The sequence below is a fragment of the Aythya fuligula genome, chromosome 1, assembly GCF_009819795.1.
Source record: "Aythya fuligula isolate bAytFul2 chromosome 1, bAytFul2.pri, whole genome shotgun sequence".
NCBI classification, from domain to species: Eukaryota; Metazoa; Chordata; class Aves; order Anseriformes; family Anatidae; genus Aythya; species Aythya fuligula.
Window position 1 is genome coordinate 72,482,151 of NC_045559.1, and position 144,179 is coordinate 72,626,329.

Below are 144,179 nucleotides of genomic sequence, written 5' to 3' on the forward strand. Positions count from 1 at the left end.
TAGCCCTGAGTGCTGGCACACAATTGTCCCTAAATTAAACTGTTAGTGCAGTCAAATACACACTTCCAGTGCAGGGCAGCAGCAGTCTCTCAGACATCACAAGCAAGTCAACACAGCTCAGACCATTACTAGTAAGGGAATTTGGAAGTGTCCATATTTGAAAGACAATTGTTTAGCTTTATTAGTGCAGGCCATGACATAATGACCCTCTAATCCAAAAAGTAGTCCCTGGCCCATATTCTTTGCCAGTACGGATGTAACCAGTAAGCCCTTCAAATCCATAGAACTTGGCTTATGAAAAAAATCAAGGGGACAATAAACTCAAAATTGTCAGAGCCTAGATTCTAAATCTGGGGTGTCTCAGCTGTTAAACCATCTTGACCCATCACATTTGTTTTTTTCCCCATACCTAAGTAGTTTCAGGCAATCTTTTTTGATACTACATAGATCAAATAACTTCAGGAAGGAAGTACAGACAAATTCAGAACTTCACAAAATACTCTTGAACATAGACAAGTATTACATGTATGTCTGTTTTTCCTGATACAACACAAGTATTAGACATCAGAACCACCTGGGATTTTTGCTGATTTTCAACTGTTATATTATGGCATTGCATATATTCTGTCCGTTTTCACGAGAAAGCCACGTGTGTGAATATGAATAAATTCACAGGTGTCTTAATGGTAATTGTGCATTTGCTCATTAGTGGCTTTATTCAGATTCTGTCACTTACTGCAGGTTGGATCTACAGAAGATGAAAGCTCTGCTTTGCTTTTCTTTGGTTATGGCAAGGTGAGATCTAGCCTTTGCTGTTCACTAAAAAATAGTTTAGTTATATGATGGTGTGTGGAATTGGTGTTGTAGATAGCCCACTACATGCACCCTGGTAATTAAGTATATAACAATATTAAATATCGAGTGATGGTTTGCTTAAAAAGGTATCACATGCCTGTTCCCGTAGGGGAGGAAATAAGTGGCTGCTCAGCATTGAGTTTGTCATTTTCTCCAAACAATTCCTGTCTTCCTAGTCATGTATTCAAGCCACTCAGTTTTTGTTTTCATATTCATAGAGCCAGTGAGCTCTCCTGCTCTTAGCCTGACCCTGTCTATTGAACATGTCATGGAAAACACTACAGTGTCACCATCAAAAGGTCTTATCTAGCACCATTCCACCAAAGCTAATCAATAAGAGCAAGGTAAGGTCTGGGGACCAGTTCTGCTATCTACAGAACTTCATAAAGGGAAAACCTACTCAAGATCCATATGAAGTTCTCAGTTGTTTAATCTCACCTTTAAAGAAATCCTATGACTGACTGACTTCCTTAAATACAGTAGATACTGTGGGATAAAGATGCAGCATCTTCATAAGCCTGCTAGGACAAATTAATTTCATTATTGCTATGATTTCTGAATTTTACCATGCCAGAATTTCCAATACTTTCTCTGCTCTAAAATTAGTTGTGTTAGGTAGCAGGCCAACATGGGAAAACTGAATAGTCAAGCACAATGGATTGCCCTTGCATACCTGTCCCTATCATTCAGTAGCTATCACCACAAATGCTGTGCTCATTTCTTCTGTTTCTAAAGTCTCTTTTCTAAACTCTAAGGTCTTCAAGCTCAGAATGGCACTTCCTGTCAACTGTTTGGGTGTTTCGAAACCAAGCAGAAAACATCATTATGTGAGGCATTCTTGACTCCAAACACACAAAACATATGGATGCAGTTGCTTCACTAATATCAAGTGTCATTTTGATCACTTCATAAAGGCAAAATATAAGGCAGGACTACTTTCTATACGGTTTGGATGATACAGTTTCAGATCATGCTCTTTCCGGCAGTGGAAGGAGCTGGAAGCAGAGGCACAAGGGTGTGAACTGACTCATGTAAGATTACCCAACAGGTCAGCTGCACAGCCAGTAGTGGAGTCTAGAATTGCTGCATTCGTAGCTTGAGACAGTATCTTCTGATCTTTGCCACATACAGAGTGTTGAGCCTTATTGCTATAATGCAAAAATCATTACATGCCCAGCAGAACAGCAAATGCTGCTAGGTAGCCAGTAATACCTCGTGAAGACTAGAAAGTTCTCTATTGCTGCAACGAGCACCAACACCAGGTGCATTTGCATAGAAGGTGAAATTTCTGTTCCTCATTAGATCTGTGAATGGATCTGCCCTGAATGTTTGTTCAGCCTATGCTAATAACCAGGCTATTAGGTTACCTAATAGCAACTTCAAGTTCTTGTGTAGACACTTGTGGATGGATTGCAAGTGTTTTGGAATGGCCACGCAATTGTTTTGCACGTGTTCATTTTTTCTTTTTATGACTAGATTGCACATTCAGTGTGCTTAGGTGGCCAAGAAGGCCAACAGCATCCTGGCTTGTGTAAGAAGCAGTGTGGCCAGCAGGACTAGGGAAGTGATTGTCACCCTGTACTCGGCTCTGGTGAGGCTGCACCTTGAGTATTGTGCTCAGTTTTGGGCCCCTCGCTACAAGAAGGACATGGAGGTGCTTGAGCGAGTCCAGAGAAGGGCAACAAAGCTGGTGAGGGGTCTGGAGAACAAGTCTTATGAGCAGCGGCTGAGGGAGCTGGGATTGTTCACTCTGGAGAAGAGGAGGCTCAGGGGTGACCTTATCGCTCTCTAGAGGTACCTTAAAGGAGGCTGTAGCGAGGTGGGGGTTGGTCTATTCTCCCATGTGCCTGGTGACAGGATGAGGGGGAACAGGCTAAAGTTGTGCCAGGGGAGGTTTAGGTTGGATATTAGGAAGAACTTCTTTACTGAGAGGGTTGTTAGGCATTGGAATAGGCTGCCCAGAGAAGTGGTTGAGTCACCATCCCTGGAGGTCTTTAAAAGACATTGAGATTTAGAGCTTAGTGATATGGTTTAGTGGAGGACTTGTTAGTATTAGGTCACAGGTAGGACTAGATGATCTTGGAGGTCTCTTCCAACCTAGGTGATTCTGTGATTCTTTGAGGAAGACATTGCATTGCTGTTCTATTTGTACAATACCTGGCAAAGAACATTTCTGTGAATAATCACCATTAATGGTAACAATCTCCCCCTCCCCCTCCATTACAGCCAGGGAATTACCTGGTATCTCTCAAAACCATCTTTTTGTTGTTCTTTTTCCATTTCTTCACCATGTCATTTTCATTACATATGCACCATCTTTAGTTGCTTATAAAAGACCTTAGGCACTCTCATCCAATTATTTCAAGAAGTATCTCAGTCTGTGAGATGACAGCACATTTTCAGAGCACTCCTTAACCCCTGGACACTTTCAGGGTGTATCAAATACCATGTTATGAAGCCACCACCATGGCAGAAAGTGTTGAATGGTTCTGTGACAAAGTTGATTCTCATTATGAAGAGTGGAGAGTGATAAGGGATTTTCTGTGAAAGTGTCAGCTGTCCAGAACAGTCCACTGCAGCCATATTTAAAATCAACATCTCTTGGTAACTAAAAAGAAATATATTAATTTCAAACCAAAACTTTCTGATGAATTAGTAACAAATATTTCATGTAGGCCACACAGTCATAGCACTGTCTCAGTGCTGGACCATTTGAGAATCAGACTCCTACACCTCTATACCACAATGTTAGTTCCAAACTAAAGTATGACACTTTTAGGTTGATGTATTTTAGTGTTAGAAAAAAACATTTACTGTGCAAACCCATGTCATTATCCATCCGGCAGTATTAGACTGTTACATATAACCACCACTTGCAATAATAGCTCTTATGATGCAAGATCATGACATGTTGCAATGACATCAGGCCCGTGTGCTCCTTAGGGCTCTAAGGGGACACTCCAGCATTGCATCAGAAATTTACATTGGCTGGTGTTCTTCATGACTGAAAACATCTCCAGGGCCACATGCTATTGAAAGACTCCCACAAGTAGCTCCTGTGGGTGGGTGCAAGAGGATAGCCATGAGCCATGGGAAAACTCCATGGGGCTGTCAAGGCTGGGTCCTCAGCAGCCAGAGCCTGTCCCACCAACCCCAAACAGTGAGCAGAACAGGTTGGGGGGTGCCCTGGGCCAACACCAACACAGGGTTTCGAGTAGATTTGTGGTGACAGGCTAGGAAGTCAAGACTGCATGCCTGGGCCCTGTTCATTAGGGTATGTGGTCAAGCACAGCTGCCACAGGGTTGCAACAGAGCACAGACTACTAACTGCAACAGTCTCAGCTTAAAAGAAGCTCACACCAAAAAAAAGGAGGGACAGCCCTTGCTAAGGCTACTTAGAGGAGATGTTCAGAGGAGCATCTCCTGAGGCTGCTTCCATCCCTTTCTTTCAAGACTACCACCTACATTAGCTTTAAGCTCAGGCACCCAAAACTCCTAGGCCCCAAGAGCTCCGTTGAAGCTTTTCAATACTTCTATGCCACGTCAGCTCTCTGACAAGAGATACTTTGGTCCCTTGGGGTCTTATGTCTGTTTACATTTTTGATTTTTTACTGTTTGCTGTGATACACAGTGCTTGAATCCAACTTCAGCGAGTTCCCCAGTCTATAAGTGATTCCATGATATTTTCTTGATTAAATTTCAGTGTTCTCCTGTCACTGGTTCTGTTGGTAGACATATTCAGTAAGTCTTACTGCTCACAACTTTGAACTTCTCCCATTGAACTATTTACCCCAAATTCTTTCCAAACTCTCTGCAGCTTCAGACATGCTAATGTATCAAACAGGACAGACATCCTGCTGTCCCCATTACAAACTGGCAGAGCTGACATCCAGGCAGCTAAACTCCTTTATCCTCTAAGACAAATCACCAGCCCATGCAATTACCTGGACCACAGCTGGGAATTATTTCCCTAGAGTAAAGCACCACCAGCACAGAAGAGTTGTGGGCCACATTTCAGGACCAACCTTGTGTTTGGTTTGTTTGCTGGTACAGAGGTCATGAAACATCCCAAAAGTGATTAGACAGAGCCATAAAGGGGTTTCTTCTCTGCTGGGCTGCAGGATTCAGCTAGGTTTGAGAAACAAGTTGGAGAATGGACAAAAAGGCAAAAATAAAATGGAAATGAGGCCTGTAGCCAGCTGTAGGGAAGGCAGACTTTGGTGGACTGAATGTCAGGTCACATCCAAGTTACAGCAGAACATCCCAAAGACATTTTCATTATAACAATTTCTTTCTGATTTCTGTCAAGCCTAGTCTTTGAAAACCTTCAAAAGACATCTGACATCTATTTCCAAAGCTTTATGCATAAGATATTACTGTTTAATCTCCCCAGGACAGGAACTCTTGTGTATGCATGATAAATAGACCCCAGCATCATTTAGAGACTGTAGGTATTGCATACAAGACTGAAACATTCAAAGCTATATACATGGTGTTTTTCCTTTAGTTTAATTTGGAGAAAAAAAAAAATGTACTTTTTCCATAGAGCCTAACAAAAGAATATGGTCTTCCAGAGTGAAATAGCCTCTTCACCTATTGCAAACTTCTACAGATGCACTTACATTTCTGAACATATCAGCCATACAGTGGAAGTCTTTACCTGAGCTTGTCTACAAAGGTGCAGGCAAGCTACCAGTACAGCAACTGACATCAGACGAGATCATCAAGAGAAACTCTGGCAGTTATCAATTACTGCTGAATGAAAACATTTATCTGAACTAATATACAAGCAGGCATCCATGAACAGACAATGAAGCATGAGCTAATTGCCTACCAAGTCTTTCCATCTACTTGATTGAGTTTGGCAAGTAGATTCAGCATGCAAAGTCACCATTCTGCAGGGACTTAACGCTTGCATTTAGAGACATTAGCTCTTCCTGACGGGAAATTACTTTTCTCTCAGTGTTTCCACAGAGAGTTAGGAAGATGCAGGATATACTTCTGCACGTTTGGTATCTGATGTTCACAAAACTTCAGTCACTATAAGTAGCTAGGACTCTATGTAAGAGTGGGCAATGCATGGCAAAATCTTCCACTCAGCAGCCATAGCAGCACCCCTTGGCATTCCTGACCTGTAGCACTGATTAGATCAAGGATTTCCCAGGAGATAAGTTGATAACTACAGTATTTGTTGGATGGATTGGAAAGACATCCATAACACTCTTCCTTTTGGCTTTAGGAGACAAATTTACTTTTCAAGAGCAAAAAGCTTCTGCCTAACTTCATGACCTCAAGTAATCACTCCACGCTCTATGAATAATTAGGACTGTGAAATGCATTTTTTTTTCTTCAGCTTGTGTTGATGCTATGAAAAGCATTATTTCCTCCAGTGTAGAAAGGCATCTCACTTCCTGTTTTTTCTGTTACAGTGCATCATGAAAAAGAAATCCCATAGCCTTCTGTCCAAGATAAGCACATAAGCTCCCTAAACCTAACAGATGTCACTGCATTTAAACTGATTCAAAGAGCACTTTTGTCTAAAACATTTGGCTAAGGAAGAACAATACTGTATGGAGTTCTTTGCTTGGGGGAAGCCCCAGAAACTATGCCTTAGACTCTAAGCCATCTCTTCCCCTTCTGACTCCTTCAGCCTTAGATCAGCCTCACTCCTCAGTACCCACAGTAGGCAGAGATGGGCAAATAGTCACAGCTGTGACAAAGCAGGTTACCTCAACTCAGTTATTTAACCTGTACTTATTTTGCTTTTACTATTAATCCTGGCAAGAAAAACCTTAACATGCATTTCATAGGCTAGGATAACTCATCCAAGCTCAGCATTCCCTGGTGTGTGGGAGGGCATGCAACTGGATGGAAAACAACCTGCTGATGTGACCCAGTTTCCTTACAGAGGGAAATCTTGTCTATGAAAAAGAAAAGCTTATTTCTCTAGAATACCCTTTGGAAAAGAAGCTACAAGCCCAGTTAAGATTAACGTGTTATTTAATTTTACCAGGAGACTGTCTAAACAACAAGACAAACCATATACACCCTTCAGAAATGAAGTCACAGTGTTCAACCACATAAAGAAGATCTACTGTATTTCAAATAATTTGGAGTTATTTGAAACTGCATGAAGTGTAATGGCTCAAAATATATAGACAATTAAACATGAACTATTGGCCTGATTTCTCCTAGACTTCTATATATCATTAAACCTGTGACTACAGAACAGCAAGGTGAACAAATAAAAGAGCAAACTGTTTGATCAGCAGATGCCAGTTGTATATATTTCTAGCTTTAGCCTTTATCCTTCAAAGAATCCTTATCGTAAACATGTTCAATGAAATGAGCATGTCGATGTTCACCCTAAGTAGATGAAATAAGCTGATACAAAAGATTGGTCCACTTAAACCTGGTCACTGTTTAATATTTGGTGATTAAAGTTGAACACCTGGGCAAGTGTATGCAGAACATGGGTCTAGGGCAAAATGACTCAAGACAATCAAGTCCAGGAAGGGGGAGTGAGAAAAGAACAGTGACTTGGAAAGCAACAATTCCTTGCTAGAGGACGTGGATTTTCAGGAGTTGGAAGCAACTGGCATTCAAAAGAGGAGGCCATATGGACATAAAGAGTAAAAGTGACAGGGCAAAAGGGGTAAAATGTTGATCAGAAGATTGTTTCAAGGAGGGCTTGAGAAGCATAGGGAGTGAGAGGAAGAAATTAAACCAAAGATATTATTTTAATATTTAAAAGTACTCTCCTATAGGTTCCCCAAGAAATATCAGTAGACAGGTGGCAAGATAAAGCAGCCATTAATTTGATTACTTGTTTGCACAATTTACAGTAACAATTAAGTAGTCTTAATGTAGATATTTACTGAATGAAAATGTCGAAAAGCAGGTTTTGTAATAAGACTAGTTCCACTTTCTCCAGCTTTCCCAAGAAGTGCAGCATACACTAAGCTGGTCCAGAAAAATATATATATATAAATAAATAAATCAGATATTATCATCCCCAGCTGAAATACAAGGCTGACAGGAAACACTAAGAACTTAGCTTAGCTCTGTTCATATCAATAGGCTGGGTAAAGGGAAAAGTTACAGGTGAGAACAGGTCATGAAAATCTAGTTCAGTTCATATTGACTGTGCTTCTGGGAAATCCAGAAACATTTTTTAAAAGCGTTTGAAATGTTTCCTTCCTCAATAGCCTGCTTCTAAAGAGAATTTGAAAATATCAGCAACCAGTAATGAAGTACTTGTTTATTAATGATACCACATACTTTTACATGGATAAGGAACCCAGAGCTCCCCAAAAGGCAGGCAGCACCAAATACCCTTGTTATTATGATTTATAAAGACATAGTCTATCAGTGTCAAAATGTAGAAGAGTTTATGCTTTGTTTGCCCGCCAGTTCTGTTTTCTAGCTCTCTAAAAACACGTCCTTTGCTGTCACAGATTACAGATGTGTAATTCCAGATTCCTTTCATTGTATGCAGATGGTCTTAATGAAGGCTACTGACTTTATTCTATTTTTTTTATAGTCATTTCTAGAACTTCAGATTATTTTATTCCAGCAAAATAAGTGATATGGGTCACAGCAAGCTAAACTGATAGGCATTTTGTGCCATTGATACCATGCTTTGTGCCATTGATACAATGCTTCTTGCATATCCACCTGAAGGATTTGGTGCCAACCACTGAAGTAAAATAATTGGTCTAAAGCAATCCAGATTAAAGAGTGCAAGTGACATTTCAATGCCTGTGTCCTTGTTAAAAAAAAAAAAAAAAAAAAAAAAAAAAAAGGAATTACACCAGCTAGAGACTTGTCCAGGTAAGAATTTAAGAACTAGGGCATGATATTAGTACATCTGACAAAGGTACTTGTCTCGGAGGCTGGGTCCTAGCCTGGCAGAGATTTCTTGGTTCCTGACTTTTCCCTACCTCAAGGTCACTGTCCTTCCCTTTGCCTCATTAAGGATTGCATAGCAAGGGCTAATTTTTTGCTGGTGAGTCCTCTGCTTGAGCAAATAAGGTCCCAGGCTTCTTGAATCATCCAGCTGTTACATTTTTCATCCAGCTTATATTTCACTTACCGGGGATGAACTTGCTTTATTTTATAGATGTTCATTTTCATGGAGATAAAATTTAAATAAACATTTTCCAGTCACTGATGGCTGCACATAAAATATTATGCTTCTTTTGTATTATGCAGTAAAACTGCCATAAAATATTGTCTGAAGCTTATGGAGCAATTGCTTATAAACAAACTGGTTGAACAAAAGTTGTTTTGAAATTATCATACATTTTTATTGAGCTCACTAGAAGAATCCCAGTTAGGAAATTATACCTGTATTTCTGAAGTGGTAAGTTTCTCCAAGAATAGTTAATTCCATGTCTTATAAAAACTTATTAAAAAGAGTATTGCTAAGAGCTCTCAGAAGTCACTTGGCACTACACACTGCACAAGCCACTGAATAACAATTGAGGTCATTTTTACAGCTTATATCTATAGCTACACTAGCTAATCACATCTTCGGTTTACTGCTGGTATCAACAAAGTCTCATGTAGCCAACTGTGTGGGCTTTATACCTTAACATCTAAGCTTTAAGTGTGGACAAAATGCATACCATCATGAATACAATGCTCAAAAGCATCAACCTAGCATAACAGTTGATGCCCTGTCTTCATAAAATTCCTAATGTTTAATAGGTTTCTTTCCCTCCCTCACCCTCTTGACCAAAAGAGATTGTTGCCTTTCCTCTCAAATATTTCAAATGCTTTCCTCTAAGCATGTTTATGCTCAACTGAAGTGAGCCTCCAGTTTGTTTTGCTTTAATAGAAATAGAAAATTAGATTAAGCTCTTCATATATAAGTGACTTCATCTTCATAAAAGACATTAATTTCTCTATGACTCTGAAGAACTTTGATAGTAAAGTACTGAATAATTTTCAATATCATGAGATTAAGTCCTGACCTCACTGGCACCTTTCTGCTACAAACTTGAGTCAGTAAGGCCAAGTTTCACCCAAGATCACCTAGTCACATACAGTCTCCTGACTTTGAAGTTCTCTTCTAAGGAGAGAATTCCTCTAAACTTGAAGCATGATTGCCATTATCCATGAAGTATATAAATTTTAGATTATACATATTTGTATGAGTACCGGCATATTTCACAAACGTGAAGAAATATCCTGATTAGATGTCATTGAAAGAGAATCTGAGCAGAGTTCAGCCATGCAATCTAGGGAAAACTTTTGCCCTAGAGGTAAAAATTAGAGAAAATTAACTGAATTTTCTTGAATGTAGTTGAATTAATCTGAATGGTTACTTAAATATGAATCCAAAGGAAACTCACTGTAATGAGTTCTTTATCTACAGATGCCATTTATGCCGTTTGTTAGAGCAGTCCAGCCTATAAAAGTCTTTTGCAGATTATATTTTGCTCTCCACTCACACATTTTACTTATTTTAAATATTAACTATGTATGTGAAGCAGGGGCTGGACTGTGTGGAACTTCAGGTCGGCAATGGCAAAGTTGAGAGCCTCTGGGTAAGGATCAAGGGACGAACGAATAAAGGGGATGTCGTTGTGGGAGTCTATTACAGACCGCCTGGCCAGGACGATAGTGCCGATAAATTATTCTTTACAGAACTAAGAGAGGCCTCGAGATTAACTCCCCTTGTACTTATGGGGGACTTCAACTTGCCAGACGTTAACTGGGAGTGCCACACGGCTGACACGAGCAAGTCCAGGAGGTTCATGAAGCACCTAGATGATAACTTCTTGGTGCAGGTGCTAACGGAGCCAACTAGGAAAGGTGTCCTCCTAGACCTGTTGCTAGAAAACAGAGAGGGTCTGGTGGGAGATGTGGTGATTGGTGGCCGCCTCGGTCATAGCGACCATGAAGTGGTTGAGTTCAAAATTTACGGTGACAGAAGGAAAAGTGCCACCAAAACCTCATCCCTAGATATGGGGAAAGCGGACTTCAGGCTGCTCAGGGAACTAGTCAGCAAGGTCCCCTGGGAAACTGCTCTTGAAGGCCTCGATGTCCACCAGTGCTGGTCATTCTTTAAGCGATGACTCCTAGAAGCACAAGATCAGGCAATTCCTAAATATCGCAAGTCAGGCAGGCGGGGCAGGAGGCCGGCGTGGCTGACCAGGAACATTCTAATGGAGATTAGGCGGAAACAGAGAGTGTTTCGCTACTGGAAGGAGGGCCAGGTGTCATGGAAAGAATACAGGGATGCTGTTCGTGTTTGTAGGGAGAAAGTATGTGTGGCCAAAGCACACCTCGAGTTGAAGCTGGCTGTGTCTGTGAGAGAAAATAAAAAGGGTTTTTTTAGATATGTGAATGGAAAAAGGAGAACTAAAGAATACATAGGGCCACTCCTTGATAGGGAAGGTCTCCTCACAGACGATGACATAGGCAAAGCAGAGACGCTTAACGCCTTCTTTGCCTCTGTCTTCAATGCCAATGATGGGCTTCGGGACCCAGGGTGCCCTGAGCTGGAGGGCCGGGACGGTGGGGATGACAAACTCCCAACTGACCCTGAACGTGTGCGGGATTTGATACTCCACCTGGATCCCTACAAGTCCATGGGTCCGGATGGGATTCATCCCCGGGTGCTGAAAGAGCTGGCGGATGTCATCGCGGAACCTCTTTCAATTATTTTTCAATGATCCTGGGAATTTGGAGAGGTCCCAGTAGACTGGAAGCTGGCAAATGTTGTGCCAATTTTCAAGAAGGGTCAGAAAGAAGACCCTAGCAATTACAGGCCTGTCAGTCTCACGTCAGTGCCTGGTAAAATCATGGAGAAGTTGGTTCTCGGACTTATTGAGGCGCACCTGGGGGACAAAGCAGTCATTGGTCCCAGCCAGCATGGGTTTGTGAAGGGTAGGTCCTGCCTAACTAACCTGATTTCCTTTTATGATAAGATCACCTGTATGGTGGACCAAGGGAAACTAGCTGATGTGATTTTTTTGGACTTCAGCAAGGCTTTTGACACGGTTTCCCATAGGATCCTACTGGACAAAATGTCCACCATACAGCTAAATAAAAACATCATACGATGGGTGAGCAATTGGCTAACGGGCAGGGCCCAAAGGGTTATGGTAAATGGGGCTGTGTCAGGCTGGCGGGCGGTCACCAGTGGGGTCCCTCAAGGCTCCATTTTAGGGCCGGTACTTTTCAATATTTTTATAAATGATCTGGATGTAGGAATAGAGGGTATTTTGAGCAAGTTTGCTGATGACACCAAACTTGGAGGAGTTGTGGACTCAAATGAGGGCGTAAAGGCCTTACAGAGGGATCTGGACAGGTTGGAGAGCTGGGCGATCACCAACCGCATGAAGTTCAATAAGAGCAAGTGCCGGGTCCTGCACCTGGGACGGGGAAACCCTGGCTGCATGTACAGACTGGGCGATGAGACGCTGGAGAGCAGCCTAGAAGAGAGGGATCTGGGGGTCGTGGTAGACAGCAAGTTGAATATGAGCCAGCAATGTGCCCTGGCAGCCAGGAGGGCCAATCGTGTCCTGGGGTGCATCAAGCACGGCATCGCTAGTAGGTCAAGGGAGGTGATTTTCCCGCTCTACTCTGCGCTGGTGCGGCCTCACCTCGAGTACTGTGTGCAGTTCTGGGCACCACAGTATAAAAAGGACATGAAACTGTTGGAGAGTGTCCAGAGGAGGGCTACGAAGATGGTGAAAGGCCTGGAGGGGAAGACGTACGAAGAACGGCTGAGGTCACTGGGCCTGTTCAGCCTGGAGAAGAGGAGGCTGAGGGGAGACCCCATCACAGTCTACAACTTCCTCGTAAGGGGGTGTCAAGAGGCAGGAGACCTTTTCTCCATTAACACCTGTGACAGGACCCGCGGGAACGGGGTTAAGCTGAGGCAGGGGAAATTTAGGCTTGACATCAGGAGGGGGTTCTTCACAGAGAGGGTGGTTGCACACTGGAACAGGCTCCCCAGGGAAGTGGTCACTGTACCGAGCCTGTCTGAATTTAAGAAGAGATTGGACTGCGCACTTAGTCACATGGTCTGAACTTTTGGGTAGACCTGTGTGGTGTCAAGAGTTGGACTTGATGATCCTTAAGGGTCCCTTCCAACTCAGGATATTCTATGATTCTATGATTAACTAATGTTATTAAATACTGAAATACTACACAATATAGCATAACTACACAATATAGCATATTTAATGTAATTCATTGTAATAAAAATAAAAAGACGTTACAAAAGAGTTATGCTTAAGATATCCTGCAATGGAATTTTAAAAATAAAATTAAGTATTTAACCATTACTAGATGTATTCATACAATTATTATCCATTTTGCTCCTACATTTCTAGAAGTCTTGAGTATCTGTGTGTATACTTCAAAACCACATTTCCAAATTCCTATATATTTTGGAATTTACTGCTGAAATACTGCTGAAAGCTCAGTTTAGAAGCTTATTGCAACATTTCCCAAGAGAACTTAACCATTATATCCTTTATAAACTGTCCACGATTTGTAAGCAAGTCATTTCTTTTACACCCTCTATTACTGTCTGCTAGGATTTAGCTTTCTTCTTAAAGCAGGCTGAAACTTGTTCAGTTGTTATGAACAGATTTCACAGGTCTTAAACATCATTAAATGCCAACAGCAAGCACAAGATCCCAGTAGCAGTAACCGGATAGGTGCAGTCCAGTGATACACATGGGGGCAGTTCACAGATCTGACTTCTCTTCTCAAACTACTACAGACTTACCATCCAGTTCTGTCTAACCAGACCTGTCATCACACAGGACATAAGCAATACAATTCAGAAATCCAGCACCACTGTATTATCTCTACAAGCTGGACAATTCCTTATCTATTGCTGACCTTGTGATCAGAGTCTACAATATAGGCTAAAAGAACACAGATTCATTGAAACAAGACAGATAATTTAAACACTTAAAGGAGCTTGACAGTACATTAACATCAATTAACACTTCAGTACTAAGCAATGCTAAGTTTATCACTGCTTTGGACAGACTTCTAAGCAGATAACATGAAGCTTGCACAGGCCAGGTATCTCTGCTGTCTAAAGCAACTTCCCAGCTAGTTCAGCTCTTTCAGCAAAGCCCTGTAGTCTGACCACAAAGCCATATTCAGACTGGCAGGAATTACCTTCACTAAGGGAGTGCCCATTTTCTCCTAGGAGATAGGAAGCTATGTAACCCCAGAATTTACCATATAACCACAAAATTTAATCATTTCCTACTGGGACTTCAAATTTGCTGAACCAAGGGAAGGTTAGAGAGGGTTTGTAAGTAGTGAGGTATTCCTAGATACAATGCAAATACAGTTCAGGGAGAACAATGAAACGGATACTGTGCAAGTGGCTTATAAAACCCAGAAGCCTATTACCACAAAGTCTATGGTTCACACCTCATTCCAATTAAGATAATTGCACTCTCAGGAGCAGCACAGGAGCTACCTAGGATAAAAGGCTCAGGCACAGAAGACTCGGTTTTGGATGAAGAATAGATGGATCAAACTTGTTTGAAAATATTCGTATGAGTTCAGAGAAGTTTCCACTCCTATAGTGCAAGGCTGAACACCTCTGGCTTCTATTCAGCATATCCCAGGGCAGTTAACTAGTGAAAATAGAGACAGGTATGACAAGAATAGTACAAAGAGGACACAGAAGGCCACAAGAAAGCTGAACAGGTCGAACACTTCTAGCTTCAGAAATAAAATGGCCTTAATGCTCTGGTGTACATTCAGGGGACTATCTAGAGTATAATTTTAAGCTGGAAGTTTTGTAACATTCTATAGTGTTTTGTTTTGTTTTGTTTTGTTTTCTCCCAGAAGCTTTAATTGTAGGCTTGATCTTGGGAACAGAATTAATCTTGCACTTAACATTGGAAAGTTCCAAAAGTAATTTTGAAGCATATTGCAAGCCACCCAACTTAACACATTTCATTGTGCCAGTCCCCATACTGCTGTTTCCTGAGTGTATATGCCTTGATGCAGTTAGGGAGGCAAGTAAAAGCTGCAGAATTCATGCTTACATATAAACTCACCTAATGGCCCACTGAATCATGTGCATGCCTCCAGCAGAAGACAGCAAAATGTTAAGGATAAGGATATTGCTATATATGATTAAGATATCAGGATTTTCAAGCAAGTTATTTAATTTCTTCATAGTCTATTACCAATAATAACCAGTCCAGAAAGATAGTAAAATGAAGGCACTTTGCATGTTCGTAACAGGTTAAGTAGCACTTTCAAAACTTCAGAGTTTCAAGGGAACATTATTTTCCTGCAAAAGTGCTTGCACATACTTAGCTTGAAGTACATGAGGAACTCAGATTTTTGACAGGCTGCAAGTAGGTACACAAGTCTTGATACAGTCAGCACTGCAAGGCATATATAGCATTTACTCACCCACTAGAAATACATGTACATCTAAGTGTTATTAGATAAGACCATATCTACTAACTGCCTAGGTCATTTTAATTGTTTTTTGTTTGTTTGTTTGTTTGTTTTAAACTCACACACCTTGCAAGCTTATTAACATATAGCATAGACTATCATTATTAGCTGCTGACTATCACTATCAGTTGCTAGTAAAATAAATGCAGTAAGAAAAGCATAGCTGCGTATAGAACTGTAACAAATTATTTATGCAAATGCAGCAAAATCTGACTGTTGACTAATTCAAAAGACATAACTCACGTTAAAACAGCTGATTACTTACAGCAAACTTGCCTATTGTTTTATACTTCTACTGTATAACACATATATCTTAAATCCAAGCAATGCATCCAGCCTACCCATGTTGTTGAGCAGTACACAGTTTTTACATCAGGGCACAAAGTACATTACAACACCATTAACCACAAGAACCCATTATTGAGACATAATGCAGGGAACACAGAAGGACAGAGTCCAATCCTGTCTGAATTTAAGAAGAGATTGGACTGTGCACTTAGTCACATGGTCTGAACTTTTGGGTAGACCTGTGCAGTGTCAAGAGTTGGACTTGATGATCCTTAAGGGTCCCTTCCAACTCAGGATATTCTATGATTCTATTCTATGATTCTATGATTAGGTACTTCCATAGTGATGGGGGAGGTCTACAGCTAAGCTGAGAAATCAGCCTAGACCAGCAGCAGCAGCCATAGCCCAAAACTCCTCGATTATAAGTCAGAGCCCCCGGCCCATGGGTGGAGGCTGCAGGTCAGTCTGGTCAGGGCCATCAAGACCTGTTTATTAGTGCTCCCCGGGTCTTAGTATCCTGTTGTAGGATATACAACTTTTTGTTGTGTGTATAAGTGTTCTCAATGGGAGACTGTTTAAAAATAACTTTTTTTTTTTTCACAACTGAGGATTTTGTCCGTGGGCCTGTTTTGACAGAAGCCAAGAAAAGTTGAAGGTAGGGATATTAACTGTTTAGAGACAGGAACACCATTTCTTTATACAGAATGCCTAGATGAGGGAGCAACAGGTTCACTTAATTGCTGTTGTTAAACTGGGTTGCTGGAACCATAGGGTAAATGGTAAAGGCTCAGCAGAGGGGCTTAAGGGACCACAGGAACAGCAGAAAAGTTGTCTGCTGGCTGGTGATACAACAACTGACAAGTATTTCCATGCATCTCTAACGTGATATTGGTACCGGAATCAAGCAGTAATTTACTGAGGGGAAATACTTGATCCTTAGGTATCAGGTAGATCCTGATCCTAGATCCTTAGATCCTGTTATAAATGAAGTCTCAACTCAATCTGAATTTAGTAATATTTATAAAATAAATATTTATAAAAGGTATAAAAGGCAAGTAAACAGCACTGGGTGTGCAGGGAGTCTACGCTCCACCAACACGCACACACGAACATCAAACATTCTAAATACATATCATCAATATATCATCAAACATTCTAAATATATAGAACAATGCTTTTAGATACTAAACCCGAGTATGCCTATACATACATACAATCAGGAAAGATAACAAACAATCCTTTAAATTCCATGACTTAACAGTCTCCATTTTCCATTCCTTTTCTTCACTACAAACAAGTCTCCATCAAGCAACTTGGTCTTCGGGCCTTATGTATCCTAATCTTCCCGGATCGAAGAAAAGCATATCCATTTCCTTTTCGAAGCCGATAGGGCCTGGGTCAAAAGGCAAGTCCAGGTCACCAGGGGGCGGAACAGGAAAAGCCTGCGATGGCAATAGCGGTGGGGGGCCGATGGTGTAGCAGAAGGGTCAGTAAACGATCCCGCAACTCCCTCACTGTCTGGCAAACCACATGTTTCTGACTGTGGTCCCACATGGCTCTTTAAGGCCTCAGAGACTGCTCGCCAGGTGCTGAGCAATCCCACTGCAACCTTGTCGTTTTTAGTTGCAGAGTCCCACACCTTGACCTCAATTTGGTCCCATATTTCAGGATCATAAAGTGTCTGATTGTTAATAAGGAGAATAAGATGTAAGGTTACCAGGACAGTCTTTGTTTCTAAGGACGTATGATTCCCCATAATGCAGAACTGCTTACCAGCGAGGGGCAGTTGTGTGCGCGGGTCTGCTTCTCTCAGCTTGAGCTTCTCTCCAGCTCCAGCGTGTCATTTCCAGCGACTTTCAGTACAAGCTTCTCTGAGAAGTTTGCTGAGTCTGGCCGAACCTATCTTCATGAGACAATCAATGTGCCTGTTCCCGTCCTGGTCTCTATTCTGCCAGCCTGTTCCTTTTCATTCCTTCTTTCTGCTTCTTTATTGATGACATAACTTCATTATATCGTGTTGCCTTTTATTATCTTGAGGGCAGGCTCCCCTCTTATACCCTTCTCCCCACAGCAGTCGTTTTCAAAAACAACTTTTCATTGGTCAAACAACTTTGCAAATAACAACAACAGCAAACACCCAGAAACTTTCATGCCTTAACAGCTGGAGAACAAGAAACCGGAGACTGCATGGAGTCTCCTGAATCACCCTTCTTTGTTCCCTCTAAACTCTTTTACATTCCCGATGGCCTCATCGTTAAGGGTCTAATGTTATCTTCAACCACGGGGCTTTCTGACCCCCATGGCCACACTCCCACATCTCCCCCTTCTTTATTAATATCAACCATTTTCTCGACACGACTACCACTCCATATATAAAAACACCATGGCACGAGGTAAAGGATACTGTAAATTCCTCTGGCAGCAGAGAGATTTCGTTTTCCTGTCGGAAGGGTCTCATCTTGGCCACGTCAGGAGCAACCTGGAATCTAAGAGCACAGGATAGTCTTCTGCTCTTCTCCCCTTTGTAAACCCAGGGGATAAATAACTCTAAAGCGTGCATTTGTGGAGCCAGCATGGGACTGTAAACCTTTGTTCTTGAAAAGCTGAGAAACGAAACAACCAGATACAACAATGGCAGAGGTCTTTAAGTCCCTTAATTGTATGTCCACGCTGCCCATTGCATTGTAAAAACTAAATATTTTGCTGAAAAAAATGCAGTGACTGCAAATTTCTCTCGTGTTCATTTCAGCATGTGGGCCTTCCACAGAAAGCATTCTTGTCTATGCCCCTGTAATAGGAAATCAGTATATAGTTGTAAAAAGCTATCATTGATATCATTGATAACTTATTTGTGTCAGAAGCTGGCTTGAAATTGAAACTAGCAATGCGGCATAAATGTCTGCTATTTTGGAGAGCAATCATTCATCATTTGGAAGCTTTTTTTTTTTTTTTTTTTTTTTTTTTCCTTATTAAGCTCTAGCAGAAAGCCAAGCTCTAAGGTGATGTCTAGCTTAAGTTCTCTGACCTCTTTTCTCCTCCGAATTATCACCTTCAGGACTAAGTTTCAAATGGGACTTTGGAAAGGGGGGAGGGGTCGGAATGTTGCACAAGCCTCGTGATGTTTTTAGGAAGTGAGGAGGGAATAAAACAATATCGTTCAGTGACTGGTTTGCAAAAGAAAGGCGATTGTGTTGCTCTCCAGCTGCAGCCACAAACTGATGAGGGCCTGGCTACAGCTAGGGAGCAGGACGTGGGGGTGCTAGGCTGCCTGTGGGTCGGGCTGGTGACCAAAGCGTCCCGGACCCCTCCCCCCCCCCGGGCGCTTCTTCTCGAGGGCCGCAGCCCCCATAGGGTCGGGCGGCCGGAGGCGGAAGGGCTGGGGCTAGGGCTAGGGCTGGGGCTGCGGGGCCGAGCGGCTCCGCAGGGGGAGCCCGGGAGCCGCGGTGGGCCGGGCCGAGCCGAGCCGAGCCGGACTGGGCTGGGCTGGGCTCGGCTCTCCGCTCCCTCAGCGCCGCCACGGCGCGGCCTCGGCTCCGACCGGCGGCGGCCGGGGCTGACATGAGAGCGTGGCCGACGGCACCATGGCCTCTGCCGGCAGCGGGCCGCGGGACGAGCGGGCGGGTGGCGAGCCGGGCCGCTCCCTGCAGCACATGCTGCGGGCGATAGCGGAGGAGCGCAGCCGCGCCGGGCTCCGCCAGGAGATCAGCGGCCTCGGTGAGTGGTGGCACGGCACGGGTCGGCCCAGCACGGCCCGGCGGCGGTGGGAGCCCAAGCCCGGCCTGAGGGCTCCGGGGGTGCCGGCGGGCGCAGCCCTGGGCGACTCCATTGTCTGCGCTGCCCTTGCAGCCAGCAGGCATCGCGTAACAACTATATATATATATACATATTTAATTTTTTTTCAGCGAAAAGTATTTTTTTTTTTTCAATACGAGTATTTTGTTGTTCTGCTAGCCTGGTTCCTTGTGAATTTCTTCCCCACCCGGGAGCCCCCCGGGTGAGTGGGTGGCTGCTTGTTGTGGTCGGGGTGTGGAGGCTTCCAGCCCGGTTGCGTACGGCTCAGCCCGTGTTGTAGCCTAACACGCCCCCGTTTAGCTGAGGGTGAAAACAGAGTTATGAAATGGGAGCTCGAAGCAGAGGTTTGGTTGGCTTTCGACACGTGGTACGTACAACAGCTGCCTTAACCTAGGTCATTCGCTATGGGAAACTCTCCCAGCCCAGGTAATGCTTGGAAGTGGCTCGTTATTATGTGCAACGGTGGAGATTGTAACTCTGGGAGACAAGAGACACCGACGTGAGGACAGCTTTCTGCCTTATTCGGGACTCTTGTGTATCCTGTGCTGTGAGGGATGGATGCCCAAGAGTGTTTGAAGAGGCAGGGCTCTCAATAGCGTCTGTGAAATCATGCTGTTATTTTTTTCCATGTGGCCTCTGTTAATTACTCAACCTTCGTCAGCTTGCTTTTCCCAAATGTCTGTTTCCAAGTCTTTCTTTGGTCTCTGTAATGTGGGTTGGCATGGGAAATCCTGCTGGTTCTCCTGGGGCCCCATAGGGAGGAATGGGCTCTCCCCTCTTTATTTTTGTCCTGCATGTCATGAAAGCTTGTGAAAATAGAGAGAAATGATGAGTCTTTCCTGTTTCTTTACACTTTTCCTAGTAGAATTGCATCCCCAGATTATATTGGGGTATAAAAATGTTATAGGGCCAAATAAAGTGTTGTGGCAAAGACCCTGTAAGCAAAAGGGGGAGAAAATGACTGTGAGATCACATTTGTTGAAAAGATGTTGTCAGCTCATGTTTGGCCATACCAAGTTTGAATAAGAATAAAAGCTCACTGGAATAGAAATTCTACCACTGGTTTCTTTTACTGGAATCAGCTGGTAAGAACACAGAAAAGCTTCCTCGCCGCTTGTGTTTGAACATGTATCCACAGCTACTTACCCTGAGAAGCCCAACTGTGTTGCTTTGGGATGGCTGTGCGAGCTGTGGGACAGTACTGCACTTCTGTCCTGCCAGCTGGAGACTTGTAAGGAAAAACCCTGGAGAACTGCTCAGCTTGGCGTGCTGAGAGCCTTATCTCAGCTGTGCAGGATCTCTCCTGTGCCCGTGCTGTGTGAGCATAGGTTATACATCACCACAGGAGCGTCTTGCGTGTTCAGTTTTTACATGCAGGGAATGGAGCTGAACTTCCACCTGCAGGCACCATGGCTGCTTGACGGGCTGTAGCTGTTGTGCATTTCCCACCGTCGTGGTGTCCTGCAGGCAGAGGCGCTGTTGATATGGAGTGGGACCTCTCTTGGGATCAGAAATGCAGGCTCAGATTGTCACCTGAACACTTAAATTGTTGCAACATCTGACCAGTTTTTTTCTTTTTGAATTTGTACCTACTATTCCTTATGGTTTGGGAGGGATGTATTGGAAAGTTTTGGTAAGGCCTAGCAGGTAAAGCTCTTAGTGCTATGAATTGCCACACTTGTATATCAAAGGGTTTTCCAAGACTTCCATTTCATAGTGTTGCACGTTGGTACATAACGTTGTCACTCCCTGTGAATTTGTCCTTTTTCCTTACTCTGTGGTTTGTTACTAGGACAATGGTTTAAGTACTTCTCTTAAGTAAAAATACTGAGCTTTTGGAGTTGGGCTCAGCAGACACTGCAAATGGAAAGGCCATCAGGTGAAACCGCATGGCTGAAATTCACACATGTCTGGACCGCAATAGCAAGTGCAAAGCATGAAAGGGAGCCAAAGTAGCCATGAGCTAGCTACATTTGGCCTTGGTAACACTGCAGGCATAAAGGTACAGGCTTTCCCTTGAGCTCAGTGCTCTTGCAACTGGTTGTGGTCCCCTATGGGTTCACACAGCTGACACAGAAGCTTTCTTCTGCATGCTATTATCCAAAACAGCCCTGATGGCTGTATGCTTACCTGGGCCAAGTCACATGCTGGGCTGCAGGACCAGCACAGCTGTGGCTGATTTTATGTGGGTGGTTTGTCTTCTTATAGTGGCCAAATCCTTTTCAGCTGTGTCCAGAACCATGGTAGGCCAAATCTGTTGTGAGTTCTACTTGCTCTTGAAATCAGCTGGCAAAGGCCTTGATCCCTTAAAAAAAATATCTGGATTTTCCTGAGTGTTGTTAACCCCTTTACAGTAAACAGGGACTCAGGGGTCAAATATGTGAAGCCTCTTCCTTTTTATGTGTTTCCTTTAAGTGATCTATTTCCCCACTTTAGGGAGAAAACTTATTTTTGCTGATGTTGGGTTTTGGTGAGAATTGCTTTTTCTCAAGAATATCATGTGAGTGGTTAGAAAAATGTTGTCCAAAGCTGTGTAAATCCCCTCATATGGGATTTTCCATGTTTTGCTGTTTGTGCAGTGTAGAAAATACAGCAAATCCCCTGACATCATGCTTCAGAATAATGACTCATACATGACTCTGTACCAAACTGCTTAGAGGGAAGGATGATGCCACTGAGAGAGGTCTGGGCTGTGCGTCAGTTTCATCCAGTTGTGTGGAGCATTATGCCAACATTGCAGTCAAAACTGGCTCTGAAATGCAGTTTGGTACAGCATTTAAAATTGTTCTTGTTCAGGGGGAGTGATGGGCTTGCTTTGTCTTTTAGATGCTGACAGGTTCATTGGCTGTCTGTGAGTACTGCACCTTTCCTTTTAGGACCTGCTTGATAAGAACATAAATAATGTTAACTGTGGACTTTCCAGCTGCTGATTTTCTGTCTGGAATCCCTTCCCATGCTATATTTGCTTTCCTCAACTTTGTTGAACATAAAGCTCTGAGGGTATTTTGGCCAAAGCCCTGAACTGGGAGGGGTTTGCTTATGCCTGAAATGGCTGTGTAGTGTTCTAAGATGCTTAATTTCTTTGTGTCCTTCTGCCCTCCAGGGATGAATTGCCCTGTCTTCAGCGTGGCATAATGTGCTTGGATGGAGGTGTGACTTGCTACATACTGGAATTTATAATTAAAAAGGAGGAAAAAAGCAGTAGGTAGGTCTGAATAATGTCTTGAACTGTGGCTGATTGTTAATGGAGCTGTAGCGAGGCTCCTGGGAGGCAGCTGGTTCAGGAATATGTGAGCTGTCAAAAACTGCTGTCTCTAGGCACTGGGGATCTGCAATTCTAGTGTTTACAGGTGCAAGTCAAGAGGCCAGACCCAGCAGAAAGCCTGATAGTCCTATCTGTAATGAAGTGCTTCCCTTTGGCTTCCTGTCAGTAGAGGAGATGCTTTGTGTCTCTGACCCACTGTTGATAAGGGGAGGGCAGAGGGATGTGTTGTTGGCAGAGGGACAGCAGAAAGAGGAACCTTTATCCTTAAAGCCTGAGGATTGTGTGGACTTGTTTGTGCAGCATTGCTCCTCAGAGCTTGTCATGTGAGTAAAGGCAGTGGGATGATTCATGTGCCAAATGATCTTGATGAATAAATCCTGGAAATACATAGGTCGCTGGCCTTCCAGAGAGAAGGAAAGGACGGGGGCATATGCTAAGTGCTCATGCACATGAGCCTTGTGAAAATATGACAGGAACGTGAAGACCTCAGTGGGAAAATGTAGGCAGAAGGATGAAGCATAGCAAAATAAGTGTTTGGAAAGCCAACTGGGTTAAAACAATAATTAAAAAGAATTACAAATAATTCAGACTTGGAAGTACTAAATTCAGGCCTTAACTTCATCATAGTGCGGTAACTATTTTAATTAAATTATAATATTCAAAAAGGATACATTTGTTTTTGGAACTGAAGAAAGTGTAACTGCTGAGTAGGTGGAAATATCTGCTGGGGATTTGCTGCACTACAGAACTAGTTTGACAGGAGTAACTTGGATGCAGAAAGAAAATACATTCTTCATTCATATTTGTAACTGGAGCTAGTTGGGTGACTTGTCCCCTCAGAGCTGAGAGACTACAAAAGCTGAGAAGCTTTTTCTTTTGATGTGTGAATAACAAGAAGGTATGTAAATTGCTTCTGTTCTTCTGAAAGCTTGCAAACAGTCAAATTCACTAACTTACAGATAAGTTCCACTGTAATGGGTTAATTTATTATACTTATGTATCGCTAAACTTTCCTTTTATTCAACACATTTAGAAGGTTTTCTCAGTTTAAAATATTCTTTTATTAATTGTACCTTAATATTTGTACAAGTGCTTTTGTCCTGTTGACAAAACCTTTTGCAGCTAAGAATGGGAAATGTTCAATAAGGATGAATATTCAAAATCTGCAAACGTATGTTACTGTAAGTAACTTAAAAATAGTAAAATAAAAAAAAAAGAAGTGCATGAGGTAGCTTCCTAATGAATAAAAATATCGTAGTGTTCTAGCCAGGAAGAATGTTTTTCCTTCTAGGAAGTGTTCTAGGAAGTATGAATCCAATGCAAGATAAAATAGATTATTTGAATCTGAGTTAAGTAAGTATATTTTGAAGTCAGTGATGTAACCAGCTTACCCAGGGTATTGAACCTCAGATCCACTGGAGAAATTTGAGCAAACAGCAAGCATATGAGACATAATGAGACAACGCATACAATTTTTTTTAAGGCAGAAGGGGAAGATAAGTTTAAAGCTGCCTTTTTTTTTTTTTTTTTTTTTTTTTTTTTTCTCATGTGGGAAAACTAGCTAGGAGAAAATTCTGAAGTCAGGCGTGTCTGTGTACATGTGACCTGACCTGTAGTACTGCTTGGACATGGATGCTGGTGGAGAAGCTGTAGACAATGCTGGAACCCCTTCTGAGACCCCATCGTGTTGGTGCTGGGGTGGGAAGGGGTGTCTGTTTGTCCAGCAGCCCTGCGTGCAGGACCAATGAGGATGTACTCCCTAGATCCTGTGAGGGATCCCCTTGCTCTGTATTGCAGCGAGGAGCAGGGCCAGCCACGTAAGAGGAGCCTGCAGTGCTCATCTGCAACAGACCTCAGCAACCAGCATCTGTGCAAGGAGTTCTGTTTATACTCCCAGTAAATCAGGCATGCGAAAATCTGGTGGAGGGTAGCTCTGTGTGCTTGCTTCAGGGCTGGAGTGAGTAATCTTATAAACCAGGGTGTAGCACTGGTCTTTCAGGTAGCATCTCTTGCTGTAATGCATCAGTGAGGACAAAGTGGGGAAAGGCAGATGCAGGGAAGCGTACTTTCATTGAAGGACAGGATATTTAAGAATATTAACTTAGGATCAAGCCTGTAACGTCTGCTTCCTTCTCATCTACTTTTTAAAATATCACCTTATGACAGCCATATAAGACAGCTTCTGGACTCTCAGGAAGCTGATTGCATCTGTTTCCTACTGACTACTGTGCTGTGGAGAATGGCAGTCTGGGGTACAATCCCAGGGCTGCACCCCCCAGAGGTTTTTTTTTTTTTTTTTAAAGAAAATTATTATTTAGTTATTCATTAAAATTTCTGTTTTGCTGGTTTATTAGAACCCTGCTCACACTGTTGGAGCTAATAGCCTGTCAGGCTTTCCATTACACACCGGTGTTTCCAAGGGATTTGTAACTTGGCTATGAAAGCTAGTGTCTGGCAGGAGCTTGACGGACATCATCTCAGATCAATAATATAATGTGGTCTTTCTATTACAGCTTTTACATGTTTTTGACCAGCTAGGTTATTAGTTTATTTTTGTTTTAATGGAGATGGTTTAGGGATTTCCATGTCCTGCTCAAGAATATAAATGTTCAATTTATAAGAGTCAGCCTGGAGATGTTGCAATAAGGAGGGCAGATTGAAACAACAACAAAAAAAATCGACAGCTAAAACCAAAATATCCTTTAGATCTCTGTTACCCCCAACTAAATAGGCAGTTTAGTTCTTAAAACAAGGCATGCTGGAGTAGTTTTAAAATCCCGATCTGTATGGATGTAGTTCTAGTTAATAACACCACGGTTTTGTTCTAGCAGTGTACTGCATTAATCTTGAAAGGGACTACTGGTTGCAAATCTATTTTGAAGTCTGGGTTCTGTTTTGACCTTTAAAATGAATGGGAGGTCTGGTTTTGGGATTAAAGTACAGTTTGCCATTACAGTTCAGGATGGATCTTTTTCCTTTTCCTTTCTATTTTCCTTTTCAAACATGAAGTTAAAGATTAAACAAGGGTAGGAGAACTGTAGCTTTCCAGGTGTTCCAGAACTATGTTTGAGGCCACCCAATCTATTGTACTGTCTGGTATCCTTCGTGGGAAATTGTATCATTGGACTCTGTCTTTCCCCTTTAACCATAACATGCTCACTCAGCCTTACTGAGACTGCCCCTGGCTTTGATGTCAATTTTTGGGTGATGAAAATCTTTACAGCTCAATCGTGACCTAGCTTTTCATGAGCTACCACACAGAGGAGAGAGGCCCTATATCGATAACTGCCAGAGGCCTCCTCCACAGCTGGATTCTCAGTTTCAGGAGGCTTGCATTAAGCATTGCTGAAGCTTTATCACTCTGTTGTGGCTGTGGAGTCAGGTTTTCTGTAGAAAGATGAGCAGTGCTAAGCTTTTGTATGCTTGGGTGGTGCTTCTCTTGATAAGATGGATGTGGAGGGTGCATTACTGCCAGTTATCCGTATTTGGAAATAATACAGGTAGTTTTAGCTCCGGTCTCTGTATATCTAACTACCAAGTATGGTGAAAAGAGGAAAAGTGTTGGGATGTGGCGTAATGACAACATGGACACCAGGGTTCTTTTAAGATCAGTGACTTGAACGTCTTTTATTGATGGCAATAACTTCAACTTCTATCATTGAGGACATAACTTCAGCTCCTTATTGAGGACAGGCTCCCTTCTTATACCACTAGCTCTACAGCAGTACTTTCCCACTCACTATTCATTGGTTAACAACCTTGCCTGGCAACAGCAAACACTTAGCAACTTCCATGTCTTAACGGTTGGAGAACAAGTAGTTTGAGACAGCACGGCTTCTCCTGATTCACCCTTCCTTGTTCCTTCTAAACTCTACATTCCTCATGGCCTCATCATTAAGAATCCGATGTTATCACCAACCATGGGGCTTGCCGACCAATACTCGCACGTTGGGACTTCTGGGGTCTGTCCCACAGAGCTCCATTTAATCAGCTGGTACTTGAGAGATGGATTAAAATGCCAGTGAAGCTAGAGCTGGTTTTGTACTGTGAAGAGTTTGATTTAATGGCATGTAGATGCTGAAACACCCTCACGGTGAGGGAAATGTTTTGAAATGAATTTACAGTAGTCTAAGGGACGTGAAAGATTTCACCGGGAATGTGTTTGTTTGTATGTCTGTCCAGAGAACAAATACAGCAGTTCTTGAATGCCTAACTGTTATATTTTTAGTAAAGAGCATGTTCACTAACCTGCTTTAAAGGGCCTTTGAAGATGGTTTTAAATTTCTGTAAATGGCAGTGATCTGCAATTCATGGGGTGTTTGGTTTGATTTAAGTGATCAGTTTTAAGGAGATGAATTTCTTCCCTCCTAAGTGCCATTCCTGGTTGGTTGCTGCCTGCACCCATGTTTCCCAAAACAAAGCAGCAAGCTCATTGTGGCATGTCGTTGAGATAAAAGCTCTATGTAAACCCATATGGCTTTCTAAATAATCATAATACAAAGCTTTATACACTTCATAGAAATGCTTAAATTCTTTTTTGCTTGGTTTTAGTGGGAAGCTTAATTCTGTGTAAATAATGAAGATCTGAATATATGACCTGTGTTTTCATAACAAGGGTAACTAAACTCTGTAGTCAAAGCACCAAGTGAATTGTTAACAGGCCATGTTTTACATGAATAAAGGGGAACTAATTTCATACTCTTTATCTTTTGATCCTATAAGTACAGATTACATTGTGTTGCATTCTTTGGTCTAACTAGTTAGATATTCATATGGGAATTGCTCATAGGCAGCTTTTTTCTTTTTTTTTTTTTTTTGCTTTCGATTAAAAATGTAATGGATGGAGAGGTGCTTGTGAATGAAGGTGTCTTTAAAATGTTCCAGGATCAGAATAACTGTTGAATAGAAGTAAAATATTTCACAACTGTCAGGCCAGTTCATTTGTTGAGATGTATGTGTATACATATGCATAATTCTACACGTTGTTCCTATGACAAGATTTAAAAAAACAAATTGCAGAAGGATGGATTTACTACCTGTTCTGTGTGTCCTTGCTCCTGGCTGCTCCTAGAAGTCATTGAAAAAGTAGCTGATCCTAATACTTGAAGGAAAAAAAAAAAGTGAGACCCAAAGTACATTCTTTGCTGTTTCTTAAATTTTGTGGGTTTGCATTTATTTAAAAATTAACAATACTAGGTGGCTCCAATATGAAGCTATTGAAAGCTTTGACGTTGCTTGGAATCCTGTCTGGTGGCTCACCGTGTTCTGCACTGAGGCCTCCTGGTTTGGCTCTGTCAGTGATACTGGAAAGTAGGTATGGCACCCAGAGCAGGCGTGTGTCCCTTCTCTGGGAACTGTGGTCTGCTCTGTGCCACCCTGCCAGGAGCATCGTTTTCAGCCAGCAATATTTTACAGCCAGAAATGTTTTTCCAGTGTCACTAGGGGTTTTCCAGTGTCACTACGGGCTGTCATCTACCTGATGTTTGCTTGGGACTCTGAGTCCTCAAGCAACCTGAGGTTTTATCATTATCTTTGTTTTTACTGGATGTTTCTGACCCTACCTAAAGAGGGGGAGGAGTGAGCCATTCTCTAGAACCTACTTGAGTTCTGTAACCCTGTAAAGAACAAGGCTGCACCAAAAATTAACACAGAGCTTCAGAGATACAGGTTTAGTTTCCATGCGTCTGTGGATTTTGCGTGTAATTTTGGGGAACTCTTTGTACTTGTGTTCCCCATCTGTTATGGGGTGATAAGTCATTGCCTCAGAGGGAAAACTCTCCTGTGGTTGACAGCTCTTCCAGAGTCTTAGGTTCAAAGCGTGGCTGGGATCTGAGAGCCCTCTCCATCAGTAGTGCCCTGGAGGAGGGGAATAGTGGTGGAGTATGCTGTTTGTCCGGCATGGATGGTCCTCTGCAGCTCTGAGCTGCCTGGTGTGGCAGAAAGCAGAGAGCTAACAGGTTGTATACTGCAGCATTCAGGGATTTAAAGGCTTTATTTCCTGTCTGAGCAAGAACAATGCCTGTAAATAACACTTAATTTTGCTTTATTAACAAAACCCATAAACACGAGGCTGTTAGTGTCTTGTTTTGTTGTTATTGGGTGGGGGGGTTGTCAAAACTTGAGTTGTGAGCTCTCTGACCTGAATTATTCTGTATTCCTATGCACATGCCCGAGATGAAGAAAACTACGGGTTCAAACTTTTGTCTTGAGGTATTTTGAATCAGGCAAAAGGGAAGCATAGGCATGTTCCTCTTCCTAGTTTCTTGGCAAGAAACTTTAAAATGAATCACAAATGTTTCTGCAGCAAAATGCTGTGAGAAACACAGCAATTAAAAATGTAACACTGACCTTGTACTTGGTTGTCACTGTCTCTTAAGCCTAAGCTTTAGGGTATTTTCTAAAGCTTGCAAAACACACAAAGGCTTGGGGGTGGAGTCTGGATTTCAGTGACTGTCTGAAGCTTTTATGCATCTCATCAAATGTAAGGTCTATGCTGCAGTGCTATGATTGAATGGAAGAGTATTAAGGTATATAATCTTTACTAGAGAACTGTTGTGACAGCATAGAAAGGCAGTGAACTCTGATCAAAATCCCATGGCAGGGTGTTTGTAACGTAGCTATTGGCTGGTGGTAGGGGAAAGCAGAAAAAGATACTGCCCTCTTGTGCTTTTGCTCAGGAATTTTCTAAATAAGACCTTTCTAGAAAGAAAGAACTCACCTACTCCTACTTGAGCCCTTGTAACTGTCATGAGATGGAGGTAGTGATTTCTCAACAGATGAACGTTGCAACTGCTCTTGGTTTTATAAACTGTGTTTCTTAACTATTTTTAAATCCAGCAAGAGTGGCTGTGTGGGTGCTAAGCAGATGTGATGGCTGTGAGAGAGACCCAGGGTTGGAGAAAAGGCAGAAGAAACAGAGCAGAAGTGTCTAACCACAGTCATGTTATGGGTCAGAGAAAAGGCTAGCAAGTTTCTTAACTGTTTAGTCTAGTATCATATTCCCTGGACGCCAGTTTTGTACACTCGTGCAGGCCTGCCAGTTCCACAGGAATTTGTAGTTGTGCAAAGGCCTGGAAGAGAAATTAGAATGGTGATGCTGGTTAGCAATGGAAAGAGATGGCATGTTTTCTGCAGCTAACTTGTGAATGGTAGGTTAAAATTCCATTAATTAAACCTAGTAGCAGCTTCATAGTAGCTGCTGTTTATCTGAGGTTGTAGGGTGCTGTACTCAGGGCTTTCAAGGAGCAATACCTTTCCTCATGATCACAAGTTAGCTGTAGCACAACAGGCTGGTGTGCTGTCAAGGGGATTGATGGTTCACAGATCTGCTCTTCTGCCAGTGCTGACAGGCCACCAAGAGGCTGATTTCTTGCCCCTTTGGGCAGTCTTACAGTGAAGTGATACGCTGGTGGAGGAAACCTTTTCCTTCTTTGTATGGATGTTGTGTGCTTAAAGAGGGGCCTATCTCTGCAGTCAGAGGAGGCTTCCTAGGGGGTGTAAGTGGCAGAGACCCTTCATTTTTATTTTTAGTTGAATAGGTAAAAGTGTTATCTGAGAAGTCTGTGTCAATAATAATAGGAAGGCTAAAGGCAGATCTGCCAAGTGAACTAAAATATCTAGGCATTAGCAAAGGCATTCAATTTGTTGGGCATAACATTCAATACCACTTTGCTTTATTATGAAGACTTTAGGAAAGCTGCCCTAAGGAGGATTGATTTTTTTTAAAAATTTTTTCCCCACTGTTTTGCTCTTGAGTGTGGTTATTTGCCCCTTTTCCCCCCCCAGAAATATCAAGTTTCCTGCTTCTGTAAACTAGTTTTCCTACATATGTGTGCCAATTTGACCACCCAGTTGACAGATCCAGTGTCAAAGAGGTTTTTGAAATCTTGGCCCCAGGATTGGGTGAAGCGTTGGTCATCAGCTTCTTGAAGTGAGCAGGCTTGTGGTTGGGAAGGCAAGTGAGAATTACAGCTTTTGGGCTGAAATTACCAAGTGCTTACTCAGAGAGCTGCTGCCAATGTTTCTACTTAAAAACAGACTGAATTTGGATAATACCGGGTTTTGTGTGTTATCATTGTGGGCAGGTGTGGGAAATCTCTATTTTCTTACAAACTGCTGTTGTAGTAATTCGTTCCTTCTGCCTTGATAGTGTGATGTTAAGTAGAAGCATGCCGTAGGGAGAAGATATTAGGGAAGGCAAGTACTTGAAAACATAAGAAACAAACATACTAGGTAGTTTTATAAGACCGGAGTTCTTCTGAAACTTGATTTCCTGGTATTACCTCCTCTACCACAATAGTCTCTTAGATAGTGCAGGAATATTAATTATGAAAATGGAAACATTAGATGCCATAAATTACAGTATTGGCAGACTTTGACAGGCATGAATGATATGGCTTAGAACAAAAATGCTCTGTGTATATATGTAGGATGTGCTTGTCCTGTTCCAGACAGGTTCCTGCAGTCAGTAGTGCCAGCATGCTTTGTAAGTTACCTGGTAGTCTTCAGAGACTTCTTGGGAAGCTTGAGGCTGCTGCTGGCAGGTCCTGGAAAGCAGTGGTAGGAAGTATGTAACCACTTGTCCCTCTTCCACCAGGTTTGAAGTGATTGATTGCTTCCAGTGGAATTGCGGTTGCCTCTGTTAAAGGAGGCCAGTCCCAATTGGTACTTTTGCCACTTGTTCCCAATTAGGCTCACTTAGGCCTTCAATACAGTGAGCTGTTGGGATACCCCTGTCGCTCCAGAAACACAAATGGGTTCTGCCCTTTCATAGCGTATTGACATTAGGGTGCACCAGTGTCCATTAGAGACTTCTGTGGGTCTGATGTGCCAGGCCATCGGATCCACGCAGTCCTGTAAATCCAGAGGCAAGGCCGTCTAGTCCTGATCAAAGTATCCATCACTCAGTTCTTCCAAATGCAAAGAAGAAGTCTCTTTGTTAGGGTCAGGAATAACATTAGCCCTTCTAATCCCTCTGGGGGACTGCCCAACAGAAACTGGAGCAGTAGTTTTCCTAGGAGAACAACTTCAGGCTGCTAGTTTTCCCTGCATGTCATGTATCTGAGCAGCTAGGGTTGACATAGGTTTGCCATCCCAATTCCTTGTGTCCTCTCCATGGTCACGTAGATAAAACCACAGGGTACTGTGTGCTGTGCATCCATGGTCCTCTCTCCCTTGAGTAGAAAAATGCTTACTTTTAATAACTGAGATACTGGTCTGTATGAGTAAGGAGGAAGATGTGTTCTTCAAGCTGTTGGACTTGTGACAGTTTCTCCCCAGCTGAGAAGCAGACCCATTGAGGGAGAGAGAGCTTTTCTTCATATTGCTGAAGCTGGCTAGTCATAAAATCCAGTGTTGGTTCCACTCCATCGCTCCAGTTCTTCGCTGCCAGCCTGCAGAGTGTTCCTTAAACCATCTGCCATGTGGACTGCTTGCATCGGACTTTTATCTGCATCCTTGGTTCTGCGCTCTCACTCTCCCTCCTCAAAGGTGTGTGTGGGGGAATATGATCGGAAAGAAAAAGGCTCACAGTTTGAGGTAAGGATAATTTAATTAGGGAAATTAAATTTAATTTGGGGAAAAGAAAGTAAAATGAAGTAAAGGCTCTGCAGATGTGAAGAGAGAACAATTATTCTCTACTTCCCTTCAATGAGCAATGTCCAGCTGCATCTTGTGAAGCAGGGGCTCAGTACATGTAGAGGTTGTTGGGAAGACAGCCATTTTGATAATGAGCATTCATCCCCTTCCCCAGCTTTTATTGCTGAATGTGACACCACACGGTATGAGATATCCCTTTGGTCAGCTTAGGTCATCTGCCATGGCGATGTCCCCTCCCCACCCCTTGCCCATCTCCAGCCTGCTAATACCTATACGGTCAGCCCTCTGGTTTAGCTACTGTGTTATATTTGTCAGAGACCTCTTCCCCTTGAGGGTGCTGAATTGTGTTAACCACCATTTGATAGGTGCAAGCCAGGTTCCAGCACAGCGCAGCATGCTGTAACTCTGTGGCATTGCCAGGGTCAGGCCATACATCTTTCCAACATTGTCAGGTTTTCAGGGTTCCACACTTGTTCAGGGATGAAGTTTAAAGCCATCCAAGGAGACCACTGTAACAGGTACCTGACCATACCCTCCCTGACACCTTGCCACTCACCACCGTGCTGCCTTGGGGCAGAATCCTGGTGGTAATCTTATTCTTATCCTTGGGGGGGGGGGGGGGGGAGGGGATGAAAAACACGTTCTGGAGACCTAGCAATGGGACTATGTTGGTTACCTAAGGATGTTCAAAGTGCTGAAAAGCTGCTGTAATTAGCCCAGAGAGAAAGGAGGAGGTACCATTCCTCATATCCTTCACCACTTGGTTCCTAAAGGAGGAAAAAAAGAGTGTAGCTGTTCATTCTCTCCAGGAAATGGTTCCCAAAATATGGAGATGGTAGCAATGCTGGGCATGAACACTGGACAAGGCTAAGGGCCAGTACTTTACAGCACAGTGAACTGAAGGAAACAAACAGCCTTCAACAAGCTCTCCAATGTGGTACATAGCAAAAGATAGAATATGGCACAGGTCACATCGAACAGGATCGCAGAACAACATTAAGAGCAAACCAAAGCAGGGGCTCAGTACACATAGGGGTTGTTGGGGAAGACAGACATTTTGATAATGAGCCTTGTTCCCCTTCCTCAGCTTTTATTGCTGAGCGTGACACCACGCAGTATGGGATATCCCTTTGGTCAGTTTTGGTGATATCCCCTCCCCGCCCCTCTGGCCCATCCCTAGCCTTCTGGCTTTGGGTTTGGAGGGAGTCTCGGTGCTGTGGGGCACAGCTCAGCGACAGACAAAACACTGGTGCAATATCGGGGCTGTTTGAGCTGCAAGTGACTGCTGTATGGGATGCTGTGGGGGAAGTTAACTCCATCCCAGCCAGACCCAGCACAGGCATCTATCAGGAACTCTGTGTGTACGTGTTAGATTAGCACTGGCTCTCCTTGTCTTTAATCATGAGGTTCTGGTAATTCAGTTCCGCAGCCAAACTCCTTGTTAATCAGTTCAGTGTTACACAAATGAGTCATAATGAAAACAGTGCCGTAATGATATCTAATAGTGGGAGGCAGCCCGAGATCAGTGTTCCTCTGTGCGGCCTGGGACTATTTCAGGAAGGAGATGGGGATAATGAGCACTGCGGGGTTCTTCCTTCCTCGGGAAATAAGGCATTGACAGCTCCCCTCCAGAGTCTGCTGAATCCCTTGTGGGAGTGGGTGCCCAGACCAGTTGCGCTGATCCCCCAGTGAAATCCCAGCTGTCTTCCAAAGGTTTGTTTCAAGAGTAGAAATGGTGTATGAAATTGTAGAAGGTACTTGTTCAAGGGCCATGGCAGAAGTTGGGAAAACACAACCAAATGTGCCAGCTTCTGGAGAGCAAAGACAACACTCATCTCCGAAGCCTTAGGGAAGTTTGTTTTATCTTTCCTCTTGTGTTTCTGCCTCTGTTTTTGGCAGTCATCAAATGAAGATCAGCCAGGGGTATGTGTCAGGACAAGCTGTGCAGCGCTGGGAAGCGGACTGGGGCTGTGTCCCCGTGGTGCGTCCCAGTAAGTACTGCTCCCCAGTATGTTGCTGTGGGGATGCTGTATCACAGTGGTGGGGGCTGGGAGGCACAGGCCATGACCCACACTCCTGTGACAACCACAGAGGTGACAGGATGGACAGCTCTGTGGCTGCAGATTGTGAGTGGCACAAGCACGTCCAGGCTTTGCACACTCCTCGAGTACGTGGTGGTGAGCAGCCCAGTGGCCATGCTGCACAGGGAAGGGAAGAGGAGCGGCCATGCCAAATGTGTGCGGATCGTGCTGCCCACCAGGGACTGGCAGGAGGAACGCGAGTGGGAGTGGAGGGAGGCTATGGCCAAGCATCCCTGCCTGCCAGGGTGGAGGAGCCCCAACGGGGCTTGAGGGGCACCAAGGATGTCTGGCCATCCAGAAGATTTCTGTGGTGGAGGCGGCTCATTGCTTGTGTGTGATTGAGAGGACCCCTACGTGAGGTAGGGTGGCTTGCGTACGGCCAAGGATGCCACCTGTGTGACAAGGCACGGCTTGTGTACTGCCAAGAATGACCCCTGCATGGCCAAGGTTAACCCCAAACCCTCATGTGGTGTGGGATTCTTCTCCTTAGGGTGGAACCTGCAGATGTTTAGGAAAAGATAGATAGGCTTCTTAGTTTGTGAACAAATGTCAGCTGTGTCTCTGGTGATGTGTTGTGGTGGCTCTGTAACCCCCATCACAACTACTGTGCAAAGTACTTGTGTCCAAATTGTGCACAAGCCTTCACGCTGCACCTCACCCATCCACAACATGCTCAGGAGGGCTTCCTGAGGTGAAGCAGTTGAGCTTGAGAAGCTAAGTCGTGTTCCTGGGCAAAGTGAAGCTGGAAGATTCCTGGCTGCGTTTTTGTTTTATTTTCAGCTTTTCCATAGTATTTGTTTGTTTGGTTTTCCTCACAGCACCTTTCCACAAGGCAAATTATCGCTATGGCCATGTAGCACAGTGCTATGATGCAAGTTCATGCCCAGTGCGAGGGCAGCTCCTGTCCTTCCAGCCCCCAAACCCCAAATTGAAAAGCTGCCCTTTATTGCACCCACCAGTGAGTGGCATGCTGCAGCCCTGAAGCTGGGCTCCTGTCCATGGTGCTGAGCCTCTGTAGTTGGTTTACGTGGCAAGGTTTTGGTAGTGTAGGGTCATAGGGGTAGCTTCTGTGTGAAGAATCTAGAAGCTGCCCCATGTTAGGTAAGGGCCCTGTGGCTGACCAGAACCGATTCAATAAGTGATGTTGTTTGTGCCTCTGTGAGAGCATATTTAAGAAAGGAAAACAAACAAACAAAAACATGCTGCTGCACAGCAGCTGGGAGAGTGAGAGGAGTGAGGAACAGCCTTGCAGGCATCAAGGTCAGTGAAGATGGAGGGGGAGAGGTGCTCCAGGCGCCAGAGCAGAAGTCTCCTGCGGCCTGTGGTGAGGACCATGGTGAAGCAGGCTGTCCCCCTGCAGCCCATGGAGTACCATGGTGGAGCAGGGTTCCATGCTGCAGCCTGTGGAGGAGCCCCCAGTGAAGCAGGTGGACCTGCATTGATGGAGGCTGCGGCCTGTGGAGGACCCCCACCAGAGCAGGCCCCATGCTGGAGCTGCAGCCCGTGGAGAAGAGCCTGAGCAGGTGACCTGGCAGGAGCTGCTGCTAGTGAGGGATCCGTGTTGGAGTAGCGTGCTCCTGATGGATGGACTCCGTGGTACGGACCCATATCTGGAGCAGTTTTGAAGAGCTGATGCCTGTGGGAAGACCACGCAGGATCAGTTTGGGGAGGATGGCATCCCATAGGAGAGACCCCACTTTGGAGCAGGGGCAGAGAGCCACTGAGAAGGAGTGGTGGAGATGAAGGTCTATAGATTGACCTCAACCCCCATTTCTCCGTTCCCCTGTGCCACTTAGGGTGGAGGAGGTGGAAGAGGGTGGATGGGGGGGAATGGTTTCTTTCCTTTCTTTTTAACTTCTGTAGGTTGTTAGTAATAGGCAATAAATCTTACTATCTCCCTCTGCTGAGTCTGTTTTGCCTGTCACGATAATTGCTGAGTGATTTCTATGTCCTTATCTCAACCCTTGAGCACTTTTCATCATATTTTCTACCCCTTTCCCTTTGAGGAGGGAAAGTGGGAGAGTGACTGAGGTTGGGCTTGGCTGCCCACCCAAGTAAAACCACCATAGCCTCATATTTCGCTTTCCCAGCAATAAATTGATCAGTGGGAATTGGGCAGCAAAGGAGAGAGAACTTTTTTTTTTTTTTTTAACTATTTTCTTCTGGACAGGCAGTGATGGTAAATTTACCTTAAACTTTGAGAGAACTTGTCTCCTTGTTCTGTTACTTGTGGTTTCTACAGTGACTTCATTTATTTTGGAAGGCTTTGAGTGCAACTTATTTCAGGTTTTGAATGAATTTGTCGATTATGTTTAAGACCCAAAGTGCCTATGATCAAGAGGATTTGGCATCCTGAGCAGGATAAGATGTCTAAGGGATCATAGGGCACTGTACGATTCCTGTCTGGTGAGGCAGAGCTCTAGGTAATCTCCTGTGAGAGGCGAATGCATAGATCTGAGAAGACCGTATGTGCTGAAATGTGTCAGTCTATGGCTGTTATTTGAGGATGTTCAGGAGGTTGGAGGGAATGTCAGGGCTTCTGATGCAATGCTGTTGTGGTGTTACCCCAGCTAAGCACCACACAACTGCTCGCTTACTCACCCCAGGTAGGATGGGAGAGAATTGGAAAGGCAGAAGTGCGAGAACTCGTGGGTTGGGATGAGAGTTTAATAGGTAAAGCAAAAGCTGCACGTGAAGCAAAGCAAAATAAGGAATTCATTCTTTCCTTCCCATCAGCAGACAGGACTTCAGCCACTTCCAGAAAGGAGGGATTATCTGGTGGAACAGTTTCTTAAGTAGACCAATACCACCCCTCTGAATGTTTTCCCCTTCCTCCTTGTTTAACCCAGCTTTAATTGCTGAGCATGACACCTTATGGTATGGATGCTCCTTTAGTCAGGCTGGCTCAGCTGTCCTGCCTGTGCCCCTTCCCAGCTCCTGGTGCACCCCCTGCCTCCTCACTGGCTGGGCAGCACAAGAAGTCTTTGGCTCTTTGTAAGCACTAAAACAGCAGGTTTTTATCAACAGTATTTTCATCAAAAATCCAAAGCACAGCATCACAGAGGCCTCTGCAAAGAGAATTAGCTCTATCCCAGCCAAAACCATGACAAATGCCTAGGGGGTGAATGATGGAATTTGATCTCCATTGGTTGGAGACGGGGAGGACATGTTGAAAATTACCTGTTAGCTGAAGAAAAGACAAATGATCTGTTTTATTAGGCAATTTGTACTCTTTCAGCCTCTTCCCATTCAAATTAACTCAATAGTTTGGTTGGTATAAAGCCACAGACTTGGTTAAAGGGGACTGGCAGTGCGAGAGGACTTCCTGAATTTGTAACTCCACAGGCTTGTAGCATGGTCTCTAGGCATGGATTGCCTTGAAATCAACACCTGCTTGGCTGCATTTAGATTTCGCGTCCTTTTTAATGGGTGTCTTGTCTCTGTTTTCTGGATGAGCATTAAGCTGGAGATGGTGTGCTTGCTGGGAAAAAAATTACTAGTCTAATTTACTAATTTAGTGCCTTTAATTGGTTGTCTTTCTTGTGAGCTCTAGAACACAGTTTTTGCCTGTAAGTACCACTAATCTATGTGATTCTAGGTTCAGGCTGTTAGGGATATTTTGAATAAATGTGGAAAGACATGGTAGGTGATTAGCAGACTCGTGCTGAGAGGATTTGAGAGGCTGCCATTCCCAGCTGTGTCCACCCCATTGTTTGCTGGAGGTGATTGCCTACACAGCACAGGTTGCAGCATGGTCACTGGGTCTGTTCCTCAGTTGCTTACAGCATGGCAGACTTACAGAAAGAAACCAATGTCAGTTCACATCAATACTTCAAGTCTACAGCTGTTTTGGTGCAAATCCAACACTTGTTCTGTGTTCCTTTCTGCAAGGACAGTCATTTATGGTAGAAAAAGGAACTATCAGCCACAGATGACAACCTCTTTTTTTTTTTTTTTCTCCAACAGCAAGCATCTAAATGTATTGGAGTCACCCTTTTGTGCACCCATGGTGAAAAGGTGATACCTGTATGTGTTCCTTCCAATCCCAAGATTATCTGCACTGGTGCTTAGCAATTGAACCAGTTCAGAAGAAAATTTGTGATCCAGATACTGCACTAGGGTATTTTCTGTAGGTGTTGTGCTAGAGGGAAGCTCCCCCAAGTTCTCTTCATTATATGTTTTAGTCAAGAGATTAACCTAGCTGTACAGTTGTCTCTCAAATGGAAGTGTCTTCCTTATTGAAATTTATCATCCTGATGATTCAGGTTTATGAATAATTTTGTCTTTATTCCAGGTATTAAAATTATTCTTAATAATACTTATAGGAGAGATAATTTCACTTTACTTTTTTTGTTTCTCTAGCAGGGAATCCTCGTTCATAATGATTTCTCCTGTTTTCTTTTCCATATTTTAATTTTACAGAAAATGTCTGACAAATGCTTTCAGTGCTTAAACAGGACAACAGCAGTGATGTGGCAGTGATGTGAATGTTAGGCATCTTGACAACTGATACTCTATGAAGAAAGCTCAGCTTTTTTCCTGCAGAAAAAGATGCATGTGTCAAAGGTATTGAGATGTCTGATTTCCTATACAAAAGAAAGCTGGGTGGGAGAGCAAATACGAATTTTGGTTTTTAGTTTAAGAAGCACAAGTGTTGGGTCTCAGCAGTACCTCTTTTTCCACTTCCCCCTTTAAGGAGGGGAAGTGTTTATCCCTACTCTGTCATACTCCTTGTCTTTCTTCCAATTGCCCTACGTGCCCAAAACACCAGCCACTTACTTAGTTACATCTGCTCATGTGTATTTTCCAATGAAGTTCTTCTTTCACTAGAAGCTGGAAAGGTTAGGTTCCTTGTCGGTAAAAATAGAAGTACTTTCTTTTTCTTGTCTGCTGATCGTATGCCAAAAGGCTGTAGAGCAATTGTTACATGTATTAATGGCACTTAATGGTAGATTCCACCCTCCCTAAATTATTTTTCGTGTTCTGGTCTTTGCAGTGTTCTGAATCTTGGCTAAGAATGGTTGACTCAAGAAATTGATTTGTTGCATGTAGCCAGAAGCATCTGTGTCAGAATAGGGTTTGAAGCCTGACGATAGATTTCATGTTCTTCCAAAACCAAACAGGAACATCCATGGTTTCAGATGAAACTGGATGCTAATATGCATGGAGGGTAAATGGATGCAGTTTTCACTTTGAGATGGAGCTGTAAATCTGGGCTTTATGGTGAGAAAGCTAACAAAAAGAGGTTAGAAAGTATGAGATAAATCTTGTTGCCCTTTTTATTGTTTCTGTTGTACCCTATCCTACTTCTTTCCCTGAGGGTGAGTTACAGTTGCTGTAATACAACTTACCAACAATTCGATGTTGTTGTGCGCTATGTAATCTGCAGTTTGGCTACTAGGCAAACAGCCTAGTTGAGAGCTCTCCCATGACAGTTCCCTGGTTGTGGACAGTGTCGTCACAGTTTGTGTTTAAATTGTATTCTGCTTTGTCTTTTCAGAGTTGAAGTATGCCCAGGTAACATTCAAGCAGTGTTCAATAAAAACTCAGTTGGATTTAGGTTTTGGAGCATTTACAGATTAAGTCTGTAAAGGAAACTTGTTTCTCGTCCAGTTCCACAGCCAGAAAGCTAAAAAGAAAAAAAGAAAGTATATATTTAAAAAAAAAAAAAAAAGGAAGGATATCCTTTCATATCTTTTGCAGCCTGTGTGTAAGGAATTTTACATAGGTTGTGTAGTGTAATTCTGACATGTAATTCTGGTGTCACTTATGCTGTGGATGGGAAACAGCATTTAGTGTGCCCCAGCAACCAGTGGCAGAACATGCAAGCATTCCCATGTTACACAAGCCGTTACTTGGCACATTACTCAGTTACTGACATATAGACAAGTGTCAAATAGTGAGGGCTGAATAAAGCCTGTAAATAGTATCTTAACACCTACAGAATGAGATGAACGTAGGGACGGCATGCATTTCAGTTCTGTCTTGTTTTTTTCAGTCAATGTAGCTTCCATTGTATGTGTTGTTGTAATAGTGGAGGTTTCAGAAACCAACAGAGAAGTACAAAGCCTTGAAAAGGGAAAAACAATACAAAAGAACAACAACAGCTGGATACATTTCTGCAACTTAAATGAACAGTGCATGCCATATGATAAAGTGCCCCTTATCTTGTTTCCGTGTCAGCAAACAGGGCAGCTTCCTGGCGTAGCAAGAGTAGCCCATAACCAAAAGCAAAGCGTCAGTGGGCAATGTAGCCTTTTCTGTGATGTTAGCCCTGCTCTGTGCCATGTGGTGCTTTGAAGTGCTGCTGCGTCTTTCTTTCTGCATGGTTGGTTTTTGAATTTGAGTAAGATTTGAATGCTAGCATATGAATCACAGAATCATCTAGGTTGGAAGAGACCTCCAACATCAACTAATCCTACCTCTGACCTAACACCAACAAGTCCTCCACTAAGCCATATTGCTAAGTGCTACACCTAAATGTCTTCTAAGGACTTCCAGGATTGGTGGCTCAACCACTTCTCTGGGCAGCCCATTCCAATGCCTAACAACCCTCTCAGTAAAGAAGTTCTTTCTAACATCCAACCAAAACCTCCTCTGGCACAACTTTAGCCTGTTCCCTCTCGTCCTGTCACTGGACACGTGGGAGAATAGACCAACCCCCACCTCACTACAGCCTCCTTTAAGGTACCTCTAGAGAGCGATAAGGTTGCCCCCGAGCCTCCTCTTCTCCAAGCTGAACAATCCCAGCTCCCTCAGCCTCTGCTCATAAGACTTGTTCTCCAGACCCCTCACCAGCTTCGTTGCCTTTCTCTGGACTCGCTCAAGCACCTCCATGTCCTTCTTGTAGTGAGGGGCCCAAAACTGAGCACAATACTCAAGGTGCAGCCTCACCAGAGCCGAGTACAGGGTGACAATCACTTCCCTAGAACTGCTGGCCACACTGCTTCTTACACAAGCCAGGATGCTGTTGGCCTTCTTGGCCACCTGAGCACACGGCTGGCTCATATTCAGTGACTATCAACCAATACCCCTAGGTTCTTCTCTGTCAGGCAGCTTTCCAACCACTCATCTCCCAGCCTGTAGTGCTGTTTGGGGTTGTTGCGCCCCAGCTGCAGGACCTGGCACTTAACCTTGTTGAACTTCATACAGTTGGCCTCAGCCCATCGGTCCAGCCTATCCAGATCCTCCTGCAGAGCTTTCCTACCCTCGAACAGATTGACGCAGGCACCTAACTTGGTGTCATCTGCAAACTTACTGAGGGTGCACTCAATCCCCTCATCCAGATCATCAATAAAGATATTAAAGAAGACTGGCCCCAGTACCGAAGCCTGGGGAATGCCACTAGTGACCAGCCTCCAACTGGACTTGACTCCATTCACCACAACTCTTTGGGCCCAGCTATCCAGCCAGTTTTTAACCCAACGAAGTGTACTCCAGTCCAAGCCATGAGCAGCCAGTTTCTTGAGGAGAACGTTGTGCAAAACTGTGTCAAAAGTCTTACTGAAGTCAAGGTAGACCACATCCACAGCCTTTCACTCATCCACCAAGTGCATCACTTTGTCACAGAAGGAGATCAGGTTCGTCAAGCAGGATCTGCCTTTCGTAAACCCATGCTGACTGGGCCTGATCACCTGGTTGCCCTGCAAGTGCTGTGTGATGACACTCAAGATAATCTGCTCTATGAGCTTCCCTGGCACTGAGGTCAAACTGACAGGCCTATAGTTTCCTGGGTCTGCCCTCCGGCCCTTCTTGTAGATGGGCGTCACATTTGCTAGCCACCAGTCGAGTGGGACCTCCCCTGATAGCCAGGACTGCTGATAAATGATGGAAAGTGGCTTGGCCAGCTCCTCTACCAGTTCTCTCAGTACCCTTGGGTAGATTCCATACAGCCCCATTGACTTGCAAGTGTTGTAGCATGTCGCCAACCATTTCCTCATGGATAGTGAGGGCCACATTCTGCTCCCCTTCTAGCAGCTTGGGGTACTGGGTATCCAGAGAGCAACTGGTCTTGCCGCTAAAGACTGAGGCAAATAAGGCTTTAAGCGCCTCAGCCTTTTCCTCATCTCTTGTCACTATGTTTCCCCCTGAATCCAGTAAAGGATGGAGATTCTCCTTAGTCCTCCTTTTTGTGTTAATGTATTTATAAAAACATTTTCTATTATCTTTAACAGCAGTAGCCAGGTTGAGCTCCAGATGAGCTTTGGCCTTTCTAATTTTGTCACTGCACAGCCTTGCAACATCCTGAGTGGCCTGCCCTCTTTTCCAAAGGTCATAAACCCTCTTTTTTCTCCTAAGCTCAAGCCACAATTCTCTGTTCAGCCAGGCCGGTCTTCTTCCCCGCTGGCTCATCTTTGGGCACGTGGGGACAGACTACTCCTGAGCCTTTAAGATTTCCTTCTTGAGGAGTGCCCAGCCTTCCTGGACTCCTCTGCTCTTCAGAACCGCCTCCCAAGGGACTCTACCAACCAGTGTCCTGAACAGCTCAAAGTCAGCTCTACAGAAGTCCAAGACTGGTCCCCCTCCTGACTTCACCAAGTACAGAGAACTCTACCATTTCTGCCCAAGACAGCTCCCAACTACATCTCCCACACATCTGTGAACAGAGGGTCTTTGTGAAGGTCTACTGGAGCACCTCCCCTGGTAGGCTCACTAACCAGCTGCATCAGGAAACTGTCTTCCATGCTCTCCAGAAACTTCCTAGAATGCTTCCCCTGAGCTGTATTGTATTCCCAGGATATGTCTGGGAAGTTGAAGTCTCCCACCTGAAACTAGATTGGTGTGGGCTTTCATTAGCATCAGGGAGCAAAGCTATAGTTGCTACCTTCAGTTAGCTCTTTGCTTTAAAACTAGCCTTTTTTTTTTTTCCCTGTAGTATGTGAATGTAAGGATTCATAAACACCCTGGCAGAAGAGGATTATGTTTTGCATCTCCTCATTTTTACTGCTTGCTATCTACGATTATTTTTAAAAGAAGAACATGTTTGCTGTAGGAGTTATTTCATAATTATTTTTTTTTGCATTGCATCTTATAAAATATTCAAGACTTCTTAACACTAGTTTGACCTTGTGATGTAGGTATTTACTCTGTATTTATGACAAATCGCAGTCCATTTGAAATTCCTGTTTTGTAGATGGAGGAAATACATGAGATATATAATGCATTCAAAGGGTTATCTTTTGCACATTGTTAATAGTCTGCTACTATAATGTGTTCTTAAGTGACATTTATTATAAATCCCTATCTATTGGAATGGGACTAAAGTGTAGACCAAGTCAGGTAGTGATGGCAGCTTACAAAATGTTTTGTCATCTGTGGCTCTGTTTTGGCTCAGTAGATCTGTTAGCATTTCCAGTAACTTTATCATGATTTAGTCTTTCTTTTTCTTTCCAGATGGTTATGTTTGCATTTAAGACAAAAACCAAAAAAATGTTCATTTGTTTTTTGTGGAAAAATCTTTAAAATAAATTATGTTTAATGGAGAAATTCAGGGCTTTGGAAGAGGAAGAAAGTGTTTTCTTATTTCATGCGTAAATGTGTTCAGAGTTCAAATGGTCTTTTCCACTTAGACTCTTAGTTAGCTGTTTTGATATTCTTATTTTATGCTGTTGTATTTCTTACTCAGGGAAAAAAAATGGGGAATCTGAAATAAAGCCAAGGAATGGAGCAGAGGAAAATAAGATGTGTATAGTATTAATAATGATAATATATATTACAAAGTGACACTTAAAAGCCAAAGTCCTTTGGCTTCCCATGAAACTTGCACTTCAAGTGGTTGCAGTTGCTTGGAAATTGGATCTGGATTTCTAAGTTAGATGTGTTTAAACAAAAAAAAAGTTACTATTTCCTATAAGTGTATTTTGTTGCTTTTGAGTAGTCTAGTATGTACTTGTTTGTGTCAATATGTAAATAGTTGTCTGTCACAAAACCATCTGGAGAATATTTTGTCTGTACTCTAAAGTTTGTTTGTCTACAGTCATTGCCCTGGAAATTACATATTTACCACTAGCTACAGTAAATAGGGGCTGGTATTGCTAATCCATTTCTGTGATAATGCACAAGTTTCCTTTAAGCTGCAAGGAGAATTTTGACTTCTAGGAACATTTTGCTCTTTTGCAATGTGTTTTTCCAGAACCAGCAAAGTCAGCTTTTGAAATGATCAGTGTCACTCTTTCTAGTGTACCCTCATCAAGATCAGCTCACGTGTTATCAACTTAAAGAAGGAGGGAAAAAACAAGGAACTTTTAACAAGTGATAGATAGGTAGTCTGAGTTTCATCTCTCTCGATTCTGCTGGGTATTATGATAAAGTACATTTTGAGACATTGTAGTTATTCATGGATGACTTTGAATTGGGAAGGATATGCGCTCCTGATAACCTAGGGAAATACTGTGAAAGTTTAATTTGTGTGAATTATTTTCTCTCCTAGGCAGAAAGGAAGAGATTGTTCATGATGATCACAATGATGCTGCAATGTGAATATGCCACTTCAAATTTTTAGGGAGACATGGAGTTGGTTGTAGTTGACATGCATGCTGTGTTGAAGAAGGTACAATATCATGATTACAAAGATAAACTGTCTGTGAAGTGTCTGCTGTTTGGGTGTTTGGAAATCATGTTATGTTGAAACCAAAGCCTTTTATCATAACATTTATTGCACGGATCTACTCCACCCAGTGAAAGAGACAAAGGTTAGGTAACGGTATGGTTATTGTGCAGGGAATCTATACTTCCTAAAAACAATCTGCAACAAATGTCCCATGACACGGTGATGCATTAATCTGATTGTAGTACAGCTTCTGTGGATAGAAGAGAAAGCTTCAGAATCTAGATGAAGTCTGCATCTAATTATATGAATGAAAGTGTTGTATTAGGTTACAGTGGGATCTAAGAGGGGAAGAGCAAGTCAAGAGATCAAGATGTGTGAGGAGCAGCTGAGGCACAGAGCAGGCTGAGGGGAGGCCTCATGGCGGCCTCCAGCTCCCTCACGAGGGGAGCAGAGGGGCAGACGCTGAGCTCTGCTCTCTGGGGACAGCAACAGGACCTGAGAGAATGGCATGGAGCTCGGACAGGGGAGGGTCAGGCTGGGTGTTAGGGAAAGGTTCTGCACCCAGAGGGTGGCTGGGCACTGGGACAGGCTCCCCAGGGCAGTGGTCACGGCACCCAGCCTGACAGAGTTCAAGGAGTGTTTGGACAAGGTCTCTCAGACACAGGGTCTGGCTTTTAGGTCCTATGTGGAGCTGGGAATTGGCCTCCACAATCCTTGTGGGTCCCTTCCAAATGGGAATGTTCCAATTCTAAACAGTCAGGAGGAGCGTAGGCACAGAGAAGGGTCATCACTGTTGAATGTCAAATATGCTTTAAGGTTGTACTTTGATGCTTAGAATAAAAAGAGGTTTTATCCTGACGTTTTCCTTCCTTTTTTTTTTTTTTTTTTTTTCCTCCAGGGTGAATTCCATCACTTTGCAAGCAGAGGATAGGATAGGCATGTGATGTGATTGGCAGACATTTCACCAATACAGACCATGAAGTTGTATTACTACAACCATGGCTTGACTTCAGAGTTCTAAAGCTCTGTGGTGTAGGAAGTAAGCTGTTACTGGGAGGGGCAAACGGTGTTTGATTTTTATAATATAATTGCATTTGTCCACTGTTGTTTTTGTTCTGTGTAATTTATATGTAGTCAGCTCTGAGCCATTTCTGTGCTTTAGGAAATAGAAGTTATCAATTAAAAGTGAGCACAGTTTCTCTCAATCTCAAGTGTTTTGGACCTATTATTCATGGAATTGTTCACAGACCTTCATGGAAGATTTTGTAGTCTGCTCCTGAGCATAATAATGTGTTTCTTCCCCTCTCCTCTCAAAGGACCAGGTTTGTATTTGATACAAGTAGCGGCTTCTGGCTCATGTTATTTTGGGCCTGTTGGTTAATTATTTGGTGACAGCAAGCTTTGAATTTGAGGTGTATGCTGAAACTTCATATTGATTCTGGCGATCATAGTGATGCCTAAAAAAGATCCTTAAAGAAGGTTGAGAAATGAGAGAGATGTGCTGTCATCTATTGGGAAATAAGTAAATATGGCACAGCAGCTATAAAAATAATTGATCTGTTCTTTCATGGCTTTTCAGTCTTGATGGCCTAATGCTTGAAGTTTAATTTTTTTTTGTCTCCTTTATAGATGCACTATGAAACCGAAGTTAAAACAAGTTTCACTGTAAGAAGTCTGTAATACATGTATACATGTGTGTGAGTTGGAAAGCATAAGAGAATATATTCCTTAAAAAGTGCTCAAAAAGTAATGGAAGAGTAGCAACATTTCCATTTGATTTAGACTATCTTCATTTCTGAACTAGCTTCCGTCTATCCTCCTTGTAAATTACTATCTGTTAGTAAAGAAGCATGGAGTGTATTATTTGTTACAGCTTTTTTTTTGTCTCTAATTATGTTCTGCTTCTCTTCTTTGTATGACCTTAATGCATGCGACATGGTTGGGTAGGGGAACAGTTATCTCCATTTTAGGATAAGGAAAGAGGAGTGCTGTGTCTGTGGCAGAGTCGTATGTTTAATCTATGGTGTCTGGCTTATCCCTATCACTGCTGTTACCATGATGCCTTCTTTTTCTAGCTAGAGTTCTGCCAGAAAAACTTATGTTGGAAGTATATATGTATTTTCTGACAGATTTAGGACTTATGTGCTTGCAGAAACATGCTTCTTACAGTGCTCTGTCATTACAGCTGGCATCAGTGGAAGTGCTTATTTCACAGCACAAGTATTTATGAGATATGAATGTGCTGCAAGGATTTGCTCTGGGGAGCTCTCAGTTGATAATATGCACTCTGCAGTGCCTGGTTGGGAATAGTGGGGTGGTGCTAGTGAACTGCAAGTTTGGTGAAGTCCATGTTTAAATAAGGCCAAACTCAAGGGTTTAACTGTTGGCATTTTATGTATGCATGGGGAGAAGGCTGAACTGATTTTGTAATGATCTAGCTAGCTGGAAACTGTCATGGGACAGGGGACACCCATTCTGATTTTATGCAGTTGTACTACAACTTTTTAATATCTTTAACTACATAACTTAATCTGTGAAGCACTTCTCATATTGTCCTTGCAGAATACTTGGCTAAACTCGGAACAAAATTGAATTACATACAGTGTGGATTGCTCAGAACTCGTTTGCTTTCTATTCTAGGGTTGCAAAGATTGTCATAAGCATTTAATTAACCCTTAAAAATCTAAGGATGCTCATTTTATAGATGTTGGTACTGTGACAGAATTGGATGAAACGAGTTTCACAATGTTTCACAGATAAGTGTAGTTCATGGCAGACGAGAGGAATAGTGTAGGAAACCCTGTCTAGCTGAAATAATTGTTTCTCTAATCTTTGAATGCTACATGATGAAAAAGATTAGCTACAAAATGTGATTTTTTTCCAGTTTCTTCAAAGCAAAGTAATATGCTGACACTTCTTTTTAATCCACTGTTGTTTTTTTTGAAAGCGTTAATTAAAAAAAATAAAAATCTAACTTATTATCTGGATCTGGAGTCAGCTCCTTGAAATTAATGCTCAATATAAAAATCTAATAGGTAGAAAGAAAGATTTATTTATTTCATAGCAGCTGGCATAAATCTTGTTGCTAATGAGGATAAAATCCATGTAAATGAATCATTACAGTAAATTGTTGTAATTAGGATTTATTCATTACAAAGGTCTCATAATTATATAATCAACTTTTAGTGTATTGAGATTTATACTCTTGACTCAATTCAATTTTATTCATTGAGAAGCAGAATTCACTGAGGGAGGAGTGTTTTCAGAGGCCGCCTGGCTACATGCTCTCAACTAGAGATGGAATTTTCAATCCTGTGCAGATACTATCTACTTCTTGTGTTGCAGAAGGCTTGAATTCTCTGGCAAAAATAAAACTGTTAGCATTTTGAAAAGACTCCCCAAATACTGAAGTCAAAGCCTCCAGGAATTTTAAGTGTTAGGTGTTTCATTAAGTGCCTGTCAGCTTAACAGTCCTGTGTGTGTGTACATGCACATCATCTGCTGAGAGCTGTGCAAACCAGTGGTGGACCGATGTGATAGAAAGTTACTGCCAACACAGGATTGTCTGGGCTATTTAAAACTGGACTCTTTTTGATCTCAGTCCTTGCCAAATGGTTAGGAGTAGTATCAGATATAACAGAGTTAAGGCCAGCAAACCAGCTGAGAGCTGAATACGCCCACTACTTTGGTGGATGTCCTGTACGGTGGCCAGAATCCCTCTGAGCCCTACCATCTCAAGCCCAGTTGAGGCTTCTCAACAGGGTACTGTGACAAAGTCTGAAAAATTAAGGCCTCTGCTTTCTCCTCTGTATTGAAAAGGAGAATTTTGCCTGCCTGGCCACTTCATTACCCAAAACAATTTTAAAAGCAGTGTCTAAGCATCTTCTTGGCAGAGTTGGAAGGCTTCAAGTGATACGCTGTAAATTAACAAAATATCTGTAACGGTATGCCTTGCTTTGAAGATCTAATAGTTGAAGACAAGATTGAATGGATCGATTGGATATGCCAGTTTCTGGCTTCAAATTGAAATTTATTTCTTGTTTTGTTTTGTTTTTTCCTCAGTTAAGCTTTAGGAAGTCTGGGTTGCAATTACAAATTTTCTTGCTTCCTTTTCAAAGTTATTGCCATTTAATAGTAGATTGTAAAGGCTAATTCTTCTTATATGCTGCTCCCCATCCTTCCTGCTTCTACTAAAATTTAATAAAAGCAGCTGTATTGCTGTGGTTTGGCTCTTTTTGGCTTCAAGAAAAGTCCTCTAGTCAACACTGTAAGAACAGCTAGAACATCCTCATGTCATTCTTAATTATACAGTAGTTCTGAAAATATCTCTGAAGTTTGGAGGACAACTTTATTCTGATCTGTTGCAGGTAGGGTTTTGAATCGATGGCTGTCCAACATTGCTGTAAGGTCTGTCAGTTTTTTCCCCTGCATTATGCTGCAGTGCAGAAGTAGCTGCATTACTGCAGCACTTCTGTCCCCTGGTTTTCTGTTTAGACTAATGATAGATAAATGCATTGAATTAGTTTGTCCTGTGTTCTTCAGCAAGGGCAGGAGTGTGTAAAAAGTCCTGGTATCTTCCTCTGTTCCACCATTCTCCTGCACATATTAATGGGCTGTTATAAGCATCCATAAATCATTCAGAAAGAACATATTAACTCTTGTATGTTATTGTGTAAAGCATTTAGCACCTTGTGTGACAGCTTCTCAGAATTTTGCAGGTACAACCAGAATCTAAAAATGATTCAGCCCTCATTTATAACCCTGGATTTAGTTAACTTGTTGATTTTTCTTCTCTAAGGGAAAAATAAATATTTCCCACTGATAAAAAAACAAACAAACAAAAAACCACTTTTCTATAAAAATTTAGGAGTGCCTTGCCTAGGCATATTTTGTTTGTCTGTGACACAAAACTAAAGTATGCTTCTGAACACTAAGACTTTTTCAGAGATGATTCTTAAAATCCATGGATGCTTTTTTTTTTCTTTTGATTTTCTTAAAACTCCATGTGAATTCAGGGCAAACATCTTTCCCCATTGCTTCATCTCCCTGCTCTGCCTCCCATCCCCCTAATTTAAATAAGGCTGGGAATTTAGTTACTCGAAACCCTTGAGATTTAATAAGTTTCTTTGAGACTGTTAATGAATCATGATGAATGCATGCCCTATTTCCTACTCTTTGCAAAATATAGAGGTAGGACTGGGTCATGATGTCCTCTGGTGTCACTAGTACAGCCTTCTTAAATGAGTCAAGCTCTTTTTCCAGCTGTAGGGATTTTTGCCTTCACTATTCCTACTTAAGAGGTTGTTCCTGAACCTTATGGCTTGAATGCTTTAGAATCTATTTCTCATTTCTAGCTTACATATGGGTGGATGGGTACTTCAGACCAATTCATTCCTGTGTCGGCAGTACATCTTTAAATCTGAGTAGCTCTTCTCTCTTCCTGGTGTTTATCAGTGAATATACTGACTGATGATAATCTTGTCTTTTTCAGCCTTTTTCTGGGAGTCTGAACACATTTGATTCTCCTCTTGTGCTGTAGGCTTACAAATATAACTTTGCCATACAGTCCTGTTCACTTGTGCCCAAGGGAGGGCTTCAGATGGAGAAGGAGCACAGCATCCTGGATCTGATCTCTCCAGTGTTTGGTTCTCTTTCCCTGCTGGTAAAAATAGAACTTATATACAGTGCAGATTTTATTCACAATTGCACATCATGTTCTGTGCTTGCTTAACTAATCACAAAGACTTCAGCACAGCTATGCAAATAAAGCGATTGCAGCTTGCCTTGAAATTAACGTGCACTGGAAACTCTCAATCTTGTCCTCTTCCTCTTCTCTCACAGCTTTTTCATTACTGTTTTTTCCCAGATACAGTAAACTATATGCATGTTTTCAAATACCATCCTTTTATTCTGTGTATGTTCTATCGGTGGAATTTCATTTTGTTTTCAGTATTGCTTTTGGATTTAGCTGGAAAGACATAACATTTTTATTTCAATTGCCCATTTGTCTGCTAAAAAAATTTTGAAAGTCTAACCTCCTGCCCACCACAGTAATTAAAGATTGGAAGAAAGATTTGGCTTGCAAATATTGCACACATAATGAAGTAGGAAAATGTGCTGAGTTACACTTGTGGATTAGAAGAGCGATTGATTTCATTCATAAAGCCCTGAAGTTGGCCACCATTATCTAAGAAAAATCGTGTTCATTGCTATGGTATGTAAACTTTCTTTGCTATTTACTGGGAAATCTTCTAAAGCTTAATTCAGATACCACCATAAATAAATGTCACTTATTCAAGACTTGTCTCCCTGCAGAAATACTTAATATGCTCAGTGTACCGCTGAGAGGGAAACAGACGGGAATAGCAGCCGAGGGTTGGGGAGTGACACACGTGTACAAATCTAGCAGCCAGCATATAGCTTTGAGGGAAATAAGCCACTGTAAAGGATATCTGGTCTGGAGGCTGTGCTGGCAGCTGCACGTGTACACACACACATGCCTGTCTTGTACGTATCCCTGCCATCCATCATGCATTTCAGCTTTTTACTGTTTCTCAGCAATGTAGGTTTTTTAGTGTCATTCTCCTCACAGATTTCAAAACAGGTAGCCAGCACCTAACAGCTATAGTTATCTGTTAGCAGGGCTGCAGGGGAGGGGATGCAGTGACTCCATGAAGAAGCCTCCAGCAGGACTGAGGAGCACTGGAGAATTTCAGCTCCCATGTCACCAGGAGCAGTACTGGCTTCTCTGCTTGTCTGCGTAACTTACGGACTTAAATTGGCATTTTAGCATGGAAAACATGCAGCATCTTTTCTGTTTTTATTATAGTTAACTATGCTGAAGAGTTTCACAAAATGTGATGTTGCCTCTACTGTGCTTCCTTTTCCTGCTGAGAGATCAGTGCCATGCCATTGCTGATGCTGTTGTACTTTGTCTCCCGCCTTGAGCAAGACTTAATTGCATCTTCCTTTCTCATTTTTCCCCTTCTTTTCTTTAATTGGGATTCACGACTACAAAATGCTTTACTTTGTTGAGGAAGATCTGGGCTTTGTTTCTAGTCAGAGGGTGAGTTACAGTAGCTCCTGCACAGGTACATTCTTGTTTCTATGCATTGGTTTAAGAAAGGTAGCAGCTGCTAGTTTCTGAAGGACTGTCAGTACTTCCAAGAGTGTACGACAAACCTGTTGGCAGCTGAGGGGTTCATGTCATTAACTGGAGCATATGTTGGCACAACATGCCTTTGGGACTATTCCTTGAATGCATCTCTGACAAACTCTGACCCAATTTATTGATCCAATCTGAGTGACACAGGCATAAGCAGGATATATTCATCGGCCCTGATCTGTTTTTGTTATGCAGGGGAGCAGATTGGTTGGACGAAGGCAATTTTGGTTGACAGTGGCCAAAGATGGGTTCTGCATTCATGCCAAATGGTGGCTGTGCTATACAACTTAGAAGATCTTACTTACCATGAGCTGTACAAGAATGTTTCTCCTGTGGTTGGGATTGACTGCACCCTTGCAAAGACATTGTGTGTCGTATTAGGCACAGTCAAATGTGACATGGTAGTTCCATGACTCTTATTTCTCCTTTCTTTTATGCTTCTTAGGGTGTTTCAAAGATGATCGTATTGTGTTCTGGACTTGGATGTTTTCAACATATTTTATGGAGAAATGGGCCCCCCGGCAAGATGATATGCTCTTCTATGTCCGTCGAAAACTGTCCTATGTCAGTGGGGATAGTACAGAGGGGAAAAAGGTGAGTGAGTAATTAAATATTTTAATCTGGGAAATTTAATGGAATGTGGGGTTTGGTGTTTTGGAGTACCTACCACATCTGAAGAATTGCAAACTGATGATGAGGAACCTCCAGATCTGCCCACCATGAGACATAGGGAAATACTGTGGTTAACAGTGAACATCTGCAGCAGTTTAAGTGAGCTTCACTATCACAGACTTGGTGAGATAAATGAGTTTGCACATTTTTGGAAGCTTTTATGATGGTCTCCATCATAAAAGGAAAAGGAGGGCATCCACACTGATTTTTGTTTCCCTTTTCATTAATAATACTTTATAAATGAAGAGTTTAAATCTATAGAAAGGGGGAGAAAAAGGAGGAGGAAGATGGTTACTAAAGTGTTTCTAGAAAAAGGCTTCCTAAGATATTGGAGTGTTTGAAATAAACAGTTACTAAGTACTCGGTAGCAGAATACAAGCAGACTCCTAGAACTGGGATGCAGTAGTGACAAACAGTGGAGAAAATACTGTACTTTCACATATATAAAACTACATTTAAGACAATTTGCGCTACTATAGAAGTACTGTTTCCTGAAAGCATGTAATCGGGTATTATACATGGGTATTTTTCGGTTAAAGATTAGAGAAACTTCTCAGCACGCTGTGGCAGTTTTCGCTTTAGTTGGGGGAAACAGAACCAAGAGAAATTTATAATTTTATTGGGAATAAAGCAGATGACTGTAGAGGATTGAAAGAAGGAAGTTAATTGGGGTTAAGTTAAGAGTCTGGGGTTAAGTTCCTGACATATGTAAATAGTGCATACTGATGTTGAGTCACAGATATATGTGTGAGTTACTTGTTTTTTTTCTTAAACTGGGTATACCCAAGTTCTTGAGGTCAAAATTTGACCATACAAGGAACTGTAATTGTCAACTCCCTTGAAAACAGGATTCTAAAAGACTTTCCAAAGGTTTTGTTGGAGAGACGGGAAATAGACAGGATTATCTTCTCTTTACCCCACTTCCCCACGTTTGGTCATGGCAGCCAGTAAGGAGAAGATGGTAAAATATCGATCTTTTGCTGTCAGATTGGTGGTTTAGTAGTCCTCAGCTACAAATTCAGGATAGCACACTTGCACCTTTAAGACTTTTGCAGGAAACTTTGATCCTAAGTTGTGACTTAGGATGACATGTCATGACAAAGGAACCCATCTAAGGAATGACTACAAATTCCTGTTTCACATCAAACAACATTGTGGCGTTATTTAGCCTAATAAAAGCATGGATCATTTAACCTCTTGTTCTTCCCAACAAGAAAGGCAAACCTCAGAGGAAACCTGATTGCTTAAAATTCATTCTCAGACCCCTGATCAATCTCTGTTCAGCTTATTAATCAATTTAAAGTGTTTGAACCTCCTTTGGAGAGATGAAAGTGAAATAACCCTTGCATTTGCTCTGAGCTTTATTTAAGCCTCATAAATAATTTTGATTTGTGAGTTTTTTCGTAAGTGGTGGTTATTAGAGAATCGGCGTTAGTGAATTGCTTGCCATAACAACTGACTTGGGGAGCATGCATTATAGCACATAGTGTTTTGTATATCTCCCTTGACTGTTTGCATTTTGCTCAGCTTCTGAGAAATGAGCCTTTCCTGTGACTCTGAAGTACTTTACTTCAATCTGAAGTTCTGAAGTTCGTGAAACTTCAGTTCTGTGGTTCTTTGATATTTGTGTAGCTCTCCTTCTGTTTTATTTTAACTGACTGCTCTGCAGCTCCAGCTGCTCTTGTATCTGATTTTTGTGCCTGTTCTGTGCAGTGAGACACTACACTGGACTACCCCTGTTTTTTGAATTATAACTAGACAGATTTTTATTTCACTTTATAGTTTTGTCAGCTCTTTCTTGTAAGATGGGTATCAAAACACCAAAGTTATATCATTAAAAGGAGGAAAAAGCCAGAGAACAATTGTTTTTTAGAATCTCAAAAAGAACTTCCAAGTATCCCTGCCACCCACCAGACTGTGTGCTCTCATTTACATCCCCAGAGATAGACTGGCAAAGTGGAGAATGGGAGAAGTTTGAGGTTGCTTGTGACCTTGAAGAGGTACAACAAGAGCTACACCATGGCCTACCCCTTGTGTTGAGATGGTATTGAACTGTCAGTGGTGATCACCATCAGTGGAGATGATTTCTCCACTGGCTGCGCAGAAGCCTGACTGTTAGGTATTTGTAGAATTTGGTCTATGTAGCTTCAGCATAGAGTAAAGACGGTTCATTTTATTTTTTTTCTGTAGACATGTATTTGCTCTTCGTTTGCCTGGCTACTGTAGATTTTGACTGAAGAATGCTGGTAGAGAGACATGAGGTGAATCATTGTCCTGTGATATCTCAGTATTAGTTTACATTCATAAAAATAAGACCTGCAGAGCTTTGAGAACAGTAGTCTCTTGTAGGACTGATAACAATGACAGTGAAAACAAACTGAGAGAAGGGCTGTTTGAACACCAATAGTGATGTTTGGTTTCTGACGTAAGCTCACACATCATGTTCATATTATACACTATGGTGTGATGATTCACATCAACAAGAAACAAGTGTTGATTTATTACACTCTTGACGATTTTGATGTCCATCCCATATGATTTAAGTCATCCATCCTTGTGCTTTTTTCCCCTATGCTTATTGGAACGGGAGAGCATCAGCAATAACATTTGAATTAAAATGTAGCAGAGAATAAGCAGAGAAAAACTATTAGGAGCAAGATTAGTGAGAGGCTTGGTTCAATTTTAAGGCTGAATGAGAAGGGCTTTGAATTCAGCTTGAGTAGTGACAACAGCTTGAAGTAACACAACTCATAATCAGTAGATGATGATAAGCTTTCCTATCATCTGAAATTTCATTTTAAAGAGCCTTTTAAATGACCTGTTTCATAGGCTCCTTAGTGTAAGAGTCTTTACATTTCCACTTCAATTTCCAAGTTGTGTATATCTAGGTGAAACAGCAATTAAGCCCTTAATATGGTTTATGCCATATCTAATTCTAGGTTACATCCATTACAGACTCCTGGATCCCAGAGAAGTACCCTTTTTTTTCCTTGGCATTTTCCAGTAACAGTCCTGCAGTATTTCTTGCCAAGTTTAGAAGATAATTTTTCTCTCTGTTTTTAAGCAAAATCACAGACCCTATATGTCAGGATTGGTGAAGGCAGAGCAATGTGGAGCATAGTTCTTAGTTAATAGCACATAAAAAGCCTATTAAGTAAAAATTAGAAAAATCTTTTTTGCTGCTGCCTCACACACTAGCTGATATGACTGACTGGAAAATGCAGGCCCTGATCCTCACTTACAAAGGGTTCTGTACATTACCAAAAGCCACAGCTTTAAGAGATGAAAGCAGTTGGACTTGGGATTCTGATTTTAAAATGGCATTAGATCAAGATGTAATATCTCTGCCTCTTCCCCATGCAATAAAGGGTTATGCTTTGTTACAGTTGCAAACTTCTGATCTTTCTGTAGAAAGAAGCTTTACTTTCCCATGGGGATTAAGAAAAATCGTAGTATGTTCTTAACAGAGGCAACGGCTGAGTAGGGGTTTTTCTCAGAGTGATGCATCAGCAGAGCTAGTTTGTAGTAGTGCCTTCAGTCTGGCATCTTGCTTTGTCACATGACAAGGGTACTGTATTACAGTGCAAAGTTATAAAAAAATGTATGCAGGACACTGTCAGTATATGTTCTGAGTGTGCCTGGATTTTAGAGTAGATCCTGTTTTCTTCAGTGTCCTGTAAATATGGAGGAGTGAAGTTGCTGCCAAATACACGTGGTAATCATTCAGGCTGCTGAATCTTCACAGAGCTTAAGCTACTGATGTTGTGGCTGCAGCTTCAGAAACGGAAGTGAGCAGGAGCAATGTTTAAATGTTTGTGTGCATCTGGACCTCTGACACAAAAAATACTGGCTGTGTTGGGAGACCGGTGAGTTTCTGAAACTAAATGGCTTTAGGCACATGACTCCCACTGAAATTCACAGCATTTCTTAGCTGCATCTCTAATTCACTTTAACCATCTGTCTGGCTGGAAGATTCAACAATCTGAACTGAGCACCCAGCAGAAATGAAAGGTTTTAAAAAATCTCCTGTTCCTGTCCCTATTGTACCTCTCAGACCAGTGCTTTGTGAACACTGTAAGCAAATAGGATGTCACCTGAAAAGCTACTTGATACAGTTTGTGGCTGGTCCACATCACCATTTGAATACAAAACAGGAAAGCAAATGGCCAAATTCTGCATTTTATTTGCCAATAAATTCTCTTCTCGTGCATGGATAGTATGCAGGTACAAACAATGATTATGACGTGCAAGTCGATACAGAGAGACAACTGTTCTGCCTCAGCTCCTTTCTAAGCTCTTGGAGGTGTTGCAGTGAGTAGGAACAGTGGCTTCTGCAGAAAAGGAGAACGTAAACATACTGCTCTCATTTTGAAACATGAAAAAGGAACACTGGTGTTACAGGGTTGATACTACAATTTTCTGTAAGGGACTCAATGTCTGAAATGCAAAGATCTGGCTTTTCTTGTACAACTAAGTCTCCCCAATCCCTGTGTTTTGCTAATGTTTGATTATATAAATACACGAACATAAAGGAGTTGCTATTTGCTAGTCTCTGCTCATATTACATTTTTTTGAAGACCATCTCCATCCATATCCTGTGTGTGATATGACAGGCTGCTTGGCAAAAAACAAAAATAATATCACGATGAGTGTAATGACATTTTTCCTGTGCAAACTGGATCCAGCTGTCTGTGACCTAGGACATGCATGTGACATTTCGGGCAGGCTAATGAGCATTAGGCTTGGAGATGCTTTCACTTTGTCCTTTTTCCTGAGTCAGTTTGTGTCTGAGACAAAGCAAGAAATACCTTCCTGGTATCACAGTCAGTAAACTCCCAACTCAGAAATGGGGTGTGGTCTGCAGGGACATTTCTGGTGAATTGCTTTTCCATTGATTCATGTATCTGAAGAACTCTTCATAACAATGCAAATTGGGTGACAAGAAAGCAAGGATCAGAGGTTAATTTAATATGAATTACACTGAAATTGTGGCAATGCTGAGTCTTGTGGCTGAGAAGGTTCTCTCTGTGTGACAAGGAGAAATTTAATCAGGAAGAACAGAAGTCTAGACCCAGTTTCCCCAACTGATAATATGGTAATGAGTGTCACAAAAGCAGCATACTTGATGCACCAGGGGTCTGAGGGACAGATGAACACTGCTAGGCTGGGCTGCTCACCCTGAAAAAGGTACAAGTGTCTGCTTGGAGCTCCCTGAAAGCCTCATCAGGCTACTTCTTCAGCAGAGCACTTAGTGTGTTTGACTTAACTGTGTTTGTGGGTTACACAGTCCATGTTGGCTTGCTCATGAGAGGTGTGAAAATGTCTGGTTTTGGTGTTCACACTTGTATTAATGTGCAATTGAACTGAAGGTCTGGAATATCATAATCGAGTCTCTAATGACACTAGTCATTAGACTAGTATGTCTACTCTACCATTTTTCATCTATTTTCTCTTCAGTAACCCAGTTTATACATTTCCACATCCAGCTGAGATGGTTTGAAATGCAATGATTTATTAACATTCTGTAATCTTCCTTCTCCTGCATCTTTGCTGCCTCAGTTAATGATGAAGCATGTCTCCTCTTGTTTTGCTGACTGTATTCTGCATTGGCTCACCATGTGTTGCTTCAGGCACTCATGCTTTTCTGTAGAGGACTTCAGAAAGGCTGGCAAATAGAGTAATAAGATGGCAATGAGCAAACTGTTGCATTTGAAAATATCAGTTACTCCATAGTCTTGGGCCACAGTTGATAATGCTTAAATAGTCATGCTTAAACTAGTCTTTCAGTTCGTGAATGTTCATTTAGCAGATTTATAAAATGTTCAAGCCTGGGAATGAAAGTTGATGCAATTCACAGAGTCTGAATGTCAGGTAGCAGCTAGGATTATTGTGTCATTATCTGAAATGTAACGATTTCTTGCCTTTCTGATTCTAGTCAGTGTGTTTTAAATTCCAGCCTTGACTTGCTTAGGAACAGTTGCAATGGCTTTCTTGGTGCCTAAGCTATGCAGGGGAAATACATTTTCTGCACTCTGTGTGTCTCATGATTTTCAGGTTGTTGTTTTCCCCTCATTTGTTTGATAGACATAATCAAACATTCAGACTGTTCCGGTAATTTGAACACCTTCCAGTTTTTATTTTTGGATCTATTATATATATTTTTAATATATATAACAATATACATATATGCTTAGTTCTGTCTATACCTCTTTCAGATATATTTATAACACCTTTGCTATTACTGGGATTGCAAAGACAGAAATGGACTTTGATTTTTTTACAGGAATCATGCTTGGTTGAAGTCAACTTTCAGATGTGTGTGTCCCATTAGCTGTTTTCAGTCTCATAATTTACTCATTCTTACTACTGCTTCAAATTAAGCTTCTTCATATTCACTATAGAGATAATAGAAACACTAAGGTATATAGGCTTGTTAAGTCCTTATTTTCTGATTATGACTTGCCAATCTAGAATCTCTTGTGCTTATTGAAAATGAGAAAATGGAATACATTTGGTAGGAATTCCTTGTGATTAAGAATTACTTGTTACAAGAGCTATAATCAATTTTAAGGTGTTTTCTTTAGTATCGAGACATAAACTTATGTAAGAATCAAAAAAGGAAACAAGAATATATTTAGAAAACTAAATAGTTTTCTCTGTGCCTTTTGCTCTCATCTCATCAGAAATAAGTGAGATCTGACTTTAAGGTTTGCCATTCAGTTCGGAAACAGTCATGGAACAAATTCAGTTCCTCCCCCAGGAGCGCAGTTACTTGGAAAGTGATGATGCCAACAAGTCAAAGTGGGGTGATGTTCACGACTGTGCATTATACTTTCTGAAAGGGGTTGGAATAAAGAGCAATGTAATAAAACTTGAATTTCAGGGGTCAGGACTCCACAAATCAGAACATTTCTCATTTTAAGATAAACTAAGATGTTGACTTTAGGGCTGCCGTGTGCCATTAAGCTGTCATCTGCAATCAGATCAATAAATGATGGGAGAACAATTAGGTTCTAGGGAATTACAGCAGCACTGAAACCCGTGTAAGTAGTGAGAACAGCTTTGCAGAACTGAGTATCAAGAAGAAAGGAAATGTGAGGGGAATAAAGGCTGCATGTAAGTTGACTTTGCTGTTTTCAAGCTTGGACTGACACTGAGGTTGCTCGGTGAAGAGTGACTATGATGAGTCAACCAACATGTAGGTACAGTTTCCTTTTTGTTATCCTCCAGCCTCAGCCTTTCTGTGCCACTGCAGGTTAGTCAGTGGAAGGTACAAGAGGGTTTTGTAATGAGATGGTGCAAGAATAGGTTTTAGCATATCTTGCTCAGAGCTTTGTTTGTGGAACCATTCTGAACAGAAATACTAGAAATCTTATTGTTCAGATGATTTCAAAGGGGACAAAACAGGAGGCAGAAGAAGCATTCCTCTCCTTAGGAATGAAGTTAGGATAAACCCACGATGGGTTTATACCCTGACTTCCGTTTATTCAGCACTATAGTCAAAAGACCAATGGGGTAGGGTGCAGAGCTCAGCTTTGCTGGCAATAACAGTTGTGTGAGGCTTTCTCCCTGAAAAAGTCTTGGTTAGCCCAAGAAAAGGTTCCTAAGCCATCTAGTTCATAGTTATGGTGTTCCAGGGAGGATTTCCCAAATGCATCTGTCCGGTTTTCTAATTGCAAGTGGAACCTTTAAGTGACATCAAAATATAAATTCATTTTACAATGCAATATTTTACTAACCTTTATTTTTGTACCAAACAGAAACTTCTTATACAATCAAATGTTTTCTTTCTAGCTTCCCCAGCACTTACTACCTTCTTTGTAATCCTTACTGTTGCTTTATATATTCCTTATATGAAGGGTAATAAATTTTGTGAGGTTTGCAGCTTTTAGTGACATGACTGCAAATAGGACAATAAATCTAGCAAATAAATTTGGTCCTAAAGAAAAGACCCTGTGTGGTGAATCTTTGTATTAATGAATGTTATATGTAGTTATTCCTCTTTGGAATCTGATTAGTTACAGTGCCTTGCCTGTTTTTTTAAAACATTACAATCTAAACTAGCGTAGAGACAACGGTGTTAAATACACCGTGAAGCATGTGGATAGACATTACAAATACTTGGAAAAATCTGAGGTGAAGTCCCAGATCCTCTGAAGTTAATGAGAATTCTGGAGAATTTTGCCTTTTTTTCCTTGCCTCTTTTTTTTTTTTTTTTTTTTCTTTTCTTTTCTTTTAACTTCAGTGGGTGAGAATTTCATTCCCATTAAATATAAAGTTCTAAAATAAACTGGTCGGTGAGCTGCAGAATTATATAGCTGGGTCACCATATATTTGGTGTCAAAAAAATCCTCCTCAGCTGCACTTGTTTCTCCTCTTGTCCCTTCCCTGGGCCCCTCCAGTCTCCAGAGTAGAGTTGATCTCTGCCCCCAGCATCCCACCAGCAAGGTCCCCTGCCTCTTACCTGTGTATGTCCTTTTTCTATATGTTTTTCTTGGTTGCTACCAGAGCAAAAGGTAGTCTTCACCTTTTCTTGGTGGTTCACAGCAAATGGCTGCCAAAAAGTTAGAAAAAGACTGAGTTTCCCTGGCCCTTCTGCACCAATACTAAAAACATGGGGTTATCTCACTGCTGATTGTTGTGATGAGATAATCCTTGAGACCTCTGTCAAATTTGTTTGAAGTTGGCCAATCATTTGAAAGATGGGTGGGAGTAGGAAGGAAGTTGATGTGTTCTGCAAGTCCCATCTCCTTAAACTAAATGTTGAATTTTTTCCACCCATTATATGCAGTATTATATCAGTAACCCTACACCTTTTTATGCATGTAGCTAGTTTGCTCTAAGATGGAATCTGTCGGGTGATCCCACGTTCACATGAGGTGATTGCTGTTATCCTGAAGTCCTAAATACATGCAAGAAAATTAAAGGGAGAGGATGTTCTGCAAGAAGTTCAACTGCTTGTTCAAGGCAGCAGAGCTTCTTCAGGACAGGAAATACAGGAGCTATTCTTGCAATATAGTCTGAATGACTTTGACATGAGTGGGTCTCCCATTTACAGATAAATGTACCAAAACATTGTTTGTTTACATTCCAATTTTAAAAGCATGTAAATTGGTAGCCCACTTTGAACCCTATGCTCCTGATGAGTACAGGCTGGAGTAGGAATGGTGTCTGTGACAGCAGCACCTTTTGTCTGTCATCAGCCAGTCTGCAACTTGTGTGATGAAAGAGAAGGGCAATCCACTGCTGCTCTAAGGTTCTTATTCCATCTGCAAACACCCTCCCATGTCTTTGCCTATGAATTCAGGTAGCATTTATTTGAAGTAAATCAACCAAGTTGATGATAAAGCTAAATGTCAACACAGTGTTGTCAGAGGAAGGTCATAAATCTTGTCCTTTGGGATGATGTGGGCTGCAAAGTTTCTCACTTGCAGGTCATGAGTGAGTAGGAGAGGTTAATCACTCAATGTTTCTCATGCCAACAAATGGAAGAGAGAGTCCAAAGCCATGAACAGATTCTCTGGGGTAATCACAGAAAGATGAGAAACTGATGTTGGCATGCAACTTGTCCCATTTGGACATATGAAGGAACTTCTGAAAGATACTGGAGACTGAAATACCTTTTTGCTGTTCTGATTTATCTAGATACAGTGGCAAGTAAAGTCAGCTTTTTAGATTGTTTACTGTTCTTTCTTGAAGCCGTTGATACGGCTTTTGATTATACCGAAATGGTTATGGCAAGACAATTCTAAGTAACATTGCAACAAGTTTTGTTTTGTTTTAATTTGATTTTTTCTGTCTGTAGCTGAACTTTGTCTCTTGCACAAAACTGTACGTAGTTCCTTTATTGCAGTGGGCTTTGTTTCAGCTTTACAGCCACGGTGCCTGTCTAGTTGTCATAGGTACTGGACTATGCTGCCTTTTATGTGGGCTCCAGAATGTGTTCTAGGAGTAGCAGGTACTAATTGTAAAAAATTAATAGTATTTGGGAAAAGGGAATTGGAATTTTGTGTTGGAGGACTTTTTCTTACCATTGTCCTGTGGAGTTAGTGCCAATGAAAATTACAGTAGCCAATAATCCTAAAGACTATATTATATCTGAAAAAAATCTTTTTCTTTTTAGTACAATTGCATTGTTAAATACACTTGTCCCCTTTTAAATATTATTTTGAATATGAATATTTTAGGCAAGTCTAATAATGTAATCTGTTACTAATGTTGTTGTCCCTTCTGCAGCGTCTCTATATGACAGGACTAGGGATGCACCATTCCCACAGGGCTTCTCTGTATGCTCCAGAAAATGCCTGACTTCTTTGATTTTCTTCCCATTTAACAGAGACGGGTCTGTCGGTGCCGAGCAGATGAGTGAGCAGATGGATTTTCATGGGTGACTAGTTCAGATCAGTTCATGCTGTCTTATTGGGTATATATTCCACAACGATGCTTGGCAGCCTGATACAAAACACATAAACTGCCTCATATACATGTCTGTATTACTACAACTAATTGCTTGGTAAATAGGTAAGAAGCCAAAGTCTTTGGAGGTTGGAGTAGACCTTGCCACAGTCGGAGATTTCGTGTTCTACAAAAATCCCATATTTCTGTGCCAAAGAGTCCCAGAAGCTCCCATCATTCTACTACTGTCATTTCCCTTCAAATTGTACCATGTTGTTGATTTGTTATAGTGCGTGGGCAAAGAAGCCAAAGAGTGACCTGTATCTTTGTGCTTTGAAGGTGAGGAATTTTTGCCCAAAGAGGCAAACACTGCTGTAAAGGCAACTCCAGATGCTAGAGAAAGTTTGCATACACTTTGAAAGATTTTTGGCAGGTCGGCTTCTGTGCAGCCAGCCTTGGGTCTGATGAGGAAGAGATAAAGCCAGAGCCACTGCAAGATTTTGGCATTGTCACACAGATCTGTGTTGCCACTGGGTTTCAGGTAACAGTCTCATCTCCCATGTTGTTTTTATCTGTGTGAATTACTTCCACTCCCTTCCCAAGAGCCAGATGAGCTGGACTCACAGCACACAAACCCTCTCTTCTGATACTGTGTAACTTTGGTTCAGACTGAATTTACCTCCTGATATCTGCTAATCTGACACTGGACACTTACTGGTAAAAATACCATGGTATGTTCTGACCACTGTACAATGTTCTGCATTGAATCAGGGTCCTTGAGCTTATTGACTTCTGTTGTTGTGTTTTTTAGATGCAGAAATTGATATAACCCCTTTATCTTCCCATCACCAGTATATTAAATGAGCTTGAAACTTTTTATGAGGCTGATTCAAAACTTAGGGTTGTTACATCTTTAAATTTGATAGTATTCTGACAGTTAAAGCATGTGTGCACATATTTTGTTCGTTTTGTTAAAACTGTAAGGACCGTGTCTACTGGGATTTGAAGTCTTTCAGGGGTACAGTGAAAGTCAAATAGAAAAGTGCATGCCCTTTATGTTCTCATCGAAGTCCATGGGTTTTCCTTCTTGCATAAAGTCAGAGAATTTCTATCAGAGAACTTGGGCTTGAATTTTGTCCTTAATGCCTTTTCTGGACCCATCTAAGCATTGGAATACCTCATCACAGCTTGAGTGCTGCCTCCAAAGTGTATTTATATCTATGATAACCCTGTGTAAGTTAGTCATTGAGGTGATGTGGAAGTCTAAACCTGTATTGGTTTTTTAAGAACATGCTGAAGTAGTGGGAGTGAGAATTGATGTCTCTGAGTATGTTGGGGGAAAAATAGATTAAAAATAGATTTTTCGGTGGGAAGGAGCTAAAGAGGACTGTTTATGCTCCAAAGGTTGTTCTGACCAATTGGTTCTAATAAAAGCCGCTGTAATAATAAATTCTGTCTCTCTTGCATCCATAAACTGCTTTACTACAGTAGCACTATTGGTGCTGTATGAAGCGTTTCAAGTTACTTTTAACATAAATGTTCAAAGGATCCAGAAGGAAAATGAGGTTTTCTGCACAGCTTGTAAATATAACTGAATTTATAGTTAACAACTGGACTAACTGCAACATTAATGTAATTTTTTTTCCTTGGCATTGCTTGATTTTATATTTGGCACCACTTTTTTATTTGCACTTTGTTTTCTCTGATTTATTTTTTTTTAAGAGATCTTTCATTCTCCCTAAATGGAAAAAAAATTGTTGTAGTTTGTTTACACTGGTAAAATTTATTCATCCTTCACAGTCTTGGAAGGTAGCGCATAAGGAGAGAACAGAACAAACTAGAAATGTGCTTGTGGGGTGGGGAGGAGGGAATCTGAGGCATGGCAGAGGACATTAGTTCCTTTGGTGAATTTAGAAAATTATTTAATTTGATTTAATATTTTTAAGAAACCACTTCTGAATCGTACCTGTGTATTACAGGGAAAAATAGTTAAGAGACAAACTAGTAAAGGGATAAATGTGAGAAAGATGCTTGAAGGTTGAAAGCCTCTGGGCTTTGCAATAGACGAATGCACCATGTGATGGACCTTTTAAAACTGCTCTAGTGAATGTGCTGGTGAATAATACTGTGTAGAAGGAGGAGCAGTTTTTGAAATAAGCTTTTCTCTTTTGCTGGTTTTCCCAATCTTTTGAACCCCGAAGTTTGGTAGTGTAAAATCCTATAAATCAAGCTTCAGTCTCTGTATGGCAGCTGGGTCTGAAGATGGTATGAGGGTTTCCTAGCTGAACTTGTAAGTTGTTCTGTAAATAAATAAATAAATAAATAAAAATAAATAATAATAATAATAATCTTGGGTGTTGTTTACTGTCTCATCCTCCTCTCTTCATGCTTGCCTCCCTCCCCTTCAACTGTTTTTAGTAAATGTGGTCTAGGAAGCTGAAAAGTGGTACTATTACTAGCTAGGCTTGTAATCCTATTGGATTTCTCTTAAAAGAAAACCAGAATCTGCTCTTTTTCGATGGCTTCTTAATACCAACAAAATAGCTTCTTGTAAACTGTGTTCTTATTATCTCATTCTTTCCCTGCTGCCCAACTGACAGCCTGTATTGATTACAGATTTCTTCTGATGAGTTTTTCAAGGGCTTATGAGCTAAGCTGTGCAAACAGGGCGATTCTCAATTCGCACAGGTATCACCAAATAGCTCTAATGTATTGGGAACTACATGGGATTAATCCTGTCTTGCAGGAGGGGTTTTGGGGGGGGGGGTGAAAGCAAAGGGGTTGCTTAATATCCTAGTGTTCATATTATTAATATCAATTTAAAAGATTTGTCATCTTCTTGTAAGCTTTGGGGAGCAAATGGTCATGATAGTGAAAAAGTAACCATTTTATCACAAATATTTTAAACCTAGACTAGAGTCTCAGATGGATTTTTCTCAGTTTTTTTTTTCTCTGATTAAATGTTGTTGTTTTTTTCTCTGATTAAATGTTTCAGCTGTCTGTAAGTATATAACTAATGAATGTAGTATATTGGTTTCCAGTATAAAATCTGTGATTTTCTATCACTGGAGTTGTTCAGCAAGCATAATCAGCCTGTAATACATCCCTCTGAAAGGCATATTTCTGTGAATAAAACTCATCAGTGTTTGTCTGCAATAGATGCTTTGTTCCTTCTCACTTAGGGTGTTATTTCTGTGCAGGTGATCACTCCTGACAACAGCTCCAGTAATAACACACGTTCTCTGCTGCAATAAGCTCATGCTGGCCCTGCCACGCTCACTTCAGTGCCTCTGGTGTCACACCGGTGCAGGCACAGACATTGCAGTGCAGAAGGACGTGAAATCCTTGAGACAGTCCATAGCTTGCCTAGTATACAAGAGCTGTGCAAGAAGGTAGCCAGAATATTTGCCAGTCATGGAAAAGAAATGGGGTAAGGAATGGCAGGATGATGGAGGAGGGTGTCCTGGCTAGCTGAAGTGGCAGAACGGAGCAGGCAAAATCAGGGGAATGACACCAGGTGGAGGTGTTTGTAAGGGACCTCTGCAGGGACGAGTGGCAGGGACGGTAACATCACAGCAGATTCAGATGTGTGGGTGACACAGATTGGTGGCACAAGAATTACAGGGAGGGCAGCACCATAGGGCTGCGTGGTCTGATCCCTGAGAAGTGTGGATCTGTTTGTTAATGTTACAACACGTCAGTGTTAGGAGTGCATGCAGGCTCTAGAAAAGATGCACAAGTTATTTAGCGTGAGATCATTGATCCTCTGTGCAGAAAGGAAGCAATCCTGAGGTGTGTAAACAGGGGAGTAGTAGGAATGTGTGCCAGTGCTGTGCCAGTACCAGGAAACTGCATTACTGGGGAAATACTGAGAGTCAGAAAAAAAGCACAATCTGCAGAGCTGCCCTGCTGTGGGAGGCACAGAAACCTCCTAACAGAATTTTGCACAATCCTATCAGAAAGGTTAATGAAAAACAAATTTAAAGTAGGCACGCTCCTTCATGGAAAAAAAAAAAGCGCACACACACAGAGATATAGATATAGATATAGATATACACACACACACACACACACATTGAATATTAAAAAGCTTCCTAATATAGTGGAAATACACATGGCAAGAACCAGAGGCTGAAAAATGAAAGCAGCTGAATTAAATGAAGTTGCACATTTTTAGCCAAGAGGATGATTAATCATTGGAACAAGTTCTCAAAACAAGGTATTTTCCTAGGCACTATGTAGTCAATTGTGATTTACTTGGCTTTATGGAGAAAATATCTGTCAGAGCAAAATGTCTGTGATGCATAGGAGGTCATCCTGGCTGATATAATTCTCCTTCCTAGCCTTAGCTTGCTAACTCTGTGAAAACTGTATAAAGGTGTCATAATGGATTTCAGCTTGCTGAAACTGTAGAAGGGTCATTATCTTGACTTGAATGGGGAAATCTAGGTTAGCTTTTGGATGTTGTTGGTAATAAATAATTAGTATTTATGCAATTCTTTCTATTAATATTTTTTTTCACATGTGCAGGAAGGTGCCTCTAATCTAAAGCCAAATAAACAGGCATCAAGGTGAGATATGACCAAGTGAATCAGCAGCCGACCTGGAAAAAGACCCAGTCTGAGACAGGCATGTTTTCATGGGAGGACTCAGCTGTCCCTGAAATCCAGTGTGTTCTTCAGTCTGTATCATTTCTTAATTCTGGAAAGCCAAACATGACAATGTGAATAAAGCCCAGAAAATCACAAAACTGTGTACTGAAAAGCATGAGATCCTAATCAAATTGTATGCATACAAAATACATGTTTATATATTATATAGTCGTTAATATAATATAATTTTTTTGTTATATTTATGACATATATATCATGTATTATATATTTCTATAAAGGTATAATGTTAAACCAAACAACAACAACAAAAGATTTACTGCATGATTTCTACATGTATGTAAATATAGGGCAACACTTTCTGTGTTCCTCTTCAGGTGTTTCTCTTCAGTCAGGAAACACTGTGCTCAGCGTTGTCAGCATTGGCTTACCTAAATTCATGTAATGGTTTCTGTTATGTGGGAACCAGTTGAGATTTTTGGCAGCTCTCCTATTTGTTGGTGTCTGAACACTTACAGGTCAGAACAGGAATGTGTTGGTCTTCTGGTTTTTCTGTACTGCCAATCCCAAGTGTCTTCTAGCAGTGCCTGCAGGTACTTAAATATAGAAGGTTAGTACCTACCCTTTGATTTTTAGATTTTTGCATGAAATTAAGAAAATCCCATGATGCAGTTGAAAGACAGCTAAATGCACCGTATTTGAGATCTCTTAACTGCTAATTCTTTTGCACATAAGTAACCTGAGAAAGGAATAGGGGGCTTCAGGTTTTGATTTTACATTCTTGGCATATATGCTGCTTCTATATAGTACCAGGATAACAAGCATACAGATACTGAATGAGCTTGCCAGGAAAGTGAACAAATTAGGTCATCCTGCCAAAGAATTTAGATTGCTGATTTTAAACAGTAGTAATTAACATGTATGAAACAGTTATTTTGAACAGAAATTGTGTTTAAAGTTCCTTGTGTATTTTTTTAAATGAACATTTTCTTGTGAATGATTGATTTAGATGCCTCCTTTAGTAGCTAACACTAAGCAAATGGTTGTAGGCTCCATGTGGGGTCAGCCCCAGTCTTCCTTACATCTTTGGCCCTGCCTGGAACTACACAGTGTGCCAGTGGCAGTGGGATCATTTACTACAAGTTGAACCAAGCCTTCTGATTTATTTCATATAATATCAAAAGGCCACATCACATGGCTCCATGGCAGAAGAGGGAGATGAAATTATTTGGGAGCAGAATGGCACTTGCACAGGAAACTAAGCCCCTGGAAAGCTGCCATTTGGGTTGGCTGATCCAGATTTAGCACGTTGTTCTATCCTAAGATGTCTTTTGGCTATTTCTGGAAGGTGATTGTTTGGAAATGAATGTGAGACAGATGTTGCAGATACTGTGGTTATAGGATACCAGATGAGATTTTCCAAAAGTGACTTGTAATTTGGGTGTCTTCACTATGGTAGCACGTCAGCTGGCCAGTGGGGAGTGGTGGTGCTGTTTGTCACAAGGACAAGAGCTCATTGCATTTTGTTCCTCAGATCCCTTCTACAGTGGTGCCTGAAACCACAGGCTGCCACGGCAGGTGATGGCTAGCCAGGCCCACATTGTGGAGAGCATTCAGAAGTCCATTTTCTGCATTTCTCTGTTTGAATTAGCACTGCTTCTGTAGCCTCTGCCTTCTGATGCCAGCTTTCTCTCTGGGAAGGAGGACCGTCCCATATCCTGGCTGGTGTGACCTGTCAAACTAAGGTCTGTGCCTCCTGCAGTTTTCTAGTCTGGCAAAAGAAACCATCCATCTCCTTTGAATACAGTACAGTTTTGAGGTGCTTGGCACTTGAGGCAGAGATTTGCTATGAGCCATGGTGCCCTAACCTGTGTGTTGTTCTGCCTGGGAATCAGACCCTAAGTTAGTGGAGAAATTTCCCTAACCTAGGGAAAAAATGTCAGTTGATTAGAGAGAGGCTGTTCCTTGTTGTTATCTGGTAACAGGATGGGAGGTGTTGTTAGGTGAAAAAGGACTGAGGTAGTGCCTGCTGTGCGCTTCATCTCATTTAAACCTGGTATTAGCTAAACCTGGAGTTGTACCCTTTAATTGCTCAGTACGCTTGCTTCCATCCAATTCTTCATTTCTAGACAGCCTGACTGTCTCACAAGGTATTTCTGGAATCCTGTGACTATGTGTTTCTGTGCTGTTAGATAAGAAAATGCAAAAATCACCTGAAGTTTATTTGGAGATGAATTTAGATGAGATTATTGCCCTCAGCTGCTCCTACCTTAGTCTCGTTTTTTTTACAGTAACTCTCAATACTTTGTGCAATCATGCTGCCAGTAGAAAAACTCATGGTTAGGAGTTTTAGAAATACAGGAATGACATCTGTATGTGTCTGTAATGTTTTTAAAAGATATTTGTAAGTGGGAAAAAAAATCATAACAAACAATGCATTCAGCTTTCATGCTATCCAGTGATGGTATCAGCCTGAAATGTGGTGTTTTGTTCATCTTCACTGTACTTCAGCCTGGTAATTTTGTCCTTCCCAGAGGACTTGAAATAAATACGTGTTTACTATAGGACATAATCCTACTCTGTTTGATTTCATTCATGTATTCAGGCTTCTGTGACAATCTGTTTTCTAATAAACTATTTCTACCCTTTTTTCTCCGCCCTATTCAAAACAAAAGGTTCAGGAATTGCCCTGTTTGCAGCTATGTTAACTGGTCACAGTATTCCAGATGTTTTAACATATATCTAAGAAATGTTAATGTTAACCAAAAAGATTTTTGACAAAGAGAAACAAATGTTTTTCCAGGTTTATCAAGACAGTACATAGCTTTGGCATCTAAAAAGTGTACTACCTACCTATTCCCCTATTTTGTTTTACTCACTATTTCAGAGGGTAAGCTGTCCTGCAGATTTTTTGTAAAGTGTCTTTAAAGCAGTTAAAGATGCTTTAAAGCATCTTAAAACTGCTCTTTAACTCTGCACACTACATTAAGTGTTAGTTATTGTCTTAGTTGCTTCAATTTATTAGCATTTGTGGGGTTGTTCCTGCTTTCTGAGATTACTTGGGCCTTTTGGTTTTTGCTTCTTTTTTAGTACAAATGAAAATTTCATACTGGGCCCGTAACTGGGTCCAGTTAGTACTGTCAGTGTGTAACTTGTAGAAGAGGGATTACCTAAATGATTTCTGTGAACTTCATCATCCCAGAGTCTTCCACTGCACTTGTGAACAAGCTCAGTTCTTTCCTCCTGCCTCCACAGTGATGTGCAGATCTGTTTCATTTTCATCTTATCCCTGGTGACATTCAGCTGGCTTTGGGTAAAGGGGATTCTTCATCTATGGGCTCCTTGGGATGAAGGTTTCTTATTGCTGATAAGATGGCTTTGGATCCCATTTCCCTCTGCATTGTGTTTTTCTTCAAACAGCTACCAGCTGACAATGGTGTTAGTCTAGTGACATGTTTGATTCCATGGGATTATGTTAACAGAAATGTGTGTGTGCGGAAGGGAAATTTTATTTATTTCACTTACTCTAAAACATAGCCATCATAAGGAATAAATGAAACTTCACTTTTATGCAAAGTCTTCCACAAGAGTTGGCCTTGCATGGTCAGCAAAATCTGATCCTGACAGAAAAATATATCAGGAAGCTACACAATGTGCGATTTCTGATGTCAATATTATGTATGCATGTAGGTACCTTCAGATAATATTTTTCAAGATGTGATATTTTCTTAGCAGGTTGAAGTGGAAGTTTACCGGAGAGATTCTAAGAAGCTTCCTGGGCTGGGAGACCCTGACATTGATTGGGAAGAGAGCGTCTACTTGAACCTCATTCTACAGAAGGTAACAGTGATGCTTATTTAATTTTTATGAGCTATTTATGCTAGAGAGATTTTGTGGAAGGCTTTGATCTGACCTATTTCCTCTGTAGCTTTGGGGATCTGAACACCTCTGGAGAACAGAAACAAAGCATGTTTTTTATTTTGCCTTTCAGAGTCTAACTGAACAAAACCTGAGATAGTTTTTAGTAGAGTCCTGATAGCTTTCTTCAAAACCTTTAAGTACACCCAGTGAAGCAGAACTGAATTTTATTCTCTTAAAAGTTTTACAAAATGGAAGGCTTTGCCAAGTATAATAGTTTGAAAGTGAATGAGACTGTTAGACTAGCAATGTTTTCATTAGAGTTCACAACACCAGTACAGCTAAGAGAGGAAACTGTGAAGTGAAAATACAGTAAAGGTGTTATGTATTGCACTGGGAGTTTGCTGTTCTTGACATCAGAGCTTTAGTAAGCCTTTTCTCTTTGTTGATGGGAAGATTAAACTAGCATGTTATATTTATTTTTTTTAATTAACTTATGTGTTCTTCAGTTATTACATACGTTACATTGGTGCTTAGGGAAGGTGAACAATATGATAGTCATTCTAGATCTCTGAAAAGTTTTGTTGATTATGATTCCAAAATGAGAGACTGCTGGCTCATTGCATACATTCTAGAGAATAACTTGTTTTTATTCTGTCCCCTTCCTCCCAAAATTCTCATTGCAAGCCTTCTCTGTAGAGAGCAGTTTCTGCACTTATTTAATGATGAATTAAAACAGAATCTGTTTGCTACAGTCAGAATTCAGAAGATAATGTTACAGCTGGCATTGCAGTCCAGAGTTGTAACACATGCACCTTTTAAGTTTTTTCAAGTTGTTTGGCAGGCTATGTTAATGGTTTCTGATCTCTCTAGTGTATTGCTTGTGTTTATTATTGCTTCAATTTCTTTCTTTTGGAAGGGAGGATATATCTTCCATTCCTACCTTAAAGTGTTCTTCTGTGTGGCATGCGTATTCCACAGCTGACCAGTAAGCTTAATGGTAAACAATGCTGATAGGAGTTACTTTACCCATAGCTTGTGCACTCCTTCATGTATATTTGTAAAAGATTTCAGTACTGCTCATATAGTAAATAAACAAAAATATTGTGGACTACTAAGAGAATTGAAGGAGTTTGGGGATAGTAATGAGAATGAAGGAAACAGCAATACCAAAACAGTTTACTTTTAGTTAGAGCTGAAAAAAATGAAGGCAGAATGTGTTCTGCTTCGTCCACATGTGTGGTTTTTATTTTTTCTAACTCTAAATCTTCATTTGTCTATCTGGTGTGCTGTTTTAGCTGGATTATGTGGTGACATGTGCTGTGTGCACACGCTCCGATGGAGGAGACATTCACATTCACAAAAAGAAATCTCAGGTGAGACTAGCCTACATTTACTGTGGGTAAGAGCATCCAGTATTACCTGATCCTAAAAACTGTATCAACACCAGGACGGCAGTTCTCATGCTGTGTTCTGTCACAGATTCACCGTTGTCAAGCACCTCGAGCCTGTCTGCTAACATTTCCTGCCAGTCAGCTAAATGCACTTTATAGCCCCTCGCAGAAAGCCATAAAGACCTCTCTGTGCTCTCAAGATTTGTGTCATTGCTTACTGCATTTGGGGAGAGTGTGCTGGAGGGAGTATGTCTAAGTGTTAAAAATAACCTGAGGGTAAACCCAAAATTGTACTAGACATGAGTTACAAGAAACCTTCAGAGTTAATCTGTAAGGTAGGGATATTAAATGATAGACTACTTACTGATTACCACTTTTTCTATTGTTTTATGTGATTCTTGTTTTCTCCCTTCAACTGCTCTTTCCTTCCATCACTACACAGAAGGCTTTATTACTTATTTGTGTGCAGTATAGAGTTAATCCAAGTTTTAGCGTAGTGGAGGAGACTGAATAATTAAGCATGGGTAGGAATAAGAAATGCTAGAGTTCTTCAGTTTCCAGCAGATCTTGCAACAACTTTTCCTAGCTGGCAAAAATTCTACATCAAAAGGCTTTTGTTGCTGTTTATCTCAGGCATTTCCATTCCTTTAGCTCACTCAGCTGCTTGTGTGGCTTTGCCTAAAATAAGCCAATATTTTTTAATCCTTTAATATTGTTTTACCATACTGAACTCAGTTGTTGTTTTGCCTACAAAGAAAACCAGCAATGCTGATTATCTTATTTGTAATTAGTATGTTGAGCACACTATTCCCTTCTGCCATTTCTGTTATACCATGTTAGATCACTGACAACAATCCTTTAATTTCTCATTGCTGTTTCTGCTGTGTAAAAGTCCAAATTTCACCCAGAGAACTTCTGCACAGTTCTTTTTAGAAAAAGAAATCTCTAAATATTGCACGCCCGTTTGAAAACTAGGAAAATGAGGATAAGAGGCCTGTGCGAAGCATGTGAGCAGTATTCAGAATAAGGAGAAGGTTTTTTGTTCCTCATTTTTAGAGGCTTATGCTGTGAAGCTGCTTACAAATTTTTATTTGTCTCTCCTTTTCTAGGAGAAACCCACATTAGAATTTATCAGTAGATACAAATAACATTTCTAGCTGTTATATGAAGAGAGGAAAAAGGCAATTCTAGGTACTGTGGAAAGCATATTTGCATTAAGGCATTTCATTGGAACATGCACCATTGAGGCCATTCATTTTAAATGAAGAAAAGCCAACATTTTAAGATCTTTATTACTCTATTCTTGCTTTAGAAAGCGTATATTACCCTATCCATGCACAACCAGATATTGAATAGGGAGAAATCCTGTGCAGGATTATGACATGCTATACTACTCCAGAGCTGTGACAGAGCTACTGTGCTCATACCAGGAGAGTACCTAGGGCATGAAACCAGTGTAAAAACAGGCTAACTTTCCCCTAAATTATTTTTCAGACTATATCAGTTTTCTGTTGGCTCAACAATAAGATCTCTACCAACTGTATTTTCCTTTCGTGTATGTGACTGGAGATGAGTTTGGGGTGTTTTTTTCTGGATTTACGTTGGATGGCATAAGAACAAGGGTGCCTGGAAGATGTCCTTGTTTCAGGCAAGCCTGAAACATTGACAAGTCACATTACTTTCTAACGTAATTAAATTAGCCCATGGTGAATGTGTTGAGTTTCATCATGTTACTTTAATTCAAAGCTTTGCAAATGGAGGTAGAAGCAAAGAAAGCTACTCAGTATGAATTCTTCTCCCTCTTTAACTGTTTAATATTGTTGGAATGATAAAATCTAAAACCTATATATATATATATATAATTTTCTTTTTCAATATTTTTCTCAGCAAGTGTTTGCGTCTCCTAGCAAACACCCAATGGACAGCAAAGGAGAGGAGTCAAAGATCAGCTATCCCAACATATTTTTCATGATCGACAGTTTTGAAGAGGTGAGTTCCTTGCTGCAGCAGGGTTTTGTCCCTGTCTTATGTCCAGAGTGGTTGTTTTCTGGCACCTTTTGAACAAATGTTTTTGGAGGGTTATATTCCAGGGGGTTTTATGGGGCAAGTCCATGATGATTTATTTGATATTCCTCATTTTTTAATATGTTTGAAATCAGGATTTAGAGCTGGATTTTGGCACGCATTTTTATGATGGGCTGAAGCAAGAGAATCTGATTGTAAGAGCTGCTTACCCAAACACGACGTGCAGTGGACATTTCCTGGAGTCTGTGGTTTTTGGAAAAGCTGTGATAGAGCCTACATCTCTATTACTTTTCCCCATTTTACATTAAACCTACATTGGGCCTGAGGAGAATCACGGGAATCTCAGTGTATTTTTGATTTTTACCAGCTGCAGTTTTCCCTGAAGTGTTTTGTCTTGCACTTTGCAGGTTTTCAGTGACATGACTGTAGGAGAAGGAGAAATGGTCTGTGTGGAGCTGGTTGCCAGTGACAAAAGCAACACCTTCCAAGGAGTGATTTTTCAGGGGTCCATCCGCTATGAAGCACTCAAGAAGGTCTATGACAACAGGGTAGGGTGCTTCTGAAAGACAATGTCTTTTGTAACAATGATACTGACTACAGTGTTTCTGTGCTACTGTGAGGCTGTTGGCTTTTTGTCGTGTTAGATATCTGCATCATGACCTATCCTTTTTGGTTTTGAAAGCTGCTCCAAAGTTAGTGCTTTTGGGTGCACTGAGGTTGCAGCTGAGGTTGCTCAGATCAGGTTTTGTTGCTCTTGTGTTTGCCAAAAGGAGTGAAGCTGATGAAGATGCAAGAGCATGACATCAGAATGGATCTGAGTAACAGAATTCTGGGAACCCTTTCATTTTTCTGAAAACTCATGGATTTTTCTAGTTACTTCAGTGAAGGCATGTTTTACATGGAGATCTTAAACTCTGATAACTATCTTGTTAAATGTAAAATGTGTTTGTGTTTAGTGTGTTCTGAACTTGTGGATATTTTCAAAAGGCCACTGTAGTTTCACTGCATTGGAAGGAAGCTTTCATTGCTTTCCTATAGAAACATGAAATGCGTTCACTTGTAGCTTCAAATTCAGTATTTAGTCAAGATTATGCATGAGCCAATAAACTTCACAAAATATTTACTGTGAAGACAGTGCTGAAGGATTAAAAAAAGAAAAGAATGCCAGTCACTACCTACTGTGACTGTAAACTCCTTCATTTCCCTTTGTTCCTACCCTCTTCAATAGAGGGCCTGAATAATTACCTTCTCCATTTTTTCACATGTGAGTAGTTTATACTCCTATAGTCGTTTTTCCAAAGAACAGGAATATAAAAATTCTGCTTCGTATTGTTTAGTTAGATGGAATAGAATTGTTTGTTTAAACACTTGATTATAGCCAAAGGCAAAACTTGAAATCTGATCTGCTTGTATTTTCACTCTTCTTAAGAGAAGAGAAGCAAGCTCGCTGTACTTCTGAAGGTTACTTGATTTCAGTTGTCTGTATTAATTCTTAGTGCAATATAAATTGTTACCTTATAAACAAACCTGGGCCTTTGATGGGATAAACTGCTGAAAGTTGTGATAAACCACTTAAGCTTATGCGTAAGTCCTCCTTATTTCACTTGTCAAAACCTCGACTGTTTTCATATTGGTCTGTTCCTTTTTCTAGTTCTCAGTTCAGTTCTCAGTTCAGTTGTGTTCACTGGAAATTGAACCCTTTTCTCTGTTGAGAGGGTTCAAAAGATGTCAGGGTTCTGTGGTGAGCAATGTGATACAGGTTAGTTGTGCATGGGAGCTCTGTCTTTTTGCTTTGGGTTTGACAATGTGAACACAAATGTCTGAATTGTACTTGCCACACAGTAGTGCTGGAATTGGGCTGTGTGCCTTGCTGGTTTTTGTATGTGTCTGTTACTTTTTGGGCTCAAACAATTGTCCTTGTGTGGGTTGTGTTGAGTTATGTGTGTGCTTTCCTGTGCTTCAGTGTGCCACGTTGTGTGGGTCTGAAAAAAGCTTTTGTTTTATATCAGATTGTTATTGGATAACTGGTTTTTGGATAGCTGAAGGAGTTAATTCTCCTCTGAGCGTCTATTTTTGTATCTGTAAAATTGCTTCCCCTTTGGAAATCACTTCAGGCTTTGGCTTAAAGTTTCCTAAGAATCAAGATAATGACTATTATCTGCTATGTTTTTGACTTATACTTAGATAACTGCTTTCAGAGAACATTGTTTTATATTTGAAGGTGATATTTTATGTATTTCTCTCCTGTCTTGGTGCATTGTAGGTGAGTGTTGCAGCAAAGATGGCTCAAAAAATGTCTTTTGGCTTCTACAAATATAACAACATGGAGTTTGTCCGAATGAAAGGGCCACAAGGGAAAGGACATGCGGAAATGGCAGTGAGTAGAGTTTCTACTGGTGACACTTCACCATATGGTACAGAAGAGGACTCAAATCCAGATTCCCCAGTGCATGAGAGAGTAAGTAGTAGACAGAAATACTGACTTAAGGTTAAGCATGGATGTTTTGTTTAATTCCAGTGGATGAACTGAAGCTGGCATTCACCCACATCATGGTTCTGAACTTAGTTTTGCTTGTATAGATTTCAGAGCTATTCAATATATGCAGATGGATTTTTGTCGCAGTTTCCATTGATCAAATAATGAGTACAGAGATGAGAGCATGATTCATACTCCTGGAGGAGTGTTTTGCTGAAACAACGGTGATGTTGATGCCAAGGAAAATTATGGTTCTGCCTATTTTTATGAAAATTAATAGATCCCATTTCTGTACAAGATGGGTGTTACCTAGAAACGGGGAATTTGTATGTGGTGTAGGTTGCTAACTAAACTTCACAGATTTTGAGGAGTGAATACCAGCAGTGCAAAGCCTGTATAATATTAAAGCAAAGACTGTGGATCAAGATGTACGACCATATTTATGCTTATGCTTAATGTTAATACAAGTGCAGTAAAATACCAAGAGTCTGTCCAAAGATCCTGATTTGGCCCTTTTTCAGTTTTGAGCATTGATTTCAGTTAAAGCATTTTACCTAGTTATTGGGAATTAGGCAATGTGTCTTTAAAATACTTATACAGATGTGTCCTGACTCAGGCAGAGTGATTACTGATTCCAGCCTGGTTTCCTGTGTAACATCAGTAACCTGTGGAGTTTAAAGGCCAGCATGTCTGCTTCCAGTGGTGTTCATGGAAGTAATGGGATTTCTCTTTCTTCCTAAAAGGCGAAATGAGCTGTCAGCACAGAGCTCATTAACTCTGTGCAAGCTCTGTGCTGTAGAGGTACAGCCTGAAGAAACCAGGCCTGGAGGGACTTCCTGAGCTTTTGACTCCAAGACTTCCAGTGCCTCTGTTTGATAATGTATTATCATTGCTCTTTGCTAATGGCTTTAATGGTAATTTGTCTGTGTCTGGTTTTCCCTGCAGGTGTGATATGAAATGGCTACAGAATTAAAAATAAATTGAGACAAGCATAGGTTAGAGATCAAGTGCACTCAAAAGAGGATCAGTTGCGTGGTAGAATGCTTCTGTTTTTTTTATGTTAATGATAGAGGGATGACATAGCGGGTTTCTGCAGTGCAACATCAGCTTGGCTTGGCTGTCATCCTCACTCACACATCACCTCCCTCCTTATTTGTAAGGACAGATCTGAGCAGTGATCTCGTCTCAGGAAGCATTATGGGATCATTAAATTAACGGTGTGAAAAAGTAAGAATGAGATAAAAGTTGATCACCTCTGTTAGCCTAGTAGTTATCCTTTTTTTTAATTTGAAAGGAAAAGGTTAAAATATTACCAGCAAAACCAGTCCACAATTACTGAAATTGAAATTGTTTCTGAAGTAGGTATGGCTGACTATAATTGTGGTTTACCCAACAGCAACTGCTGCTCTGAAGGAACGGTGTCTCTGTAGTTCTGTGCCTAACCTGCATTTCACCATAGACAATTATATCCCTATATTTGTCATCACTTGTTGTAACCAAATCATCACTGGCCTTTCAGCTTGGTTTTGTCCGTCCTATAGAGAAATAATATACATAGAGTTGCTCATTGACTTGTCTTTTGCATCAGCATCTTGAGTTATTGTCTTGTGACCCTGCTTCACAGACACAGTGATCTCTTGCGGCATCTGTTTAACCAGGCAAACAGCTACCTAATCTTTACCAAAGAAATGAAGATGCACAGTTTCGTGTCCAATACAGTACATTCTTAGCCTATTAAGTCTTCTGAATTTCAACATATAAAAATAATACTGACATTCTTGGTGCCTAAATAAATTATTAATCTGCATTTTTATTCCTTTGTAATTATAAATCCCTTTGAAAAGTGATCACATGACAGCTCTAGAGTTCTTTTCATTATTTACATAATAGTTGAGGGTACTGATGCACCAAAATACTTTCATCTTGATGAGTGTCTTGAGATGACTGTGCAGTTGACACAGTCAGTTTATCAGACCACTCTGATAAAACTTGCAGCTGAGCACCAGTTGTGATTCTAATTTTCACATGTGATTACCTTATGGTGCATATCTGAAACTGTTTATTTCCTACAAGAAGCACAGAACTTCTTAAACAAAACTTTCCCTAGCATTTCCTTTATTTTTCCTTTCAGGTCACTTCTTTCAGTACACCACCAACACCAGAACGCAACAATCGCCCATCCTTTTTCTCCCCATCCCTCAAGAGAAAAGTGCCCCGAAATCGAATTGCTGAGATGAAAAAATCCCATTCAGCAAATGACAGTGAGGAGTTCTTCAGAGATGATGATGGTGGAGGTGAGAGAAATAACACCAGCTAAGCAGACTTTCAGAGTGGAGGGGGAACACATTTGTGGAAAGCGAAAATCCAGTGCTGGATTTTCCAAAAGGTTTACAGTGTGAAAAATCTAGCTCCACAGAAACTCCTCTGATGGTGTGTCTCAACCAGTCCATCTCTGGTGCCACTCTGAAACTGGGGTTATTTTTTCAAAGCATCCCTCTGAAAGCTGGAGACCAGCGTGCCTCCATGTTTAGTTATAAAAAGGCTAGAGCTTGGGTCAGTTACTATGCAGCGTAGTGAGAAGAACTGCTTTCCCAGATGGAATCTTCTGTCTTTGATGTATTTCTACTGGAGGCTGTGCAGGATAGAATGGAGTTCTAAGCATTCATCCAGAAGCCCTCATTGGTGGTGGTAGTGTCTACTCAATAGTTTTGCAATATCAGATCCTAGCATACTTAGTCATAATTAAGAACATCCTTATTATTTTCCATTTTCTTTTATTTATGTGAGTGAACAAATTCCAGGTTTTCCAAATGTTTTATGGCATACATATAATATAATATACATATAAAATACTGAGAAGTGTGGTTTTATTTATGGTTATAAATATTTATGGTTATAAATGTTTTGACTTTATTGTTCCTGGACATTATTTAAAAAATAATATTATTTTAATATATATATATTAATAGCTTACACTAGGAAGTTTAATTTATTCAAGAATGATATATTTTGTATATAAGGGAAGGCTGGGTTAAGATTTTGCTTGTGCAAGTGCTTCATTTCCTCTCCTGGCTGGTTGATAGTAGATGATGATTTGATTTACTACTACTGCCAGTTGTTGATATAACTCATCAGTTTCAATGTAAATGGTGAATTCTGTACTGGGCATGATCTGACTGATTTAAAAAATAATAATAGTAGTAATAAGCAACATGTGTGCAATTTTTCTCTATAAAATTAATAGATGGCTTTCTGTTTTTTATATATATATATACACACACACACACGTGTATATATATATATTATTTTCAGAAGCTTTCGTTGAATCTTTCAGTAAAATGCAGAAAGTACAATCATTTTAAACATGCTGTCTTTTACCCTTACAGATCTACACAGTGCAACAAATCTGAGGTCACGGTCCTTATCTGGAACAGGACGGTCTCTGGTGGGCTCGTGGCTGAAGCTGAACAGAACAGATGAAAATTTTCTACTCTATGCACACTTAACTTACATCACTTTGCCATTGCATCGAATTTTAACAGGTGGATTTTAATGTCCATTACCCATAAACAGAGTCATTTGGTTCCCAGGCAGCCTTCAATGTTGTGGGATTTTGCTATTAAGATAGAGGAACAAGCCTTTCTCTGAAAGCAAACATGACTTCAAACCTTATTTGCTGACTGTAGTAGCAAATCAGTTTGAGTAAGTGGAATGATGTCTAACTGTTCTCTGGCTTTGGGCTAATTTTGCTTGGTGAGAGTTCAAACAAGCTGGTAGGTTTTGTTTCTGGAAGAGTGTTAGTGGCTTTAATACTGGAATATAAAGTTCATCCATCTCCTGAGTGGAGGGCAACTCATTGTGAGCCTGCCCACTGACAGCAATAGTTGTAGCAGAGACCTGTGACTGAAGAGGGTTATGTGTTTTTTTTTTATGCAGTTTTGGATTTGGAATGATCTCCTTTGCCAATTTTGAGTCCTAGATTTATTATCCACATGAATTGCTTGGATTGATCAAAGTGCCCACACTGATAGCTATAAATCTCTCAGGTGCCCAATTTCTTTAATCAAACTAAGTAGTGGTTATGTCGCACCAGGAGCAGTCAGTCCCATGTTGTTGTCTAGCTATGCCAGTTACTACATTGATGATGGCCAACTCTGCATTTGTTCAGCTGGGCTACAATATCACAATAAATTACATCTTACAGCAGGCAAGTACTGAAGTATCAAATATGACATCCATGTAACCCTTGTCTGCCTGCAAATATAGGTGGGCTAGTTTGAACAGATGCCTGCATCAGCAGGAATGCTAGCCTTTCAATGGTATAGTTCATGGTATGAGGTAGCTCATGGGACTCTGAGATACTTAGGAAAATTGGGAAAGAAGTAGTGGTTTCTCTTCTCTGTCTAAATACAGTGGCGGTTTCTTTCATATAGCCATTACTAGTGTTACTGTGGAAAGTGACATCCTGAAATGTATTCCCTCTGAAAATACATATTGATTGTCTCAGGTACAAAGAAAGTTTGGTCCAGGTGCATGATAGTATCTCAGGCAAAGCTGTTGCTCAACTCCAAATTCTATACTGGAATAAAGTTATCATCACATGGAATAAAGTTATGATCGCAGAGCAATTTTTGAAGTCCTGTCTCTAACCTTTGAAGATCCTTTTAATTTACCTAAGAACTTAATCTTTTTTCTTTTCATCTACCAGATCAGATGATTTACGAATAGCTTTGTCTAGATTGTGGACTTCTGATCAGCGCCAGCTTTTTCTTGTCTGGGTCTGAAAAGAGAACTCAGTGGTTATTTCCAGATTGTTCCCAAAAAGTAGCTAACAGGACAGGAATTGAGAAATCTGTTGTTACACAGATTAATCTACTGCTAGAAGAGATAGGAAGATAGCATGGGTGTATTCTTCATGTCATTAGTTGTACTGTGCTAGTGTAACAGTAATAGCTACAGTCTTGTCCTCCTTTGCAGGCTGCGATCTCAGACCGTGTTGCAAAAGTAAGCTGGCTCCTTCCCTACAGATAAGGAAAACTGTAGCTGATAAGATGCAAAAACATACTTAGCAGAGAGATGTTTCTACACCATTTGGCCTTTCACTCTATGTAGAAATTGATTTCAGTTTAGAAGAAATTACAAATTCCAGTCAGAATTGATCCTCTATAATTAAGGGTGGATTTTGAACAAAGTTCCAACAAAATATACAATTACTCCTTACAACAATTCCGTTGATACCATTAGAGCTGGTTAGCTAGAGCTCACCACAGGCATTTTGGAGTTCACAGAAGATACATTGTTCCTGCTGGCATTTAATACTTGCTCAAGTGGGTAGCATAAATGCCTCCATGCTCAAATATTTGCTTTTAGCTTGAATGCACTTTCTGAGACTTAATTTGTTTAACATACAATTGCAGGAGTCAGTGTATTTATTGAGACACAGTGAAAAGAGACATAAAATGTCTGGGCTGTAAGGCAGAATTTTAATCTGCAGTTTTTTCATTATCTGCTTTAGCTTGGTGCTTCGGATAGAACCCATTTCCAGTGCCTTTTTGTAATTAATGCATTTGTGCCAGTGGCAGCTTTCCAGCAGAAAGGAGCATTACACATGGGGCAGGACGCAGTGGGAAAGACATTCATCTCCTTTGAGTAGTTTAGGCAAGTCTGTACTACAAAATTAAAATGCTAGGGATACTGATCAAAATATTCAAAAATATCTGGAGTTTGTACATATTGAGAAGATTTCCTCTGCTGTGAGTTTTGTCTTTCTCCATGCTAAATGACGCAGGTCTCAGCCTTTCCTTGCGTGTCAGATGGTCCTATCCCTTTTAATCATCTTTATGGCCCTTCACTGGATTCACTCTATGTTTCATTCTTTACAAGCATGTCTAGAACCCTCTGAAGGTGTGGATCAATTTTTACTCAGGTCATGCCCTTTGTGTGCAGCTATGTGTGACCTGCTGGTTAATTAAGCATATGCTCCCTTTTCCGACATTCTTTATTCTTTGTGTAGCCTGGAAAAAGACCTAGCAGCCCAGTTTCCAGATACTTCTGCAGACTGCTGTGCCAGTGCGCTAGTTTTATTATCCACATTTGGAAAGATGCCCATTATGATAGCTATCTGGCAGGTTCATATTCTGTCACATTTGGGCAATATGGGGCTGAGGAGCTAACAAAACGAATGTTCTTATTGCAGCCTTTTGAGTGCAGAAATGTAGGCTTCAGGCTATAAAATAGATGAAACTGTTGAATTGTTTGCGCCAACATCTTCTGAGCCAAAAACCTCTGTAAGGGACTTGGGGATGGTTCCTTTCGGGAAGGAAAAAAACCTTTAGCATAATGTTTCTTACACTTGTTTCTCTGAAGATTGCCACCATCTCCATGCCTGACTCATGTTGTTTCATGCCACTATTAATGATACTTAAATCAGCTCTCATTTCTATATGATGGTTATACTTGCAGTTTACCATCCTTCAACTAGGATGCACCTTGGGAGGGATTAGAATAGATTTCATTAATAGGCAAAGTCTCATTGCTATTTGTGATTTAAATTCCTTTAGTGTTGTAACCAGGGGTCTATGCAGCAGTCTAGAAATGAATCTTCAGTTCTTACTTCCTTGTGCAGTGGCTACTTTCAGGAACCTCCTAAATTTGCTGTTCCTTTTTGTTTCTTTCCCTTCCCCAGATATCCTGGAAGTGCGTCAGAAACCAATTCTGATGATATAGCAGAGTGGGCACAGCCTTGGAGCCTTGTTGCCAAGTGCCTAACCACAGTGGTTTTCTGTGCTAACACTACCATCTAGTGTCAGGAACATAAACCTCCACTGGAAAAAGGGAAGTCAAAGAATACCAGCCGATCAAAAGTGCCTCTTTCTTCCTTCCTCTGCTGTCATACGCCGTATGCACATTTGCAGTACATCACTTGAGTGTTTCCGATTGGAAGTGGACTTTCAGCAAGATAAAACAAGAAGGGGCTGCGTTTAAAAGGAGTCAATGCTTTATGAACAGTTTATTACTGTGTTTACTTTATAACTAAGAAACCAATAATATGGACAGAATGTGTTAAACTTTATATTCTTTGAGAGAAACAATTTGAGAATTTCATAATGATGTGCTAATGAACGTTGTTCATTATGGACTCTCGCCCATACTCTCCTTGTTGGATTGACTTAATTTGTGTGAGTGCGTCTGTGCATGTTGGGATTGAAGGGATGAGAAAAATTTCCTGCTGAGGGAGGAAAAGGAAAATGATATCATAAAGATACATTGCCATTTGGATATGTGCAGTCGGATAGGTCAGAGCTTAAAAAGAGGCTTAAGATGTTCCCATTTGTTCATGTGTCAGTGTTAGGACAGGAGAACTCTGCTGACAAATTTCTGTATCTACCAAAGAACAGCAACATTTTCATCCTCAAGACCTGGCAAAGAAACTGAGCCAGTGAAAAGAAGGCTAAATGTGCTGCTATACTAAAAGCTGAGGTTAATATCCACTACTAATGCTGCTTATCTCTGTTAGTTGATTCAGTTTTAGTTTGAGGCTGAAATGGAAAATAGGTAGGCCACAAATGGACCTCAAAAACTGAAAACCTTACCAGTAACCAACACGCTCCTGCACACACTTGGACCAAAGTAGGTAAAGTTGTCCTTAGTGATAGTGTCAAGGCCCAAGGAGGGCATGAGAGCTGATTAATGTTTTGGCAGCTTTCCCAGATCATCTTTTCCTGTTTTTTGCTGTACTGTTACATGCTGAAGCACAACAAGTTTTGTTTTGAGACAAATGTTTTAAATGTAATTCTGCTCTGAAAAGTGACTAAAAATAGCATTAGTGGGAGGTTTGAAATTTGTGTTTTGGGAGGTCTCAGGAAAAAAAAAGCCTTATGTTTACAGGTAAAATGCCGCTTTCTTAAAACAGAAAAAGTTTGCACTCCTTGACACATGAAATCTAAATGATAAAATACTGAGACTACTGCAGTTTGATTCATTGCTTCGATGTGAGAACTAGTCATACTTCACATTATTTACAGCCACCTAACAGGCATAGCAAAGGGTGGGGTAGCTTGTCACTTATGGCAAGTGACACTGATACATGCACAAAGAAATCTATGAAGAGTGAAGGTGTCTTTTTTTGTCACTATTCAGAGTCTGAGCACCTAACCTCTCTAATGCTGTTGCCACACTTACATGTGCTCTGAGCCTGGACCTTTGTCTCCCTCACACCCAGCCCTTCCTAAAGTACTTTGTTACTTTCTTAATAGCCTGTGATGACTTACCTCTCAAATAGGACTCTGCCTTTTTTCCTCAGGCCATGTTCCATGGGAATAGCTCCACTTCAGTGTTAAAGGTAGACTAACTTATCATTCAGCCCTACATGATGAATCCAGTATAGTAAGGAGGTCTTTTTTGTTTGTTTGTTTTGAGGCTAGCCCTGGAAGTAGTCACCATAGTCCAGAGTGATGGCATTTCTAATACTAGCAGCATGACTGCATAACAGGGACAGCTGACCAGTAGTTAGTTCATTTCGTATGTTTTGCAACAGCATTACAAAAAGTTCACATGGTCATTGCCAGCACAGCCACTCTCATGTTGCAGACTTTGAGTCTCGTTCCATGGGAGTATGTGCTTGTGTGTGTGTGAGGGTGTTCACGCTGTCTAACCTGAGGCATGCAACTCAGGTTGCCTAGGTTTCCTACCTAATCCCAAGGAGAGAGACTGACTCCTAAATGAGCAGCTGAAAAGCTCTCTCTAGGAACTTCAAAGGCAGTCCAGGTGCTTACCTGAGATCCCTGGGTAGTGTGCCTAGTGCCAGACAGCACAAAGATTCTCCTTCCCAATGTCCATGGCAACAGTTAAACCACTCTTCAATTAGACACACCAGTCCTACTCTGAAGCCTCTGAAGATGTTTTATTTTTTCTATATTTTCATATGGGCCTGGGCAAAAGCAGTGCTGTTTTCCTTCAAATATTCATCAGGGATGGAAGGGAGAGAGATCTAATATTTGTCGTACTAGTGGCAATTGATACCTTTAGTTAAACAGAGAAATAGCAGACATGGAAGGAAGCGGATCCAGATCGGAACCTGAGTCATGGGTGCCTGAGTACTGCCTAGTTGACAGTAATTTTTTAATGCTTTTCTGACATTGGTATATTAAATTTAGGTAGCTTAATTTCATGCATTCTGAAAGACTGGAACAGAATCTTACATAAGATTTCAGAGGAAATAACAAATGAAGAAAGATTCTAAAGTAGTACAGTAGTAGAAAGGCAATGTTACAGAAAAGACAGCACAGATCCCTTGTCTATTATATGAGAAATATTGTCTGCTTTGTTATATGTACACAGATGAGTTCTGATGTCTGGTTTTTGAAGGGATGAATATAAAATTCCTATAAAAACTAATTGGCTTATTTATCCTGCTAGCAGGTATCCTATGTCTGTATTGAAGACAACTTTTTAGTAGAAAAGGGCTACAGGTATGCCCAGATGGACATCCATGGAAAATTGGAAACGAAAAAGTCTACTGAATGTCAGTAGTGCTTTTTGGAAACAAGTTAGATGTACAAGACTCTCAACTATTTCCTCTCTAAACAACTGATGGTGCAGTTCCTATGTGTCGCACATGTTTTCTTAGTTTGTTATCAGGTAGGAGGGAAAAAATGCATATTTTGTTTTGCTTTTAAACCTTATAATTTATTGTCCTCATACAGACAGATTAACAGAGAAGGTGATCCAAGTTTTGCCTGGGTCAAGGTGGCACGGCTGGTTCCTTAACTTGCTATTGCACTATACTAAAAAAAAGAAAAGGGAATGTTAGATAGAAACCTCTCACGCTTTTAATTTGGAGGGGGTTTTAATTCTGTAGCTCCGAAGCAGTAAACCATTAGATTTGAGCCTCTGTTGACCATTTACGTTGCTGAGGAATGAACCGGAATGTTCTACATACCATAAAGAGTGCAGGAAAGTGCAGCTGTCCACATTCTGGCTGTTGGAGTGCAGCGGTTTTCATTAGTTATATTGATGTTGATACTTGACATCAGCTCTGTATGAGAAAGCAGCACAGTTAACAGATTTGGGAAGCTTTGCAGAACCTTTTTTATTTATTTACAGAATCCCACCATACCTCATTCCGAGTTAACTTCTTCCCTCGCTCTACCCATTTGCTCCCTCTGGAGACCTGGGGCATATCACTTCAACTCTTCACCGATGATATATTTGACAGATGTCAAATGCAAGACTGTAAATTTTTTCACCCTACACAGGTTTTTCTCTGTTATCAATTAGCAAGTAGAAAGCCTTCGGTTTTTAAAGAAAGCTCTTAAATCACTTATTTTGTATTAGCGTATTATTGCTTTGCCTTAGAGACCACAGCATATGTGAAATCATGTTCTTATTGCCAGCCAGTGCAGGATGGGTTCCAAGTCTGCTTTTAAAAGAAGCTTTTTTAAAAATGTAACAAATCTTTCAAGCTGTCTCGGCTAATGCAGGCAGCTGAAAATCCCAGTTTGTATGGTTTCATGTTCCTTCTCTTTTGTTCTCCCAGTCCTCATTGTTTATAAGGCTTGAGCATGTTGGGGATGTGGATCACTTGGTTTTGCATTTCTCATCACAGTTGGTGTGGTTGGTTTCCTAAAAAGAGTTGTTTGTAAGGATGAGTTTTTCACAGTAAAATGGTTTGCGCAAAGTATGTTATTTTACCATGTTTTTAATTTAAATAGTCAGGTCCTTGGCTCTGCAAACACACTTTTCTGGCAGATCCTCATGCACAGAATCCCATTCTAGTCACAGAGGTTGGACATGGAGACCACGTAAATAGTCTGCACTTTAAGATTGTTGAACTGCTGCTTGCCAATCATGTGTTGTTTTTTTTTGACTTTCCAGATGATTACTTGTGCTGTATTTTGCAGTCTAAAGATTCCCCATATTAAAGGTAGATATAAGACACAGTCTTCAAAAGTGCCTAGGTCCTGTTGTTAATCCAATGGGTTTAAGAACTTTTTTTTTAATTTAGGAAGTTAGTACTCTTAAATTCTGTGTGGTGAGTAGCAGTGTCAAAAAATCACAAGTGTTATAGTTTCTTGGAAGAACTGGCCATCTCCTACACACTCACCCTTCATGTTAGGTTCTCATGGTCTCCAAAGGTTATGACTGAAAGCTCTAGAAATTGGATTTCTTCTGGTCACAGCAGTCAGTTATCTGCCAATGCCTTATCTTGTTTTTTGAGGTGTGACTGAAAGTGTGTGGTGTTGGTATATAGAAATTCTGTGTCAAAAATAGGTGCAGCAGGATCCAGTAAAAGGCATTGTTAAATAAGTAGCTTTACACCAAAACCTTAAATGAAACAGTATTTTACACCAGAATGTAGCTGTTTTGACCTTTGATCGAAATAATACAAGACCGCAAGCAGGATAGAATGTTGAATGTGTAAATATATAAATACTCTCAACCTAATTTCATCAAACTAACACTTGTTGCATGGTATGTTTTTTTGCCTCATTGATGATTAGTGTTGATAAAACGATGATGGGTTGGAAATGATGCTGGCACTGTATTGAGCCCTTTGAACAAAGAGCAAGGAGAACCTTTGTGCACCAAAAACGGAGTTGATTTTGCATATGGCAGCAGTGAAGAAAGCGTTGGACCCTGCAGCCAATAAACAGACCTCTTAAATGACCATGAATTTTGTTAGCATTTTTTACACTCTACTGTACCTGGTGGGATTTGAGTTTGAATGTATTCTTTACTGGTGGCAAGCATGAACAGTGGAATAACACTCTGTGGTACTCATAATAAGCATTGCCAAATAGACACTCATGAGAAAAAGTAGTCTGTTTACTCTTCTTTTTTATTTTTTTTTTCCACTTGGGCAAAACTTAACTTTCTGACTGCTTGCTGAATCTTTCAATGAACAGCCTCTGGCAACTTCACATTGTATAATAGGGGAAGAAGGTAAAAGTCAGTGTACTTCTGAATTTGTTTTAAAAGGCTTTTTGATGTTCCCATTAGATGCTGGCATTAAAAAAAAAAAAAAAAAAAAAAAAGTCCTTCTAAACAGGTGTGTTTTCTTTCAAATTAAGTTATATAACCATTAGTATTTAGGTTTGTGTAGAGTGGAATATTGAGACTGTTGGCTATAATGATTTCTTCATGATAAATTCAGGAAAAAACTTCAATATGGATTTGTATAGTATTGTTAAAATTTGATTACTTTTAGCACTTCCATGTTTATACTACCATAACTTGTACTTACCAACATTGAATCAGTTTGGTTTAAAGACTTGCAAGGCACTACATCTTCCTCTCCACCTGATTTATGTGACTAACATTTCACAGTAGGCTTTTTGAGGGGATTTTTCTATATAAAAATATAGAAAAAGAAATACCAAACACACCAGTTATAAAGTGGACCTGGTGATGGTTCCATTTCAAAGAAACAGAGACCAAGACTGTTTCACAAACTGTGTGGTGTAACATCTCTTCTAAGATATGCATGCTAGCTTGGTAATCAGCGATAGGTGAGGCAAAAATTAAAAATAGAGGTTAGGGAGAAAGAGAACAGGGCACTTAGGTTCTTTTAGGTTTTTCACTATAGACATTTGAGTAGACTGTTGGCAGTGTCATTCTGTGTGTGCACGTGCAAGTGGAATCTTAACTGGTTAGAAAATGCTAAAATACATCTTGAAAACTAACAAAGACTTTCCTTGAATGCTCTACATTGAAAGCTTTTGAAGGCAGCCAGACTAAGAGAATGCATTAGGTGAAATAGTACAAAAGACTAAGACAGTGGAAGGTTACAAATCATGGTAAGAAAGCTCACCTGTTTGTTTTAGTAGGCCTTTCAACATCAGTTTGTGGAAGGAAAAGGTGTGCCTTGTTTGTTTGTTTCCTTTTAATCAAAATGCTGTAGGGACAGAAGACTGATGCATGCGTCTTTGAAAAGTGTTCATGACTTTCATTAATAACTTCCCTAAATGTTGAAAGAAGAAGATTGTTTTAACAACGTGCCAGTATATCTTGTTCAGCAGAGTCCCTGCTCTGGAGAGGCAAGTTAACTTGCTTCCTTTCATCCTGATGTAGTTTCTGTTGTCTGCCCTCATCTGGAGCAATGCTCCCAAGAAATACCGTAACATTGCTTGGCATGCAAGTTTATCATCAAGGGCTGATGTCCTATAATACCCAAAGATCAGTACAAAGTAAAATCACACATGGCAGACTGAAGAAAAATATGAAAAATAAGAAAAATCTTTGCTAACAAATGGTTACCATGCTTGCTTACTCCTGTCAGAAATGTTTCTGAAACTTGTAATAAAAAGTTTGTAGAAAGCAAAGGAGTAAAATTTTCAAAAAGACCAGGTTACCCTATGCAAATCTGGGTAGAGCTTCTACTTTTAAAAGAGCTTTTTCTTGAAGTGTTAATTCCAGCTGCTTTAATGTTTACCCTGTCATCAGTTTATGCCAACATTCAGTTGGGTCTGGTGATTCATAACAGTATTTCACAATATGCAATTGCTTGATCCATTCTCTTCTCCTTCCATCTCCTCACAGCATAAAAGGATGTTTATGTCTGGCTCTGCTTCTTCTGCCGGAGCAGTATTACTGGGGAAGTCAGTGCAAGCAGTTCTACTGGTCTCCAAATTCTTCAAAATATCATATGCACACTTTAATTCAGATGCAACCAATGTGTTCATCAAAACCTTATGCCACTTAGAAGTAGACTGACTGCCTTATGCCTGCACTACATCTAGAGGCATTCCTTTGCTCTTGAAGGAAAAGGTTGGCAGAGCCCACTCTTCCATCCCTGCTTTTCCATGCAAGTGTCAAATTAGATAATGCTTGAAAATGGTTGAGTGATAGATGCTGTGTCAAGGAGCATGAAGAGTTATTGTGCAAGTCCCGTTCCCAGCAAGAGGAATTCTGAATCACGTGCTTCCCGGTAAGTACTCCCATAGTTAACCTGCCTCATAGATATGGTCATCACAGGTGGTAATTCACAGTGATCATTTCTGACTTTGTTTTAAAGGTAAGGAAACACTGATGTCATAAACTGTCAATATTGCTGAATTTGGTATATGACCTATGGTTTCTCTTCAGTGTTAGGAACTTACTTTTCACAATGGAGAAACTCCCTGTAAGTTTTTCCTGGGACTGGAGTTGACAGAGTTACCGTTCGCAGGTAAGAAGAATGCATTGAGTACCCACCAATTAGGGTGGGGCTACAAAGCTAGCTGTAACTGAGACAGAAATTTGTACTGTATTATGTCATTTGTGATAGAAGATAACAAACCAAAGTTAGAAACTTCTACACAGAGGTAACTGCCTGAGCAGACAAATTCTAATCATGTCTTTGAAGCCTATGCAGATTTCCAGAGATGATCAAATTACTACGCTACCTCTCAGTAAAGGTTGTTACATTCCTAACAGTAATACTCACAAAACTGGTGATAATGACTACTTACTTGGATTATAATGCTTACTAATAATATTCAGGATGTTTGGGTGCAAATAAGAATTTCTAAATGAGTATATCTTTAAAGAATGACCGTGTGCTACCCTAACAGAAGGCTGCCAGAACTTGGAAAAGTGTATCAATGACTACGTCAAGCAGTCTAATTTTCTTATAGCTCTTTACTCATCTTGTGTTGCACCACCATCCTTTCTGTGGATTCTTGTGTGCCACTCCTGTGTTTCATGCAGCTCCGTATCATAACTTGTGGAGCAGTGCAGAGGTTTGTAACCCAGTCAGCAGCTACTGAATATTCAAGGAAGTTTGTTGCTCTTCTGTGCCTGAGCTTTACTTGTCTGTCTGTGTTATAACAGTTGTGTGAAGTAAGCGTTTTACCAAAGCAAGCAGTTTACTAAACTTTGAGTCTGAATTCATACACAGCTTCAAACCTTGTGTCATCTGGAAGGCTACATTAAGCAAAACTACTTGGCTGGCTGTTGCTCTTCACTTGGCCTTCAATTCCATCTTTAGCACTAGATCATTTAGAGCCAGTCATCTGGTGATGCATTGTTAGGATCGTGGTAAAGTTATCTTCTCATCTTCACTCGTTTTTATAGCCTAGGTCATGTACATAGCATTTAGCTTATACTTAATGTGCTTTTTGGATGAATCAGACTTCTATATGTCTCAGTTACTGCAACTAGTCTGTGAAGAGCAGCATTTTCTTGCTGGAGTAGGAAAGCGACTGATTTTGATTAATACGCGCTGTTCCTGAAGTGCTGCATTTGTAGTCTGGACATTCAGGAGTTGCTGTCTTCTGGAAGATTATATTTGCTTTTTCTGTTTTGCAAGTGGTAAAATCCTTGGTTTGATTAGAGTTTCTGCAGCCACATATTTTTTTTTAAATGCAAGGATACTGTCATCTTTCATCTTCTATTCTTACATTTGTGAATATTATGTGTTAATATTACATGTACTATTTGTATTTTCATGCAACCATTTTATTCTAACATTACACGCTTTCAACTGGAAACGAAACAGTAGTAGAAACCTAATAATTTCACCTTGAGCAGATACTATATTACTTTTGCTTTCTTATCACTAAATTATCTGAAAGTTTGTGGCTTTGTTTTTTTTTTTTCCCATTGTGGCATGTTGCAATATTTGTGATTATAGTTGGTGTCATATAATCTTGATTTGAGTTCTCAGCAACATCTGGGGTGGGAGGATCAGGAAAAAAAAATAGGAAATTGTATTTTATGATTTTTTTAAAGACTACCATCAGATAACTTGGAAAAATTAGCATGAAATTCTGTGCTGGTTTAGGAAAATCATGTCCCAGCATTAGTTCTAATGGTGTGTCACTTATACTTTGTTATTTGCAATAAAAGCTAATAAGAGCCTCATCTTTGCTCTTGAGAACTAGTGTTACCTTTCTTTATGGTTGCCCAAATCTAGGGAGAAGCAGTGCTTTCTTTTTTAAGCAGAGGGCAGTAAGGTACGTCCAAGATGTGGACATAGCACAATAGTGGCTAACATGAGTTAGACAGCAGCCATTTTCTTGTGGTCTGAGCAGGTCAGAGTGCAGTGGAAAGCTGATCATCCACTCTTGACTCTTCTTGACACAGTTGTTGATTTTATTTATTTTTGCTATTTATCATACTGTTACAAAACCAGAGAAGAATCACCTTATGGCCTAGCTTTTGGGTAGTGCTTTTAGGCTAGATCTAAAAACCTCGTGTTCTGGATACTTTGTCAGGCAAACACAGGCAAAGTGTTTTTAATCTGGAGTCTTTTAATGTTTAAGTTGCAGGGATTTTTAGCTGTCAGCCCCCACAGTAATTCTCCTAATGTTCAAGAACCAGTTTTTCTCTGTGTAGTAAAAGGTCACCCAAGCTCTCCCCTCTGAGCTGATTCAGCTCACTCTCCTTGCAACAGGAAAGCGTTTTGTTGAACTGGCTGTTACTGATGTGCCAGCAGCAGTAAAGCCATGTGCAGGATTTTCCAAGGCTGGAGTTCACCTGCAAGCAACTGAATGTAAAATTCATTTATTCATATAGTGTTAAAGTCAAAGTGAAAGGAATATACACAAGACATTGCTCCCATTTGTTATTCAAATTTTCCATGGATTTTTGTACACTTCCTCAATGTGTTTAGAACTAATGAAAACATTATTACATGACAAGTTATGTGAAAATTAAATATCCACTGAAAAATTCAGAGCAGTTTGAAATCTATTAAACTCTACCAGATCGTCACATTCAACATTTTAATTGAATTTATACTAGCTCATGCCACTTTAAATTGTTTAATGTCAGTTATTTCTTGCCTACAGGCACCAGTTACAAAGTTTTAGCAAATACAAATAAGGCATTAGAAAGATTTTAAGGACATTTTAAGTGTTACGGTGCTGCAAAGGGAGCTGAACGGGAGTTGTTACTAAAGCCTACCTCTTAATTGTTTTATGTTCCACAACATATGGAATTTTTAAATTTCACTTGAACTTTCATGTCCATCAGCCAGAGATTATTGGAAGACACTCACTGTTGTGTTCCCAAATCGATCATTTAAGTATACTACAAAAAAATAAAATACATTTAGCAATGTGGTATTTTAAAATAAAATTCACACCAACTATAATAATTTCCCGTAGTGATGACTCTGAAAATTAAAAGAAACTGAAATCTTGATTTACTTTTTTGGGGAGTACAAAAGTGGGAGTGAAAAGATCTCTAAGATGCTGAAATTTCACAATCACAGCAAAGGAAGAATGCATAGTATCCATTAGATGCTTCAACACCTACGTACAGTTTTAGCAGTCAAGGCATTAACTCAAATTAGGGAGGATCCTTACATCTTTAACATCAGGCATTTGATGTCCAGCTGTTAAATATAATATGCACCAACCAGGAATGCTTCATTGAGTTGAAATCCCAATCAAAATTCCTTCCTTGTATAGCATATGCCACTTTGTTATGAAGGCATTAATTGATTTCTGTGCTATAATAACTTGCTTTTAACTCCTTTTAGGCCTTTTTTTTCCCCCTATGAAATAATCCCTGGCTTTTTGCAATAACAATGTATTTCAATATTTAACTAGAAACTGAAGCATCAAAGATTTGTGATTTTTTTTTTTTTTTTTTAACAGTCCTAGAGAAGGATTGTGCTTTATACCTGACCAAGTGCAGCTTGACTTCCTTCTCTTGCTTCGTAGTCCAGGTAATTGCAGTCACTATGAATGGTTTTGATTCAATCTCTTATTTGCAGTAAAACTCTTTCCTACTCTTAGTGGCAACTTCCCCCTTTAAAAGTTTTAAAACCATATGTTTATACATATATCCGACATTTTTATTAACACAGGATTCCTATGACTTCCGTTAGCTTTACTGATAAATATGTAAATTGCTAAAGAATCTTGATTTCTCATCTCAATTAGTCCTTTTGCACAGCTAATAGAAAATAGTACTTGCTGACATGGATGTTGTTTTCCACACATTTATTACTCTATTTATCTTTCTTTAATATTCTGTGCTCATGCTCAGAAGGGCCACCCTTGAATACAACAAAGATGCACTTGCCAGTTTTAGAACCAGGCCAAAGATGTGCATGCAAAACACCAAGTCTGCCTCAATTTGGAGGCAAGTCACTAAGGATACATAGAAAGTTCAGTTTGTCTCTAAGTGGTTTCAGTTAATTGGTCCACACCTCAATAAATATATTAAATCTATATAGCCATCAGATTGAGGAAGTAAACAAACACAGAACTAAGGCCCCTGAAACACTCCATACTGAGTTGTTCTTAAAGTGAGATATATAATAAAAAAAAAATCCGCTTACCCCATCCAGCAACCTAATCTAAAGACACCTCTTCATGGAAGCATGTTTAGAACACTACAGTCAAAAGACAATACACTATTAACTGAGCCCTTGGACGTTAAATCTGAGCCTATAGTAAACTTTCAGGCAATGTTCTGTTTTTCATTCATACACAATTAACATGCAAGCTGTCAGCTTTTGTGCCTCCAATCAAGGTATCAGAAAGACCAAAAAAAAAGTCTCACTTATTTGCAATGGTTAAACACTAAGCTGGATGAAAAGAAAAAAAAGGCAAAAGGCACCATTTTCAAATAATACTTCAAATGGTATCTCCACTCCTTTTGCACTTGAATATTGAAAATGCAATTCCTGTGACCTCAGCATAGCTAAAAGGGGAGCAAAGGCCTTTGTTTTTTAACTTTGGTCTAGCAGGCTATAGGTCTTCTACTTTAGTTAAGGGGTAGAAGGCCTTAACCTGAAGCATGCAGTAAATTAGGAATCCAGGCTGCCATTTGTTCTCCCATGGAGAGCAGCAGAAAGCAGGTGTGCTGCATCTCATCAAGAAGTACTGCTGCTTTTTCCCTACCATTCGGCATTGCAGAGTCCCTGTGAGAATTGCATCATGCTGCTGCTTTCACCTGCGTTCCCCATGCCCCATTAGCCAGAGGCAGGTTGGCATGTTTCTTTCACCACCCCAAATCTGGTCAGTGAGACAAATACGAGGACAGTTTAAGTTAACCATTAGCCTCTAGCTCTTTGATATTTTCTAGAGCTGGAAATGAAGCAGAAAAAAAAATATTTAATAGGGAAGGAGTTTTCAGCCAACTAGGACAAGGTTTGAAAAGAAAAGGATAAAAAAAAAAAAAAAAAAAGTCTGCTAAAGCCCAGATGGAAACTCGGAACAGAACAATTTTCTGATCTGTGAATTATTGCCACATGGTTTAACTCTACTGAACACAGTTACATATCAAGTGCTCCCTATTTGTGAGGGAAAACTTGTTCTAGAGCTGCAAACTACTGCTCTGTGTTAGGTACTACAGTAACACACTGTATTTTTAGCACAGGGGAAGGGTAATTACTGAAATACAATTGTGCACACGGTCTTAGTAGCAGCCCAAGACAAGGTTTTATAAAAATCCTGAATTTTGTCTGTGAAAAGCTATCTTCAATTAAGTAGCACAACACATACACTTACAGCTCTGCCTCTGCTGTGTTTCAGTTTTAGCCAAACAGATTAGGGAAGAATTCCTCTGAGTGACCATAACGGAGACAGAAGCCTTTGCCTCTGACTTGTCAGATAAATGCCATCTGTGCTTCTGGTCCAAGATAAACAGTCTTCCAGTTGTCTGCTTATAATATTGCACAGTGTTAGCTTGTTGCTACAGAAAGAACAGAACAAACAGTTCTTCTCTAAGAAACACTACTGTCAACAAGACTATGCAAGCAAACTTTGTCTTAAATGGCTGGAGATGCAGTGTCCAAGTCCCCCAAAATCACACAAGTCTGTAAGAGTTAAAACAGTACAATATATATCATTATTGTTTGGGTACATTGTCATCAGTGACAGTTTAAAAAATTAGTCTCAACATAATATGTTAAAGTTAAAAATCAGAGTACAGAAACCATTTAAACAATTACATTTGAACATTCTCTCAAAACAGGAGGGTTTTGCATTGCACCACAGTCTATGAAGAATCTCTGGTACCATAATTTTCTATTCTGATTTCAGTCCGTTCAGTCAAGTTGGCCAGTGTTAAAAACATGCTTTAATTTAAATCGATGTGGTTTATCCAGAAGAGGTCCTGTATTTGGATGTTGAAAGAAGGGAGCACAGTCCAACACTTGTGTTCTATTAAAGCTTTTATTAGCTAGTTTAGATTTTCCTCACAGATTTTTCCAGAGTTTCTCTAACAGTTCTTAACATCAGAGTAAGATTTAAGTGTTCAAGTGAAGTTATGGAAGAAAAACAAAGAACAGCAGCAGTTTGGCAATAATTTCTGAAATCACTGACTGCAATATACTTAAGCCTCCTTCTTCTCCAGTAAGATTTTGTGCAACTCATCTGCGTCCTCACTTGTTTTCACCCTTATTAACATAGTGACAGGAACAGCTGGATTGTTCTCATCAACTGGTGGATTAGGAACACAAACTATAAGAACATTGTTTTTTCCGGTTCTTGTACACGGCATCTTGGATGGAATTAGAACATTCAACAGTATGTTTCCTGCATAGGCAAGAAGAAAAAATTAAAGTTAAAAAAATCCATCTTTTACTGTAATATGGATGTTAGTATACTTACTAAATAGCAATTTAAGTTTGTTTTGAAGGAAGGCAATTGACAAGTGCCATATAAACTTGTCTTATTCTTTTCTAAAGATCTGTGCAAAGCCACTGTTCCTGATTTGTTTCCTTAGTAGTAATGAGGAATCTCTATACTATATCCACCCTTTTTAAAGGGAGGAATCTGAAGAATATCAGATGATAGCAGGGCCACTCGAGGAAGAGGAAATGAAAAAAGGGAGAATCAGCAAATAAGGAATTAAGTCACAGTACTTAGTTTATGCTTACTCAAGTTATTCATTCTTAAGCATAGACCATAAGCAGAAGCAAAAAGTTAGCTTTAACACACATACAGACAAAAAATGGACAAACCACTGTAGAATAAGTACTTTGTATCCTCAAATCATACACCACAACTGCTGTTGATACCACCAAGTTACTAATAACAGCTTTATGTCAACTTCTTAAATTCTGTCATGAGTATGAGACACTCAGTATTAGTGGTGTATTAAAACAATTGAAAAGAAGCTCAAAATCTACTTCAACAGAAGATGGACCCATTCTGTAAGCCTGGTAAGTAGTTCAGAACATGGTAGTAGCATTTAGGAAAGTCAGTCTTTGCCTTCCTTTCCTGTTCAGTTTTTCAAACACAGATTTTAGGAAATGATTACAGCACTGTGTGAAGATAGTAAAAAAGGAAAGTGTGCACCACTATGACTGTAGCAGCTTGTACAAACCAATGCTTGAAGACACCAAACTAACATGTCTTAAAAGTGTATGAGCTTAAAAGGGATTTCCTGATACATCACCTTAGATGAAAGTAGAGGGAATTAAATCAACATAATGAAGATTAGTATCAGCTGAGTAAAAACAAAGACTTCTGTTATAGGGCATGCAAGTTGGAAAAAACAAGTTTTCCCCTGCTCTACTCATTCAAACCCCTAAAGAAATGCTGAGAGCAATGACAGCTCTGCCATACATCTGCCTTCAGTTTTATTGCTAAGAAGAACTGCCTTGATGGAACCTTGTCTCCATCAAAACAAGTAAATGATTTAGAAGTGACTGACACAGGAATCCCAGTCTCACCAGACATTTGAAAGCTTCACCTAATGGGTCTGCAGAAGGTTTTTATAGGCTTACCGGAACACTATAGAAAGTGAAACTGAGATTTTATCAGTGACCTACAGGTACACCATGGCTTAAGTTCTCACATCTTTTATATGCATAATTTATTCTGTTTTGCTGAAGTTGTGAAGTACTTGTGAACTCCATATTCACATTTGCTGAAGCAAGGTACTAAGAGGCAATAAATTTTCTCAACAATTAATATCAAAACATGTGACAGTTTGCCTGCATCTTAGCAGGAAATATGTTGATCTTCATTCTTCACACCTCTGATACGTTTATACATGATTGTGGCATCTTAAAGCCAAGCTTCAAAGCCTTTAAACAAATCAGGAATAGAGAACAGCCACTAAAACATAAAGGGGAAAAAAGTATCCAAACAGAAATCATAACCTATTTCTTCCTTGCACTGCTTAAAGTGTGTTATTTCAGAATACTTGTTGGAGGCATACAATTGCTTGAGATTATTCAGAAGAAAGAAGTTTTTCATTAACCTTATCACTTACACTGTGTAACAAAATCAGGGGATTTTTTTTGCAGGGAATTTTACATCAGGACTTATTAGTAGATTGAATTTACTTACCTAAATTGGTATCTGCACGGACTAGGAGCTGCGTTTTTTCATTTCCTGCTGGTTTCAAGTGTAATGTTCCTACACCTTTTTCTTTAAACTCATTATCCTTTTTGTAGAACAGTTTGCATCTGTGCACAAAAAAAGCAAACCTAGTTTGTGTAGATATGCAGAGATAAAATACAAACATCTCCAAATATATACATATGTAGATATATGCATGTACCTGACTCCCAGTAAGCCATTTAATAATCAGTTAACATGCTGTGAGTAGCATAAACATTTATTCTTCCTGATCTTGACTGTTTCATTGCCTAACAGATGCACTAGAACAGTTCAGTTGGAAGGGACTTTCAAAGATTCAATCCAACTGCCTGACCTCTTCAGAGCTAACCAAAAGTTAAAGCCTGTTACTGAGGGCATTATCCCAGTGTCTGGAGCACCAACAGCCCTGGGGTATCAACCACCTTTCTAGGAAGCCTTTTCCAGTGTCTGACCACACTTGCAGTAACGATTTTTCCTAATATCCAGTCTGAACCCGCCCTAGTGCAGCTTTATGACATGGCCTACCATCCTGTCAGCAGCAACCAATTCCATTTCCCCTCCTCAGGGAGCTGCAGAGAGCAGGAAGGTTACCTCTTGGCTCCTTTATGCCAGACTGGGCAACCCAAGTGTCCTAAGCCTCTCCTCACAGGACGTGCCTACCAGCCCTCCTACCAGCTTTGTTGACATCCCCAGGACACTTTAAAGGACCTTAACATCCTTTTTATATTGTGAAGCCCTGAACTGCACACAAGATTCAAAATGAGGCCACACCAACACTATATATAGTGGGGGAATCATCTCTTTTGATCAGCTGACTATGCTGTGTTTAATGCACCCCAAGATGCGGTACAATGGTACTTATCAGTTCAGAAAAAGGAAGGTCAGTCTTTCAGTACTGAAATGAAAGATGTTACTTTCAGGTGAAAAAAAGACAACATACAGCGACTTGTATTCAGGATCTATCAGGAATAATTAAGAAGTAGCAGCTGTAATTACTGTTAGGCACTATTTTAAAACAGTGATTGCAAAACACTACAAACTTACTGTATTATCTGGACTTATAATAGGACCTCTACATAAGATTTGAAAACACTGGAGCTTGTCTTAAAACAACAAACCTAACACCATTCTTAATAAATTGGTTTGCAACTTCTCATAGATAAATTAAACCGCTTTTGTACATGAAAATTCTCTGCCAAGTGTTAAGCAGACATACAATTACTTGGACTACTAAATGTGATTTGAAAAACTGTTTGAGGTGGAGTTAATCTCACTTTAACATTAGAAGTACAACTTATTAACTCCTTCATACAACAGTTTGTATTTTCCAGCTGAAGAGCTGTAGTTTAGGCTACACAAATAACTAAGCATCCAACTGGTTTTGAAAGTACTGTAAGTTATTTCTGTAGTACATGCCCTACAATTTAAGCTTACAAAAGCTGATGAAGGCAGAAATTTTTTCGATCACTTAAAAAAAAATGATCACAAATGGTGATCACAGCTGTGTCCAAGACACAATATTACTAAGATCCTACTTATCTTTGTAAGTACCTTTTTACAAGTGGAACTTCCTGTTCTACATAGCTTCCTAAGAAACTTTATTAACTAGGAAGTCAAGAACATGTCATTAATTTTTACCCTGCAGTGGTTAATAGCAAAACATAGATATGAGTTATATTTTCAATTTGCTATTCTAAGGTAACGTCACTTACTTCTTTGAGTAGAAAGCATCATCCTCTTTTATTTCATTAACAATGACTTTTGGTGGCTCTTCTTCCTTCTCTTCTCCATCTTTTAAATAAAAAGTTTTAATACATCCCATATGTTAATGTCATAAGCATATAATCTGGAAGGTGTTTTGGCTTGTTAATTAGAACTAGTTTATGCATGCTGTATGTTACATAAGCATGCAGAGCCTGTCAGTAATTGCCAAAATACCTTTAAGTCAATGTGGGCTCTAAAGAAGCTTTACCTACAGAAAAAGTCCTTATTTTCATTCAGCCGCATGCCTCAAACAACTTCATGCTCACCTTCAATTTAAACTGAATGAAAATACCCAGCCATTAAACAATCAAAAAACAAATTAAAATACAAAGTTAAATGAGTAAAATTTAAGTTAAAGCCTCTTGATAGGGAAAAACAGTTGTAAAATTTCCAAGAGTAGCCTTTACAAATTATACATACCCCCAGAGACTAAGTTTAATTTGGGGGAAGGGTAATCAGGTGCAGGAGTGACAGCCAAGAAACAGGGACAGGATTATGCCTTTCCAGTCCCTACAGCTGCTATAGCATTTCTATAGCTGACTATACCCAAATTAGCTAAAAACTTTCAAGTAGCATGCAATTTTATTGTCTCTTGTGGTCTGGTAAATAAGATATATGAAATCACGAGGGATCTTTTAATTAATCTATTGGGGAAAGGCACCAGGTATGAAGTGTCCCACAGGCTCAAAGCTGAACATACCAGTTGTTTTAAGTTTTCATTGTTTCAAGTCTTATATTCAGCTAAAAAAAAACATTCTATTACAGAGAGTATAAATTTGACAGACATGCACAGGTCTTGGTAATCATACTTTGAGTGTTACTTAAGCAGCATGCAATACTTAGAATTCCACATTGCTAGTAAAATTTTGCAGTTTTCAAATTCAGTAACTTAGTTCAACTTAGTGTTATTTCATCTTTGCAGATGAAATAACAGTCACAATCATTCACCATTTACCATTAAAATGGTTTTTGAAAATAGATTTTACCTTTATCATCACTATTCCCACTTTCTGTCTGAGCTTCTAACACATTGGTGGATGCTGCAGTTAGAGACTTTGTTGGGTTTGTGTCTTTTCCAAACAAACCTGAATTTCCAGGAGAGAATGAGAAACTACTAAGTGTTCCTGAGCCAAGGGAACCCAAAACAGAACTGTCGACACTCTTGCCAAAATTAAATGAGACAGTTGATGTAGCTCCTAATGATGGGCCTCTTTTTTCTGCTGTAACTTCAGGTTTTTTGTCCAAGGTATTCTCAGTTTTGTTGTTAAACAAAAATGTTGATCCTTGCTGTAGCTTTGAATTCCCAAATGTGGAAATAGACTGAGTGCCAGGTGTCTTGCTGCTTTCATTTTCAGATCCACTATCACTACTGCTTCCATGTTGTTGTTCAATAGTTGCTAAATACTTCTCATAGTCTCTAAAGATGGGTGTCAGATCACACAAGGGGTTTGTGTTTACATGCTTAACTATCCAGTCACGCACAGAACAGTTTAAAGCTGCTAACTGTTTGTGATAAACACTAGAGCTGCAGACTTTACTCTGAGTATAGTCAGAAGATGATGGTTGGCTTGCCACCATTAGCTTTTGGGCTTGCAGCCTTCTTTTCAGTAAATGCAGTAGTAGCCGGACCATTTGATATGGTTGATCCTATTAAAGAAAAACATGGTTTAGAGTTGTGTTTTTTTTTTTTTTTTCTCCTACAAACTGCATTTCTCATGAAACCCTAAGCTAATATTTCCATTACTTCTGTATTATATCTATTAGTTCTGTTCAGTTATTACAGTGTAGTGTGTTGCATCATGACACTGTATGCTAGATAGCACAGTTTCAAAGTGTGCGATAGCAAATGTGTTCCATCACCTTTACCTCTAAAAAGGTTTTATCTCCAGTATTACATCAAGAATGACTTCAGTTTCCACCTCTTAAAACTGCATGTATTTGATACCTTGTCTCTCCACTAGTATAAAAATCTCTAGGAAATTTTACAAAGATCAAGTCTTGAAACATTAAAGCAGAACTACAGGGCTAGTGAAAAATCAAATTCCATCATTACCTTACCCTACAGAATTTATGGCTGAATTTTCTGATGAATACACATGCTTATTTAAAACTTACCAAATACAGATTGCGTTTCAGAGGTTGTCTTCAAACTGCTGAATGGAGGAGTACTAGAGATACTACTGCTTCCATTAGACAGGCCTTCTAAGGGCTTTATTCCTGCACCATTACCAAACCCACTGAAGCCACTGCCTCCTTTTCCAGAAGGCAACATAAAGCCTTTAAACCCTTTAAATGCTCCTCCACCTTCAGGCTGGGGAGAAAAGAGAAAAAGACAACCAGTTACATACACCTCTATACTTCTATCCTCACTTGATATTCCATTTATTTTACCCTTGTTCAGTGTGTCATTTCATGTCCCTTACTCTAAGTCAGCTATGTAAACAGAGTTAATAGCTTCCTTATGACACATACTGCTGCTATTTTTAAAAGACTCAGATGTTTGGAATGAAAATAAACTAGTTATAGGAAGTGGATACCTAGAAGCTGTTTAGAGCAGTGGATGTGTCTGATTACCTATTTAGAGATTCAAAGCATTTTGTTTTCTTTAAATAATTACCTAGCAATATATAATTGTAGGCTTATTTTCAGGAACTTTTAACATTTACAACCACAGTTAAGAGTCCAACACTTCAAACCACTCATCAAAACAGTGTATTTTATAGTCACCTGTGTAACATAAGTGACTTACAAAAATATTCCTATGTCACTGATGGGAAAACTTGATAAGTAACATGTATGCTTTCTGCGACTTTTTCATTACCTAGTTCTGAACATGATCTTTATGACCATAATATTTTATGGTGTAGTTTCTTACATGTTTTTAGAATAGGGTCATACAGCACGATTAGCATCCAAACAGGTACTGCTACTTTTAGCTACTACATATAACATCTTTTGAGGTAGTGAGGACATACATATTACTAGAGTAGAAATTCTCTACTTCCAATGTCTTTAGACAGCAGTCAGAGGAAAAGGAGAATCATTTCCAAGTTTCATCTGCTTTTGTTACTTAGAAATAGCAGAACTTCGCAACTGTAGGTTCATTTCCAGTATCTGGCCTCACGGGTCTGGGCTCTGCTTCCCTTCGTGCTTTACTTTTTCCAATTAAGTCCTCAATTCCTCATTTCTAGTTAGCTATTTTTATTTTTGTCTTTGTTCAGTCCTACCTCTCTCTCTGGACATTCCAGTTAAACAGCAGTCTCTGTAGCATTCTGCTTGCTTCATTTAGGAACTTCAGTAAATTTCAAGTTCGTTTTTGTAAATGTTTCACAGATTTATCATGCAGACTCAGCTGTTCTGCCATCTCTTCTGCTTTTTAGACTTTGTCTAGCCTACCCTACCTTTTCTTCCAGCTCTGATCCATAACAGTTAACTCCCAGCCTTCTGACTATTTCTTTTGCAATCATCTAGTCCCCTTTCTCAACCAATTGTTTTTCCATTTGCTATTGTCCCTGAATCTCTCCTGTTCAAGTTCTGGTTTTTGGTTTTTGTTTTTTTTTTTTTTTCCTTACATCAGAGTCCTCTACCACCTCTGTGGCTAAAACTACCATAGGCAGAAGTGGGATGCGACACAATTTATATTGGCTAGAACAGAAGGAAAGTGAAGAGCACAAGAGAAAGTAACCTAACCTGTAACTGTGCCTAGTCCTGTTCTATCTAAAGGAAAGGTTGGATGTGGTGCTTATGGACATGGTTTAGTGGGTGATGTTGGCGGTAGGGTGATGGTTGGACCAGATGATCTTGAAGGTCTGTTCCAACCTTAATGATTCTATTGAAAAGCAAGTCATGATGACAGGTAAAATTTCTGCCCTGTTTCTAACACGGAACGTGCACTCTTGAGAGAGCACAGAAAGATATATATGACAAAGCATCTGTCGAGGATTTTTGAAAGGACCCACAACAAAGTCCAACTTCCTTTCTGTGTTCATTTGTTATTGCAAAGAGTAGGAGGCACTAAAGCTCTTCAGTGGGAAAGAACATTATCATTCTTTAAAAGAAACATCTCTTTCACTCTCGCGTCAATGTAACAATTTGGCTTTTACTTGTTTAATGCCTGCCTTGGACATCCTCCAGCCCTCCAGTATGGTTAACTAGTATCTTTTGATTTCCAGGCTTTTACCTCTGCAAAGACTGGAAGCGAAGGGAGTTGAATAGTTGCATATACCCTTTAAATTATAATTTTATGTAGTACTGTTACAGGCCCAAAGTAAAAAATTTGAACACTTATGACATATTTTGCAATTGAGTCAAACTATGACAATCATGTTCAGTGATTACATTACCTCTGATCCAACATTTCGGCGCTTTGCTTTTTTAATAGCTCTGTTCTTCAGGACTTCCTCACTAGCCAGTGAGAAGGTTCCCACCTTTGAGAAGAAGTTATGAAATCATTAGTGAAATTCCCAGAATGCATAAAAGTATCAGTCTGAAGAAATGGCTGAGATGCTGAGGTAGGAAAAAGTGTTACAGATGTGTTCAAAAACTAACAACTGAGGAATGAAAAAAATTACAGTACTGAGATTAGTAAAATATAAAAATATTATAGTACTGTTGATACTGTCACAGTTCTGTCTTCCCTGTTCTACATCTAATTTCCTTTCATACAGACTGCAATTTTTCTAAGACAAATCATTCAAGAAATTTTGTGTGTTTTTTTTTAAACAAGAAAATAGTATCTCTGCTGAAGGTAATCTGTCAGTATTGCACTGTTACAAACAATATTCAGCTTGGATGAGGCATATTGAGATATATTGACGATATTCCACAATCTTGGAAGTTCAGTTATTAGGGAAGGTAGATCATTATTAATTCCTACCCCCAAAATAAATGAGGAAATTAAGTTTCTTTATATTCATATTTCTGAAAGAGTACTATCAGTTTTCTTTCATACATTCTATAAGCCTAAGCATTCAATATTTTTAGTAGCATAGAAGCTAGCATAATTTGTTTAGAGATGAAACACAGGTCTTAAATAAATACGAGACACTAACATGAAAGTCTGTTTAAAACCAGATGAAGCGTCTCATTTGACTGTTTACTTAAGCTCCCTGGCTGTGTAGGGGCATTCTGCTAAGCACTCCAAACTAACATACTTCTGAAATTAACTACTACTGACCTATAAAACAGCTGGTAGAGATATGAAGAAAAATATCCAGACTGGATTATGTCAGTGAAACTTAAAATCAACTATTTCAAGAAATTTCAAGAAACCACTTTTCTTGTGAACTGAATAAATGTCCATCACACAGCTGGAGGGTTCAAAAGTACTATACATTCTAACATGACTGGGTTTCCCTTTAAAAATGTAAAGTTGCTTTCCTTTAAGCCACTAATGTCGTTTTAACTGTTAAAAGCTGCTTTGCCACATGGTCTGCATATACTGGAAGCTTTATTAAAAATAACTAAGTTATATAAAATAATCTTTAATACACTTTCAACCAATTTCACTGTAGATTTCACCCACAAGATGAATAGCGCACGTAAATAACTATCCTGCTACCTGCTGCAGGGAAAAAAAAAAAAAATCAAAATGTATCGTTTACCTCCTCAGCTTCATCCTCCTGATCCCAGTTTCTGTCAGTCAGTTCCTTTTCTGCAATTCTCTTTGCCATTCTTCCACGCCTGTGTATAAAAACAATCAGAAATGCAGAGAATCAACTACACAGGAATTAAATTCTAAGCAACCCTGATTTGCATTATTCAGAGCAAGTAACGAGAATCAGAGTTCATACAGAAATCAGTCAAAATTGGAATGACCATTGAAAACCGAGTGTTTTTAAAAACAATAAATAGCACTGGACAATACTGGACAAAAACTGGAGTTGTGGTTATTAGCCAAACTTGATATTAAATTTAAGCAACAATAGAAACATGCAGTTCAACTACAGGTTAACTGTTTAGCAGCTGAGCTGTCTAAAAAAACATCCTTTCAGTCCTATGACCTTTTCCTTGTCACTGCTTACTCTAAAGGGCTGGGGAAAAAACAAAAAAAAAAACAAAAACAAACAAACAAAAAAAAAAAACACTGAACACATAAAAAAGGATCTGGTTAAAAGATTCCATATCCCAGTCCATCTTCCTTCAGGACACCCAAGGTAAACACCAAGAGTCTTGCAAGAGTAAAGTTGCTTGACAGCACCTAAAATGAATACTGGTAAGGACCTACTGAAGCAACTGCCAGCCAGCTTACTTTGGTTAAAGATTAACATATTCTGCTATGAAAAACAGGGTTGCTAGGACATTAATGAGAATGTTGGAAAAAAAAAAAAAATCTATTGCAAATGAATAGGTGACTTTTCCTCTAAAAGACACCTAAGATGTGTTACTGGTTTTAGATTAACTAATGTAAGCAGCTAACTGTTGCTTGCATTACTTACAGAGTTGTAACTCTGCAATGTAAAGCAAAAGCAACTCTGGAGAAGTAATGCTTGTAGTTTTAACTTCCAACTTCCATTTTAGTAAAGTACAATTCATTAGCTGTGCTCAAAACACAAGAACGAATCCAGCTATGTTATTTTATCTGAAAGACTTGGCAAACAATTACTAAAGTTTTAAATGGAAAGAAGTTATTTTGACTATGATTTTATCATCTGACATTAATATGAAAGCTTTTCAGAGAACATAGTTTTATCTACATTCTTTTTTTCAGAAGATGTAGTTTTATAGCAACACAAGTCTTAAGCAAGTGCAAGAATTAAAATTCCTAAAAAAAAATATAAATAAATCTTAGGTTTATGACTGAGACCTGGACAGAAGATAAATCCACAAATAGTTGAATTTCAGAGCCAAAAATGACAATACATGATTACAGAACATCTTGCTTAGCCAATTAAATATTTTTAAACAGAACAGTAAATCTGCACAGCAGTCTTACAAAGGTCATAAGTCAAAGCAGTGAGTTTTGGTCTGACACACAAATTTCACAAGCAAAGTTATTAGGATCTTTCATAAGGGCAGTGACAAAGACTGGTTTATATAAATGGTTTTAAATGGCATAACCCACACCATACATAAAGCAGGTGTCCTACTATGCAACTCATGATTCTCTGCAGACTGGCTGTTTAAATCTAAGCCAATGAAAAAACTAAAAATACTTTTTTTTTTTTTTTTTTAAATTGGTTCTGTGATATAGCTTCCCACAAGAGTATATACAAACACATCAGAGGAAGGCAAGACTGCATCTCTTTGGCAGCAGCCACAGCTCAAAGGCTTGTGAGACTGTAACCTAGAATTACTCCATCAGACCCCACAGAAAATCAAATTACCACTCTTGACGCTAGCCACTAAAGCATTACAAGCACTATGTTTACCAGAAAGCATATTCTCAACTAAAAGGAAAAAGCACTAACCAAATTGGCCTAGGCTCCAGGTTCTTTACACCTACCTCTGTTTACATTTCTCTAGATCAGTACTGAAAATAGGAGCAGACAAGAGTGCCTAACATACACAAAGACAGCAGCAAGAGAATTCTAGACATTTCTAACCTGTGAAAGAAGCAACACAAAGCCATCTCTATTTGATGTTTTCTACATATACAGGACAACCTTCAAGAAGTTTTTGTACCAAGTGTTCTGAACAGGTCGAGATGGGAGTACTTTGAGCAACAGCTTTTTACTCAAGAAGCACAACAGAGAGGTTTTGTTGAGCTACTGCAACCCATCTAGTAAGTTATTTACTACATCTTACTTCATGTAACATTATGACAAGTCTGAATTTTAACATCTGCATTCCACAGAACAGTTTACCTACTGTAAGGCTTAAAAACCTGCCCTACTGGAATCTGGAATGCACGACCTAAAACCGGGGAGCAAAAGAAGTCATTAGTCCCTCATCCACGCTGAGGAGCCTTCAGCCACGCCACGTGAAGATGCCATGTGCACTGCAGCCACTTTTTAACTCCTGCTCCAAGGCAGGACGCACCCGGGGCTCCTGGCAGTGCCAAAAGCCCCGAGACCAGGCGGGCGCAGAGCCGAGTTTCCCCCTTCCCGAGGCACTGCTCCATTTTAGCGCAGCCTCCTGCCGCAGCACGCGCGGTCCCTCTGGCTCCCTCGCCAGGAGTCCTGCAGCCGCACCAGGGAGGTCCGTCCTTTCCTCCCTTCCCCCAGCCGTTAACGGCAGCTCGCACTTCCCCCAACCGCCGGTACTGCCCTCCCCAAGGCGCCGCCCGCCCTTCGCAACGCTATGTGTGTCCGTGAGGCCCCGGGAGCTGCCCGGCAGCACCCTCCCAGCAAACACGGCCTCGTTTGGGTGTTGGGGCGGGGAGAGCGGCACTTTTTCAGACCGATCCTGCCCTACGCCCTGCGGGAAACCCGCGCCTTCTCTCGCGGGCCAGACACAGGGGACGGTGCCGCCACTTACCCCCTGGACGCCTCCCCTCGCGGGGAGCGACGCTCGCTACGGGGCCGAGGCTGCTGCGGGTGGCTGTCAGAGCCTGCTCGCGGCCTTTCGGGCTCCGGACCCCGCTCAGCATCCCCCTGCCGGGCTTCCCGACGCCGCCGCCCAGCCTCAGGCGGCCGTCGCCGCCATTTTGTGCCTGCGGGAAGGCGGCGAGCCGCGCGCCGAGGCACCAGGCGGACACCGTCCCCCTGGCTCTGCGACAGCGCGCATGCGCCCCTCGCCCGACCGCCGCCTCTCGTATGGCGCATGCTCGGTGTGACGGGCAGGCGGCTGTTCGAAATGGGGGGTCACGTGCGCGCGCGGCGGTTGCGGCCGTTGGCTGAGCCGTTGCTGGGGGGAGGGCAGCCCGCGGGTCACGGTGGCGGCAGGTTCGCGGCCAGAGCCCGGCTCGTCGCCTGCCTTCCGCCCCGCGTGATTAAACTGTGGGGTTGTAGCTGGAAGCCACTGAGGAGAAGGTGATGATCTCCCCTGTAGGTTTAAAACAGTGGTCTCCAAGCGCTTTTGCACGATGTGCAGTGCTCGTGTGGCCGTAGGGCAGTAACGGTGACAATGAGTGCCGTCAGAAGGACCTGAACACTGTAGCCTGAATCTTAGGATGCCAAGCCAGCAGGTGGAAATACCCCGACCTGAAATTAAAACAACGAACTTTTCACAAAGAACACGCTCTTATAAAGCTTACCGCTTCAATATATGGGATAGCACCCCCCCCAAAAAAAACAAACAAACAAACAAAAAACGCTTTGCATCACATAACAGAGTGGTTTTCATCCTATCATCCTATCCAGGACCCTAGGATTCATGAAGCAGAGAGCCCTTCCTCCACTGTTACTGACTTTCAGTCTTCAAATGCTGTATTTTCACGTGTTACCGTTTTTCTTTATAAAACTGTAAAAATATTTTGAACCATTTTCAGGTAATGCTTTGGAAAAGTCATTTTACCTGCTCTCTTGGGATTCTAGATATACTGTTTTAAAATGTGGATCACTGCACAGTGATGGCATAAATGATCATTAATGCCTTGAATTTAAAGTTAAATATTTCTTAAATACCTTGTTATCTTTTACTGTAGAAATAGGACTGTGGTGGTGCAAGCAAATTTTTCTTTAGTTGGCACTCCGCTGGTTATGCTTAGATATCATATGTGTTTAGATCCCATCAGTGATGCCATATTTTAAATCTTCACATAAATGCAGGAGCACACTAAACATTCTCTTGCATTTTATATGTCTATGAGGTAGTCCTTTTGAAAAGCTCTCTCCTTAAAGTAGTCAAATCAAAAGTGTGAAACATTCCAACTTTATTTGCTCTTCTGCAGGTTCCTAGTAGTTTAAGGATATCCTTTCCCAGAGTTTGTGTGCACTCTGGTTTACCCCTTCATAGTTGCAAAGGCAGTCAGAGACAATCTTTAGAAAGAGTTTCTGGAATAACTGCACTTTGCTTCTGTTTGCACAGAAGATACTCAAGGCTCTTACTAACAAATATTAAGACTCTATTGTCCAATTTTCACAGTTTTCAGATCAGTGTTCCTAGACTTTTGTCTGTAAACCAGGGTTTTTTCCCCTGAAGTTCGTGTTGTTTGTTTGGCTTGCTTAGCCCCAAAACCTCAAAGTTGCTTCTGTCTGCAGGCAAGTTTTCTTGAGTTCGTCTTTAGTGAGCTTTTCCTCTGTTTTTTAAAGACTGTTTTGGTGCTAATATTTGGTGCTAATATTTTCTGTTTGGTTTTTACTCTGTCTCTTTGAAATGTGGAGAGCATTTGGGCTGTAACAACTGTGGGAATATAAATGTTGTTTTTGCAGAGTTACATTGTTTAGAAGGAGGGAATGTGGTACTGAGATATGCTTACAGTGATAAGAAAACTTAGCAGGTGACCTTGTAAAATGCAGACAACCAGACTCCTTAGGACAATTAGGTGAAAATCACGGTGTCAAGTTAAGTCAGGTAAGTGAAGAAACATTACCACTTCAAGCAGTAAAAATGTCAAAAGAAATTTGAAATTTAACAGGCCGGCAACTGAAGGCCATGCATTGTTTGTGAAGGATCAGATAGATTGTGAACCTGGATTACCCACTCAGTGGGGAAACAGGGGAGGGTCCTGTCATCAAAAAGTATATAAACTGTGTTTTGGAACTAGTAGATGCGCTCTCTCCTGTTTGTGGAGTGCCTGCCATTGCAATCGTGAATAAATTACTACTTCACTGAGATCCTCGCCTGAGCCTAAGTTATTGGCTATGGAGTGTTTCTCACACAACTATTTTACTGAATCACTGCTTGACCTCTTCAGTTGCTGGGAGCTGTTAAAAGCTGCTTCATTTATACCCCTCTAAGGAGCCTTAAACTCTTCACACAAGTTATTTCTTTAACAACAAGCAGATAGCAGTGCAACTATGAGCAGATAAACCTAATCAATATGAACTTTTGTAAAAATGCAGTATTCCGTGTTCTCAATATGAGTTCTGGGTCAGGTGGCCAGTTCTTGTCGCTCTCAAAGAGCTTTCAGTTTTCAGATACTTTTCAGTTGTCCTTGCTACTGATTAGGCTCAGTGTAATACAAAACAAGATGGGAGTCTGTGGATGAGGTCTGTTGGATTTACCAGGTGTTCTTGATTATTTGCACTCAGAAATGCTGAGGTGACAAAGAAACCATAGCAAGAGGCAATAAAGTGGTCAAGAATATGATGGTCATGGTAGAATAGATAATCTTATTTTTATTTAATTCCATAACATAAAAACAGGTTCAACTTCATGAGATATTACAGTCTGTTGGCATTGTTCAGATGAAGTGCAATTGTCAGTGGAAATCCTACCTGGTAGAAGGCAGTGACTTAACAGATGCAAGTGAGAAAAGTTTAAAGTATGACCTGAAAAATTAAATGAATAGGACCTGAACAAATGGGAAGTGTGGAATAACTGGTACAACAGAAGCAGGCTGGAAAGGTTCGGGACCGTTATTTTAGAATGTTGTAAGAGGAATGCAATACTTAAGGCTTGGAAATTTACTGTTGAGTAATGTCAAAAAATTACAAGCCCTCAGGTGAAACGTTTAAAAAAGATTTGGGCACTAACATTTCAGATTGATGCAAAATATCCACATGATCACAAGAAATTATAAAACTGAAGAACAGGTGGCTGATGAAGCAAAGTCAAAATCATTGTTCGTCTGATGTAGAAAAGTAAAGGGGCAAAGGATGATTTGTCCTCCAACATGTTGCCAGGAAAATAGTAACCCTCCTGTACGTCTGCTGAGGGATGAGGAAGTAGTAATATGCTTTATTTATAGCAAGGGAAAGTAGAAGTTGACATAAGAATTTCTGTAAGTGTAATTAAGTACAGGCTACCAAGGACAAATCACATAATCAAAAATTTTGAATATGTATTAATGACAAGTATCTTCCTGTTACATTTTGTATAATTTCAGAAGGTCTTGTCTGGCATTGTCCTTCTATTGCATTTAGTTAAAATGTACTTCGAGCAAAGGCATGTGGAGGATACACAGATACAACTCCAGGCCAATCTGGTTGCAAAGCAAAACAACATGTGTGACAACATAATAACTGTCAAGCAAAATGCCTATGGAAACCTTAAAATGAACAAACTTACACCAAAATATATCTAATTCTGTTTCAGAAAGAATGTACTGATTAAGAAATGCATGAGAATATACAACATTTTCCTACAAAATAACAAACTTCTAAGGACATCCCCCATGTGATTTATACAACCACTAGCTTTGTTGTTATGCTGTCTTCCCCCTTGCTTCTGTTTTTCTGTTCATATTCCTCCGGGATGCTGTCAAAATGCTGTACTCCATGTTCTCTGAGATCGGGACCTGTACAGCTTATTTACATGTGTAGTTTCTCAGTGATGTCTGCAGTGAACACTATCAGTTCATATTACAGTGCCTCTTAAACAGATAAAACCATTATTAGTTCAGATTATAAAGCTTTTAGCTTTATAAAACTCTGTTTTTCTTAGCTTTGTACAGCACCCAGCACATTGGAATCCAAACAGAGGAAGTGCTCATCTCTGCATAATAAATGCACATAAGAGTACTCACAATAGGAATATTCTCTGCCACACATACTCTTCAGGACAGGTTTTTAACACAGCTAATATGATGCTATATAGGATGCCATTTGCTCATAAATGAGTTATGCTACAGATTGAAGTGGGCCTTACAGAACTTGTTTGTCTTAAAGACTGGAACACAAACTGGAGCTAAAGTAACATGGGAAAAGAAGAGCTGATATTTTGGCATAGATGCATAAATGTGTATTTTTCTGTTCCTGCATATTGATCATTTTGACTAAATTTTCAGGAATGGTTGTGCGTGAGTCGCTTGCTGGGTCCAAATTTCTGGTATACTGAACACTCAAACACTGACAGAGATAGTGACTTGTCTGCAAGCAAGTCATTTGATGTCTCTAGTCATCTTTGAAACATTCATTTATGAATATATTTTGCCTGGTTTATACATGTATACTTACCTTGTAGCACATTGTGATAGAGAATTACGTAAAATTATAAAGCTGTCTGTTTCTAAATAACTTTTACTGTAAATTGAGTCATCTCTGCTTTATGTAACTTTGCTATTGTTACAATACATAAAAGTTACATTCTGTTTTCTTCTCAGTGCTTTCTTGTACCAGGTCTTGAAATACTGCCACCTGATATGTAAGGCAGTTTTCACTGAATGCAATAGCACTATTTTTAGGTCTTGAATCTGCAATGCTAGCACATCTGAGCAGTCTTAAACTCAGTAGGCCTTTTGACAGGTGTGGGTGTTAAGAGGCTCAGGGTCTTACTTTGAGAGGTTCTGAATTGAAGTGAGCTGTGTTTGTGGACTGCTATGTCCAGACAAATGTCTACTAAAATTATTGTTGTAGTTAAGACCTCAGTGGGCAGAATTAGAACCTGTGGGTAGAATTTATTTAAGCTTTCAAGTGAAAGTTAAAACTAAAAGCTGAAGTACTTATTTATTTATTTATTTATTTATTAACCATTAACATTGACAGTAGGGCTGAGCATCCCATTTGTTTATATGCTTCAAGAAATCACATACTCTTGAGAAAAGTGATGTGTCTTAGAGACCTTGCAATCCTTTATGTAGTAAATTGAGCCTCTCTGATTTTCATGGGAGAGCAGACCTGTGTATCAATTTGTAGAAGTCATATAAGATTCCCACCCAGTGAAAGCAATCCTGTGCTTTTGTAATGACTGATTACTTTCCAGCATGGGAAATCAAAGTATAGTAAATGAAAATACTTTTTTGCTTGCTAAGTGAGCTTAATTGTCTCACTAACACCAACAGGAAGTCCAATGTTTACAGTCCACACAGTTCTCTTAAAATCAGCGTATCCTGTTAGAAAAGCCTCAAAATCCTTCCCATTCATTATTGTAACATTCTGAGGTCAGAGTACCTCCAGCATAGCCCCACTGGGGCAGCCCAACCTGTTCAAATAGAGATTGCATCCAATTGCTGTCTGGCAGGTAGGCGCTAGCACCTGTCTTCCACTGAGCAGAAAGTGAGAGAAAGGGTGTTTGGGGGTGCCTGCACCCCAGCCAGCCCTAGCTGCCAGCTGGCCCTCTGGGTCCCTCTGCGAGCTGTCACAGGCAAGAGCAACCCCATGACTCATGTGTGCACTGCAGACTCAGGGAACCGTAACCCGCCCTTAGCAGATTTTGGCACAATTCTGACCCACAAAGGGTTTGAACTAGCTCACCAAAAAGCACAAATGGGCAGATACAGTCCTAGTGATATGGGAAATTTTCCCTGGAGAGTTTGCTTGGGAAATATTCAGGTTAGATCCAATTAAAACCCTAAATGCAGACTTGTGCTGGAGAAATATTAATTCACTCCAACATTTTTAGTTAAGCTCTTTGTTCAGCCAGGTTGAGCCAAGCCTCAGGTCTGCAGCTACTCTAGAGCACTGTGAAAATGTAAGCCAGGTTTCAGTAGAAATGGTTGTAATTTAAGTCCCGTTCTAGAAAACACTATATAATGTCTTTTTCTGGCAGCAAAAAGTCATCAGAAGTAACCTTATGAGACAAGAAAAATGCATGTATCATCCGCAGGCAGGGCTTTGTGTCCAACTCTGTCTTCAGCCTGAATGCTGAAAAGAAAGATTGTAATTTTGTCTCAGTAGGGGGCAGAGAGGAACTGTAAAGTTCCATGTAAAGAGGAACTGAAAGACATATCCAGCACTGCCCTTACAAGACACTCTATTTAAACTGAAAAGGTCACTGCCCACGTGATTGCATCACTCACTATGCCATGTTTGCATACAGTATGAGGCTTTGACAGGTCATCTGTTTTTACAGAGGGTGAGTCATTTCAGGTGTAGTTTGCTGAAAAAATGCCAAAATATTAAATACAGGTATCATGTTGAAAAGTAATCAATGGGAAGGAAATAAAAGGAAAAAAATCTTTGTAATACATTTTTATTAAAATAGATGTTTTCTCCACTGTTTACACATTTTATTATTCCAGGAGTGTATCTTTTTAAACTGCTTTGTCTGTCAACTCTCATTCATTGTAACTAAAGTACCCATAGTGTTTAAGGAAAGGTCCATTTATAAAATGTTCTTTCAATATGGTTTTTTTTTTTTTTTTTTTTTTCTTTTCTGGGGTCACTTAGTAGGATTCTAGGCATTTACTGCTTCTGGTTTTTACACTTGTATGGTTGTACGTTTTTCTCTGGAAGGTCTCTGAGGAATCACTAGCAAGTATTTTAATTGGAAATGTATTTGTTAGGCAGTATAAGAACTCCTGGTCTAAACTATGTGAATGACTCCACGATTAGAAAATATTCAATGCTGTGTAGTTATACGGGGGTTAGAACCTACAGTTCTGTTGGCAGGTAACAAACTCGATGTTGATCCAGGGTTAGAGTGTCATTCCAGATTTTCTTCTTGTCATTTTCTCTGTTTTGTAGTGTTTATCTGTTAAACCTCCAACTACCTCAGTAGAACTATCTGTAAAATGAGTTTGCTTTCTTGGCTGTTTCTTTCAAGTCCAAAAATGATAAAGAGAGAATTAAAGGAATATCTTCCAGCAGTGAATTGGATTTGCTAAAATGTCACCATCAATCTCATAATTAGCCCCTCAGAATACCATGTTGTCTCTTGGTCTTCAGTAAGAAAGAATATGAGTGGAAATGAAATGCAGTTCGTATTACTTCTAAACAACAGAAATCACAATTACAAAGTCAGGGCCCATGTGAGAAATCTCTTACAGAAGCTGCATTTTAAAATACTGATTTATTTAGAAATATGAAAGTTGACAAAAATAATGAGACAGAATTATAATTCTTACAGAAAGATTAGTGCTTGTGTTTAAAAATAAACTGCACTTGCATGTGAATACCCAAACTTTTTTTCCTGAGTATGGCTAAGAAACTGCAACATTTCTTCCAGTGGTCTTTAAGGTGTGTTGACTACAGCTGTTAGCCAGTAATCTATTTACATTTATTTACACTTAGGCCTAAAACCTGTGTTTTCAAAAAAATATATATAAAATTTAATTTTCACTTCTGCTAAAACCAAAGTGTCTTAAACACAGCTGTTCTCACCAGTGAGGAAGACCTTAGAGAATGAATGAGAACTCACCTTTTTTTTACAATGCTTTTGGAGGGAATGAGCACAATGGTCATTCCTGTAGACTACTGGTATGATTGTCCCTGCTATAAAATATTTCTAATGTGTTGTGTTCATCTTCAGTGCTACCAAGCACCAAAGAAGGCTGTGTGGACTAGTTAGCACATAATTTAGGTTTTTAAGGGAGTACAAGTCACATTCATCACTGCATGAAAGAGTTCTAGAAGATATAGCATCCATTTCCCCAAGGATACAGAGCTCTACATCTTGAAGAGGGTCAGTACAGCAGAGGAGCTGTCTGAGTTGTTAATAGTTTAGTCCCTAAAATATTCCAGTTGACATGCCTTGTCTGAAATGAAAATAAATGTTTTTATTAATTTTTTTGTACGTGTTTTAACAGAGAGGGGAGGGAGGGTGGAGGGGATTCTTTGCATTCTTCCTTTTTGGGGGAAGCAATTGGCTTCTGCCACCTCAGCTAGAAAAACACCTGTGGAAATCCCATCCTTGTTCATAAAGAGATTTCTTTGATGCCATTATCAAGATTCTTCTGTTATTAGAACTCTACTTTATCATCATCATTGTAATATTAATTACTTACTTCAAAGTGAGGTCATTAGCCCTAATTAATATTTACAAACACATCACTATTGAGGTGAAACATTATGAAGAGTGGAATATTTTGTCATAATAATGTATCTCAGCACTCCAAGAGTGCTTACAACACTCTTCAGCTCAGTCTTAGCTGCAAGATTGTCCCAACTGTCATATTTTCTCATTCTCTGACTCTACAGTAAATACTGCTCTACCAGACTTCAAACAAATTATTAGTTTGTACCAACTTTGCAGATCTTTGCAGCAGTAACTTTCTTCGTTAAAAAATGCTAATTACTTGAACTAATTTTCACATGTAAGCTTTTTCCCATTTTACAAACAGATGTCATATTTTTCTCTGCATTTCCATAAACTTTCAGGAAACCATCAGGTTTATTAACATTTTCTATATTTATAGAAACCTATTTATTTATGAATATCGTATTATGTTATTATCTACATACGACAGTTTGTAGAAATACAGAGCCTAATTCTACCCACAGTGAGATTGTGGGCTAAGAGCCTAACTGTAGAGAAGCATTATTTCTGCATTTCAGTGTCCAGATGGCTAGAATGTTCATATGGGATTTTTTTATTGTTGTTGCTGCTTTCCGTCTTCTCAGTTGGAAATAAGAGTTGTTATTCTAAGCCTATTCTAAGCCTACAGTAATTGTTAGAAAAATGAAATTGCATCTGCTATTGACTGAAGGAAGATGGGGGAAATCAACAGAAAACCCAATTTGCTAGGGAGCATTCTAGGGAGCAAACTCAAGCCACTCTGGGTGAAGAACTTTGTATAGCTGATAGTTTAACCTGCCGAACAGATAGGCAGGTGCACATTTATTGAAGAATCTTTAGCTGTTCATGTTTGTTTTTTTTGTTTGTTTGTTATGTTCTAGTTACGAGCCACAAAACTTCTACAAGCTTTAGCAAAGTGAGAGCAAGTTTGCCATTCAACAAACTCAGACTTTGTGTATTCATTTAGGTAAAGACATGCTAAGTCAAGACAAGGCTTCTCACTGCATACAAATATCTTAGCTGTCATGTATGGCCAAACTTCCAGAAGCCCCAGGTATATTGCAATTAGTTCAGTGGAAGTTGTGCTGTTCGGTGTTGTGTTTTGTTTGTTTGTTTTTTGTCTTTTTGTTTGTTTGTTTGTTTGTTTGTTTGTTTCCCATTAAATATGGCCTTGCTTCCAAGATTCTGAGTGCATATGTGTAGACTCACAAAACCCTGGGGAGTAAGAATGGCAATGATACCTTTTGTCAGTAAATTTCCTCATGAATATCTTTCATGATCACACTGGTATATTTCATGTCACAGTGCTAGTCCTAGACTGAGCCCTGCTTGTCCTTTGTCAGTCTTTTCCTTACTTCCTGTGACTAGAACAGTCTGTAATGTTGACCACATAAAACTCGCATGTCAAATTTGTTGCTGGTGTGTAACTTTTTGTGCATACCATAAATTCTATAAATCTTCCTTCATAATCATTACCCTATAAATGATACCACTGTAAAATTGCATATTTGTATTTTTGGTGCTACTATAATCCTTGAAGCCTTTTATAGAGGTCTTAGGGATATTTAAGCAATTGGGCACCTTAAGAGACTCAGTTATAAGTCCCACACCTCGACATGTTTGGCAGAGCTCATACCTCCTCCCGTATTTCCCAGAACTGTAAAACTTTAACATAATCACCAAACAGTCTGACAACCTGTCTTCATCTCTGTCCTCTTCTGCACCATTGTTCCTTGCTACCAATTCATCCTTCTCTAGCAAGATTCCTGTTGAATCCAAGCTCGGAAAGAGCCACTTACATTGGTTCTGTGTTCCCTGCATAGAATGGTGTTAATGAAAACTTGGAGGAAGATGTACGATCTTGGCTGGACTCTACAAGCAAACTTCACCCGAGTAGGCTTCCTCAAAAATAACTACATATTGTGAGGCATGCACAAATACTGACTATCAGAGAGGTCCCACCATGGTATGTTGTATTTCCCTGTTCTTCACACCTAGTCCACATGGGGGCCCTCTGCTATTAGAAAGTTGTCTCCTGCTTTGCTCAGCAACGTGGTCTCTTTGCTCCATCCCATGCCATAGGGGTTCCACCAGGTCTAAAACCTAATCCATTGATTGTGATGATGAACAACTCTGTGGAAATAACAGCTGCCACTGACTTAGGTTGCCAGAGTAAGCCATTTCCTTCATGGTTGGACTCACTCTTTTATTGCAGTAAATACATGTACGATTCAGGCTCTCAAGAATTAGCAGCCTGGGCCTCTGCATGTGCTGCAGACGCATAAGCCCTTTTCAGCTCTAAGTGCTTACAGAAGCCAGATACTGACTTGAGTTGCTCTAGAGTAGTCATCTTATGGTCAGCTCAATAGGTTTCTAGATGCTACTAGGCAATATTGACTGTATCTCCATTTGATTATAATGTAACCTTATAGGCAAAGTGCATACTTAATCACCTGCATGCAGATACCTACATGTATGTGTCTTCATCTCAAAACTGAACCCTGCCTGTAGCCTCTCTGTTACAGCCTTTTATAGCTGGTTTTGTAGCAGGTATTGAATTTGACACAGTGAAAACTCTCATTCTTCCTCTTGTGATGGCAAAATAGAGTTTATGGTCCTCCCGCAGCTTTCTATAGAATCTCTTATTTGAGAGACCAAAGTTGCTTGTCTGTTTAAAAAACGTGCACTTCTGTCTGCCTTTGATCCACTGTAGATGTAATGTGCCTGCAAACACTCACAGCACCCACAGATTGTTGGCTTTTGTCTTGCTTGACTTGAATCTATGTTTCTCTCCCAAGGTAATAGAAGAGTCCATGGTAAGGGGCAATATAAGGCAGAAAGTGGTACCTACCCCTTGCAGAGGTAGTCTGAGTTTTTTGGTATTCCAGAAAATTTGTAGCCTTGTCTTTTTCTGGGGCTTTCTAACAAACTGGTTACAGACTGCCCTAATCTTTAGAGTGTTGGTACACTATTGACCACAACAGTAAATAGCCATGCAGCTTTTGAAATGTAATGAAACTCAAAGTTTTTTGTTGTTGTTGATGTTTTAATGCCTATCATTGTACTAATTCGAAATACCATTTATTCCAGGGGAAATAAGCAAAGGCAAGAGCAAAAAAATTTAAAGTGCCAAGTAAGCTATTTTCTGATTTATCTCTTAACTTCAATACTTTTTTTTTTTTTTTTTTTTTTTTTTAACTGAGTTTACATGGTATCTTAGCAATGAATATGAGATTTTCAGTGACTCCAGAGAAAAACCTCTTGCAAAGCTGAAACAGCAAGAATAGATAGCATAAGAGAAGTTATGAACTTTAAAAATTTGAGCTATTAAGTTTCTTACAAATGAATGTTTAGTTTTGTCCTCATTGGACTTAGCTCTGCAAAATCAGTGATAAATATTTAGCAAGGTGTTTATGGATATCTTTAAGTCTCAAAAATCATCATAATCATCCAAGAATACCATCCAAGAATAATGTACAATACCATCCAAGAATAATGAATGTTTTCCCCATAGTAACCTACTTATCCTATCATTAGGATCCCCAGAGCCAGAATCAAATCAAATACTTGTAAGACTCATTTACTATGATAGAGAGCAAATTAGACATTTTTCTGGGGGAAAAAATGTCACTGAAAGAATTGGTGAAAGATTTAGAAGTTTGAGGAGTCTATAGGTAATGTTTCTACTGGAATAACTGAAGGTTCTCAATAACTGTCAGCATCATCCATAGTCTTTGCATTGGTGTACAGTCAGTCCACCTTTGTTTTATCCATGGGTGGATTATATGGGTTCCTGGGTAATTCATGTTGCAGATGTGCAATACTCAAGCTTATGAGGCACCTTGCATCTAAAAGCAATACACTCTCATATTTCATTTCACTGTCTGCTCCAATCATCTAATTTATATAGGTGTCATGTCATCTGTTTTGCTCTACTCTGTGCAAGGGTATGCTGCCTAATGACCAGTTCTGATGATGAGTTAAGAAACATGGAGTTGGAAGGAAGAGGAGAAGTGATTTGCTAAGAGAGACATCTTGAAACTCTGCTTTTAGTTTCTTTGGTTTTCAGTGTTTGGTTGGTTGGTTTTGTTTTTGCTTTTACAGCTATTAGTATTATTCAGTAGTCATTTATTTAGGCACAGTAATAGCTGATTCAATTTACAGCCACAAGTGTGTCAGACATCTGTAAATCATAATCTTTGTTCTGGCAATGCAAAAAGAGAAAGATGCTAATAGCGATCACTTGCAAAAAAAATCTGCATTGAGTACTTTGAGTAAGATTTTACAATTTTCAAATGGACTTAAAGCCTCAACATTTTTAATATTTAAAATTCTCTGATAAGTACTTTAGAGATACTTCAGAGTGCCAGAAGTTGCAATTGGTCCCTAAAATCCATACTACTAGAAAGATGCAGGGAGGATGCCCAGTTCAACACTAGCCTCTAGAAAGCACGTTCCACAAGTCATACTCCTTGCTAGTTTTGCCCCCTCTCTTGGATGTAATGCCACAACTCAGCATTTAAAATGAGTGGATTCTTTTGATTTCAGGTCTCCAGCAGCCACTCTTTGTACTTACTAGATATTTCTGAGAAGTTTGCTACTCAGGAGACAACCAGGCATGCTCTTGTTAAGAAATATTGAAGAAAAAAAAAAAAAAAAAAAAAAAAAAGCAAGGAGAAAATTATTTTATTTTTAGAACAGGATTTGAATTTCTATGATTCTATGAATAGGCTTGAGTCTCTCACAGAATGAGGAAAACCCACAGATTTATGAGAGTATCATCCACCTTGTGTGTAGAATGAGGTGGGTTTCTGTTGGAAGCAAATCTAAAGATGATGTCAAAGGAAACTATGAAATGTTTCCTAACATAAGGTATCCATAGTACACAGTAGCAGTCCTGTGATACATGACAGCTGTTTTCTACAAGGCAGAGAACTTGAAGGTGGTATAGAGGACACTGGGATGCACATGTTTTTGTGGATAGTGTCTGCTGTTATACAGATACGCAGTATACCTCATAGACTAGTATGGACATGTCCTTTGAGCTGATTAAAAACTCCCTCTATCTGTCAACAAATACCTGATAAAATATTTATGTGTGCTGTTTCTTGACAATATTATTGTACCTGCAGCCCAACATGAACCGTCTCTTAATTCTGTTTTATAGTAAAATTATTTACACTCATCTTATCTTTGAGGCTGAACAATGTTTCATATGACAAAGTTCCACATGTCTTTTTTGCAGGGCTTTTTGTGCTATGTTTACAAAGAGATCAACATTTGTTCTGAATTCTGTAGCTATGGATGTTTTGTTATGATGAAACAGACATTTATTTACACCTAGAAATAACAGTACATCTATGATGTAGGCAGCCTTAGATTTATAGTGTCCTTAAATACTCATTTTCTTGCTTTTAAGTACTTGGCTTTTCTAAAGGAGGTGATAGATAACTCTACTGTTCACACAGATATAAGGGGAGGGATCTGGACCAGTGCTTTGCACTTCACTGTAGTATTTTTATCTGCATTTAATCTAACTGCAAAGATCTCCATGCATGTGAAAAATGTATATTTGTGATGTTAACCTGTTTTATCATATGCCTACAAAAATACAGAGATTTCAGCAAATGTAAATGCATCACACTATATATAATCTCTATACATTTGTTTCCAACAGATAATACCTTTTTGGCTTTGTTCTTTTTTAGCAAGTTTCTCAACTACCAAAGAGGGTGGGTGTGTGCGTATCAAATTTCTCTTATCAGATCTTGATATTTCCTTCCTTCTTATTTGTTTTTTTTTTTAGTTTTGAAAATTTTTTTTTATAAGTTTATGATAAAATGCTTTCTAATAAATTTCAAAGTGTAGAAAATGATTTAAAACATTTTTATCCATGCTTGGGAAACTAGCTCTTCTAGGTATCATTATCAAGATACAGTCCTGTTTTGTGGTGTGATACACTGCAATATCAATAGATGATAGAAGATCAGAGATATACAGAACACAACAGATTAATAATGGGAGAGGTATTGTAATATATTTTAAGCTTAGGAAGGTATTAAATTTTTAGAATACTCTCCAGTTGTCACAGTACTGAAGATACATGCTGGCTGTTTGGAGTTTTCGTTAGATCTCTGTGTGTGCTTGGGATACCCATATGATCCCCATAATAGCTCCCCTATGTACTAAATGGAAACCTATCACCCATGGGGCTGTAAGTCCATTTTTTCACTTTTTTTTTTCTTCTTCCTTAAAGAGAGCAAAGGAAAATCTGTCTTTTTAGTCATAACATAAAGGAATATTTTTGTGTTTAAACAGTTGCACTTAACAGCTATACACACACTTAGTGGTAAATATTATATTAAACTAATGGGAGACTGTATTCCCATATCCACCCAGTATTCATCATTCTAAATGCTTCTCACTCACACTTGAGGATCTTGCTAGTAACATAAAATGCTACTTTAAATGAAGTCACTGAAAAAAAAAGTGGTGAAAAAACCCTGATATCATTGAGTCAAATTGGATTGTCCATAGAAAAATTCTTAATGGTTTTGTCTTACTCTATTGCCTTCAATTATAGCTGACAGATAAGATTTTAAGGAGATTTAGTTGAGATGGGGTGGAGGGAAGAAAGGAGCATTAACAAGATGCTTCTAAGTTGATGGAAAAAAAATGATTTTAGTATTTCTTAGTGATGATTATTTTATTACTCAGTAGCGTGGATTCAGACTTTGCAAAAGCACTGTCCTTTATCATCCCCAAAACTATGGTGTTTTTCCATTGATATCAATCTTTCAAGCTGAAGAGGCAAGGAAGTTAAAACTGGACTTCATAAAAGTTTGTAGCTGATTCAGTGGTTACATATTATCACTGTTACCCTTTGTAACACCAGTTTTCCCTGGAGTCTCATCAAGAAAGTAATGATTTAGCCTACTGTGACTTCCTTTAGATCATTAGGTAGCAGACTGAAATGTTGCCCTTCTATTAAGAAAAAGAAAGAAAGTACAAAACGTTGGTCATAAAATAATGAGGAAAGAAGATTCATCCTGATATTTCTCTGATATAACTCTCTTCTGGGAGTTTATTGCAAGATGATATTTAGCATCTTGTACTTCTGCAGCTAGCTTTACAAGTCTTGATGAATAGGGAAAGCAATAGTTTTTACTTTTTTTTTTTTTTTTTTTTTTTGCACTTAAACTGGTACTGCTGCCAAAAAAAAAAAAAAAAAAGGCAGTCCTACTACCCATTCACAGTTCAAATTGTTCTTTCCTCTACGTTGGTAAATGTTTTTTTCTTTTTCCTCTATGTCTGTAGCTGAGGTTAGAGAACTGGCTTGGATTAATACTAACTGTTACATCTCTTTGACAGAATGGTTTCAATTTAGTTGAGTTTCCTGATCAGGTTCAGCACCTGGCTGCAGAAACAATTCTGCCAGCTCAAGGGAATAGCAGCACAAATAGCAGCATAAAGTTCTAAACTGAAGCTGTTTTAGTTTAGTGGCAACTCTGCTTTAGTTGCTATGAGAGTTTATGAATCCACACATTAGAGTTGGATGAATAACAGATGTATAACAGAGGCTATGTGTAATTTGCTTTGCTTGATGCTGTAAAGATCACTCTTTGGGATGGATAGGTCATGCCTGTTCTGCACACCGATCCCAGTCCTCTGCAGCTCTGCAGGTACCTCATAAATGCCTGTGTATCATTTATTCAGGCTTCTCTAGCATGAACATGTCTGCCTCTGTCACTGTTTTCAGTGACCATATGTAAGCTGGAAGTTATATCAACATATAAAAGCAGCTGGATTATTGGCCACTCTTAGCCCATCAAAACATCCTATAGGGTTTTCTGTGTCCCAGTGAACACAGGACAGTACAAATGACCTCTCTGTGGGGCAATGTCAGGCTCGTGGGGACATCAACAGGTTTTACTGGCCCTGTCCAGCCCCACCTGTGACCACCCCATGGCCCAGAAACCTATTTCAGCCCAGCCTAGGGCCATCAGTCCATGCCCCAGACACCCTGCAGTAGTGCTAGTATGCAGCTCTCCTGATCTGTCCCATCTCTGTCCCCACAGAGGTGCTGATGCCAAGGACTAGATTGGACCCTGGCTCTCCCCTGGTAGCAGCCTGCCCTGCTCCCCCTTAGGTATCCCCCCTTGCTCCAAGTGAGCCCCCAGCTGGTGTGTTTCTGTGGCACCTTTCAGGGCTCAGGTGCAGAGTATGAAGTACACATCTCAAGTGACAAGGCAGATGATCAAGTTAAGAAGAAGGAGTAAATAAAACTGAAGCCATTAAGAAAAGTGAAAAGAGAGGCAGTCCATTTTCTGGCAAGATTTGAAAAGATTGTAATGAGGCAAGGAATAAACGGTTCAGTGAGAAAGCTCAACATGGGGCAAACCTTAGTGGCTGCAACTCAGCTGTCAGTAAGAGGACAGAGCTGTAAGTGTTGCTTTGAAAGGAAAAGAAATTAGGCAGAATCTCCATGGGCTGATGTCAGGCTCCCAAAACATGAGAGGGTGGCAGTGAGCATGGTTGGTCAAGGGTCTTTCCTGCCTTCCTTGCACAATGGCCTACAATAGCTGAAGTGCTGATATTAAGGATGGATCTGAAGGTCCTGGAGTTTATCAGTGGCAGCTGATGAGACGGGGGTGTAAAGTTAAATGAAGTGTGAAGGCTACAGAAAGACTGAATTGTATTTTAAGGAAAATACAGATAATGTTGCAAGGGAAATACAGAAAAAAAAATCACAAAAGTGATTTTTTGATTGTGGTTATATATTTATAACTGGATCCACTTTCAAAGCCAATAGAATACATGTTTAGTATTATGCTGTCATTCTTCAAAGCCCCCAGACAGTGTTTTGTTTCCTTCTTTAGGAGGCTGGAAGGACTTTGAACTCCATTATCAATATTTTTTCCACCTTCCTGTGCTCAGGACAAGTGTCCTTGAAAGGGCAGCAGTTTCGGATTCACTGATTGTCATGTAGACAAGGATGTTTTCAAAACAAAGGCACACAATCCATTTGTAAATCTTCCTGAATATATGAAAGTCTAATCAGTCTGACTCAGACAGCCAAACTATGGCATATCTCATTTGAATTCTCTCTTCCCCCAGGCCTCGTCTACAGGAAATATGCATACATTGTATTGTAAGTAGACAACATGAATGATAACAATACTCAGCCCTGGTAGAGTTCTGAATGTATTTTAGTTTTAAATGCATCTGAACATTTACCTTTTTTCATATACTGCATGTAGCTGTAACAAGCTCTATATCATGCCTTTTTTTTGTAGTCAGACAATATAGTCCTGAGGCAACATAACTTTCCATTGCCCTATTTTTCTTTACTATTGCTAGATGACAGTATTTCCTGTGGTATTTCATGCAGTTATGTATTTATTGATTTGATAGAAGAACAGTGCCCTAGGCATGTGAGTAGTTCATCCTTGCAGGAAAGATTCTGTTGAGTACAGCTGTATCAGTTGTTTATGATTTGTGGGTCTTCTGTCCATTTTAAGACATCTACTTTTTTATTCAAATAATCATTTGCTTGTTATTTTATATCTGGACTTCTGGCTGTTTTGGATTTTCAGTGTTACCTTTCATCATCTCAATGTAAACCATGACCACTTCTCACAACTTTGAAAACAGTGTTCTTCATGGCTGGCTTTCTTATAGTACCTATTTTCAACATCTATCTTTGCAGTGACAAGAAGCACTTGAAGAAAAAGTGCTACAGAAATAAGCAGCAAGTTCAAAAAACGTTTGCTGCTCAGTACAAGCAAAATTAAGTCCTGCCGCTCTCAGGATGAGGTGCAAAGTAGTCTGTGTGATCTCACTGCTGGCAGCAGCAAAGGTCATTTTTGTGGTTGCTGGGTGAGACCTGGACTAGGTTTCTTGTGCTTTGGAGAAGTAAGTGTAGGAAAAGTGATCCTAGCAGGACTGTGAAAGTCTGTAGAAATAGAAGTTTATTTATTTCTTCTGCTATAGTTTGAGGGTTGCAACTTGTTTCTGGAGGGACTTCATGGTGGCTATCATGATTATACTTCTCTGGTCCATGTCCTTTGGTTGTATATTGCTATCCTCTGAAAAGCGGGCTGCAGACAGAATCACAGAATCACAGAATCATATAGGTTGGAAGAGACCTCCAAGAGCTGTTTCCTCCCAGTTCCTCCTCCTCAACTATCTCCATGACTTAGAGACCCTGCCATCTCTTCATGTCCTATTGTAGGATCTGAATGTACGTATAGATTTCATTCTGTCTACCACCGCTTCCATCTCACTTGTGCTAAAAAACCTAATCTGTGTGAAGACTGGGAAGGAGGACAAAGATGAATCACATATTGCATCTCTTGCCTCCCTCTCCTACCCCAGAAATGGGAGGAGCAGCTGGAGACAGACTGCTCTCCCCTTCATCTCCACTGCTCTTCTTCAGAGAGCTCATGGTTTCCACACAGTCAGCAAGCCATGGCTGCCCTAAGCAGACACTTACCTGCAAGGCACCTCTGTAGAAGGATCATTTGTATCTCGCTTATCATCCCTGCTGTGCGGTGTGATTATTGCATACAACCTGTTATCAATGTAGGCATTTTTCCCATTTACTGAACATTGCTTTTCTCTAAATTCATTAAAATAAAGTAGTTTCTTAATTTGACATATTATGTAACAGCCCAAGGAGCCAGCAAATAGTCAAGAAAAAGTTAGTTTTATTTATTTATTTGTTAAATACATTACTATGGTTGGTATATTTTGTACTAGCATTGTTGGATCATGGCTGAGGTGCATATTTTATACCCGTTTTTTATCATTGTTGTTAGTTTTTCTTTATGCTGACTTTAAAAGTCAGTCTCCTGCTCTTTCTTTTATTGAAAAGTCCTCCCTTTTGCCCTCATGAAAAGGGGAAGACATCTGACATCTCTAAAATATGTATTGGATGGGAAAACATTGGTTCTGAATTTAGTAAGATATCTGTTTTTACTCTTATCCTAGCAAGTAAAAGCCATTTGAGTACTACTTTGCTAACATTTCTGCTTGTTTGTCTTTCTCAGCAAGTAGATACTATTGCAAATTTCCATTATAGAGAAGGAATGACAGAAAGTTTGACACACTATCATTATGTAAAATAATACCAACTCATTATTGTATTCTTCAGAGTAACCTTTTCTTTACCATTAGATACGATTAAGCCAGATGCAAAATATGAGGGAGTTTATATCATGCACTCATAAAATGTTCTTTATCATGTCTCCTAAAAACATCATTGACTAGCTGGATCTTTCCGCTGCAGTGAGCTCATTTAACACCAGCCAGGAAAAAAGTCTGATAATATGTCTTCACTTTTCTCAGATTGCAGCCGTTCCATGTGTTTGTTTCTTAACAAACATGAGCTATACTACAAATAGACTTTGTCTGAATTAAAAATAATTAAGATAAGGTCAGCTGCAAAGTCTGTCAACTTTCATTCCATCCATCCTCCAGAGCAATGAGAGTACTTTTGCTGCACAATGGATATGATGTGATTCCATTGCCTCTCCATGAGAGAAGACAGAGGCCTTTCTGGTAGCTGAGCTGGTCGAAGATTCATTCTAGTGTGTATAATTAATTACTGTCAGCAATGAAACAAATGATTAACTTCAGAGTTCTTGAAGAAAAAAAAAAAAAAAAAAGCATTTTTAAAAAACAACTTTGAAATCAATGTTTAAAAAAGGACTCTAAAGGGATCAACATTTAAGGGGGCCACACATAACACCTGAATTACTTGAGACTGCAATTCACTATTGTTGGAAGCAAATGTTCCAAGAAAATGGTACTGAGAGCTATTGTACAAGATATTTTTAGTCCTTGTGATACAAGTATAGAAAAAAATGTCAGGAAACATTATGATTTGTTCTCATCTTTTCTTTTTCAAAATCTGAGATAATAAAGCCCTCATTTCACATCTAGAAAGACTTGAAATAATATGCTCTTCAGGGGGGAAACAGTCTGAACTGTTAAGCTATTATTTTCACTAAACCAAATAATAGGCTTTAATAAAAAGCTTCTTCTTAGCTGTATTGTCCATTAGTAATAAAACTACATCAGACCTATAATAGTCTTATTTCTAAAGGACTCTTGATGCTGTTTTTTTTTTTTTTTTTCTCAGGAGAGAGTAGTAATCTATATATTAGTAGCTGATGCATATTTCTGATTGTCCAACCAATTATGGCTGCCTGCAGAAAGCTGTTTTCTATGTCCAGCTGCTTTTTGTGACACCAGGACGATGTCTCAATCAGCTGATGCACCTTGGTCACCTTAGTTAGTTGGGGCAGTCATTCCTGTTTAAAGAATATAGCAACTTTAATACCCTTTCTGTAAAGGGGACAATTCACTTGAGATTACAAATGCTTCAAATTCTCAATGTATTTGAGAGGATTAAGTGAGATTTTAATACTAAACCAAAGGGATTACTACTTCTGGGAGATGGGGTTGTCTGCGTTCAACCATAGCTGAAACATACTGAATATTCTGAAGGTAAAATCTTTCATTTTGACTAACATTACTGTCTCCACACATCCCTGTAATGAGGAGGCCCAGGACTTTGCATGTTGAAGAGTAAAGCCCATTGATTCTCATCCTCTCTGAGTTCAGCAACCTGCAGGTCAGAAAACTTCCACAGCTTGTGCTCAAATGCCCAATGGCTTCTTTAAACCAACATATATTGATCTTTACAGCTGTTACCAAACAGAACACAAGAGAATGGCATTTTAATGCAATAAAAGAGCTATATGCATATCTTTCTTACTCTAAGGCTTTTGCCCTGTGATACTGAGTCGCAGAAGTTTTGCTTATCCAGATCCAACAGTAGAATCAATGCACTTCATTCTCCACAGAACTTCTTTGGGGAGATTATTTTAGTCTATCTTCATTTTGAACTGTTACTATTCTTTTGGATCACTTTGCTCCTAGATTTGCAAAGACAGTTGTGTTAACATTGCTTGTAATCTGTCAGAGGCTGGAGATTATTACATATTACTCCACTGTCAGGGCTTGATCTTATTTCAGTAGTTATTACTTTCTTTCTAGGAATTATTTTCAGCTAGATCCTTCTCCAGACCTGGCCTAAACTGCAGTCTCAAAACCATAGAAATGTTAATAACCTCTAAAACTAGTGAAGACAGTGTTGGAAAGAATAAACAAAAGTGAGAACAGGCACAGATACTAATCTCTTAGTCATCAGATCTACCATTTCCTGAAAATAAATGGGTTTAGTCATCTTGAAAGCAGCATCTTCTCAGGTAAATGCAAAGATGTTTCATTGACCTTACACTCTTTTTATGAGGACGATGCATATCTGAATCTATTGAATAGTATAAGTTGGCTTTCTAGTCAGTCCGTCATTAACTAAACCAACATATAGATATATTAAACATTCTGATTACCTGGAACAATAACTGATGTTTTAGAATTAGCTTTATATCCTTTGCAGCCTATACAAGCTCAAAGGTTATTGGCCAATCTGGTGCATACTCTATTACATGTAGCTTAGTGCCAGTAAGGACTACTCAAAAGTTCCATTGCGTTTTGATAAACACCCTGTATAAACAAGGTGTTTCTTCCAGAATTTTATTTATGATATTTTTTCCCTTTAAAGAAATATCCCATTGCAAACTGCTGAAAAATATTATATTTTTGCATCAAACGTGAAAATTTCAAAGTCATTGGCAGTGTGCCTCATCAGTCCACATGCAGGTTTGAAAGCCACAGGGAGTTTCATGCAAGGAGTATGTTTTCTATCAATGCAAATTTCACCAAGAAGAAAACTAAAAGCAGGAAAAATTTCTATAATTGCTATGTTTTTATGTGTGTCATACTGTACCACCATAGAGCTACATGAATGCAAGAAAAAAAAAAATATGTTTTTTTTTCTTCTCATGGAATAACAGATCTAGCGTGTTGAGGAAAATGGATGCAGGACTTGGACTTGAAGTCAGCAACAAACAACATGATCATGGCTTTTCAGCCCTCTTCTTAGAAGCCAAATCTTTAGGTGTATGGGCTGAGGCTTGTATCATTGTCAGTCACTAACCTATATCGTGGCTTTTCCTGACTGATTTTGGCTAGCTTAAAGAGTGTGTTGCCAATATACACTATACTATGATACTATGTGGGTACTAGCCAGATACTGTGTGGGTTACTGGCTATTTAATGGTGGTCATTTTTCTATCTGGGGCCTACTCCTGCGGAGGCTCTTCATGTGCCGCTGTCTCCTCCAGGCCACATCCACCTGCTCCACCGGTGTCTCCTCCATGGGCTGCAGCATGGAGATCTGCTCCACGTGGGACCCATGGGCTGCAGGGGGACAGCCTGCTCCACCAGGGGCCCCTCCACAGGTCGCAGAGGAACTGCTGCTGCCTGCCTGGAGCACCTCCTGCCCTCCTGCTGCACTGACCTTGGGGGCTGCAGGACTGCTTCTTACTCCTCTCTCCCAGCTGATGTTTTGCAGCAGTTTTTTTCCCCTTTCTTCTATTTGCATCCACAGATGCACAACCAACATTGCTCACTGGCTGGGCTCTGGCCAGTGGCAGGTCCCTTTGGAGTTGTGTGGAACTGGCTCTGATCTGACAGGGGGTAGCTGCTGGGCTCTGCTCACAGGGGCCATCTCTGCAGCCCCCCTGCTACCAAGGCTTAAAGTAGATTTTTTTTTTCAATTTAGCATTGCTGTTCCTAACCTTAAGTTTAGAAGCCTAAATGTTTCAGGGAAGGAATAGACCTCTAGTTAGTCCTTTAAGATAGTTTTCTGGATACTCTTTTGGTTGAATGTGACCATAGTCTAGCTCACAACTGAGTCCTCTGCCTGTATAGCAAAGCTTACAGATTTATGGGTTGACAGAGGAAAGTTATTTTTCCCTGCCTGAAAAAAAAACAAGCACATTTGTTTCAGATAGCTTAGAGTCACTTACTTCATATCTAGAGTATGAGTGTACTGTAAGTGTCCTTATGAAAAGGGAAATTCCTCTCACATCTGAGGGAAGATTCTAAGTAAATTTTGAATTTAATTAATTAATGAAATAAAAGAAAATCCACTGATCAAAGAAGAAGACAGCACAACAGAAACTGTGCAATTTTCCTAACCTTTTCCCACAATTGTTCTGGGAACAGATATAAAGGATGATTTATGCATCCCATTACTATAATTCATTTTTTTTCCTACTATTTATCATTTTTCTGGAATACTGTATACTAATAATCATGCTACTTTATTAAAGAGAGGTTCTTTAACTAATTCATTTCACAGAGTTGCTAAGATATTTAGAGCAACTCAGTTCTGTGCTCTTAGCACTTGAGTGGTAGGATTTGCTATGACGAGCAAATCTCTTGGCAACCCCTATACCAAAACATACAGTATGTGTGCTAATCTCTAAACTACAAAACACTTCCTTCAAGAAGGCTCATAGCAATGAATGTAAGATACCCTTTTCATCCTTGCTGTTGGATGGTTATAAATTCCAGATGATATTATAATTGTAATGTGCTGTCCCAGACATCAAAGTCTTTCTCACTCCCAGGGGACGCTTTACTTAAATATGTTTCCTGTAGCACAGCCAAGCGAGTGCTACATGGTTTGGGTTTCTTTCCTTTAGGACCAGTTACCAGGGGTTCTTGCATATGGTGGCATATCTGTGACTGTGGCATGTCAGTCTTTCACACTGGAGAGACTTCTTCCAAACTTTCCCTGCCTAGGAGGCAAACTTTTCAGATGTGCATGAGTAAGTTACAAGAGTAACATTAGTGTTTGACCCTCTTTGTCTCCCCCATAGGGAAGATAGACATAAAGTGATACCATCTTTCCCGTATTATAGTCACATCTTCAATGCTAGCCCTATTTTATTGCATTTTTAAAGGAAATGTCAGAGGGATTACTTAACAAAAAGGAAGGTGATAAAACTACCAGGAAGACAGTGACAACACATGCAGTTAGGTGCTTCCAGATTGAGAATGAAGTATCCACATGAAAACTGAAAATCAGAAGTGCAAACAGCAGCCAGAGCTTTACCAGATCCTAGTGCAGGCAAGCAGACTTTGATGTTTAGTGGCAGTGGCTATTACTGAAGGGAGTTCCTGCCCACAGTATTTAAAATTTAATTAATTTGTGTTATGATGGAAATAAGGAGAGGGTGTTAAGGTAAGAGAGAGAGGGAATTAACATGTTATTAATACCCTAAAGGTAAAAAAAATGGATTAATTGCCTTGTTTCTTTTAGCATTCACTATTCTAGACTAACCACCAAGAGAGGATTATGTGCTAGATTCTGTTAACCTGAATTCTCAGCAGGTAGATACCTTCCAAGGCCATCCAAACTGTTCCATTCAGCCAGAAATTCTAATATGGCCCATTAAGTTTATACAGTCTCTCCCCCTATGCACCAATGGCACATCAAATTTTCATGAGATTAGAATGGCAGGCTTTATGTGGCTAATAGCCACTTTTAGTTGCAATGTTAGAGCTTTAAATTCTGTGAAACCTTAGGTACTATTCTGATCATATCAAATTCAAGTTTGCAAACCCTACTGAAAATACATTTTGAATGTTATAAAACCTACGGATTCCATGGGCATAGCCAGAAGAAGCTTTTATACTGATATTTGCCAAATAACTACTGTTCAGCTGAATACTGATAAAATAAAAGCGATCTTCTGAAAAAGACGATTTGGAAGTCAACTGATCAATAAATGGTGCTCAGGTAAACACTTGTACATAGTCATTTATTCCCTTCAAGCATTAACAACAAGGAATGTTCTAACAATTACCTAGTGTTACAGTGTAGTGGGTTTACGTGGCAAGGTTTTGGTAGCAGGGGGCCATAGGGGTGGTTTCTGTGAGAAGAATCTAGAAGCTGCCCCATGTTTGGTAAGGGCCCCACTGCTGACCAGAGCTGAGCCAATAAGCGATGTTGTTTTGTGCCTCTGTGAGAGCATATTTAAGACAGGGAAAAAAACGCTGCACCACACAGCAGCTGGGAGAGTGAAAGGAGTGAGGAACAGCCTTGCAGGTGCCAAGGTCGGTGAAGAAGGAGGGGGAGAGGTGCTCCAGGTGCCAGAGCAGAAGTACCCTGCGGCCTGTGGTGAGGACCATGGTGAAGCAGGCTGTCCCCCTGCAGCCCATGGAGTACCACAGTAGAGCAGGGTTCCATGCTGCAGCCCGTGGAGGACACCACGGTGGAGCAGGTGGACCTGCACCGACAGAGGCTGCCGCCTGTGATAGACTCCTGCCGGAGCAGAATCTGGGCTGGACCTGTAGCCCGTGGAGAGGAGACCACACAGGAGCAGGTGACCTGGCAGGAGCTGCTGCCCGTAGGGGACCCAGATTGGAGCAGTTTTCTTCTGAGGGATGGACCCCATGGTACGGACACATATCTGGAGCAGTTCTGGAAGAGCTGCTGCCTGTGGGAAGCCCACGCCAGATCAGTTCATCAAGGACTGCATCCCGTGGGAGGGACCCCACAGCACAGGGGACGAGAGTGACCGAGAAGGAGCCGCAGAGAAGAAGCGCTGTAGACTGACCATAACCCCCATTCCCCTGCGCCACTTGGGGGGAGGAGGTGGAAGAGGGTGGATGAGGGGGGAAGGTGCTTTTGGTTTCTTTCCTTTGTTTCTCACTTCTCTAGCTTGTTAGTTATAAGCAATAAATCTTACTATCTCCCTATGCCGAGTTTGTTTTGCCCATTACAATAATTACTGCGTGATCTCCTTGTCCTTATCTCAACCTTTGAGCCCTTTTCATTGTATTTTCTCCCTGTTCCTCTTTGAGGAGGGTGAGTGAGAGAGCAGCTGTGGTGGAGCTCAGCTGCCCATTCGAGTGGAACCATGACATACAGTCTCTAAGAAAAAAAACAAAAACAAAAACAATGGGCTGAGTTCATCCCTGTTGTAACCACAGTTAAATTTACCTTTTGCAATTATTTAAAACATCTTTTAGGGACACAGAGAATTGGGTCTTGCATTGTATTTGTTCAAAGAGTACATATTAGGAAGCCTTTATTTAACTTTCCTCTAAAGCCTCCTGAAAAATTGGCATGGAGTATCAGGGGTGTAAAATCATTAAATCTATTTCTAAACACACTACATCTATTTCTATAAACTTTCTCCAGTTCCTTTTTGTTTCTTTTTAATTTGAGTCCAAATTGCAAGAATCTAATTTCTGGATCTTTGTTTCTTTCAGCAAATAATGATGTTAAAATTACATGTATTTTACATGTAATGTAAAATTACATGTCATGGGTTTATGAAAAGCAGGTCCTGCTTGACGAACCTGATCTCCTTCTATGATAAAGTGACGCGCTGGGTGGATAAGGGAAGGGCTGTGGATGTGGTCTACCTTGACTTCAGCAAGGCTTTTGACACCGTCTCCCACAGCATTCTCCTCAAGAAACTGGCTGCTCTTGGCTTGGACTGGCGCACGCTTCGTTGGGTTAGAAACTGGCTGGATAGCCGGGCCCAAAGAGTCGTGGTAAATGGAGTCAAGTCCAGTTGGAGGCCAGTCACTAGTGGCGTTCCCCAGGGCTCGGTGCTGGGGCCGGTCCTCTTTAATATCTTCATCGATGATCTGGACGAGGGGATTGAATGCACCCTCAGTAAGTTTGCAGATGACACCAAGTTAGGTGCGTGTGTCGATCTGCTCGAGGGTAGGAAGACTCTGCAGGAGGATCTGGATAGGCTGCACCGATGGGCTGAAGTCAACTGCATGAAGTTCAACAAGGCCAAGTGCCAGGTCCATCACCTGGGATGCAATAACCCCAAGCAGAGCTACGGGCTGGGAGAGGAATGGTTGGAGAGCTGCCAGGCAGAGAAGGACCTGGGAGTGATGGTGAATATGAGCCAGCAGTGTGCTCAGGTGGCCAAGAAGGCCAACAGCATCCTGGCTTGCATAAGAAACAGTGTGTCCAGCAGGGCTAGGGAGGTGATCATCCCCCTGTACTCAGGTCTGGTGAGGCCGCACCTTGAGTACTGTGTTGAGTTTTGGGCCCCTTGCTACAAGAAGGACATCGAGGTGCTTGAGCGGGTCCAGAGAAGGGCGATGAAGCTGGTGAGGGGCCTGGAGAACAAGTCCTATGAGGAGCGGCTGAGGGAGCTGGGCTTGTTCAGCCTGGAGAAAAGGAGGCTCAGGGGCGACCTTATCGCTCTCTATAGGTACCTCAAGGGAGGCTGTAGCGAGGTGGGGGTTGGTCTATTCTCCCATGTGCCTGGTGAGAGGGCGAGGGGGAATGGGCTTAAGTTGCGCCAGGGGAGTTTTAGGTTGGATCTCAGGAAGAATTTCTTTACCGAAAGGGTTGGAACAGGCTGCCCAGGGAAGTGGTGGAGTCACCATCCCTGGAAGTCTTTAAAAGACGTTTAGATGTAGAGCTTAGGGATATGGTTTAGCAGGGACTGTTAGTGTTAGGTCAGAGGTTGGACTTGGTGATCTTGAGGTCTCTTCCAACCTAGAAATTCTGTGATTCTGTGATATGTATGCTGGGAAACAAGTTGCAGTTTTATTAAAGCAATTTTGCCTGTATCTAAGCTGCTAACTAGAGCTTTGAAAAATAATTCTGGTAGGTCATTCCCTGTTAGTCTGTGAGAATTTTCTGCTCAAAACCATTTTGTGATGTTTTTACCTATTTCCCAAATTTGCTTGACTCCTTTTCTCAAATTCATGACAAACCAAAGGTAATTTGAAAGTTGCTTTTTTCAGTGGCATCTTTGACTGCCTTCTATGATATGTGTTAAGAAACCCAGGTCAGTGTTGCATTATTTTTCCTCTCTTATTGGACTACCAAAGTTTTTATTGAAAAGTGGAGGAAAATTAGATTTCAGTGGAATAAAATGAATTCTGATTTCTGCATATGTTCCTGATAGCTGTGATATTTTTCACAATTTGCTGGTAATAAACAAACTACTAGTACATGCACTCCTGAAAGATGAATGAAAGAAAACTAAATTTAAAGTTTACATCCAAACATGTATAAACATAAATTCAGTCTTCACTAGTGTCAATTGTTGCTTGATATCCTTGTCCAGGTTGATGAGTAGTGCATTTTCAGTCTCTCAGTTTTATTGGTATACTGTATTTAAGCCTTAGTTCTTCTTTTTAATTAGCTAAAACTATTATGAAAATGTGTTATAACAAGATATTGTGGTTTCTTCTTATTAGATACCGGGGGGAAAAAAGAAAAAGAAAAAGAAAAAAAAAAAAAAAAAGTAATATAAAACTGAGTAAGTATATTTAATCAGCAAATCAGGATTTTGACTTGGCCAGTACAGGTTAGGAAGAATGAACTTTTAAATACAATGAGACAGCAATTCATTTTCAGATCAATTTAATTCACAGTATTGACAGTGGAATTCTGCATTGATTTCAATATTTGAATCTATTACACAAGGAACATTTCTTTAACTCATAAAAATGTCTTACTAACACAGCTTTCTTGTACAGATTTCCTGCTGTCTTTAAAAGATGTTATAGCTTTCCAGACCTGAAGTGTTATTTGAAATTCTACTGATGTTTTGGGGTGGGGTTGGGGAGTTGCTTAGTTGCTTTTTTTTTTTTTTTTTTCCTTCCCAATTGTTTTTAATCTTGATATAGTTCTGTGTGTTATTTTAGTTCTCATCAATAAACTCTTTTACTTAAATGTAACTTTTATTTGAGAATCTAACTTTCTATGCTTTTCTGCAGCGTGGGGTATGTGCTGGGAGCATGGAGACATGAAAATGCATGGACAACCTGAACTTCCTCTAACGTGTAAAAGGAACTTGTGTGCTTAGAAGAAGTCATTTTGGTTTTGATGTACTGGTGTATAATTAAAATAGCTTTAAACCCCTCAAATATGACTTATTCTTTGGGGTAGGACATTAATATCAGACAGAACACACGATGGTGTCCCTGTAACTCTATAGTAAGGACAATATCCCTATGATTCCACTAGTGAAAACACTCTTCTGATTGGAATATTTAAATGAGTATAAATTATTCACATGACTTAGCTAAGAGTAAAGCTTCCTTATGACTGCTCCTCAGGTTGTGATTGTTGTTATCATCCCAGCAGGTGTAGCACACAGGCAGCGGCAGAGGTTGAGGGACAGAGTGCTAGGGATCAAGTCTACCCAACAGAGGGAAAAGTAGTTCCACTCAAGTGCTGACAAAGTTTTCTTCACCTTAGTAGGATTAAGTGTCTGGGAAGGAAAACTGTAAACTAAGACAGGAACAGAAGGGATCAAGATGCCAACTGCTATTCCTCTTAGGAATTTTGAATAGATAGAAATAAGCAATGATTTGACAGTCCCCAAATCAAGAATGGCTGAAAGAAAAGGATCTATCTGGCACTTTAATCCAGTGCTTATGATAGACTAAAATAACTGCATCAGGTATGAGTTTCTTGCATGTACACTTATATTCAAATATATATAGTGTTTATGTATGTATATATATTTATGTATGTGTGTGTTTAGCCATATAAATTTTCCATTACTTGTCATTTACCAGACATACAGTAAGCTTTACAAGTTACTGTTATTTTGTATCTTGTTAAAAAGAAACTTGTAGCCAGTTTTTAAAATGTGTTATTACCCAAGATATTATAAGGACTTCAGTGGAATAGTGACACTCCACTGCATAAATACTTGTTTTAGTAAGTTAAGAAACTAGATTATTTACCTAATGGAACATATACAAAATATTTCTGTTACTAGTCTTCTCTGAAAATTTCCATCTATCACTTTATCACTAAAACATGACAATGGAGTTTGGAGTCCTGGGCCTCAGCTACACACACTGTGTGCTTATCTGCCTAGATAAAATAGTTACTTATCTGTACAATAATCACAGCTATTTCGTGTTGGAAAAATGAAATGTAAAAAGGCAAAGATTGATCAGAATTTTGTTTACACACTCCAAGTTTAAATATACATAGCATATGCTAAAATACTATGAAATCTCTTTGATGTCTGCAATTATTTTCCATCTATTATTTTCAAATACTGATTCTTGTGATGGGGTAAGATTAAATATCTCATTATTGTGTCTTTGACTCTTGAAAAACCTCTGTATACTTTCTCCACCTGAAAGTAATGTGTATTTGTGTCCCATTCTGTGGCTTTGTTTCTCCTGAAAATGGCTGTCTGTTAAAAGGAAAAGTCACCGTTGCTTAAAAACAACAAAACCAATTTCTGAGAATTAAAAAGCATATCAAAAAGTATATAGCTCTTGGCTTAAATTGTTCAGCATGGTCTAGTATTCTTCAGAGCAGTACAGAAGGGAGCCTTTTCCTCCTTGTTTTCTTGTCTGTGCCCCTAAAAATTTGTTAATGAATGAGAATAAAAACATTTTTATGATAAGAGGCTGACAATGGGATCACTGTCAGATCTGTACCTTGAGGGCTCTACTAGGGGTCATTGTGATACCTGTTTCCTTTCTGCTAATGAGTGGATCCTGTTTCTTACTGAGGTGTAGTGAGAGATCAGTATAGCTATCCAAGAGCTAGCAGTGGCTCATCATTCCTGTCAGGCTCCCTGTACTGTGTGACAAAGTGAAAGGCTTTGGAAAAACCAGACTCATTCAGTGTAATTGAACTAAATGGATAATAGGACACTTATTATAGCATTAAACAGAAGAATACTCTTTGCTAGCTTTTGCAACGACTACAGTTCTTTGTCATTTCATTATAGACATTCACTTACGAGTCTATTTTGTTGTTGTTGTTGTTGTTGTTTGCATTGGGATTTTTAAGATGTTTAACTCCCATTAATATCAATGGGAATTGTGCAAGTAAACCCCGGGAATTTGGAAAAATAAAAAATGTAGCTTTTGTGTCTCTAGGAAAAATGCAACTAAAAGCCTATTAAAACTCGGAGCCCATAATTATTTGTTTCTATTACCAGACTATGTGAAAAAGATGAAAAAGAGCTCAAATTGTAAATAAAACCCAACCATGTAAGGACAAATTCTACTCTCCTAACTTAGACTAGATAGTAACTTGCCCTTCAGACAACCTAAGTCTGTCCAGTTCTGTCAGCCCTTTGCGCAGTGAGACAGAGCTGAAAATAAAGCAGTCTAGCTCAGTGCAATCCTCTGTTTACTAGTGTGAAACCTTCATATACATTTCTCATACTGGGTATTATCTTGTACTATTGGCATCAACAAGAAACATACTTTTCAAAAATCAGGTTATTTAATGTTGTGATTTGAAAATACCGGTAATGCTGGTAATTTCAGCTTTCCTGTTCACCTCTGCATAGATCCAATACTAGCTACTTTGCAGTTGATTGATGTCTTTTATCCTCAAAACACTTTGCAAAAAATAAAGCAGATTCTATTGTCATTTAATCAATGCATGAGAATAACCTAGAACTAGCTGCGAACCTGTTTGCAGCACTTGTAAATTAGGCAAAAAGAGGAAGAGATGATTACTTGTTAGAATTTATCTTATGGAGTATTTGATCTGTATACTTCACCATTGTTATATCAAAACTTTCATGACGAGATTAATCTTGCAGTGAAAGAATCCCAACCTCTTGTGTTTTTCACCATGCCATTTCTCTTGTTTTACAGCTGGAGAAACTGAAGTAGGAATAGGATTGTAAATTGCTCTAGTCCAAAAAGTGAGTGGAAGTTTGACCCAGAATTAACATTCACTTATCACTGCTGCCCTTAACTGAAGTGTCTCACAGTCGTTGAGAGTAACTGTTTCTTGTGAACCTGGATGGCAATTAAAATGAAAGTATCCGAGTGACGAAGGAAGGGGAGAGAAGGTAATGCAGTTCTGCATTCTCTTTTTATTAATAGATGGAAACACAGAGGGATTTGTCTGGTAAAGTGTGCAGCCTGGCTGTGCTTTGTCTCCTTGATAGTTGTGACAGTAGCTGAAAAAATGTCTTATTTGTCCCTCACAGTTTCCTTACTAAGATGGTATACTGCTTTGAGCATTTGCTTCACACATATAAAAGGTAGGAATTTTCCCACACGGTATTACAGAATTGAACAGTAGAAACCTGCTCACAGTTTCAGTGAAAATCCTGTCCTTTAGAGTCACCTGTGGCTGTACCAACAGTAAGAACAAAGCTGTGTTTCTTCAGGCAGTGAGTTAGTTTTCCCATTAGTTGTTTGCATCTGTCTTAAATAATCAAGCAATGGTTTTCAAAAATAAAAATAGATTGCTTAGGGAAGCAGCTAAATATACACTTAACAGGCCCAATTCCCATCTCATTTACCCTTACGTAATCAGAAATAAACTCATCTAGATTAGAATAGAGTTATATCAAACTAGAACTAAGCTGATAGAAGTCAACCCATTACCTTTGGGAATCCTTTATTAAGTTTTCTTAAAGACAGGAGGCAGATTAATAAAACTCTTACTGTGCAACTGCAAATTGTATTTTAGTAAGACTTTCAGCAAGGTAGCTATCCCTTTTGATTTACTGAATATTTATAGTGAGACCTTTTGAATGCCTGCAATAATCCCCCGCCCCTCTTTTTATTTATTTATTTTTATTTTTCCTTACTTTTTCTAAATGGGAACATTCCAGTTGCTTTCCACTAGATGGCTACACGGAAAGCAGTTTTGCAACGAGCAGAGGCAGGCAGCATTTTTCCCGGTGTTTGCTCTCTGTGTTGGACTCTACTGCGGTTGGGCTTTGGGTGTGAGCTTGCCCTCTCTTATATTAGCTGCACAACAAAAGATTTCAGGTTGGAGCTTCTAGGTCTTCTTTACTAACATTAACAAAATAGTAGAGTTTAAAATTTCCATGTTAGACACTGAAAACTTAGGAAACTTATTTGCATTTTTTTTTTTTTTTTTTTTTTTTTTTCTTCTTCTTCTTCTTCTTCAATTCAGTTTGAGCTTCCCAAGGCTAAAAATTCTGTTTAGTAGGGGCTGGAGAAAGTCATTGCCTTTAAGGAACCTGCCTCAGAGGTTGCAACATATCAAAAGAGATGATCAATGATCCTTTCTTAATTCAGCACTGCTTGTAGGCCAAGGCCACATTGAACAAACTGTAGGTTCCCACCAGCAGATTAAAGTAAAATCCTGAGTGCTGTGTGCAGTAGACCTTATAATTGGCCCCTGTTATATGGGGAATATAAAAACAGGCGTAGTCTCACACAATTTATGCTATGCAGCATATTAGGCCATAGTGCTACAGCAATTAAAGCCACATCTGTGTCTGACTTTATCACCTGCAGTACCACTTTGATTCAGAGCAGGTGTGGTCCCATGACTTTGTTTTCCCAAAATTACCCAGAACACCTTATACCAGCTTTCTAACAGCCATAAGAATACAAAGGGTACCTGCTTCAGTATAAAAACTTGCCAGGACAATATTCTTTCCCTAGGGTTTTCTGAGCAGATTTAATGAGGATAGTAAATATATACTAGGTCAGCATTTGGTGATATTTGACAGTAGGGGTTTCAATCTTGTACTAGAAGCCCAAAGCTACTGCTTCACTCTCTTTCTGAAACTAACTTAACTAAAAGGGCATGAACATTAGATGGTCTTAAATAGGATCAGAAAGACGGGATAGGAATGATTTCTTTTAGCTAACAGCAGTGCATACGGAACTTGTCCTAATTATAACAACTTGCTTTTTTATGTGCTTTTTGTTATTGGACTGCAGTGCATGAAAGAAATGAGTTATTTGCATTCTTTAAATTGGAAGTGCCCCCTATGAGATGACTTCCTCAATGCCTTCCAGCCTGTCTGTGGCAAACCTGGGAAGAATACAAATAAAATGCCATGAATCCCAAAAGAGATGGGGAAGGGAGGGACAACAAACTCTAATGTTGCAGAGATTTTAGTTTATGGGTTTGGCTGGAGGGAGTAATACAGCTAATATTGGTAGAAAAACTACTGATTTCTTTACTCAGAATGTAAGCATGCAGACATCCTAGAAAAAGCTTTCTTTAAAGCCTTTTTTGTACCTAAATGTGCTGAATCTGGAATTTACTCTCTGAAAACATAAAGATGCAAAGAGTAACCAAAAAA

At 40.0% G+C, this 144,179-nt stretch overlaps 2 protein-coding genes across 3 annotated transcripts; one reads left to right on the forward strand and one right to left on the reverse strand.

The window, feature by feature from the left end:
• The first annotated feature begins 19,083 nt into the window (after window positions 1–19,083).
• KIAA0930 (KIAA0930 ortholog) lies at window positions 19,084–89,311 on the forward strand. 2 transcript variants are annotated; one of them, XM_032180994.1, is made up of 10 exons: window positions 19,084–19,326; window positions 52,507–52,655; window positions 71,471–71,578; window positions 72,895–72,972; window positions 74,878–74,979; window positions 75,423–75,563; window positions 77,279–77,473; window positions 79,623–79,785; window positions 80,878–81,033; window positions 84,177–89,311. In XM_032180994.1, the coding sequence occupies exons 1-10, from the start codon at window positions 19,194–19,196 to the stop codon at window positions 84,215–84,217; spliced, it is 1,266 nt and encodes a 421-aa protein (XP_032036885.1). In that variant the 5' UTR covers window positions 19,084–19,193; the 3' UTR covers window positions 84,218–89,311. The 2 variants fall into 2 exon arrangements, with proteins under 2 accessions (XP_032036885.1, XP_032036958.1); XM_032181067.1 differs by having other exon boundaries at window positions 71,474–71,578.
• Window positions 89,312–94,027: 4,716 nt separating this feature from the next.
• NUP50 (nucleoporin 50) lies at window positions 94,028–110,194 on the reverse strand. Its single transcript, XM_032184997.1, is given in 9 exon segments — window positions 94,028–97,968; window positions 99,733–99,851; window positions 101,478–101,556; window positions 102,516–103,102; window positions 103,104–103,176; window positions 103,645–103,840; window positions 105,873–105,956; window positions 107,133–107,211; window positions 109,948–110,194. Coding segments are annotated over 8 exon segments (1,410 nt in total). The 5' UTR covers window positions 107,202–107,211; window positions 109,948–110,194; the 3' UTR covers window positions 94,028–97,765.
• Between the last annotated feature and the right edge of the window lie 33,985 nt (window positions 110,195–144,179).

What these genes read in the sequence shown, in the direction of transcription:
- KIAA0930 (XM_032180994.1), top strand. Translation starts at nt 19,194, where the DNA reads ATGGCCTCTGCCGGCAGCGGGCCGCGGGACGAGCGGGCGGGTGGCGAG. An exon ending in TTCACAAAAAGAAATCTCAG is followed by an intron (nt 72,973 to 74,877) that starts GTGAGACTAGCC and finishes TATTTTTCTCAG; the next exon opens with CAAGTGTTTGCGTCTCCTAG. An exon ending in CAGAGATGATGATGGTGGAG is followed by an intron (nt 79,786 to 80,877) that starts GTGAGAGAAATA and finishes TTACCCTTACAG; the next exon opens with ATCTACACAGTGCAACAAAT.